This window comes from Lipophrys pholis (genome assembly GCF_963383615.2).
Source record: "Lipophrys pholis genome assembly, chromosome: 21".
Taxonomy (NCBI): Eukaryota; Metazoa; Chordata; class Actinopteri; order Blenniiformes; family Blenniidae; genus Lipophrys; species Lipophrys pholis.
The window spans coordinates 17382619-17495277 of record NC_137649.1 but is presented as its reverse complement, the minus strand read 5'-3'; the positions used below and the strand labels follow the sequence as shown (position 1 = coordinate 17495277).

Below are 112659 nucleotides of genomic sequence, written 5' to 3'. Positions count from 1 at the left end.
CTGCAGTGATACTTAACCCTCTGAGTATATCAGTTAAAGTCATGCTGCTTGGATGAGAAAAGATGCATTTTCAAACTCAACGCCCTCAATTTTAAGCAGTTTTCCCCAGTAAGATAAAGATATTTCATATTTGAATCATAGAATCCCTTTGACAAACTGTTCAAACTGAATATGTAGTGTTGTGAGCCAAATGTTGAAATGCACTTTTCAAAACTGCACAGTGTTGAATATGTTTTAAGCTGATGTTTTCTTTTTTTGTTTTTTTTTTAAATCAGCTCGAAAGCAGGTGATCTCTGTTGCCATTAGGGGGCAGTGTTGAATTACCAACTACGCAGGTTTTCACCTTTCACTCTCCACACTATTATTGTTGTTGTCTGTTTTGACAATGCACATATATACATGTACATGAAAACATGTTTTTTTTTATAAAGTATTCAGAATGGAAATCTGGGACTGTACTTTGTTGATCACTGTTTACTGCAGGTATTTATTTCCTGACTGACACACATTGACTGAATAACAACAACACAAGTCCTTCAGGAATACACCTGTTCTGACAGCCAAACAGGATTCCCTTTGAATGTGAATTTTCACAATTTTAAGGGGGAATGCCTCCGATCAGAGTCCAGAGTTTCCCTCAATGTGGCTGCTCAGTTTCAAGTCCTTCAGCGGGTCATGCTGAACTTGAAGTGTCCTTGAGTGAGACAATGCATCCCTGTTTTCTCCAGGGACCAAATCAGAAAGGATTCTTATCTGATTGCGGACTAAAGGCATGAGAATGGCATATCATCATTATTTTTCTCTCCTCTCGTCTCCTCTCTCGTCTCCTGTTTGTACCTTTGTGTCTGGAGCTGCACAGCGTCACTATTTTTAGGCCTATACCTATAGCCCATTGGGATAAACAGTGCACCTACTGCATGGGAAGGTCAATTTAGTATTCTCACATCCATACATTATTTTAATGTTTTCAAACATTTTTGATGTATTTTAATTGTAGCTTTAAATAGTACATTTATAAAGAATAGCACGTCATTGAGGATGTAACTAAGAATGTAACTAATCTATTCACTCACAAAGACCCAACATCAGTTACATAAACATTCAGAAAGCAATAAACCAAAGTATTGGATTTTGGTTTTTAGTTGTATTTTTTGCACAATATGAACCCAAAGAAAGCAAAAATAATTAACAAAATTAGAACTTATTTGAGGTCTTCATATAATAAACATTTCAGAGAGCTGTCCAGAAATCAAAGGACTGGTTATAATACAGAAAATAATTAGGTAATAATTGGTATTCTAATGTATATTCATGTACATGGATAGTCAGACTCTTTGTCGATTTTGTTCTTAAAAGTGATATACGAATAAATATATTATCATTTCTGATATTTTTAGTTGGAGAAACAAACTTGCGTTGGTCCATTTATGAGCAGAAAATGTGCGTACGGGATGTGCAGCCACCTCGTGCCTTTAAAACCGCTCCATCTCTCTTGGGCACACACATGCATTCTTTCAGGTACTTGTCCCGTTGGGTTTTTCCAAGAATTTGTCAAAATGTGCCCCACTTTTTTTTTCCATACATTTTGTCTCCTTCGCCTGTGTTTTGTCTGTACTTGTAGTCCCAGACGGGCTAAGACCATTAAAACACCGTCACTCATTCCGACACTGAAGCTGTACAGTAGCACTGCGACACATCTGGTCAATGGATGCATGCTTTCAAATTCTGTTTGGAACATCTGGGTGAGCCAAGCGTGTGCTGTTGACATCTTGAAAACGAGCCCGCTACTGAGCTTCCCTCTCTCCATCTCCTCGCGGTCCTCATGGGGTCCAGAGCCCCAGAGGGCAGCATTCCTCCCGGCAGTCCAGGAATGTAAACTTTACTTTGGAGTTCGGCTGCAGGAATGCAGTGTTTGCTGTTAAAATGTCTTCTCTGTGGTGTAGGAATATTAAGAGGAAAAAGTCATAAATAAAGATGAGGTACAGCTGGCACTGATGGGATGACAACTGGTACAAGAACAGAAAACATGCCAGTGGGTTAGAGGTTCTTCGGATTTAGAGGCTTCTGTGCATTCTGGTAAATATTGATGTTTTTCTGAGGAGGAAGCAGCTCTCAGGTATGAGACAGGATGTTCCACACTGAGAGGAAACCACTTCTCTCACCTGCTCCTTCAAAGTTGAAACCCCACGCTCGCTCACAGGAGAAACCTTGACTGCACCATGTGCCCAAAACCGTTTTCACCCTCGTGCACTGGAAATAACTGACATCAGGTGAATGCACATTCTGTGTTTTTCAACCCTGACAGCTTCTCAGATTTAAGACATAAGTGGAACTCCTGATTACACTGGAAGCTGGCAGCAGTTGGTGTCCAAACAGCTGCAACAACCAGAAGCCATATGAAGTGAAGTCAGAAAACCTCATACGTCAAGGTTTTTTTTTTGTATCAATGCATCCAATTAATTTATGCAGAACAACACTAATCTCAAAATATTTGTCATTTGTAGCATCTGTACCTTGCATTCATAATGTAATAGCACATTAAAGAGGAAAATTGGTTCTCATATTGCTTGTAGAAATAAGGGATTCTATTTATTGTTTCATTTCAAGAGGGAGGCAGGTATAGAGGTCATTGTGTAATTCCTTTAATGCACTGATGAGTTGTTGTTTTTTCAAACTGTTTTCAGTTTAACCTTATCTATGAACACTGAAATAGCTTCATGAATAAACCATTTCTTTGAAGTATTGATACTTTTCATTGGGTGCAGTTTTCTCCGCCATCCACCTATATTTGGTCGCATGGAGTTGCATTCATACAATAATGTGTTGTGTCTTAAAAATGGTTGAAATGATCATATAAGAGAAGCCCCTTATATTGTTTGAGGTTATTTAGATCACTTTATACTCAACCCCCATGAATAAATCAAAAGACAACCCCTCTCCCTGACGCAACAACAACTCCTGAACAATTTCAAGAACTACTGAATATTAAATCGCACTATTGATGATGTTACCAGTTGCTCCTATTTGTCTTTGTTACTATGGTATTGTGTGGTTTGAATCGATGAATATATGATGATTCTGTCCCACTGGTCCCATTAATGTTGTTTCCACCTGCAGCAGACAGCTGTTTTCAATGAAAGAGCTCTGTTAAAATCATCTTACCCTTCACACGGCACATAAAGAGATAGACACACCGAGTAAAGCTGGCGAACAAAGTGTTGCATAGCAGGAAAAAGGTACACATTTCGCTCGAGGTGGAAGCGGAACTAATAAATGTTGCCTCATTTCTGTCCACCTGTAGTGTTGCATTTACCTCTTGTTGTACCGGCCCTCGTGTGAAGAAGCACACAAGTGTTTGTTTTCCCAAGAAAACATATTTTTATCATGTTAATATGCTCAACGCTGCTTTAAAGCGATGGAGTCTCTCTCCTTGTGTGAATTCTTGATAAATAAGTCACATACCAGAGCCTACTTCAGCAGGACATCATGACATCCTTAAGATGTTGGGCGTTTTCCAGCATGGGCATCGACGCTAACCTTGATCCTGGTTCTCCTCGACGTTGAATTAGAGAACTTTCCTGGCCCCTCGGAAACTTGATCCTTCTGGTCAGGCTGGTGGTTTAAGTGGTGACCGTAAATTTGTTTCTGTATGAGCTGAGTTTGGATGGTGATTCATGAAGGCCACTCTTCCCTCATCAGGTGGGGCTAAACCGGGAGTACGTTGATTTATTCATTTGCAACAAAGAGAAAGTAAAGGGGGCTTTCCTAAACGTCCCCATTAATGGTTTTTACATCTTGCTCTGAACAAGGTAAATGCCATCCTGGTTTGCTCAGCTCAAATGATCTCTCATACATGTCAGAGCCTGTTTGCACAGAGGAATGTAACCCTGAGAAAACACGCGGGAGACAAACTGTCATAAATTTGTGCGACACAACAGACGTCACAAACGGCAGTCGGTTTGGTTGTAGAAGGAAGGATGGAGGAAGTAAGGGAGGTAACTGAGGAATGGATGTGTGTCTCCTAGGTGGCCATGTTGTTGCTCTGGAAGGATGTGGGCACCGGTCAGACCACACACACATACACACAAGCACACGGGAAGAAAAGGCCTCGCCAAACTCCCCGCTCTTGTTTGTACGCAGCAGTGAGATTTAACTCCACAGTGGACCAGTCTGGATCAGTGCGTTGGTAGCTATTTGATTCCCGGTTGCTATAACGGTCGGTAATAAATTGTGGCTAAATGTCGTGCAGGGAGTAGAAGAATTTGGCTCTGGGTTAGAAGTTCCTGTTGAACCACGGGTACACTTATTGAATCTGGATGGAGCAGGAAAAACATACCAGCAGAGTAAGCCAGAGAGGCTTCCTCGCAAACTGCAAAATTTGATTCACTATGCAATTATGACGGGCTTCAGAAGAACAGTGTCCTTGTAGAAGATCATAATTGATGCACAGAGGAGAAACTCCTACTGTGCAGTGACGCCCTTGACATTTCTTACAAGGTTTTTTCTGACTAAAAAAATACAACAATATTATTCCAACTTGCATTGAATTGCATTTAATCTGTTCCACGGTTTTGTTTTTGATTGCATTAAATAGGATAAAAGTCATAATATCCATCTGGTATGCATTTGTTTGCATCTTCTAGTCGCTGACAAGAGGGAGAAACTGTGAAAACATGGAGAAACATAAAATCATTTAGTTTTCACTTATCTGTCCAAAGCTGTCACACGAGAAGAAAATCATCTATGAGCAGGAATGCACGTTCATAATTTCCAGACCCAAGCCCTGAGCCCTGGATGAGTTATACGTGTTAATCAACTTCACTGAAAGGAGTTTGACGTCAGCAGTGAACAAAGCTAACAGAGCAAAAATAATGTACAGCGTGTTCTCGACAGTGTTTGAGTGTGCAGGTGGGGCCTGTGGAGGTCAAAGGTTAAGAGGAGTTGAGGGCTGGGCTACTGGCGGTGGTCGGGTGAAAGGTGACCGGCAAACACAGCTTGCTGCCACAAACACACCACGTATGTGAAGAGCCACAGCTCCATGAGTGGGACGGACTGAGAGCGGAGGGCAGGGACTGTGGACGGTGGACGGTGAGCTCGCAGGAGGGGACGCGTGAAGGAGGGACGACCTCGGTTAACTCGCAGTGTTGTGATATGTTCGTCACGTTTCCACGCCGGGGGGTTTCTCAGGCTGTTTGTTTCCACTTTGCTCAGTTTGGTTCAGGGTGGGGAGAAGACAAAAACAAAACTGTACTGACTCCAAAGGCAGCATACATTTATTGGGCAACACATTAAATAATAATTTGACAAGAAATAGTAGTATATGTATTGCCTGTCAACATTTGGTGTTTACATGACATCGTGTGTTTGTAATTTTAAACAATTATTTTCCAAAGTGATTGTGGATTATGCCTTTGATTCCTGATAAACTCAAAACTTGACAAATAAAATATTTTCTAAGTCTTCATCCGTCTCCCCTGGAGATGGATGCGCTTTTCAATAGTCAGGCAAAACTGTGCATAACAAAGCTTCCTGAAATACACAGATTAATGAATGAGTGACAACAACAGCTGAATACACCAGCAGGGAGACTGCAGCAGGCATGTTTATCCAGGGCTGGAAATAAACCACAGCTACTGTGGATACATGTTCATTTTTATTTGCTGGTAATATTACAGAGAGACGTGTTTCTGACAAAGGTTGGTCCAGGATTCAGGCGCTTCTCTTGCAGTAAACAAGAGGTTAGTGTCACTATCAAGACAACCGCAGCATCTTCAAAGCTGTTCTCGTGTGCAACAAAAGTAATGAACTTTCATGAATCATTAATTATTTTTTAACAGAGATAATAATGAATTGCAATCCATCACATTGTAATATTGGGTGATTAAAAAAAGAAAGCTATGATACAATATGATATGATACAGCATATTGCATTATGACGCAATTCAGTATGTTCCACTATGACAAATTATGGTATAATAGACGGCAGTGTGATTTGTTACTATATCCAACTCAGTGTGAAGTGTTACTTTTCATCACACCATGTTGAATAGAAAATGACTTTAATGTCAGAATGAACAACGCTATTTTAATTGTACTACTTTTATTAGACATAATCTGTGTGTGTGATGGGATCCAATCACAGTTGACTTAAGCCTCACTGTCAGTGGAGACGTCAGATGGATGGACGTATTTTACTAAATAAAGAAACTCTATTATTATTATTATTCATTAATAATAGCTTATTGTGGAAACAATTCCCATGCATTTTGAATTCATTGTCCACTCTAAAGCAAGCCCCAGGGTGGTTGTGGGGGGTCAGAGTCCCTTGCCCGGGGGTCCTTGACGGTAACGTGTCAGCAAGGGGTTTTGTACAAGCAAACTTCTAGTCACATGCTTTATTTTCTAAGGTCCACCACCTTCTAATCAATATAAAGTAAGTTTTCTGTGAAAGAAACTTCGAAGATCAATAATCTAATATAGAATAAATTTAGATAAATGACAGTTTTTTTGCACATTTAATTGAATTCATTGTTGGTATCGGCTTGGATAACAATAATTATGCAACAGCTCACACAGTAATAGTGACGGCTTCCATGCCCGTTTGGTCACCATTGCTAGAAACCTTCAATTCAGAGTTTTTTTTTAAAGACACTTTGAGATATGGCCAGGCTGAGATTGGCAACCAAGCCACCAACCTTGTGACTGAAAGACTACAAACTGAAATCTGCCCATTTCCTTTGAAGTCGCTTAATAAATCAATCTGTTTGCTGATGCTCTCATTTATTTATTCATACACAAATGTTCTCTGTGGCTTTTAATTCAACCGAAGACACAAAACAAGCTATATCAGATCAAGAAGATCTCCAACTAAATCCATCCCCATGTTTCTGTTCTGACCGGTTCAATCCGACCCTCAAAGGCACAAATCCGTCCCCACATCAAACATTTTCTCTTCAGATCTCAGTATAGACTTTTGCTTTTGGCCATAAGTCACCCTGGGAATATTTACCAGCAACACATGCTCCCTTTCATCAACGCACTGCTTCACACATACAAAGTTACACACATCCATCGCTGGCAGCTGCCCTGCGTAACCACAGTCTTCTACTGTTGGTCCAGTGGGCAGCTCCACCAGAGCAATTTAGACTTTCAGAAAATTGCTCAAGGGCATTTCTATGATATTAGCTATAGGAGAGGAGAGCCTGTTGCGTTTGTATCCCTGAACTCCATTTTTTTTGGCCAGTGCTTCTGAGTAACGTCTGCTTTAGCTGCATATAACTCCAGTCCAGGTTCTGTTTTTCTGTTGAGCCAATTTTTTGTCATCTGGTTATTCTAAATATAATAGTCAGTTTTATTATTCGTTGATGGCACGTTTATGTGATTCTGGCTTTCCTTCAGTTAGAAAGAAGCAAGGACTGCTACTCGGCTCGATAATGTTCTCAATTATGTTGCTATTCCACTGATGTTTTTGATGAAGATGCTCACCATGTTCGCTCAGCTTTGTTTAATGTGGTAGTTAATTAGCGTCACACTTAAGTTACAGCTGAGGCTGATGGGAATATAATCTTTGAATCATAGGCTATACTGACCAAAGAAATAAATAATTGTCACATACTTTATCCTGCTATATTTCCAATCAATTAATAGATAGATTAATCTATAATCCATTAATCTACAGATAAATACATTATAGAATAGCTTTATACTCTTCGTGTTATAAAGATTTAAGCAATGCATAGATACAACACATTAGAATAAACAGACCACAAAGGCCTAGATTAGTTCTACAGTATTTCACTTTTGGAGATTTAATTGTATTTTCAATTGGCACTTTTTCCCAGTAAGGGATCAATAATGATTTAAAGATTGGCTTCATTGTAATCTACTAATATCTACTAATTTCAAAAATAATTGTTGAAAACCAGCAATGTGAACATAGTTTTGTCCAGAAAGCTGAAGTGTTGTGTTCTGCTGTATAGTATTCATTATGCGCTTTCCAAAAATCTGTGCAATACCAGTGAAGATACAAAAGTTTGAATCATTTATAGATATATACTGTAAACCCAAATTAGAAGAAATATCCTTGTCCTGAGGGCCGTTTTAACATATCTGAAGTTTGTTCAAAGAAGGATAAACCCAGTTTTTCCATCAGTCTTCACAATGCCTCATTTTGTATCATTAAGCTGTGGCTGAAGGAGAACTTCAAGGTTTGGAGAAGTTTGACATTCCTATTCCAGGAGCTTTGCTGCTAGTATGGTGAAAACAGATGACCCACATCTCGGCTAATTAGTCTTGAGCCTGCATGGTCAGCCGTCTAAAACCGCACTTTCTTTTTCTTTTTTTTTTTCAGCGGAGAACAGACCTTATATAATTTCAAAATCGAGCGACAGCAAGGATGACCACCGTCAGTGGTCCGACTGTGGCTCGGTGTTCCGGGCAAACAAGTCCGTGCTCACCTTCTCAAAGGGGCTCTGCCTTCGTGCGGCAGCGTGTTGCCCTGCTCAGACCAGTCTGAACTGCCCCTCGCTAGGACACGGCTCGCTTCAGCATCAAACGATATTTTTAATCAAGTGGTCAAAAGCTATTGCACAAACATTCTAAAGTAGCTTAGGTCAACAGTGTCCCAGAGCCTGTTCTGTTAGCTGGAATGCTCCTGCACGCCGCGAAACAGGCCTCTCTTTGTGTTTGAGTCCAGCAGCCTCACGCCACACCGCACCGCTCAGGAATCCTGTTTGTTTTCTTTCAAATTTCTCAAACTAGCTCTCTGCCATGTGGAAGCGCTGTGTGTGTGTGTGTGTGTGTGTGTGTGTGTGTGTGTGTGTGTGTGTGTGTCTGTGTGTGTCTGTGTGTGCGCTTACTGTGTTTCAAGGCGTGTGCGAAGTGTGTTTGCAACAGTATGGCTCATTGAGCATGTGCTCATTTTAAGCCAGTGCCAAAGTTCACATGCTTTAAAGTGGAACATACTGGAGAGTGAAAATATTATAAAGTTTGAACCTGTAAGCAGCCAGCCAACTCCTGCGTGGGTTGTTAATGTGAGGAGTAACAGATAGATGCCTATTGGACCAAACTCGATTCTCTATGGCCAACAGGCCTGGTTTTTAATCCATCTCAGTAACTGAAATACTTATTTTTTTTCTTTCCCCCCAAAAAGAATTCACTTTGGTCATTTTATATGTCTGATCGTAATACCAGTGTTTCTGAAGACTCGATGGGGTTCACGATAAAGACAGCAGCAGATGGCTAGACACAACTTGAAGAGAAAATGGAAAACAAACTGGACTTTATTTTGTTGTTCTGCACGTCTGTACTCACAAACGTTCATTTCTGGTCAATCCACTTATCAAACAAATAATCTGCAATTATCCACAATACAGAGGGGCTTGTTAACGCCCTCCATGCTGACTGGACAAACATGCTTCCCCTCTCCTTCGTTAAGTCCTCCTCCCCCTTTATCCTCATTTGTACTGTTGGCTGACCAAACCAAAGGAATTCATTATCCCAGAAACTTTTGTGTGAGCCAAACAGGGCAAGTCTATTCTTCTTTCCTGTTCTATCTAACAATGCAGGCAAGGCAAACAGTCAGCCTGTCATTACCTCTGCTGATGACCACTGTTTTCTTGCCATGTGAACTGTAACCCTGGCTGTCAGGAAACCCTCTTGTTATCTCACAAACCCTGGATCTGCTTGAAGCAGCAAGGTTTTCTGATCATTCAGGCTTTTACTGTAAAAAGAAATAAGGAATACCCAGAGGCAGAGAATAACAAGGATGTGTACATTATTTAAACGGTCTCAAACGTAAGAGAGATGAGTAATGCTTAAATGCAACAACTTCCTGTTATCTGAAAATAAAAACATATAGGCTCTTTACTGAATCCCTGCATAAAGCATGCTGAATTGCAAATTCACGTATATGGATTGTGCTTTCAGTTTTTGTAGCTTTTGCTGGTGATTAACTAAAAATAACACTACGAGGGACATAACTTGCAAACAGGAACAGATGAGGTTTGCTTGCTTTAGATGATCAGCTAGAAATAAAACCACTTCCAAGTTGATTTGCTTGGTCACTACATAGTGAACACATAAAGCAGTATATTTAAAAAAAACAAAAAACATTTGAGGGTACTGCACAGAAATGAAGTAGATGATGAAGTCTGCAAACAAAGGTTGTGGTGAGCCAGTTGAGGAAATGCTTCTCATCACAATGACAGCACCTGAGCCAGTTTCCACCATCTTATCATATGTGGTACAAAGTAAGAAACAATGAAAACATGGAAAGGACGGATAACGTGTTTTATTTTTATTTTAATTCACTCTCTATCAAAAGTGATCCTCCCATTAGTAGATCAGTTTAATAAACCTTTGGTAGATCAGTCCCATAGTGTTTCAATAAATCATAAGTTCCATCATGATCACTTCTTTTATGGTCACTTATTCTGTTAAACTGGACAAAAACTGATCCCATCTTGTGAGTATGAGCAGGTGACCCGACTGTCAGAGGGCTGGTTTACTCACATTTACACCTGCAGACAATTTAGACGAGGCAATTTACCCAACCTGTGTAGCTCACAGAGGAAACCTGTGCAGACGTGATGACGAAGAAAGGTTGATGTGGCAAATAGTCTTTATGTGTGACATTAAGCGCTCCATAATAATGCAGGTGAATCAGTTTAAATGATTAAAATGGTATGAAAACATTGCAGTGTTAAATGCCAATAGTTGATTGATTAAATATTTTGTGATACTGAACAGGAGCACTCTAATGCTTTCGGATTCATTCTGAAGAATTGGGCACATTTTATAAATCATTTCCCTCCACGGAGTTGTGTAGTGATAAGTACTCCCTCCTCACAGGGAGAAAACCCTCATTCAAGCCTGAGCTCGAGGCTTTTCTATGCAAGTTTGCATGTTCTCCCTTTGCATGTGTTGTTTATCTCCCAAAGTCCAAAAGCATAGATACTGAGTGAGTGGTTCTCTGCATGTGCTCTGTGATAGAGTGGTGATTTATGATGGATGGGTGGATGGATGGATGATGGATGGGTGACAAAATACATCAGTACTGTTATTTTTTTATGGATGATGGTGCTCAGACTTTGTACTTTAAGGAGTCCACCTTTCTCCTGTCATTAAAACATTTCTCGCTCTGATGTGTTTGACTCCATTTCAAACCCTTTACTGCTCCGTTTCCAGTAACCCGAGGAAATGCCTTCTCTGGGCTGTCCCAGTAAATGCCACATATAGGCGGCCCCTGTTAATACTGCAGGGTAAGCTGCTCTGAAAAGCACCTCCAAAATACTCTTCAGGGCGGTTTGTCCCGAATGTCCCGCACCTGCATAAACACACCGAGCCAGGAGAGCAGCCCGCCGCCCTGCCAGGCACGCAAAACCACATGTCCAAAAGGCAGGAGAATAACATACCTGGGAACAGTTACCGTGAGAAGCAAAGGTAACACATACTACAATAAACCACAAAGGGTCGTGCCCAAAAGAGGGGGTAAAAGAAGTACAACCTTTAGTTTATACATGCTTAATGAAAGCCAGTAGGCCAAGCACGTTTCAAGTATGGACACAAGGATAACAAAAAACAGAGCACGATGATATAAAACAAGGAGCCGCTAAAAGATCTTTTGGCTATCAGTCCCACAGAAACCAGATGGGTGGAGTGGACAAACGAAAAAGAACGAAATGCGAAATGGGAAATCAAATTGGGTGACACTAACAACTTGGAAACGTCTGGGGGTAATTATGTAAAGTGAGCATATGAAAGGGTGAAGGGAAAGAACATGTAAGAAACAAGCCCCCGAGACAGGTGGCATATTGACCCACCGAGACAGAACATCAACCTGTCCGATGTGTCCCGTACCGACTCCTCTCACCAGGACAAGGCTTCATATTCACACTGCATTACGCGACACCTCGCAGTTACGCAACTGTCGCACCCTTGAATCATTGTGCTGTAAGTGAGACCGCATGAGGGGCCCCGGTCATACGTCCTGCACGGCTGTATAGCACGAGAGGCTCAGTTTCAGCCTCCGTGTTTCATCTTGTCACATTCTAGATGCTCAATAAATAATCAAGTCCACCTTTTGGTCTTGTGTTCTTAGTTTTGGAGTGGCAACTGTGAATAACACATCTGTTTACCTCCTTCAACAAAGATTACAGGGAACTCACAAAGGATTGACAGAGGTCGAAAACACCAATTTAATGCAGCCAGTCCACTTACAAATGGCCATAAATACCATGCTATAAAACATAGCCGGCTTCTCTATAGCCACATGCACAAAATGCATTACATCAGTTGTTAAAAATCCCTGTTTGCTGCCACTGATTTGACAAACACCAGGATGATGGCTCCTCCCGGCGTCATCTCCTCCGCCAGCTCCTCTGCTGATGGATTTAAACATTGTCCATGACTGAATGCAGCTGGAGAGAAAGCACTGAGCTCATAGCTGATGAGGCTCAACAACACGCTTGGGGGAGGTCATGCTGATGTCTTTAAGTGGATTAAGATTTATAAAAGGGACAAAGACATAATCTGCAAAGCAGACATTACAGTATGATGTTGTCATGTGGCCTTTCGCGTTTGATGAGGATTGCTCCCGCAAGAGACAAAACTGAAGAGTGATGTTTAGCCTTCAAGGGCCTGGGTGCGACATGTCTGGAGGTCTGCTTGAGTGCGACTTTACTGAACTGGTGTCTCATCTGTTTACCATTTATAACAGTGCTCACCATGAGCACTTCTCATTGTATGGAGATTGAGGCATGTAACAACCAATAATGTAATAATGGCCAATGACATAACAATTCTCAGTAATGTGAGAATATCGTAGAACATTTTTACACCCATGATTGAGAGAGTCTGTTGCAGAGTTTGTATCCTCAATAAATGACTATGATAACTATCTCATCCATTCTACCCATTTTTGATAAGCAAACTGCACAAATCCTGCAAAAAAGGCTTTTATTTCCAAGAAATGCAGCCATGTGTATGCCTTATTACATTAATGACTATTTTTAATCATGTAATAACTTATTATACTACTGTTATTACATTATCATGATCTTTATTACATTGACAGAAGACCAAGGTGTTATGTATTTGGCCATTACTACATAATTGGTTGTTGCAAAGACGCAGAACAACTGGTGATACAATCATGAGCAAACAGGAAGTCATACCGCTAACTTTGAAATGAATGGTGCCAATTCTGTGGTCTTATTCGTATGGTGACTTTCTGATAATAAGCAAGTATTTTTGGACCATGTGAAAGCAGACTATTATTTGTGTATATTTTAGTGATTACTTTGTTATTACAAGGCCTTGTTGCTTAAAGGATGAACAAATGAACAGAACACTTAATTCCTCAAAAGAACAACACTGTTTTGGTCGTTGCAGTCTTCCAAAATTTTAAAGTTACAACTTACAACTATCCTGGACAAGATTAGGAATATTTTTCATGATACATTGACTAAAATGATAAAGCAGTCATCAATGTGCTGCTATGAAACGTCACAAAGATTTCTGTTTACGCAGATATGTCAGTTTAAATAGCCTAATCTGGTTAAAGGTAACAGTGACTAACTGTCCAGAGGTTAAGAATATTGGTTGAATACCAAGAGTTTAAATTTAAGTAAGTTCCCTTCAAAAAGAAATGTTTAAATTAGATTCATAGGATTTGTGTTAAGTTCAGCCAGGTTATGAGAAAAAAGAAGCAAATCTAAGATGCTTTAGCGAGGCATCATCTATCAACTTGAATTGTAAATAAGCTGCATTGGGCTCATTTCTGTAGTATCTGCACTTCTACTCAAGTGAAGAATGTGAGTACTTTACCAAGCTCTGCTCCAAACCCCAAATCTGATGCCTGATGCAAGATTACTCCCTGAAACTTGGAAAAAAAAAAAAAAACTCCCGAAAGAGTCCCTGAAGACATTGTAAACAAGGCCTTAACAACACTGAGTTATACAGGGTTTTTTTGGTTTGGTTTTTTTTCATGCTGGGCAGTGCGCTCCCAAAAAAAAAAAACTGACACTGGGGTAAAAAAGAGAAAAAATCTGGATTGGCCCTTTTAGGATGACGGATTGTTGAGGTTGAAGCGTTGAATTTAATGGGCAACATTCGGGTTGCTTTTCTGCACACACTGTCTGCAGACTTTATATAATACAAAGCATTAATAACACTGTATGATTCTTGGTAGTTACATAACTAATGACTAATGAAACTTGTGGTTTCGCCTGCGAACATCACTGCCGATCCTGGCAAACTGGCAACAAGAAGAAAAAGAAAGAAAGAAAAAAAAACAAAAAACCTCCGCGGTCTGAAAGAACAATGTTCAGGTCACAAAGGCTCTTTTGAGGGGAGTGAAAGATGATTGCGTCTCATCACTGCTGCATATTTGGCTTCACCAGTGAAACCTGGCCCCGAAACCCTGCAGCATCAACAGAAATAAAATGGCCTCTGTGTGATGTCTGGAGCGAAAGAACAGTCAAAGTCAACAATAGATTTGCTCTTTGGTGGGGTTGTTTAGTGCTGATCAACGCAGAAGGGGACTCGGACGTGACGGGACAGAAGGTGAAAGATTAGTTCACTTCTGATTCACAAACGGCTGTGAAAATATCGCTTTGAGGGGGTCTCCCCTTCTGCTAAGCTGTTTGTGTAAACGCCACGGTGTTCCCGATGAAAGGAGAGATTAGAAAACAACCTCGTTTAACTGTGAGAAAAGTGAACGGCCACTTCTCGGGAGGTTTTTTTTTCTGGAATATCGACACGCTCGTGTAACCTCGAGAACAACCGAGAGGCAAAGTGTTCCCAAAAAAGTCCCGACAGATTTTTATTGCTGTGCTGTATAGAAAACGTCCCGGTCGTGATTCCCATCTGTACTAATTGTTTCCAGATATGCCGTTTCTGCACAGTGGCTACCAGGACCCCTCCCTGTCTGTGTGTGCGTCTGGAAACGAAAAAGGCCTCTCCTCATCTGTCTGCGAGCGGCAAGGTCAGACATCAGCCTCCACCCTGCTCCATGTCTGCCTGTCTGTCTGTCGTGTGGCAATCGGACCCTCATTGATTGGGCTGCTATGCTATTACTCGAAGGTCACGCTTGGTCTTGTGTTACCGGAGATGAAGAAAAGGAAAGTACATTGTTACTGTACTTAAGTAGATTTTACGGGTATCTGTCATCTGATTGTGTGTTTATTTAATTTGACCAGTTTTTCTGCTGAAATTATTAGATTTTGTGACCGAAAAACATGATATAAGCTCACGAGTGAGTAAATCCAAGACAAACTGGCTTTCACATACAAATGTTCATGTTGTATTATAGTGCATGGTGTATATACACAACCTCAACAGAATACAGAATTCTATTGTCATCAAAATCAAAATATGAATTTTAACAATTTTCTTTTTGTAGATTTTAGCACTTATACTTTTATACATTCACTAAAGTTAATTCATTCACTTTTCTTTTCCCACACGCATCTGTACACTCTCTTGAATAAAGCGGATTTTCAACGCTACATCTATTCATGTTCGTGAATTCTAAATCACGACTCCGCAGTGGTTAGACAGCGAGAATGTTTTGGGTTCAAATACCGGCCAGGTCTTTCTGTGTGGAGTTTGCATGTTACCCCTCCGGTTTCCTACCAGGTTAATTAGTGACCCTAAAAATTGCCCCTCTGTATGAATGTGAGTGTGTGGTTGTCTGTCTCTGTGTGTTTGCCCTGTGATAGACTGGCAATCTATCCCGGGTGTATCCTGCCCTCGCCCATAATAACCTGAGTGAAGTGCTCCAGAAGATGGATAGCTTTTCCAAAATGTGTCCATGCTTTGATAAATGATTAATTTGAGGCCAGGATGACGCGTCCAATTTAAAAAAAAAAAAAAAAAAAGTTAGGCCTTTTTATCTCGTAACACGTCTGCCAACTGCAGACTACCAGTGGAAAATAGCATCACCCTCCTCACAACAACGTGTACTATTCCCCAGCTGGAACGGTGGAAAAGGTGGATTCCTCAGCAAGGTGAGGAGGAAGTGATGACGCAGGAAGGAGCTATCACTCAGCGAGCTGTCACGCCGGCAGCAGACGACCCAGGTTTCACACCTTTCTCCTACCTCAGCGCAGACAGCGAGAAACATTGTTTTCCAGTGAATCAGACCAAGAGGCTTAACACGGAGCTGTGATGTCGGAGTGTGATGTAAAACGTGAGGATTATTAGTCGCATGATGGACACAAAAGAACCTTTTGCCCCCTCTTTGTTTACATTCTACGTTGTCAATTGGAATAAAAAAAAATATATATATATTCTTTAATTAATTTATATAATTTCAGGATTAGGTGAATGCTGTGTATATTGACATGTTTGATCTGAAGCTGCAGGAAGAAAACGTTATATTAGCAGCTTCCAGCAAGAAAAGAACTATATAATTTAATGAATGAATGAATGAATGAATGAATGAATGAATGCATTATTTCTGGTCATAATTCAACATATAGGAAATACAAACACCAACAAATACTGTTCACTTTAAATGACCAAGAAAGGGAATGAGGTGAAGCCAGAGGCTTATCGATGCCTTTCCTATCGATTCTATGAATAACCTACAGTATGTACAACCTACAGAAACCCACAACAACAAAACAAAACAAAAAACAAAAATGAAAGATCTGAAGAACATAATATAACACAAGAATAACATAATTATGTCATCATCAGTCTGAAAATGTACGAGTTCACTTTAGGGTTGGCACATTTTGTGTGAAGTTTGCATGTTGTCATTGGTTTTCTCTGGATGCTTCAGTTTCTTCCCACAATTCAAAGAAATGCATTTTGAGTTCACGGACAACTCTGAAGTGTAGATTTTAATGTGTGTGCCAGGTTTGGCTCCATTGACTTCAATATTTATGGTATGAAAAATGATTGACTGAGGGGATCTACCATTGTCACCACTGTGCCTGACATAACAAAGGTTACACATACAAAACAGATAAAATAAATGACAGAAAAGATTCAACAATGTGTGTTTTACCAGATGGAAACCTACTCCAGAACCAAACTGACCGATGATTGGCAATAAGCCTCGACCTGTTAATCTGTTTGTACCTTTTAAAGCACTGTGGAAGTATCTTCATGTAAAACACATTCAAAAAGACCAAAAGGTCAAGATCACTGTGATTTGACATCCATCCATCCATCCATCCATCCATCCATCCATCCATCCATCCATCCATCCATCCATCCATCCATCCATCCATCCATCCATCCATCCATCCATCCATCCATCCATCCATCATTTTTTTTACATTCTCTTTTTTATCTAAATAAACAAATGTAACATCAGTCATGTAACACTTGAAGAAGCACCTATGATCAACCCGGACTGTTTGTTTGATTGAGGTGTAATAAATAGAAATGTGTGTCACTGACACACATCTGCTAAATGATCAGAAATGAATCAACACACTTAGTGGCAGGAACTCCTTTCCTCATGGTAAACAAACTGTAAAAGTATCTGCTGAACTTAACGAGAGAGCCCAGTTCCACCAAACTGACAGCTGGTAAATAACAATCCAGCAAAACAGACACTGAACAAACACTCGGAGAAACCAGCTTGACATCTCAAGCACCCTCAGCGTGAGAGAAGAAAATTCACATGAATTTAAATGAAAGCCTCTAAAAAGTTTAATGGTAGAAAAACACTCTGGCTGTGTTTGATGTTGAGTGATGTGAGGGGTAACATCTTGACCTGGATCGCTGCACATCACGGAGTGAAACACCTGTCTGGGCAGCAGAAACCCACAAAGAAAAATGTGTTTTTGTTTTTTTCTTTTTTCTCCCTCTCTCTCTCTCTCTCTCTCTCTGCTCTGAGCAACATTTACCTTGGCAGCGAATGAGACAGAGCAGCAGCGTGTGATTAAAGCCAATGTTTTTATTCAAGGCTTTTACAGGAAGCTAATTAGCTGAGGTATGCAGTCGTGTGCCAAGCTAAAAGGGGGGGAACTACCGTTCCTGCAGGGAAAGCGGTGGGCTCAGAAAGCTACAGAATAGGTATTTACATTCACAGCCTCCTCTGTGTGAGCCACATTCAGTTCAAACTGGTCCATGCATGGACTTCTCTCCTGAACTGTTGAAAAGGTAGGATGTGGTCAAACTCTCCGTACCTCGGGATGAATGAGTTTTGGAAACAGTGAATATGGGGCTTTTGTAGTGGGACGAAAACACAACTTTTGATATAAATAAGTAGAGTGCACACAAAATGTGGAACTTCATTTCGTGTTATTTCCTGAAATGTGCTCAGCTGACTTTGTCAAAACTTTCTTTCATTCATGACCACGCAGAACACATTTTCTTCCCATTCCTGCCATGTGGTTGGTTGTGGCATTGGTGTAGGAACCAGGGTGGATGGAGGGGACATGCACCCCAAAGAAAAATGTAAAACAGCAGGAAATATAATGTTACTGTAGAGAGACAGAGAAAGAGAGAGAGAGGAGAGAGGAGAGAAAGAAATAAAAACAATAGTATAAAGTGAAACAGATCAGGTGACAGAATCAGAAAAAAAGCTCCCAGTATGTGTCATGAAGACAAAAATATATATTGCCTGTAGTCCTATTGCACTAATTTAACAATACTGTATGAAGTACACATGGTCAGATTCTTGATTTCTTTCATTATGTATACCCCCCCCCCCCCCCCCCCTTTGCTTATAGCTGCAGCATGTAATACAGAAGGTACTTTTAGGGGATGAGCTGCAATTTAGCATTACTTGGACCTCCCAAAGTTAACTTGTTAACCCTCAAATTTCCCTACCTGTATTTTCGCTTATTTTGAATTTCTTTCGAGCTGCCTATTTGTCTTCAATATTTTTTCTGTATTCGTTTCATATTGCTCTAAAAGTGTATAGTATAAATAACATTCAACTGGCTGATGTGAACTTTACAGGTTTTATGCGGAATTCGCTGTAATAAGTGACACGGCAGGATTCTCATGAGATTTGTTTAATTTCCTTGTATAATCTCCCTGCAATGATTGTCATTATAATAATATCGATTACTTTTCTGTGTACCATTAGTCAACTTTTCGACACTGCTATGACATTTCCTTCTGTAATTAAATCAAATAGAACTGGACTGATATTGTTCATATTCTTACGGCAATGATACATGGACACCCACACAGTTAACAGTGTAGCTTCTCTGAACCTCTCAGATGTTTCCTGGTTTACGCTTTAATACAGTCTTTATTGGTCACTTCCTCACACAGACCTCCTGCTTCGCTGGTTTCACTCCAGCTATTGTTGCTCTCATGCTGTGGTTCCCACCTGCTCCTCCCACCGCTCGTCATTGCTGCTGCCACCCAAAGCTTTTTGAGATGCAGCGTGTTAACAACAGTGTCAAAAAATCCTATATATAATAGAAATGATTCTTACTGTATCTGCTTCTAAATCAATTTTACATCCGCCATCACGGTATAATGTTTAACTTATTAGGCTTCACAAGTCTTGCTCAATACGATTTCAAGTTAGTGAATGGCCTCCTAATCTAAAGCTTCTTACTCTGAGCAGGAAGTTAATAAGAATATGTGCCAAAACAATGTCCCAATGAATAACGACAGAGCCCTTCATCATGGTCATACTGAATAAGCCATAGTGAAACCCTTTTGTTGTAGGTGTAGCGCTGTGTGTGGCCGAACCGACGCCGTATTTTAAAAAAAACCTTCGTCTGTAAAGAATAAACCATCCCCACAGGGTCGCTGACACTTCATGATCCCAATTATGCACAGGGTTGGACGTCCGATATGAGGAGGTGGAGTGAGGAGGAATCACCAAAACTCTGCCCTGTTTAATCCACGGTTCAAAGGAGTGTGAAACTCTCACACAGACCGAGGCAGAGCCAATGCCTAAGATTAGAAACCCACTCAACCTCCAGCCGACAGGTCAGGGAAACAGAACAGAGGCCGTCCTGGACACACATGCAGTTGTGTTTAGGTAAAGACCACCTGACTTCCACGTCCATGTGTGTGGCAGTAAATCCACAGCTGAGATGAGTTTCGGTTGTTTGTTGAAAGAGTTACAACCTGAAATTCTCATCAGTGTCTCCAGCCTAAACACTTTCCAGGACGCAGGATTTAAATAGACAGTTTCCACTCTCCCTCCGACTTTGACAGTTGAGCCAGCCATCAGTTCCCCTTGTTATATCTGCATGAATGTTCCCAGGCGCTCAGTCTATTGCGAGTTTCCACCTGCGAGCTTCTTTTATGGCCAGTCAAAAAGGCTTTGTTCAAAGGAGATGAAAGAAATGTATTTTTCCCTCTCTCTCCTATCTCACCAAATGATTTATGAGAAATATCGACAAAAAAGAATGTAATCCACCTCCCAACTATGTCCCTCTGGCATCAAACAGTCAATATATTATATCTCGGCCCATTACACCGAGTAATCCTAAACCCAACTATTTCGTGTGGGCCGTGCCTGAAAAAGATTTGGTCTCATGCATGTTTCCAGCTTAAACATTTTCCACCACTCCGGGCTTTAAATAGACACGGTTTCCATCTTGACAGTTCATCTGCCCACCAACCCCATTGTTAAATCGTAACAAATCATCCCAGGCACCAGATCCATTATTAGTTTCCACTGCTCGTCTCTTCACAGACAGGCTTCAAAAAGTTTCCATCAGTTTCCAACACTTTCATGTGTCAGTAATTCACCCGCTCCTTCCCCATTGTTAAATGTCAACAGATCATCATCCAATGCATTTAAGACTTTGCCCCGCGTGAGTGTTTTTGCAGACAGGCTCCGAAATGTGAAAGCGCGCTGCATTTTGCGTTCCCACCACGACTTTACTTCTTTGTTTGCTTTGTTGATGAAGCACATTCGCTGCAGATGACACGGGAATGTTATGTATTTATTCTACTGTCTTGGCGGGTTTGTTCCCTTGTTCTGCAATTATGTCATTAGTGGCTGTGTGCAGCGGTAATTTAATAAATGTGTGTGCCGTGCTTTTGGAGACACTGCCGAAATGTTCAAATTCTTACTAAATAACAAAATAACACGATTGTCTGTCGTGTTAGCAACCGCGTTGTTTTTTTCCCCTCTTCACTCAGCAGTGCGCAGCCAAGCAGTTCAAAGAGGCAGAAAAAAAAAAAATGCAGGCAGGAAAATCATTTTGAGATCTTGGTTTCTTGTTCAGTTGACACTGTGGTATATGGATGGTTTGTTTGAAGGTTTAAGCCATGGAACATTCCACAAATAGTCTGCCAGCTACCACTAATGGAATTCAGTTTAATAGACAGCAGAGTGCAGGTAGCACACCCCAAGCTTCAAATGTGGGCCTAGTTTTGGAAAAACACACACACACACACACACACACACACACACACACACACACACACACACACACACACACACACACACACACACACACACACACACACACACACACACACACACACACACACACACACACACACACACAGAGTACAGATATAAACACATGTACACACTGTAAATGCACATTATCCATTTACACATATACATACACATGCACAGGCATTTATGCATATACATACTTTACAGAGACTACAAGTATGTACATATACAGATACGGTACACACACAAAGTGTATTTGTACACACAAATATACACATACTCTATTTACACATTCACAAACATACACACATACAGTGCAAATCTATGCATACATAAACAATGCAAAAACTTACACACATTGTTGATAAACACACACACACGCACGCACGCACGCACGCACGCACGCACGCACGCACGCACGCACGCACGCACGCACGCTCGCTCGCACACAGTACTTATACTTACAAACATACTTCGCCACACATACACTTGTACATTGACATACACACACTGTAAATGCACATTATGTATATAAACATGTATGCACACATAGTTTATGTATGAACTACATGTATACATACAGTACATTCAAAAACTGCAATAAATAAACACCTACTGTACATACACACTCACATACACAGACTTTATGCACGCACGCACGCACACACATATACATTTAGTTTACATAATTTATAACCCCAGGATATATTGCTAAGCTTCTGTATTAGACATTAGTTTTGACTCGCTGTTCCTACCAGAATTGCAACAGGGGGCATAAATAAACCCCATTAAGTACTTCTGCATGGTCTGGATAAATCCATCCACGGAACCTCCCTCATTTTTTTTTTATAACGAGCATGAAATGGAAAGAACACGAAAGCAAATTAATGACAGATGGTTTTCGAAGTTGTGCGTACTATAAATGTTCACTTTGAAATGAAAGTTTTTCATCTGACCCAGTGTGGAACAAAAATGCTCCCTCGAAACAGGGTGCTTGGTGCAACTTTTATTTTGGATGTTTGTCTTCCCATTCACTTTTGAAAGTGCTGGGAAGGGATGACTGCAGTGTTGCTGAATACAGGCAGTGTGTGGGAACCGTGACGGCCCACCGGACACAGAGGGCTGCTCTGTGACATCACCGCCGGGTGTGACATCATCAACCACGATTTGATGAAAAGCAAACACAAGCCGTGTGTCAAAAGACACACATGTCATGTAATTTCCACTTTCTGTGCCTGAAAAGAGAGACTAAAAGAGGAAAGTGTTGTCACCAGAACCTGACGTGGCGGTTTAAAAATGCATTCTGGTCAGACACGGAGACTGTCCCCTCTACAGCTCCTAAAGTTGGAATCATCCCAGCTGACATGTTCCTGTGGCCTTCTGATGTCACACTGTAACTATGAAGGGCCCACCAACGTAACAGGGCTATAACTGGAGAGGAACAAATCTCGAGATGAAGAGGAGGTCACGACCTGGAATTACTCCGGTGCACAATCTGAGACGTCTCTATGACCTGTGAGCTAAATCAGGAAGACCACTGTTTGAGTTTAGTCTTTTGTTCAGGTTCATTCAAACAGGACACACATTGTCATTGCTATTTCTAACACATACACAGTTGTTGTTTATGTGGCATCAAGTGAAGGATATTGTCTTTGCCAACACTCACGACTTCACTTATGTAATCAATGTATGCAGAATACTACCATGGACACTCTACAAGAGTTTTAAATATATTTTCTTCCATTAATCAGCCTTGTGCCTCTGCTGAGCTTTTTTGTCGAGTAGGTCGACTCTTGGTCTTCTTTGCATGACGTCATTTGTCTTTCTATCATTTATTTGTTTTTGTCTTTCTCTTTGTCAAACACGGATGTGTGTTTTGGCACAATTTAGAGTTAGTATGATAAAAGTGCGGCCCCTTATATAATATGGCTATGTTGAATATTTGTATAAAAACATTGTGTAACACCAGGTATTTCACTTGAGCACAAGACAATCTCCAATATGTTGGTAAATCTAATTCAAAACTACTGTAATTGTACCAAGAGTGCACAGCATGCTGAGCAGCTTTTTCCAGCGTGTGAAAGTGTGCAGGATTTAAGGTCAGACAGTTAACACACAGACGTGTTGTATAACACGCGTGCCAAAGAGTACAAAGCCGAACAGACTCCCCTGACATTGTATCACCACCGCTGTTCCATCACTGATTTTAACCCGCAGGGATTCTCCTAGACAAATATCGCAATCTATACTTAGCCTTGACATATCTGAGCCCACCGCACACAGAACCATATGTTTCCTTTGGCCACCACATCCATCCCATCCACACATCCAGATCTGCAAAACAGCGAGTACTCGCCCAGTCAGCCCGCTGATATTCAGTAATGAAAACCCTGAGACCTTACAGGCTGAGCTGAGTGCAGAATTCACAACAACACAACAGAAAAACCTCCAGAAATGGTCGAGGCCAAGAATAATTACAATTGAGCACTTTTGATCATCATCTGAGTTGAGTGGACTTATTGTATTAAAAATCAAATAAAACCCCAACGCTTTACTCAGTTGACTTGTTAAAGGCTTCGTCATCTAAATCATGAATGTTTCACTGTGTCTTCTAGAAGAAAAAAAAAATGTCCTAAAAGCATACCAAAGATATCCAGTGATGGGAGATAAACTATCTAAATAAACAACTTCAGAAAGTAATTTGAGTTGCGTGTAAAGATAACAATGTCAGAGAGTTGTTTTGCCGAGTGGTAGGAGCGTGTTCCTCAGTCAATCTGCTTCCTTTAGATATCCTGAGTTTTGGTCCTTCAGGATGTAATGACTGACACCAGACACACACACACACACACACACACACACACACACACACACACACACACACACACACACACACACACTAGTTGTGGTTTGTTTTGACAGACACAGTATTCCTCACAGCCGTGGTCAGACGGTCTAGAAGGAGTTCCTACTGTACTGACTGAGTACAGAGAGAGAACATATCCATATTAGGGAAAGAGCAGCCGTCCATATATGGGGACGCTTCCTCTGTAGTAGCCTGCTGGCTTCTCGCTCACATTCCTGCAGCTCCAGGTTTCTTCTGGGAGTTTTTTCATTTCCGATTCACTGGCTGAAGAAAGAGCAGGGCCGCCTCTCATAAGAGTCTCGCCTGGTGTGTGATCCCCCGCCCGTTTCAGGAGCAGGAAAAAAAAATACACAAACCTCCGTCTAGCCTCTTTCCTGCAATCCTCCACTTTTAGGTTTGATGTAATAGAATAAACCCGACCAGGGACATGGCCCACCTGGACGTTCATGTCCATCATAGACTAAACCTCATCAGGCAGGTGAGAAATCTGAGAGATTGTCTTTGTTCTCATCTTATCTGTCCTGCGTGTGTTCATGGGCCAAGCTGTATTTTTAATATAGCTGACTTGGGATTTTTTAATCATCATTTATGCTGACCTAGACTCGATATATTTAACTTCATATGAAGTCAAAACGTCCTGTAAAGAGTGAAATAACATCTCTATTTAAGAATGTTCTGAAAAAAAGGCTGCCTCTTTGAGACAAATTGAGAAAACAGATCTATGCTCAATTGGACTAATCGTAAATTTCAGGAAGAACCATTAAGACTGGGACGGGCTGTTTCTGTACTACCTGTCCTGCATACTTTAGCTGGGCTGTCTGTCCAGCTCAGATAACTCAGAAACAGCATTTGTAACAAAATTCGGCAAAACAACAACAATAAAAAAAACTACTTGTGGAGAACTGTTGTCCTCTTTTAACCACGCACCAATAAACAGAAACACAAATAAGCAATGTTAAAAGATCATCATGATAATACAGTAAAATCACCATAAAGTTCAAATTTAATTAACATTAAAAAAAAAAGAAAAAATGTTTATGTGCTGTGTAGTGGCAAGCACTGTCACCCCACAGTGAGAAAACCTCTGGTTAGAGTCCGGGCTTGTGGGTGCCTTTCTGTGCAGAGTTAGCATGTTCTTCCTGGTTTCCTTTTAGTTTTGTTGTTTCCTCCCACAGTCATAAAATGTGTGCTTGAGGTGCAGCGGCGACTATAAATTGCCAGTTGGTGTGAGTGTGTGTGTGACTGTTTGTCTCTCTGTGTTGACCTGTACAGGATGTACCCTGCTTTTACAAACACTCAGCTCGGATCAGCTCCGGTGCCCTGCGACCCCGTGTCGGACCGAGTGATGGAGAAGATGGATGGAGTACTTTTGAGTTTTGCCGACTCAACCTCCAAACCTTGTCTCTTTTCAAAACGAGTCTCTATCTGCAGAACAAATTCAAAATCACAAGGAAATAAGATCAAGACAGAATAATCGCTATATCATGTGCATCACGAGACGAAATGGGTCATCCATGTTAAAGTGATCACAATGTGTTTAAAAGACTAATACTCCATCTTCATGCTCAGCCACTGATGTCAGGACCCAAAAAGGCCCCCTCAGTACCCCCAGATGTACCTGCACGCGCGCAGCAGCTAAGGTTACAGTAGTCAGTCGCCCAAGCCTCTGTGCAGGAATGAACAGCTCAAACAGCTCAAGGTAATAACACAAATGAATTTCCTTTTTCTAATGACTTGCTGCTCGTTCACTAAAGCACAGGCTGTTTATTCGCCTTTGAAGCCTAAGCTGAGGAATGTGTTGCAGGCTTAAAGTCTTAACCACTCTTACACATCAATCGGTTGGTTTTAATCACTGTATGTTTGTGCTTTTTCTTTTTTTTATGAGCTCCTACCTGTTGTTTCTCAGACTGTTCTTCTTTCATGGAAAGTCATTTATGGCTACAATTTTTATTTATTTTATTTTTTTAGCTGTCTTTTCCTCTTCTTTCCTCCATTTTTTTTTTTGCATGAAATTAATATTTATAGGTACCGTCTGTTTGTGAAGTCAGTCTTCAGGAATTCCCACTGTGGGGTCCCAAGCCTCTAACCAGACTTAACCTTCCATTCCAGATGAAAGCCGCTCTGAGAGAGAGAGAGAGAGATGGTGTTGTTTGGCTGAGCAGCAGAGCCTTGCCTTCAGACAGCAGGAATGTGGGATGTCTGGAGTGGGGGTCAGGAAGCGAGGAAAGAATGCCAAGTATGTCCATGTTTGTCCAGGGCTGGCTCTCCATTCAGCCCCCAGTGACGTGCCGCGAGGGCCAGCGAGTATAAAGGGAGCTGCAGTCTGCAGGCAGAACTCAGATCAACTCTACTACTGAAGCTAAACTCTAGCTTTCACTCAGAAAGAAACGAAGAAACGAGCGTGACCAGAGCAGCAGTTTTGAAACTCGACAAGAAGAAGACGAGACAAGAGATCAACTTGATCAGAGGAAGTTTCTCAAGCTCAAACTCTGAGACAACGGGAAGATTTTCTTTTTTGCCACAAAGACATTTGGAAGAATCTACATTATCTACTAAATAGAAGAAAAGATGTCTGCTGGACTGAAGAAAATGATTTTGCTGCCTTTGCTGTGCATTGTGCTATCACACATGGTGAGTCAACTTGATTTTCTAGTTTCAAGTGTCCAGTTGATGCACTTTGCTTTGACCAAGACGTTAACTGTGAAAGACGTGTTCTGGCAATGTTGTGTCTAATGTGATACTGACCATGTGTGTTTCTGTCCTCAGGCTGCAGGTCAGGAGTGCAGCGGCCAGTGTTCGTGCCCCTCCAGCCCTCCTCAGTGTCCCCCAGGAGTTAGCCTGGTGCTGGACGGCTGCGGCTGCTGCAGGGTGTGTGCCAAACAGATGGGGGAACTGTGCACCGAGAAAGACGTCTGCGACCCGCATAAAGGCCTCTACTGTGACTTCGGTGCCCCCATCAACAGACGCATTGGAGTGTGCACAGGTGAGCCGCTGATCAGCCCGAAGCTTTCTAACGCTCTGTCACTCCAGAAATTGAATGTCTCTCAGTATGGATCAAATTGTGACCATTTCGTCTTTTGTATTTCTTTTTTCAGCTCGAGAGGGAGCCACCTGTGTGTTTGGTGGCATGGTTTACAAGAGCGGGGAGACTTTCCAGAGCAGCTGCAAGTACCAGTGTACCTGCCTGGATGGAGCGGTGGGCTGCGTTCCTCTCTGCTCCATGGACATCCGGCTTCCCAGCCCTGACTGCCCCATGCCAAGACGCGTCAAGGTGCCAGGAAAGTGCTGCGAGGAGTGGGAGTGTGATTCCCCCTACAGACACAGCTTCATGGGCTCTGCTTTGGCCGGTAAGTGACTCTCACCTGTACCATGCTATGGTTCTGAAAACACATTGTAATCTCTTTCTTGAATCATACGACAAAACATTTCTTTAAATCTGGTGTTTTGTGTTTACAGCATACAGAGAAGAGGAGACCTACGGCCCAGACCCCAATATGATGAGGGAGAACTGCCTGGTTCAGACTACTGAATGGAGCGCCTGCTCTAAGACCTGTGGCCTTGGGATTTCCACCAGGGTCACCAATGATAACCGCAACTGCCGCCTGGAGAAACAGACCCGGCTGTGTATGGTGCGACCATGTGAGTCACAGCTGGAGCAAAGCATCAGGGTGAGTATTTGCTAAAAGCACCGCTCTCATAATCACTTCAGATAGGATAGATCGACACTTAACTCCTACAAAGAATGCCCACTAAAGTGCCTTTTTCTTCTATTTCATTCCTACAGAAAGGAAAAAAGTGCATCCGTACACCCAGACTCTCCAAACCCATGAAGTTTGAGATCTCTGGCTGCACCACCACCAAGTCCTACAGGCCAAAGTTCTGCGGCGTCTGCCTGGATGGGCGTTGCTGCACCCCCCACAGGACCACCACCCTGCCCATGGAGTTCAAATGCCCAGATGGACAAGTCATGAAGAAGCACATGATGTTCATCAAGTCCTGTGCCTGCCACCACAACTGCCCCGGAGAGAACGACATCTTTGAGTCCATGTACTACAAGAAGATGATGGGAGACATGGCGTGAACCACTCGAGGGACGATTAGAGCGGACGACTTGAAAGAAAACTAAAACAGAACTCCATCTCATTTTGCAGCTCAGTATATGTACTTGTAAAGTTTTATTTGCCATCTTCTCATTGTAAAAGTAGCTCAGACACTTGTAGTGTCTGTGTGTGTGTTTTGTATGGCTGGTGCACGTCAGCCTCATAGACTCAGACAGAGGGTTGCCTTGCAGCTCGAAGAGATTCCTGCACTATAACTTCTTTTTTTTTTTTTTTTTTTTTGACAAATCTACTGTCAGGTTTCCGCCCATTCCCCCCTGAAACCCCTCCCGTCCATTTTACTGTTTTATACCTGATCTAAACCTTGACCTCCTCTGTAAATGAGGTGTCTAATAAGTCCCTCCACCCTCTGAGTCCAAGACCAGACCTGCAAACTCCAAGCAGCTGTACAGGGAGCAGAGCAGACCACAGCGAGTCAGTGTTCCCCTGCACAAACAGGTCTGAATGTGTCCTTGTGTGTGTGTGTGTGTGTGTGTGTGTGTGTGTGTGTGTGTGTGTGTGTGTGTGTGTGTGTGTGTGTGTGTGTGTGTGTGTGTGTGTGTGTGTGTGTGTGTGTGTGTGTGTGTGTGTGTCTGTTAGCGCAGGTCTGAATGTCTGCCTTGTCTGTGTGCACGCCGCTCGCCCTGCTCACAGAGTGGAGGAAAGGTCAGAGTTTCCGCCCGACATGTGGACGAGAACGCAAGCAGCACGCAGAGTTTCAGGTTAGATATGGAGCACAGTGGACTTTGCCATGGCACTGAGAAAAGAAAAAAAAAAAATGTGTTGACTATTGCTGATTCAGGTCAGACAGCAGAAACCAAGCATCTAGAGGAACAAAATGACTGGAAGAATTGTAATTTCATTCCTTTTTTAAAATTGTTGATGTGTAAATATTGTATAAATTTGTACAGTTTAAGTTAATTTAAAAAGCAAAATTTGTTCTGTGCTTCAAAGTGTATCAATAGTGTATTTTTTTGTCAACTGTATTTTTTACTATTTTATTGAGAAATGTGACAAAAATGTTACATGTTTCACTTTGTAGCTGGAAATAAAATGTTATATTTTTTTATACAAACACGAGATCTCTGGTTGTTTTGTGTTCATCGGACTGAGGTTCAACGAAACAACACACATTACATTCAAAACTGTAAAAAGATTTTTACATCCACTACTGAAAGTGAGAAGAAGGACGGGGCTCTCATGCATGATTCACCCAACCTCTCAGTGAGCGCAAGTCATGTTTAATTAGAGATACCAAATCCTCTCTATGAGATGAACACAGTTTCACTTGCTCCCTATTATCAACTGGAAGTTGGAAAAAAATCCACCTTCTATAATGCTTTATCTGAATCGGGTCGTGTGGTGCTGGACTGGATCCCAGCTGGGTGAAAGCAGGTTACACCCTGAATGGTCCAACAGAGGACAAACAAACAGTCACACAGTCACGCAAACCTACAGGCAATTTCAATGTGCAATTACCCTTCGGTGCATTGTTTTAAAGTGTGGAGGAAAACTGGAGGGCCCGGGGAAAACATACACAGGGATAACATGCAAACTCCACACACTGTGAGGTGAGCGTACAAGCCATTATAGGGCACATTCAAACTTCACCTTCATGACGATCATTTAACATATTGGTTTGTCATTCAGTTATTATTATTCCTTCATTTTCTGCAGTGCACAGCTGCAATTAGTCGAACTTTGGCTTAGCTAATGAAGTCACAACATTGTCAAGGCCGATACAACAAAAACAATGTCCAAAAACAGGATGATGTTTACTATGTAACTACGGTCAATAAGCAATATTGTAAATGTGACAGCCAACGGGCTTTTGAAAGCTTTTTTTTCTTCTTTTCTTCAGAGCATTGTATACAATCATGTCACTGTCGTTATTCTCCTCAAAGGAATGACAGTAAAACAGAAAATAAACGATACATTAACGCCAACTTAGCATCAATTAAACGCATTCTAAGATGTCATTTTATACCCAATGACTGTAAGATAGAAAAATTCTTTTTTGTAGCAAAGAGCAAAAAGTTGCAGTGATATGACTTTGAATTATGTTACGACCTCCATCGTCTGGGGTCTTCTTTGGGTCTCAGGGGGGTGGAGCTGATCCTGGACAGGTTCCCAGTCCACCATAGGACACACAAAAAACTCACCTCCAGCCAATGTAGACTCACTAAGTGATTTCAGCCATGTTTTTGGACTGTATGGGGAAGCATCAGTACCCTAAAACAAGTCACAGGGAGATCATGCAAACTCCACACAGAAAGTCCTCCTGTAATCAACTTTGTACTGTGATGTGAGACTGCGGTGATGTTTTACCTTAGGGGGGGTAAAAAAAAGAAAAAAGAAAAAGGCCAACACAGTATAATGTCGCCATCTGGTGCCCTTTCTATTCCATTACAATCAATTCCTCTTCTGTTTCATGTCTAAACCTCAAAGTTATGACTGTATTTATAGTCCCTGAAGAGTAAGATGTAGTGAAGAAGGTGATCCCTGCTCGTAACAGCTCTTTAGGCTTTAATGTGTAGTAGTGCAGTGGTTGTCTATGTGAGGGACCTGGTGGCAATCTAGTGGGAAATTTAAATTTTTTTTTGTGTTTAACTGTCATGGATAAAAAACTTAAATTCAAGCAGCCGTGACATTTGGCTCGTCTCGCAGTTTGAATTCCTCCAAGGCTGTACGTTATTTGCTGTTCACTGTATTTGCATATGTTGCAGCCTTATTTGTCTGTGTTGATATAGCCTTTTCATTTTTAACCAGTTTTGCATTTGCAGCTGCGTCCATGGGCTTTATAATTACTTGAGCTGCCGAAGGGAAGCAGAACTTTTGGATTTCACTTTCTCCTCTGCCCACACTCTGCTCTTTTCTTCGCTACACGCTTTTTGCCCAACAGCTCTCAGCAAGCCGCTGTCCAAATATAGCCAGAAAAAAAAAAAAAAAGAAGAAGCCAACACCACGCTGCATTATTCAGAGCTACACCAATCTTCCTCCTTGATAGTAACAACTTGGGAATATGAATATTAATGCAAAAAAAAAAAGGAAGAAGAAACACACATTAGAAAGTGTGTTGAAGCTGACTACACTGTGTCAGTGGCCTGTGTGTCACACTGATGATTCATGTCAGATCCATCGCCCACAAACAAGCGCAAACTGCACCTACAGTGAGGATTACTGCAGTGAAATATGAGCTTGGTATGGACTGTGTGGGTAAATACATACAGAAATTAATAAACTGGATAATGCATCACTCTTGTTATCTTATCTGGCTTTTGTAATGCAAGAAATGGAAAAATGCTCAACTACATAAATGTTATTTGAAAATACCTCCAAATATACAAATTATTGAATTTAATACAAAAATGTCAATATGCAAACGTGCATTTGTCTTTCGAGGCAATGACATGATTCAATAAAACAGACATTTCCACTGAGATTATCCAATTTATTCATTTTCTTACATAAATTTGGTACAATTTAAGATTAAAACCCAGCCAGAAAACTGCTAAAACTGTTCACTTATTGCCTTGGCTTGATTAGTGTAACCTGTATCTATAACAAAACATCAGCATCTAGGTAATTTGTCGACTCTGTAAGTAAATGAACATCCCAGAAAGAACTTTGTACATGTATACATGCCGTCACTGTACAACCTCACCCTGTCGGTGTGTATCCACCTGGATTCATCTCGACCTTTCACATGAATCAATGGGAAGATTTTTTTTTTCAGAAAGCAGGCAAGATACAATTGCAGAAACAGAGCGATGATTGTTGCAGAAAATGAAGGAAATCTACTGTCATCCTTGAATTGACAGATCTGTCTTCTCTGTGTTAGATGTGTGTGTGTGTGTGTGTGTGTGTGTGTGTGTGTGTGTGTGTGTGTGTGTGTGTGTGTGTGTGTGTGTGTGTGTGTGTGTGTGTGTGTGTGTGTGTGTGTGTGTGTGTGTGTGTGTGTGTGTGGATGTACAGTAGGTGTGCACTGATATGTTGTTAGTTCACACTGTCAGGCTGCAATGTGCATCTGCCGAATGCTACTCGATGTGATGGACGCATCTTGATGGGGAGGCGGCAGCAGAAAGACGACCCCGAGAAAGACGGGGAAAGGGAAAACCATGTCGCACATACACAGGCTCTATCTGTGGAAACCAGGCGGCTGGTAAAGCAGAAGAGGACGAGGAGGCTGCAGTGCAGTGTCAGAAACTTGTATCTCCCTCTTTCTCTCTCTCTCTCGCTCGCTCTCTCTCTCTCTCTCTCTCTCTCTCGCTCTCTCTCAGCCTCGCCGCAGGTCATGGAGTTTCTGGGCAACACTTTCAAGCTCCGACTCGATGGCTGCCAGCCTCTCGATCTCAGGCTCCTGCAGATATAATGAGAGGTGTAACGTAAACATTTACATCCTATATCAGCGCGGCCTCAAATACTTACAATGCCGGCTGTCAGTGAGGACATATTACACCCTGAATAGCCTCTTCTAAGTTCACACTTATAACAAATATGTAACAGCTTGGAGGCACTGAGGTTAGAACACTGTAAAAAACAAAAAAACAAAAAAAAAACAACTTCCTTTTACCGATCTGCCAATGAACAGCTGAACCATTCTGTGTGTTTGCAGGAGTGAAGCCAAATTAAGATTTTTTTCTTTTCTTTTTTGCATTCATACAGTTAAAACAAAAAAAACTAAAATTTTGGGCAAGCACACAAAAGAATGCTATAAAAGAATGCTATTTCCTCTCATAATCTTAGTTTTGTTGAGTTTAGATTATATCAAGCTATCTTCCTTGGTTATCAAACTGTCTTTTCCGCCATTAGATATCAATAGACAGTTCAGGCCAATGTTCCATTTTCATTCTAATAACAAGAAATGTTTGAATTCTTTGACCTTTTACAAGAAGGATGAATGTGTATAAGCACCATGCTTTATTCAACATGTGTTTTTTTTCCTGCTTTGCCTTGGTGTTAATACGTGAATATGCCAAGACACAAAAATGGAAACATAATATAAATGAAGTTAGAATTGCAAGGAAGAAATATGTCTGTATCATCAGTCTAAAAATTTAGACGTGATCAAATCCTTCACTATGCTCTCATGGTGATATATCCTGACCTATTCCTTAGTTTCATATTCATTCTTATGTATAGAATTGTACTTAAAATCACTTGATTCCAAGACTGCACTTAAACCTAGTTAAGCATCAAAAATACATAGATCAAGACAAGCTGGGATATATTTTATATTTGTTGTTTCCTGGTGTTACCCTCAGACACGGTAAATATATGTTTCTTATATTATTATTTTGGGACGAAGTAGTCTGACAAAGCAGCCAAGTTGGTACTCTATATCAGTAAGTGGTTAGAGACGGGGAGATTTACATTTATATGTGAACAGATTTTGGGAAGAGAAAGTGACGCACACCTCTGACTTCCTGCTGGCGCTCCCCTCTTCCTCCGACACCCTCCTCTCCTGCGGTGTCCTCCGAGCAATCATCTGAAGCTCCTTCTCCTCTGGACTCCTCTGAATGTTTCTTTTCTCCTCCCCGTCATCTTCCTCCATGATCTCTTTGGAATGGTGAGCCACTTCCTGCTGCGCCTCCCTCCCCGCTGCTTTCCTCTTCAGGGACAAAGACTTGGCTCTCTTGGTCCAGCGCTTCAGGCTCTCGCTGCTCCCTCTCTTCACCTCCTGCTCTTCCTCCTCTCCGTTCTTGTGTTTGTGAGAGAAAAGTGCCGATTTTATGTCTTCCTCATCGTCACCCTCTTCCCCGGACTTTTTATTCCGGTGCGCGTCTCTCCTTTCCTCAGATTCACCACCTGGGAACGGGAGGAACACAGAATGAGATCTGGTTTTATTGTTGTCTCACTGAGACACCTCTAACTCTGAAACACTTTCCACCATCAGCAAGATTCCTTTTAGTGTAATGAAACGTGTTGTGCCAGCTGGCAGCTACGGCCCGTCCAGCCGAGCTTTAAAAGAATTAACAGCATTGCTGGAGTGATCAGATGACTTGGCAAAGGCGCAAGTGTTTCATTGTACTTATAAGTAAAACACAGGCACGGGTTGGACATTTTGATTGGCAGTTGAAATCCGAGGAGGATTTTTAGAGATTTGGAGGGATGATTTCACCTGTAACAGGAGCTCATTTGAATTTGATTTGGGAACCGGGAGAGGCTTAATCATCTGTTTTGTGTGCTGTCGGTATGGCAGCCTGATTCCCCTGTGAGGGGCAGGGCCGGATTTCATCATGCAGATGGAAGCACTTCTATCAATCAGCCGGTGCCGTGGTGGCAGCCAGTTTCATTTACAAGGCACTTCTTTTCTTCTTCTTCTTTTTTTTTTTTCTTTGCCTCACTCATCGTATCTTTGCATTCAGTTACTGGACCTTGTAGCTTTTGTTTTTACAAAGACAAGCTTTGTTTGTCCGTGAATAGAAACAAATCTGACACGATAGCGAGATTTAAATCTCTCCTTTCATCTTTGTGGCCTGAACTTTTTCAATTGCACTAATAAAAAACACATTATTTACAAACAAATGGAAGATATATCTGCTTGCCTTGTTCATCTCTCATGAAATGCCCTTCTTCTGAGTCCTCTGAATTAGCTCGCTTCTCGTCAGATGCTTCCTCTCCCTCCTCTTCCTCTCCCTCCTCTTCCTCTCCCTCCTCTTCCTCTCCCTCCTCTTCCTCTCTCTTTTCAGCCTTGGCCTTGCTCCACTTGTCTACAGACTCAGAAGCGTGACTTCCTGGGCTTTTGTCATCTGCTCTGTTCACTTCTACTTCTTGAGCTCCATTGTCATCCCGCGGCTCGCCACCTTCGCTGCTATCATTGCCTCCTTCTTTTCCGTCTCCATTTCCAGTCCTCTTCTCCTGGGACAGGATGGATCTCTCACCGGGGCCTCCCAAAGCCTCCAGCATGGATCGATCTAAAAACAAGGACGGGTTGGAATTTAACTCACCGGCAGAAATTGATTTTCCAGCGACGTTAAAAAGAAGATGCTTACAGAAAAGCACTACAGTTTATTACAGGACTTTGTCTGCGATGCTGGTGTCCCATCTGGCTGCTTTTGATTGATAGAGTGTCTTGTCAGTTGTGCCATGATCCATACATTCCTGCATTTGCCATCATAAATTTGCTATTACTGTACTTGCGATTGCCTGGCCACTGGCCTGCTGTGCGAGTTCCAGGGACTCTGGCACTGACTTAAAAAAAAAAAAAAAAAAAAAGCCAGGTGTGCCATCAGGTGAAAGGACCTCATGTGAGGCCTGACTGCCACTGAAAGCATCAGCACACTTTGAATTCGGGTCAGCAATATCTCTCTCTTTGTCAATGCTGCTTTGTTGAGATCATAAAATGAGAAATAATGGAAGCAATGCATCATTTTGACAGCTGGCACATTGTGTCATGTTGATTAGATGCCTCTCGCTGAACCACGATAAGCAGAACAATGTGAAGAAAGGAGGTCCAGCTGAGAACAGTCTCCCGTGAGTCCAACACGGTAAAGAAACTCACCGGCGATGATATCTGCAGGGTGAGTAGTTTGTGTCACAAAGGTGGGTGTGCCGACGTCTCTCTGCAGCTGAGCTCTCCCATGATCCCCTAAAGTGAACAATTAGATGAGCAAGCTTCATCGTTCTGGTCCTTGTGCACACTCACACCAACTCTGAGTAATCTGTGACTCACCTTGAACTGCGATCTCCTGCAGCTCCTTCAGAAACTTGTGATGACGAAGGATTTTAATGAGTCTGTCATCTGCACAAACAGGGAAAACATATTGAAATGTGAGCACAAGTATCTCATAAAAGGACAAAAAGAGGCCATGGAGGAATCCCACAGAGGACAAAACACAGGTATATGTCTTTTCTCCCTTCACTTTTTCACAGGATTCAGCAATTTGCTCGGGTGGATTCATCAGAGTTAATTGCCCAGAAATTGACTGCTTTTAAAGCGAGAATGCAATTAATCATTTGGCTCACAGACTCTCTCTCTCGTGAGTACAAGCAGTGGACTTTCTGCTGACCCACTAACAGCGCAGCACCAGCACTGTGCCGTAGCTGCTGCATTCTGTGTGCTGTTCTGCTATTGTGTAATTTTTTCTGGTAATGTTTCCTTCTCTTTTCCTCTTTCCTTCCCCTCGCCCTCTCCACACGTCCATCTGGTGGTGTACGATTTCCCGCTCTCCCAGTAGCAGTGGCTCGCTGAGTTTCCTCACGATAGATTTTCTTACCCCTGGTTTTACAAGGACACCATCAAGGTAAAACATTGGGAGTGTAACCGAGTACTTCTCACAGAGCGCTAGTGACCTCGCTGTGTGTAACCCTCTGCTGCAGGTTTTTATTTTTTTACTCAGCAGTCACTGAATCAATCATTAACCTCATGATGTGAGGACTGAGCACAAGTGATCAAACAGCAGTGCGTGTTTGTGTGTGTGCGTGTGTGTGTGCGTGTGTGTGTGTGTGTGTGTGTGTGTGTGTGTGTGTGTGTGTGTGTGTGTGTGTGTGTGTGTGTGTGTGTGTGTGTGTGTGTGTGTGTGTGTGTGTGTGTGTGTGTGGTGGCTTTCCTGCACTATTCCAGTAAGTAAGAGCTGACGCTCATTAGATTTACAGTCAGTCTCCACGTGGACATGCAGTCACTATAGTGATGAAAACAGTAAAAAAAACTAAAACAAAAACCAAAGGCAAACAATCTGTGCACAAATATTCTTTTGAATATGAGAGTTTGAAATCTAAATACTGTCCCTGTCTCTTTTTCAAGTAAACTGATCAAATTTGGTCACACAATTTTGTAAGTTTGTGTCCTTTTTCTTTCATTATTATTATTATTATTATGGTGAAGTGACAAGCATCAGTGAGATGTATAGACTGGTAGGAGGAGATGTTTGGCCGAAGCAAAGGGAGAAACCACTGAAAAAGAAAGTGGCAAATGCATTTAAATATTTCAGAAATTCCACACAAGCACCACATATCCCAACATATACCACAACTATTGAATCATGTAACGTGTGACTGAAAGTGGAAGTTACCAAAAAGGATGGCTTGACTGATAAAGGGTTATTGTTTATTTCATATAGGCCTTTAAGGTTTTTCTGCTCTTTCTGTATGGCCAACACTAAGGTATCATTGAAAGAGATGCACCAGTTCTCCTTTGGTAACAAATACTTGCTTTTAGACATTCAACTTATGAGTTATGACACACATGATACCCTATTACATCTTTGGATTACAGGAATGAAACTCAAACTAATGTTGTATTTTAATAGTTACAAATTTTGTTTAACATTATCGGAGTTTAATTAACATCAATTGATGCCTCACAATAGAAAATTTTGATCAGTCATGCTAAATGAATGAATGAATGAAATATTAGTATCATTGTAAAGTGTTAAAATGTATTAATTATCTTTTTTTAAGTCAATGTGGGGGTTCATAACAGACAATCATGTATGCACATGACCCCATAATTTAACATTTAATCCAAAACCAAAATGCTTTTAATGGTTTCATTTGATTTGCTGTGAGTGAAACCAGGCTCCATTGCAGAGCAGTTGCTGTGGTTTCTGCTGTTTTAGATGCATTTGGCTGAGCATTATCCATTTAGCAAGATCCATTTATGAAAGGAGCCATATAATCTTTTTAACCTTGAGAAAGGCTGTAAAGGATGCCCATGCATTAGACGGACACTTTTCTGCTGTAAATGTATTTCCAGTCACATCTGCCAGTTAGGAAATTGCTTTTCGTATATTTGGAGATTACCATTCCCTTGTTTAAGTGCTTCTAAGCCGTCAGTGATTTTCTTACCTGTCTTCAATGTGACCAAACACTCCTGACTGACAGGCATGAGCTGTGGCCTTGATAGCACGTCAGTCAACACCTCCACAATGCATTTCATCACCTGTGGACACAGAAAATGCAGAATCAAGATCAAACACCCCTTTCTGTGAGACAGAGTCTGAAAACAGAGTCTGAGCAATGGGAAATTAAAATGGCTGAATCACTTGTATTTCTGCACCTGTTTATTGGGCACACTGTAATTTAACAGACCAGACAAACCATAATGCTATTTTCAGGATATGTATTGGGACTGTGAGAGGAAAATGTTGTCACCCAGTTCCATACATTTATACTCTTCTGTGGCTCTTTGAATACAGCTCATGTGCTTTTTTTTTTTTGCTCATTAATTGAGATGTGAGACTCTTTAGATGAGAGATCAAAATCACTCCAACTCCCCTCGTGCTTTCAGTGTCGGCCCAATCCCACGTTATTCTTCTCTGCCTCAGACCTTTGAATTAGTGCCCTCAGCTACGCAGAGCAATTTCACAACTCTTTTCCAAATAGTGTGTGTGTGAGAGAGAGAGAGAGAGAGAGAGAGAGAGAGAGAGAGAGAGAGAGAGAGAGAGAGAGAGAGAGAGAGAGAGAGAGAGAGAGAGAGAGAGAGAGAGAGAGGTTGAGGCTCTTCATTGCTTCAAATGTGTATATATTGATTTAACCAAAGTCAGCCTGAGGTTGCCCCCAATGAAAAAAGTGCTTAAACGTGTTAAATTGCTCAGATTAAGCATTTCTAGTCTCTACAGCTTGTCTGCGGAGTGCAGTAAGTAGAAGGTTTAAACGCACTGTGCTGTATTTAGTATGTATATTTTCAAACGGAAGAAAATGCCCCTGGTGAATTCTTAAGGTTTCCCTACAGAGACTGGTATTTCCACAGCTATTACAATAAAAATAATATGAATGTGATAGGAAAGAATTTACCTTTACGTCTTCATTCTCCAGCTGACTTGAAGTCACTGGCAATGACAGAACTGCAGCAAAAACAAGAAAAGAAACCATGATCACTTAATTATCTGCAACTTTATTCTTTTAGGAAATAATTGGAAAACAAATAATAATCCAGATGACTTGTGTGTATTGTGTGCGTGAAGCCCTGTCTGTGTTAGTATCGGGACTGAATGTGCTCGAGGCTCCGGCGAGTTCACTCCCTCCTCCGCCTCGATCGCGGCTCACGGTCGCTGTCCTTGGTGCTGAAAGCTTCACGTTTGTCTCCGTGCAAAAAACACAAACGAGCCACGAAAATCAACTTCAGGGAGGTTTTTGTGTTTCCTTACCGCAGCTGGACAGCGTTGTAAGAAGGAGCAATCCGCTTCCGATCATGTTCGAGGCTTGTTGTAAAAAAAAAAGAAAAAAAAAAAGAAGAAGCTCTCCAGGAATAATAAAATAGGAGCGAAGCTTGTGTCAGAAGGTTGAGATTAGTTTCCTCGGCCGGTGGATTACGGACGCATTCTGAACAAAACTTGGCTGGATTTCGGTATTTCTGGAGAGCTAAATGTTGTGCCGCAGCGGTGACCCGGCAGCCTCCGTCCTCTCCGGTCTCTCTCTCCGGCCAGACTTCGCCGCAGCGGCGGCTCTTTATAGGCGGCAGGAGAGGCGTGGTGACGTCACGGCTCCGCGTGGTGCCAGGGCGTGCGCAGGTTACAAACTCTTCAGGTGAGCAAGTCATGAGCACATTGACATCGAAACAAAATGTGTGCACCTGAAAATGACTCATTCTCGATTCATCCAATGGACAATATGATCCTTAGAGTCAGTCCTTGTCGCCCAAATAGATGTTACATGAAGTGATGAAGTGATCCATCCATCCATCCATCCATCCATCCATCCATCCATCCATCCATCCATCCATCCATCCATCCATCCATCTAGGGGCAATTGAGGGTCACCACTTAACCTCACAGGCACGTTTTTGTACTGTGAGAGGAAACCCATGCATGCACAGGGGCAACATGCAAACTCCACACAGAAAGGTCAGACCAGCATTAGCACATGCCCTTCTCACTCTGAGGCAAGAGTTAACCTTGGTGGAACCGTAGGCCATTCAACTGTACTTTGTTGGTAAGTCTGAAGTTCAATCAGTGAAAAACAGCTTGAGCCAGGTGTCAAACTACTTGCATTAGGAGACCCCCCCCCACACACACACACACTGCCTACATAAAAGGATGTGATGCGTTGATCCACCATGCAGCCCTTCCTCCATCCATTTTTACAGATTGCATACATTCAATTATGGGTCTCTATTTGTCCGTTGCACAGTTTGCATTTGTATTATTTGTGAGAATCCAGAATCACTGTATCACACACAAACAGCTGCACATTTTTGAATCTAAACTAAATATGAACCAGCGCTAAACCTTGGGTGGTGTATTCCTGTCTTAAATTCATGGGTGATGCTTTTCATCTTAAAAATGTCATAAATGTTGTAGGACTGGCGATCTGTCCAGGGTGTATTCTACCCTCAACGATAGTTCGCTGGGATTGGTTAAAGCACACCCGGTATAGAAGATGGATGGATGGACGACGTTAGTCCACCCTCTGATGATCACATATCTGTATGTAAAATTTGAATTAAATATTTATCAGTAGATAAAACATTTTAAGCTCTCAGGTAAAACCTTTGTTAAAAACGTATTGATTTTACTTGAATATATGAAATGCTTCACACAAAGTTCACGAATGACCAAGACTAGAATAAATGAAAGTGACTGGCCACAGGCCACCACACTGTCTCCAGTACTTGAAAGAGCCATAATATTTGGCTTTTTCAGACTGGAGTGATAAAAGAATATGAGAAACATTTACATTTTAGTTCAATGAAAAACATTTTAGTTTAATGCAAATCAATGTAATTTCAAATATCAGGCACCATGAGAAAAAACAAGACCTCAAATCTCATCTAAATAATATATTTCAAGCTTCTCAACAAGCCCCAGGCTGTTTTGTCTCACAGTAAGATATTGTATTGAGTCATTATTACTAGCCATTCATACTAGCAGCTGAATATAACCATACTTAAAGCTCTTGGTGACTATGGGAAATGGATTTCACTTATAAAGTGCTTTTCAACTGCTTGCACAGCTTTACATCATGAGTCACATCCACACACACCAGTGGAGGTGGCTGCCATTCAAGGCACCTAATCCATCCATTGAGAGCAATTTGGGACTCACCGTCTGGCACAAGGACACTTTGACACGTGGAAAGGGGAATTGAACCAGCAACTTTCAGATTGGGAGACAATTGCTCTACCAACCGAGCCACGGTCAACCCAGTTCACCTGATAAACAGGTAAAATCTGGACCAGCGTGTCTACCAACCAAAAGAAGAGACAAACGAGTCATAACACTGAAAGACAGAAGAAGGATACAACATCACTATCTAATGTATAAAACAGGAATGACATAGATTGTACACAGTGCACCTTCAGCTCATATGTCAGCAGTGTGCAGATAAAAGAACTAATAAAAACTAATTATACATTATTAATCCCTTTTTTTACCAAATTGGTTCATCAGTTGGCAGCCATATTAGCATTCCGAGGGCCCGGTGGGGGTCAAAGGTCTTGCTCAGAGACCCCACAGTAGCGGCTTGCCCAGCTTTTGGAATTGAACCTGAGAACTCCAAATTCCAAGCCAGTCTCTTGGGATCAGCAGTGGTAATCAAACCATAATCACTCAGATCCCAAGTCTGCTTCTCTAACCTCCAAGCCAGCTCTGCTAACAAATACACAAACATAAAAACCTGACATAGAGGCTGGCTTGAGATTAGATTGCGCCTCTGTCCACGTAATGCTGTATTCCCATTGAGAGAGAAGAAAAAAAAAAAAAAAAGCTTCAATCCACACACTGTATTCACTGATTTTTGTCTTTAGGTGACCTGGATGTGTTGCTAGGCAACAATTTATTGAAAATGATTACCATGATTGACGTGTGTTTGTACTTTATGTGAGCAGGTTGCCTCAATAGATTTGTTTTCCCTTCATCTCCATCCATTCAAATTCACTCGCCCTATCGCCGACAAAACAAGATGCAGAGTTAATTGTCAATGAAATACTGTAAGCTGTATTAAACTGTACATGACGATAGCAAATAAAAGATGATAAAGATACATAATGACAATTATTATGGAAAGGTTCATTTACGTCCATCCATGTTGAACAATTGCGGGTCATGATTGTTGATGACAATCAGATTTTACGGTGGCACCGACAGCATGCGAGACTTTGTGCTCATTAAGTGGAATATCTCGACTTGTGCTTGTCAGACTGGGAGAAAATAGGTTGCAGATATTTATGGAATATCCTAAGATAGTAAATGTGTTTGACTGAAGCACAGTAGGAGCTTTAATGCAGCGGTGCCATGAGATTGATTATCAGGATAAATTGATATTATGTCAGTTAATTGTCTTAACTTCTTATCTTCACATTTCATTCAAAGTGCAGCCTAATATGGCTGATGTGGTATTTTAAGAGAATGTCATTTATCCCTGATTAACAACTGAAAATTAATGATTGATACATTTTCAAGCTATTTTTTGTAAAGAAACTAATAAAGTTACTATACGAGTTATTTCTTACACTTTGAAACAAATCATAAATCTGCATTACATATCTGGAGGCTTTTAAGATAAAGATAAATAAATAAAGGACAGGCTGAAATCCTATCCACATGGATTCTTTTTAAATTGACGTACAGCATCACTTACATAAGGGTCGGATGTATACACAGATGTATACGCCACGCTCATCATCTTTCTTATACCTTTACAAACATTGACTTTTTAGACGTACACGCTTCTCTGAGGTCATTCTCTCCTTTGTTTGTGACACATTTATCAAATTAAATGACAAAGAGTTTTCCTTGGTGGAGGGGCTGGACTGTTTGCTGTTGCATTTCATTGTCCGACGAGATCCCAAAGATCTCATTATGCTCTTTGAGAGACAATAAAAGAGGCTACGCGTCACAGCCAGTTCCATATATGCTCTGCATAAGTGAGGGACGTATTTATTTAAACATGAAGAGGGTATTTTCTTTGAATACAATAAGAAGGTCATTATGCAATCCAAAAGCTAAGGCGAGATATATTGGATTCATGTTGTTGAAACATTGAAAAGAGATGGAAGGAAAATGACGCAGAGCAACCAAATATTCCAACCCAATCCTTATCAGGAAAACAAAATAGCTTTTCTGGGAGATAAAATCGTCATTATAAAATAGTTTTTGTCCTCATCGCTGACTGACATTTTGTTTCATATGTACACCGAAAGTGAGTTTTAACTTGACACAGGCCTAAGAAAACAATCAATTTCTGATCAATATAATTCAGCTCTACCTCACAGAGTGCATTCATTTTCTTTTCATCCAAGATGGTGAATGCCATTTCTGAACAAACCCAAGTAACATGAGCTGAGGCTTATAGAGCCTCCACCTGTCTTTGTGATTATACTGGTTAAACTGTGTCAATACGTACTGTCCTGTTCGTTCTGTTTACTATTACTCACGGCCGCGGCAGTCAAATGCAGAGGATCATTGTAAAGCCCGGTTACTCACACTGAATCATTACTTTTGTGTGTGTACACAGGAAGGACAATAACATGAGCAATATTCTGTGTTTTTGTTCGGCGTGCTCACTTTGGTGGCTCAGTTTCCATCCTCGACTGCTCAGTGCATGATAATACAGAATTTACAGATGGAAAGTGGGACAGCAGCAGCCTGCAGATCTGAGGATGAGATGAGTTTTTAACCCATCCAGGGTTTGAAAAGTCACAGAAATCTTCAGTGGATTAGAGACAGATTTCCATCTGGAAATTTCTCAGCCGGTTGTGGCTCCCTACCAGCAGCGTTTCTGTGTTGGACCGCACATATAAACAGCATTTCGCCGTAAAATCATTCTATCTTCATCAACTTTATCCAATTCAGCGCCACGGGAGGCTGGAGCCAATCCCAGCTGATATTGGTGAAGGCCACAGTGGACAGGTCACCATTCAGTAACAGGAAGATGTATTTATGCTGTCTTTCTTAAAAGTCCAGGACATGGTAAAGGTGCCTCTTGAAGAAAAGGTAATCATGCAGACAAGAAAATGAATCAGATTTTTACATTTGATTGATTTGGCACAAGTTCAATGTTCTTCCTGGCACTGCCTGCTCCAATGAAGTCGTGAGTTTTGCATAAACATGGTAGACATCTACCAACTGCTTTGTTTTTTCAGGTCGTTGAAATGTGATATCACGGTGTCTGGTGTCGTGTGCTGTAGTGTCAATGTACCGAAGTGATATAACAATGCAAATAATCTAATCTTCCAAAGCTTGTGGTTAAAAGAATAAAATGTTTATTTTGTCATTGGAATCTGGTTGCTTGTAATATCCTGTTGGTAAAGGCCATCTGATAACCAAGTAAGGCAGGAAAAATATAGTGAATTGTCATTATGACACGTCGACTCTGTCTACAGCCGTTTCAGCGGTCTCAATTCACTTCACACTGTTGGTCACATTCACCCAAACAAACACAGAATCTTCAGCGTTTGATGTCTTCTTCAAGGGCACTTCCTCATGTAGGCAGGGCAGCATGGGCATCAAAGACAACCCACCACAGCAGCCACATTATCCGCCTCTACAAGCTGCCTTCCAGTATGGTTGTGTACTAACCTTCCAAAACCTCCCATCAATCATCTGAATATTCACTTTCAAGTCTTGCAACACTATAAAACATAGAAATATGGTATTGGTCCGAATCTCCTGCGAGAAATAGAACGAGATTGTTGTTTTGTGATGATTCTGTATGGTTCATTGATGGATTATAGTTCATCTCAAAAAGCAAAATACAAATATTTCTTGCAAAGAGCAGCAGTGTTCGTATCCAAAAGGAAAGTGCTTATCCGCCACAGCTAAAAACTCTACAGCCTCTATCACAAACATCTCCATCTCATGATTAAATATTCAGGCGGTCGTTCACTGTCACTACATTAAAAATGCTGCCATGTCATTGCTTCTGTTTTTCTGGGGCCTCAAATTCTAAATGTCGCAGAGGGGCTCGCAAACCCACCGCTTCACTCCTCTGGGTCATAACCAACAGCCCCCTGTGTTTAGTAATTTGAGGAGTGAAGTGAAAGCTAGATCATTTGAAGATGCGCTGAACTCATCAGGAGCATCAGGAGGAGCAGGATGACTGCCAGCGATGGAGCATCACACCGAAGGTGAGAGTGGCCTGACTTGGCCGCCACCGGGCGGGTGTAGATGTATGGGTGTTCCTGCAGGCGGGATAGAGAGAATAATATCTTTGACAAGCAAATAATGAAATGAGATTAATTACAATTTGTACATCAGTTACATAACGCTGTAAAACATCTTCCAAATGAGGATGTGCAGTGATATTTACTTGGATTTTTGAATTGTTTGTCCACTTCTTAGCGAAAAAGCCTAATTTAAATTATGTGCTTCCTATGAGTAATTTCCTCTGCTATTCATGTATTTTTTATTTTGATCTCATTTACATGCAAGTAGCATCAGGAGGCAGCTGCAAACCCAAGCTGTTATAAACAGATATTCTGACAAAGCATAACAGCATTTAGGAAGGTTATGCGAAATTAAGTAGGTCTCAACGGTCTGAGCTTTCCTGAATGCAGCAACATAATAGATTGTGGTAATATACATCTGATAGTGTTTTATCCATCATAGGCTTCCAAAAGGCTAAAGCTGATCCCAGCTGACGTTATAAAGCAATATATTGACTTGTGTTGGCTGCCAGTCCATTAAAGAACACCTACAGGCAATTTAAGGATGACCATCAACTTTAAACATGCTTTTGGACTGTGGGAGGAAACTAAAGTATCTAGAATAAATCTTTGTTTGTAACGTGAGGAACTTTACACAGAAAAGCTCCTCAAGTTCAGATTCACATTGGGGTTTTATGCAAATGCAAAAAAAAGAATAAAAAACCCTCTCTTACCATCGGTGGACAGATTAGACTGATAGGATCAGAGAAACTGCTCACAATCATCTTTCTTCCTTCAGGCTGAAACTTTGAAACGCACACAGACACATATCGTAGTTATTTGCATCATTGGTGTTTTTAACCTGTGTAATAAGAGGAGAATAAAATTACTTCTTTCTCATGTATATATGGTAATTATCAGAATGTGGAAAAAAATAAATAAAAGCCTACTGCTTCTCTTGCAATTGGATTATTCAATTGACATTATTCTCTCACATTTCTCTCTTTTGCATCTTTAACCTTCAGCTCATTTAAAGTGAATGCAATGAGCATGTGTTTTTTTGCTCACCATGTTATTCCACAGTCCCTTGGCGAGCTCCTCGTGCCCCTTCATGGTGAAATGGAAGCAGTCATGTGTGAAGAAGGTCATATCAATCTTCCCATTCTGCTCGGAGACACAAAACGTACATTTTTATTTATTTATTTTCTGATGATTCCACTCATCGAGCGCTTGTTGTTGCGATGTGGTGAAGCGTGACTCCTCGGCCGCGTGTTAATGAAGCCAAAAGGCTGTCACACTCATTAGGTTCTCAACTTGAGATCCTGCTTCAAGGTGCAGAATTTTCACACTGATGCGTCTCCTCAGAGCAAAGCAGCTTATCCCACATGGATACGACTGCAGGCTTTCAGGAGAGCGAGAGGTTACCGCGTGGCGGGGGGGGTCAGCGTTTTTCAGGAAGGGCTGAAGAACAACCGCAAAGTCCTCCCTGAAGAAACGGTCGCCCTTCAGCAGCTTCTCCAGTCGTTTCTGTGGGTGGAAGTAATAAGAAACAATAAGAAACAATAATTTGATAATAATTTTTTGAAGCCCAGAGTGTTTACCAAACACATTGAGAAGCATTTAAACAAAACCTCAGGAAGTGAGAAACAAATGCATTTAAAGGTTCAACAAAAACAAGAGGTGAAAGCAAAGGCAAGACTAAAACACTGTGTAATAGCCAGGAGCTTCAGTCAAAGTTGAATTAACTCTAACTCAAGTTAAATCTGTCTTACTGCGCCTACTTGTGGGGCAAGACTAAACGGGAGTTGTGCAAGTTGGCAAAAACATGCTCAGCTTGATGGGCAAACTGGTAACACTTCATAAAAATCATATTTGAAATGACATATTTAATGTTATTTTGTTTTATGTGGCATCTATTTGAGATTAAAATCAGTGGCAATAAACAAAAAATGCTATATATCAGATCTTTGAGGAGCAAGAAGCAAATGAAATGCTGCAAAAAAATGCATTCAAGGTTAAGAAAAAGAATAACAAATATATTGAACAAATATTAAACCAAAAACAAAATGTCGCAGAAAAGTCATGTATTGACTTGCAAGCTGCATTTTAATCCCCTGGTTTGATTCAGAGAATACTGAGGTTACCTGCTCCAGATGACCAAAAGCTGGTGCAGAGGTTAACGAACTGGTGTAATACACTCCACTTTCTGGGCTTAGAGTCGGCTGCAGTGTTGTACACCTTTCCTTTCTTACATCCTTTTTTTTCTGATGATTTTTCAAATATTTTTTTTCTCAATGTACCCATATCATAATATATATTACAAAGCTATACACCATTCAATTATCATTAAAGAAGAATTGCACGTCCACCTGAAATTCCAGATTGACCTCGACCAGCTCCTGCAGTTCAGGAGACCTGGCCACTGGCTCTATCAGGCAGGAGCAGAAAGAACTGGATGAAAGAAACAGAAGGGAAACATATATTTGTCTACAGATGTGACTGAGAAATAAACAATATGTCAACCAGCATGAATATGTCACGCAAAGCTGTGCTTAATTTATGACGAGAAACCATTTCGCAGTTCAAAAACATGGATCAAAACCACATGTTAGGTTCATGTCGAGGTTCCAAAAAATTCAGGATAAAGGTTTTTTTAACGGGAAGACGTAGTGCAAGGGTGTCAAACATAAGGCCTGTGGGTCAATCCTGGCCTGCAAGAGGCTCCAATCTGGCCCGCCAAACCACCAAGCAAATCGGACAAATTTCAATGAAAATATTGATTATTGTAACAAATTTCCTATGTGTAGTGGATGCAGCGCAACACGAGCTACCTTGTTGCTCAAAGCCATGTTGTCAGGGTGAGTTCGTAAAAACCTGCATAATGCAACAACTCTAGGAGAAGTTTTGTGGACATTTCCCTATTTTACCGGTCCGGCCCAGTAAAGATGAAATTGAGCTGTATGTGGGCCCTGAACGCTGAGATTGACACTCCTTAAAAGTTCAAATAAACAATTATATTGAGATAAAGAAGCTCACCGCTGAAGTAAACACCCCGGGGTGGGTTTCTGCACCTCCCGGAGAGTCTGCATGGGCAGGATCTGAACCACGTTGACAATCATACGAGGAACCTGAAATAAGGCCTGCCGTGGTGAATGTTAGGACTCCACTGAACCATCTATATATCAGTGGTTTTCAAAGTGTGGCAGGCTCCCCCTGGTGGGGCACCAGATAAATCATTGTAGGAAAACGTTATTGATTACTATTGAGGATGGATTACTATAATAAAAAGAAGCTTTTAACCGGGACGGACGCAAACTTCATAGAAAGACTTATATGTTTGAATTTCAAATACAAGCATCAAGTCGAATAAGTGTCATACTTTTTATTTCCGATGGATCCCAATAGATGATAATATATAAAAAAAAATAATAATTTAAAATTCTAATATTCAATGTGTGCTGTTACACTTTGTTGGACACAATGTGGCTCCAGCACTTTGAGGCAGCTCATCCTCCCACACTTTGAAAATGTCTGATTTATGTAGTAATCTGAATCAGACCTGTTCCTTTGTCTCTTTAGTGTTACCTCATTCATAAGCATTTCCAGTGCAACCGTCATGTAGTGGATGAAGTTATCCACTGAAAAGAGAGCCTGGAAACAATGCGGAGCTTCATCAGATAGAATTAAAAACTTCAACTGAAAAACAGGAGAGAGGACAAACCTTATCTTTGCAGTAGTCACAGATGTCATTCATGCCCATGAGAATAGTCAGAAGCTTCCAGTCCTCCTCAAAGTTCAGACCCTGAAGGAAGAAACGGCGACGGGCAACTTGAGTCCCCGTTGGCTCATTCATTCTTTTGTTGTCTCATTTTAGAAGAATTTCATTTTATTTTTTACTGTACCTCATAACTTCTTAAAGTGTCGATCAAATGTCTCGTCTGGTCGGGGAGATTGCTGGATAAGAAAGAATAACATCTCTCTGAATGTCACTCATGAGAAACAGGAAAGTCAAACTCCAGCATTTAGATTGAGACTTTTTTAACTTGGAGTTGCCTGCAGCCAAACCCGGATGAAAAGGTTAAAATATTCCGGGCTGCAGTGAGCTGAGGTTTTCATAAAACAGCACCACGCTGAATTGGTTCCCTCTCATTTAAACCAAATGCCTCGAGGATTTCCTCCATTCACTGCGTCGGTCACACCCACGAAGCCTTACAAGGTGTTGTGTCCGGTCACAGCCAGATTGAAGCCCGTCTCACTGATGTGGGCCTGCATGCCGTGAACTGTCTTTCCAGGAGCAGCACCCAGCAGGTTGGGGTTGAACAACTTGATGATATCTGGAGAAGGCACAGAAGCTGATTTTTGATCTCTGTTTGTATGAGGCGACAATGTTAAAACGACAGCCGGCATCATCTTACTTGCCAAAGTGATGACATCTTGAAATGTCCCATAGCCTCCAATACTGCAAGAGAGAATAAAAACCATATTCTAACAGGTGCAGGTTTAATGTGCTTTATGGAATATTGTTTGAATTTAGGTCTCTATAAGCCAGAGTTTGTATGAAGCATTGCAGTCTGTTCCAACATGCCCTGAGCCCCCAGGCTTACTGAATGCTCACTTGAGGTTTGTTAATGCAAGAATACATTGAAAACATACAAAACAGTGTGACCCTCCAAGACCAGCAGTGAGCACTAATCTGCCATAAACACATGTGACGTCAGTTACCTCCAAGACACATGCCGAAACTCAATGGGAATGCCGAGGACGGTGGTGGCATTGGCACCTATGGCTGTCTAGACAAAAGAAAGAATGACGTATGTCACACATTCAAAAGTCGTGAAAGAAAAGGCCCCGAAAAAAGGCCATGTTTGCGATAATACTAACTGACCATGGCTCCTTTATCTCCTCTTTATGTGTGGTAGATGTGAATGAATGTCAATGATCAGACTGTGGACACAATATCACCGCCGCAGCAACAGAAATGAAAAACAATCAACACATACTGTCAGAGAATCCCCCAAGGCAGCGATGACTTTTATATCCGCCGCCTTCACAAATTCAACTACACCACAGAGAGGAGACGGAGACAGAGAGAAGTGGCAGAGGTTAAAACGACGCAACGGGGCCTGAGTGCGACGGAGCACAATAATCTGAGGTTGGACACTGTGATCTGGACACACCTGATGAGGGGACAGAGGCCGACGGGCTCATGTCTGGACACTGGAACACCGGGTGTTTGAAGGTCGCCGGCCGAGTTTTCTCTGGAAACTCCTGAACGGAGAACAAGAAGACAGGGAGGCTTGAACATGAGTCAAGTTGTATTTGGTTTAGAGGAATTAAAGGGAACAGTTTTCCAATGCAGTCCTGCGCAAAAGTGACCCTAGTTTCACTATTGTTGGTATTATGCTGTGGAGGATTAGAAATAGGACAAGGAATACACACAATGCAGCCGTAAAACTGAAGGAATTTGGCCCAAAAAACTAACAAAAAACAGGGAAATGCTTGATCCAATTGAGTTCAGATTGCAGATCATTCTGCTTTTTTTTTCCCCCTTTACAATATCTTCTACAGGATGCTTTGGGTCGGTGTCGGTCTGCCCCACGAGGAATCGGATATCACCAGGAACTCTTCAGAATAAAACCTGCCGCTTTTGTCTGCAGTCACATCGTCAATAAATACAAAAGCAGAAGTCCCACACATACCCGTGCCATTCCGTTACCGCCACCATACTTCACTGATGAGGTGCTTTGCTTTGGATCTTTGACAGTCCGTTTCCCTCTCCGTACTCTTCCCATCATTGCGGTTCAAGTTGATCTTTGTCTCATCTGTCTATTGGATGCTGTTCCAGAACGGCTTAATCTCTCATTTTTTTGTTATTTTTGTGTGTGTGGCCAACTCTAATGTGGCTTTACTATTTTTGAGGTTCACCAATGTGGTGAATCCTCTGTGTTCACTCTGGTGATGTCCTCTCTGACTTGTGTCCTTTGACACAGAAATACCGACCTCCTGGAGAAATAATTCCTCTTTCATCTACAATACTTTGAAGGACTTTGGATGTTTGTAAGACTCTGTATGAGGAAACTGTCGATTTAACCTCACCTCAGTGTTTTACATAGATTTTCAGCCTGATGATGACGGATCGTGGCGTCTCTCTCAAATTGCGATTTCACCTCATCGGATGTGTAACGAAATTAATTTGGGGAAAATATAAAATCTGTAGTAATTCCTGCTGTTTACCCGCTTTAGATAGAAATACCAACAAATTAAAGCACTTAAAAACAGTAATCAATTTATTTCTAATCCTATGTGGTGGTCTATTAAGATGAAAACTGTCAATGCCTCTATATTTATGGACCCGACTGGGGTCTTCAGCACATGACTGAGCTGCATCTCCGTTAACTCACTGACCCTGCTTCTGCTTTATGTATTTAGTCTGTCACCTGTGATTGTTCTGCACATACTCAGGATGCCTGCTGGTCCATGTGGTGTGCTCAGCTGTTACCACAGACTAGACTGCCTCCTAATCCTAAACTTATATTAAACACTGTTATATGCCAATCCCGTCACTTCGATTAATCTCTTGCTTGAGGCCTCGCGTGAGGAGTTGAAAACTTTTTGAGTTCAGCCGTGTGTTTTTGAAGGATGAACAACACAAAAATCAGCACGCCAAACAAACGTTTGCTCTGAAGTTTTAGATCTCAACAATGAAGTTACGTTCATGTCCAGTACCTGATTGAGGGCCTCTTTGCTGTAGTGTCGTATCCCCTCTTCATACTCCCACCACCAGTCATCGCCTTTCAGAGAGGAATTAAGTCCATTTGAAACTTTTCATGTCACCAGTTAATATTGTGATACATATTTTAGAGTTAGTTTCTGAAAAGGCTCCATTTCAGAGGGTGCTGTAACAATAAATATACACTCACTTGCGCTCTGCCCCCCTGCTTGTTCTAGCACTTACCTTTGACAGAGCAGGACACCAGCACACATGTTGACACTGCGATCCAAAGCCACTCCATAGTACTGCGTATGGACCAGTCAATGGGTCACCCCTACACACTGCACAATGTGTAGTCACTCGCAGCGCTGCTGCTTTGTACCGCCCCCTCCGTGGAAAGCTGAGTGACAAACTGCTGCTCCAATAAAAGCTGATCTGACAGGTAATCAGGGAGACCAATGTGGGGAAAAGGACCATTTTTTTTAAAGCGGTTTTTGAGTTATTCATGACTCATGGTATGCGTATCTGTGGATTCCTGTAAATTGATTCTGGGGAAAAGGATGCTGAGGATGGAGCACTTCTGCAGCCTCTGAATATGAAAATGGTGGCAAATGGAATCGATAGGTTGGATTACCATCTACCAATCACTTCTTGCCCGGCGATAACTTGATTTTACTCCTCCTACATTCCCACCACTTTTGATTCCATAACCGTGACAAATATAAACACCACACACCTAAAGCAAGCTGTAAATATCCATATATCATTTATTAATTTCTTTATAAACTCGTATTTGCGATGGAAAAAATGTGAATCCTCCCGATGGTGACGACCAGTGTTTGCCCAATTGTGTGAGTATCGACATGTGAATGCAAGAAACACTTCGAATCCTCCTGCAAACGACACTTCACTCTCCTGTTTTTTTTTTTTTTGTTTTTTTTATGAGATCCTACTCATGCAGATGTATTGGCAGATACATTCTTACAACAAGCACATATTGTAGAAGTGAACAAATTGACTAGAAAAAAAAAAAACTGCAGGTGGCAAAAAAAAAAAAATAAAAATAAAGGTTTCAAATAGTATTTGGATGAATACTGTACGGCCGAACTATGGCTTCATTTGTTTCCAGTTTCAGGCTCAGATTTATGGCCATCTTGAGCTGAACAGTGCGGGCAAACCTCCAACTCAGACTTTGGTGAGGGGGTGGATATTCTCACAACAGCTGAAGTTGTATAACCCAAAGAATTATTTTGAAAAAAAACCCGAAAAAAAACCCCCTAATCTTTCTCTGATGTACGAACAAAGCAGTGTGAGGTGTTGCTATCTTTAAGGCTGCTCCCATGTCTGCTTCAGCTCACAGTTGGCATTGTACACCCAAAACGAAATTGGAAAAAACTAAACAAAGATTAATTGTATTATAGCGCTACTTTCCAAAACAACCAACCAGGATCAAATCAAAGCATGTTTCTGGAAAAGCTTTACATTTTACAACATACAGTACAGATTAAAAAAAGCAAAAAAAAAAAAGAACAAACCTTTTTTCTTCCTGATTGATTTGTATCCTTCCTGTCTGTGTTTCTTTTTTATCCCTCGCTCGCTCGCTTCTTAAAATGAAATCTCAAAAAGCCTGTGCACTTTGCGTTCACTGTCCTGGAGGGGTGAACGATGCTTTGACGTGCTTTCAGACGGGATCTGCATGAGGGATTCGGGTGACAGCTCAAAAACTCCACACACTTATTTATTCAGGCAGTCAAACTTCTGTCGACTAAAAGAAACTTACCAACAGCCTCCTTGTTTGTTCACCAACAACATCACATGGCTTCAGTATATTTTAGCACTGCAGAAGGTACTGACCAGACACCTCGTAAACTAAAGTCATCAAGAAAACGTGGAGGCAACAATTACTCGTTCACTCTTTAAAAGGTCTGAAACAAAGATGAGCGATGAGTGTTTCCTATATACTGCACAAAAACTAGGATTGAATTGAAGCCGTTCAACTAAGAGTAATTTTATCAGGAGGAAAAAAAAAAGAGAAAAGAAAAAGGCAGAGTGAGAAGAAATGAATGAATGCATCAGATCCCATCTTGCTAATCAGCAAAGTTCGTAAAGCCTTTGATCTGGCAAACGTAAGACTATTTCCACAGTGAGGACACGGGGGTCTTCTGGCAGTGTCCTGAGTCACAGACTAACAAGTCTCAGGTCTGTGTTTTAATCCCAACACTCTGTAGCTTCGTCTAAAAACACCCCCAAGTGCCTCGGTTCCAGCACAGGACCAGCATATATTAAAAGGAAGAAGGAAGAGTTGTGAGACTGAACACTTCAGCAGGCTTCGAGTGTTCTTTTTTTTTCTTTTTCTTTTTGAAATCATGTGAGGGGAAGCAGGCAGAGTGGGAGACGTGCTTGAAGTAGCAGGTTCTTCAGCTACTAGCCACCAACTGCTCCGCGCAGTGGGCTGGCAGCGCCTGTGGTCTGTCTTTCACTGCCGTCTCTGTCTCCGTCTGGCTTCCTCTCACTGCTGCTCCTCGTCCTCCTGGTCCTCCTGGGCCGGGCCTTGGGCTTGCATTTCGTCCGTGGGCTGGGGCTCAGCGGCGGCCGGAGGCTGTTCCTGAGGCAGTCTGGGAGGAGGCGTAGGGGCCGTGGCAGGGAGCAGCTCGGCGGCGACTGGAGGCTGTTCCTGAGGCGGTCTGGGAGGAGGTGCAGGGGCCGGGGCAGGCGGGCGAGGTGGCACAATGATTTGGTGCTGGCGCTGTCTGTAGGCGATGACGGTGCCGAGCAGCAGGGCGATGACGGTCATGAGGTAGAGGTCCCACTCCGGACCCAGGAGCTGGTCCAAGTCCACCTCAGACATCAGCTCCTTCAGCTGCTGGACGGATGCCAGAGAAACGTATGATCAATATCATCCTCCCATCAAACAAAGAAGCTTTCAAGTCAGTTGGTTTGCAGCCATATTGTCAGTGTTCCAACAAAAGCATCTAGAAAGAAATTACTTACATTAAAATCCTGCAGGTACTGCAGAGTGTAAATCAGGCCCAGCTTGCACAGAGCCAGGAACACAGGGACCTGAGCATCAGGACTGGCCTCAGCTGCCATGTCGTAGAAACGCTTGGCTAAGTGAATGTCCTGCACAAAACAGAGAGAGTCAGCCACGGTCTCAGATTGAAGTCTTTTTTGTTTTTAACAAATGGAGCTGTTCTGAGAGCACATCTCAAACAATCTGCACACAACGGAAAAGTCAAGAAAATCCAAAAGAAAGATTCTCGAAATTTACAACCAAATGTATTCCCTAATTAACAAGACGCCAAAATTGTCACAATCTAAGTTCAGGAGAATGTTTAAAACCTTTTTTTGAATTCATCTCATATGAGAGTAGAGATAACTGGCAAAAGGATTAACTTTTCAGATATTAAAGGTGTAGATGTGCGATGTCATCATGTAGAGACGCTTGTGAACATCACAGCTCACCTGTTTGATACCCAGGCCTTTCTCGTGCATGTACCCGAGGTTAAACATGGCCTGGGCACTGTGCTGCTGCTCTGAAGCCAGTCTGTAGTGAATGACTGCCGTCTCGTAGTCCACATCGGTTCCGTAGCCGTAGAAATGATAGTCTCCTAGTTTAATCCGTGCCACAGTGTAACCTGAATCAAGAGAACACGCATTACATTTAATCATGTCCGGCTGGGAAATGTTATTCCTGGACTGGTTTTACACCAACGCAAAATATTTGCATTCCCTTTAAATCAGAGCGGAGTTATTCAACGGTGTAATTTACTAAAGTAGACTGCAGAGGTCTGCTCACCTTCAGTGGTACCGCTGCAGTCAGATGAGTAACTAGTAGAACTAATTCTAATGCCGTCTGACTGACTGCTGATGTGACTGACTGGAGCTGTGAATGTGACGGTTGCCATGGCGTTGGATTTTAAGGCCATGACTGCACTTTGGAGTTTAACATGAAGCACAAGCAACTGTGGGTGTAAGCAGTGAATAGAAACGGAGGCAGATTGAGGTTTTACCAACAATACACCGGATTTCTAGAACTCACCTGTTGAGTAATAAAAACTCCTTATCGCCATTAAAAGGATGTCTAGATAGTTCCCGTTTCATGAGAAGTAACCGCTTTAAGAAAGACTGCAACTTTTTATCCAGAAGACATATTGATGAGCTACGTAAAGGGCAAGTACATGATCAAAGCCAATATTCTGTGAATCATTAAAACATACTCTACTCGAGGCTATCTTGTCAGTATAGAAAAATAAATACATTTTCAACCACTTTTTTTTTTTTTTTTTTTTGATGAATCTCAATCTCCACAGCCTGGCAGGCCAGCTGTGTTCGCAGCCAGAGGCTACCAGCTGTGCAGAGACCCAGTGAAAAATCTAATGAGCAGTAAAAGCAGCATGGTAAATGTCACATTATGTCTCCTTTGCAGGGGGATTGCAGACCATTTCATAAACTGTCTGAGTGGCCTGGAACAAAAAACTATCTGCACATATTGATCTGGATGATGCAACAAACTAAGAAAAAAAATATTATAAATATGTTATATTTGTGTAAAAATGGGCGTAGACCTGAGAGCTCATACAGACTTACCTTGAGCAGCTGCTCTTGTCCAATGAAGTAACGCACGAGGGTAAGTCTCATTCTCATTGAAGATTCTCGCTCCTCCAGCTTATTAGTCCAAAAAACGACAAAACCATTTAAGAATCGATCACCATAAGTGGTGTTTTTAAAACACCTCTAAACATAGTGAGTTTAAAGTGCAATTTATGCAGTTTTTCTTACTCTGGTCCAGAATGAAGGCCACGTTGCTCTGGGCCACCTCGTAGCCCTGCTCAGCCAGCAGCAGATACTGCACCAGCGCAGCGTCCGTCTCGCCATCCTTAAAGCTTCCATAGGCCGTCATCAGTCGCTCCGACCAGCGGCCGCGCTCACACACATTTTTGAAAAGCTGCAAATACGACCCAGACAATAAATACCTGGATCCGTTACCGAACTGAATTATTTAATCGTGACTACTTCTGTATTTTTCAAGTTCTTCGTTTCTTGATCTCTTCAGATGAGATACAGTTAAAGGAGCAGCAGGTTGAGGTTGGCTCACCTCCACAGCGGTGTGGCAGGAGCGCATCACGCCAGTCCCAGTGGCATGCATCTGGGCCAAGTTGTAAAAGGCCAGGATGTGGCCGGCTTGAGAGGCCAGGTTGAAGAATTTCAGCGCCTGTTTGTAATCGCGCTTCACACCAATGCCATCTGGAGAATCAGAAATATAGCAACTTAAAAACAAGGAGACACATGAATGTGAAAATGAAGAGAAAATGTGGAAGTCTTGAAGCCGAGGCAAATGATGAGGAGATATTAAAGAAAAGTATGAGGAGATATTTCCCACAGCTGTGCAGACACAGTAAAGCCCCTGAGAACTCACTGTAATACATGGTGCCCAGCTGGAGCTGTCCGTCCACCCAGCCCTGCTCCGCTGCCTTCTGGAAGAATTTCAGCGCCAACTCATAGTTCTGAAGACAAGAAAAGATCAGAACACTTTAACGGCTGCTCTGATTTTAACATGATGGACACTGGTAGCTTGGGTTCGGAATAAATGCCTCGTGCATCCAACATATCTGTGTATGTTCCTCAGTGGTGTTGCTTTGAGAATATTATTGCTGGGTGCCTTTCTTTGAAGCGTTTGAATGTTGAGTGTTTGTGTATCTGGGTACTCCAGTTTCCTCCCTCTGTCGGAAAATGTGTGTTTGAGGTTGATATGAGAAACAATCGGTGCAGGCTGCACGCCTTCAGCCATAATTAGTCTCTCTCACCTGAAGTTAAACGTAGAGCTAGAGAACATCATTTCAATATGTGTGAAATAAAATATTTCTTACCACTGGAACACCCCTTCCATATAGATATGCCATACCCAGGCCACTCTGTCCCACTGGATTGCCCTGAAAACAACATCCAAACAAAGTGATGCCAGTTAACAAAAAGCAAAAGTAAAATGAATTGCGTTCTGATTTTGTTAAATAGCCCGGACCAGATTTATCTGAAGGTTTTAATACATACGAGGTCCGAAGCCTTCTTGAAGTATTGAAAAGCTGTCTCGTTGTCCTGCGCGAGATACTCGCTGCCTTCTGAATACATCTGATAGACAGAAAGAGACATCCGGAAACTTGAAGCGACTCAATATGTGCAAAACACAAAGTCATTGGTTTCAGTCAGTCTGGATTCGGCTTAAATGATGTGCTGAGTAACAACAACACAGTGGTCATGATGTTTAACCATCTTTCAGCTACTTGTTATTCCAGTAACAAGGTGGCCACCAGAGCCGCCATTGAATAGCTAAAATAAAGTACGGAGAACAAATAGTGATTACTAAAAAATTACAAAAAAAAAAACTAAAAAGGAGAATAAAGTAGAACTTCATCTCACTCACCTTGCCAAGAAATGCCATAGCATGCGTATTTCCTGCATTTGCAGCCTGGGTAAAATAGTCATATGCCCTCTGTCGGTGAAAAGTGAGCACAAATACCATTATAACATCAACAACAAAAACAACAACCTCAGAGATATAGTATTTTAATTCAATGTCAAAACGTTACCTGGTGATTTTGCTCGACTCCACGTCCTCCGTGCAAATGCAACTGACCGAGCCCCACCTTGAAATGAAAACAAAACACTTCAATAATTTAGACGTCACAATTTGTGATTGTAAAGTTTCCAAAATGACAATATGAGTCCAAACAATGTTTTTGTTAGTGTGAAACTGAAATAAAAAAAATAACAATCTAATTTTAAGACTCTTGAATTCTACCCAAACTCCTAGAAATAGTAATTTCAATAACTAACAACTAATCATTATCAAGGAGCGTGAGATTGATTACTTAAGTGTTTGTAGCATTGTTTGATGTGATCACAATTCTTTTGATAATAATAATCTTTTTTTTTTAAAAAGACAACATCAAAACTAACACTTAATACCTTTATTACAAAAATAATTATTTATGCATCTTTATATATTTACTTCTGTCAGAAAGTCATATCAGCTCGTAATACTCATGGGAACATGGTTATAAGTATGTGTCTTTTACCTGAGCTTGGACGTCTCCTTTCTCAGCTAGAAACTGGTAGTACTGGATCAGGTCCTCCTCTAACATCCCACTGGTGGACCCTGGACTCTCCACCTCGTCCAGCAGCCGGACCCTCTGAACCGCTGAGCCACCGGTCAGCGAGACGTCGTTGGCCACTGGAGACAGCGATGGAAGAAACATGCTCAGTATTTGATTTGAGTACTTTGATTGAATATTACAAAACTATAGTGAAAGCTTACCCTGATTTGCCACAAGCCTGTAATGCGTGAGAGCCGACTCACAGCTTTGAGGGACTCCAACACCTCCCCAGTATCGATACCCCTAATAAAACAGAAGGAAGTGTCATGTTGTTGTTTTTTTATTAAAGCCATATGGTCATGTTACCTTTGGAGCATGAAAGTGTGACTCACCAGAATCATGTGAGCTACCAAATTTCCACCGAGAGCACCAAAGGTGTAGTAAACCAAGGCCTGGAAAACAGAGCGTGTGCATTACATGACCAAGAGAAATATTGTGTAAGTACTAAGAAAACACATCAAAGACATGAGAGAAAAGTACCTTAGCTTGACTCGAGTTAACACCGAGTCCCGCTGCGTACAAAAAGCCAAGAGCCTGTAGAAAGTAAACAGAGTGGCAGAGCTTATTCTTCATGAACCTAGTATATAATAAAATAGCAGGTCAAAATAGCTTTCAACACTTTTTTTTTTTTTTAAAGTGACATATGAGGTTTTGAGCCGCTGTTTTACCGTTTGAGCTTTCGGTGAGCCGTCTATGGCAAGCTTCTCAAACATTTCTTTGGCCTTGGTGACGTTTTGGTTCATGTAGTCTCCAAACAGCATGGCGTACGCCACCTTCTCCAAGGCTTTCTGGTGGCCTTTCTCTGCCACTTTCAGCAGCTTCTCGTATAACCTGAGACGGAGGGCACATTCGGGCAACACCCAAAGCAAACAAGGATATGCTGAGCGGAGTCACGGGTGGGAGCTGACGAAGCACGAATCACAGTAATATCAAATAGCATCTGTGAGCTAAAAAGTGGATTTAGGTAAGCTCATAAAGAAAATAACTCCTTTTTAAAATCGTAACATGAGCCTTGGAGAACATAGCAGTGGATCAAAAGCACAGGGTTAGAAAATCAACAAGAAGAAGCTCACTCTTTCTTCTGAGTCTTCCTGGTGGTGGCATTGAGCATGCGCAGGATAGTCTGATACTGCTCCTCGGCCTCCTCAGCCTGAAGCCTCTGCTGAGCCTGCTCCTCCGCTGAGGGAGAGAGTGGAGGAAGCAGAAAGTAACATTTAGAGGGAATGAAAAGGTTTTTAAAAACCGGTAGATTATGGATTAAAACCAGGCCAATTTGTTGTGTTTGCTTTAGTGACCTGGCAATAAATAAAAGCTTTTGATATCAATTTGTCTTTTAAGAACAAACAATGTTCATTTTGTAACTTTTTAGGGCATTTACTTTTTTTGTTTGAAACTGTGACTAAGTTATCAGTTAATAAACTATTGTATTATAGTTGCTACACTTTGTAAGATTTCTGTATCAATGTCAACGACTGTACAGGTTTGTAAGCTGCTAAAATGTGCAACAGGGATTTTATAAACATCGGTATGACAGTAACTTTGACTGCACAACATTCTTTCCATTAAACCATTAGTGACAACTGCTATGATGGTCTTTACAAATTAATTACAACGTTATCCTCTGCATAATCTACGTATGGCATCAATGTCTTCAGGAGATAAACAAAATGGACCAAGCAACTGTTGTTCTGGTCCGGTGAGGGATGTTGATGTGCGCCAGGATTTCACTTCCTTGGAAAACTTCTATCGGCTGGTAGTCGCTGAAGCTCGTAGCAGCAGTAACGCTGCGCAATGTAGTGAGACAGACCACCGATTTTAACCGATAACAAAATAAACTGTCTTGATTGATTAACTGTCGTCTGCTCTCTGGCTGTAATGTAATGAAATACCAAGAGCAGGTTTGAAAACGTACTCTCACAAAAGCCCCACTTCTTGTCATGGTCATAGTCGAAGGTTGTTGCACACCACAACCGTCCGTCCCCCCGTCCATCAGTGGTACAGTCCGAGTACTCCCTCTTCTGGAAGCGGAAGGGAAAGATGCAGGGCTCTCCATGGGCTGTGCCGCCATTCACCACAGGAACTAAAATGAAAAAATAAAGACAAATATAACAGACAAATTAATGTCACACTGTTTTCTTTATTTAATAGATCGACACTGGTGGATTCAAAAGATGATCAGTCAAATGAACCTCCACCATCACATAACGGCATGATTAAACTGGTGCGGCGAGCCAGCTGAAACAATACTAAAAATCCCCACGTCGAATGATGTAACCGACTGCAAGAGGAGCCACAGGTGCAAAGGTGCCGTTAATTTCTCATGGGGGTTTCACTGCTGATGCCCTGAAACCACACGCACTTCTTCTAGACATCAACAAACCAAATACAGGTCTACATGCAGAGACGCCACACAGCTTTCAAAATAAGAAAAAAAAAAAGGGGGGAGAAAACCTCAGGCAAAGCTGCTGACAAATTATTTTTGCTCCAGGGCAGGGCACTGCTGCTCACCGCTACAACTATTTAGAAAGGAGCTTCAGCAAGGAACATTCTAAGTCATTTCAACAAATCAGAACAAGATAATAAACTTTCTGGATTTTCTGAACATCAAAGCCTTTTTACAGTCAGTGATCACATATAAGATGTTGGAAAATCTGACTTTTTTCCTCCCCTCACTTTTACCAAAGTTAGAATCAAGTTGAGTTCATCGATCCCCATTAACACGGGTATAATCAACTAGCATAGTTATCACAAGGATATTTTGGTGCCACATTTCCGAGTGTAAACATGAGATCCAACTCGTCTCTCAGGTACTGTCCCCAACCACAAGAATACAACTCAAAGCCAATGACAGAAAGAGAAGCACAGGACTCAAGGCTCAAAGAAGCTCAAAGTCAATTCCTATTATTGATTTTGATGCGTTTTCAGAATTTCAAGTACCTCAATAGACTGAGAAAGACTCCCAAGGGAAGTCAATCTAATCAGTATAATGTCTCTACTGCATTAAAATGGAAATGTTGGTCGTTACCTTCTTTTGGTTTCTCCAAAACTGGAGGAGGCTGCTCAGGTAGGTCTTCCTTCTCTTCTCCTTCAAGTCCCTCGAAAGACGACAGTTTCTCTTCTTCTGACTGAGAGACGTCAGGATCGAGGATCACCGAGGAACCTGCTGCAAGTTCTGATGTAGGACGGACATCTTCCTCTTCTGTTTCTGAGTCATGGTATGACTGGAGAAATAAAGATAAGATGAATGCAAAGATATGGCTGAGATGACGTTCAAAGAATGTTGAAAATACTTCCTCACTGCCTCTTTGTGGAGTTCATAATAACCACTCTTTTTCTTGTGATGTCATGAACAATGACAATGATTGTTTATACCTCTCAAGTAGTAGCTCCCTTCCATGCAAGAAACACAATATTTGTTTGGAAGCAGACGACAGCTGTTGCTGACAACTGGATAAGATCAATCAGGTTTCTACACCACTATGATTTAAACCAACCCTCATGTAATACATGGGTCCAACAGATCTGTTCCAAAGAGATATTCAGGAGATTTATGCTCCTCTTTTTTTAACATTGCTTGCGACACAGCTGGGTGTTCTTGTCTTCTGTATGTTTTAGTGGCATAATAGTAATAATAATAATAATAACAATAACAATAATAATAATAATAAAGCCATAAATAAAAAAAGAAATAATCAAGTTTTTGGGGCCTTCTGTATGATGAAAATGAATAATTAAAAATCAAAACATGTTGGCTTTATTCACCACCACACCTGCATGTTGATATTCCATACAAAGTGGTTCTGCCAGTTTGCTTTGCAAGTGTGAGCAAAAAAGTGGTGCAACAGAAAGAAAAAGTACGACAATCACACCAAAACTCACTCTCTCACTATAACACATACCCACAAACGCACTCTCACACTGCATATAGCAACTTTTATATTTAACTAGTTTCTAATAATCCAACTATTTAAAATCATTTATCATGCAACAGAATGCAGCAAAATCTCACACACACACACACACACACGCACACACGCACACAAAAAGTGAGCTCTTCATGAAAATAAAACATTATCTGCTATGTTTGGGAAAATGTCTTAACATCTTAATGTTGAATACATATATGCAAAAAAAAACTACAATGGTTTAGGGTCACTTGATGAAAGCTGATAAGAGTAAATAGCTTAATAGTCCTATATTCTGTCTTCATTGCTGCTGTTTCAGCCTGTAGTGTTGGCAAATTAGGCTCCACACGTGTCAGACCGACCTGACAGATACATGACACGGGACACTGACCTCTTTCATACATCAACTACTCAAACAACAAGCTCACCTTCAACTCTGCCCCGTCGTTCTCATGTAGTTCTTCATCTGGGAAGCAGTCACAAGCAGTTAGGACAAAATTACCTTGACATGGACTTGGACACAAGCAGCTGCTTTGAATACAGCCTAACAAGCTTTCCTTTAGAAACACTGACATACTCACCAGCCGCGAATCCTTGGATGAGCACTATGAGGAGAAGAGCCAAACAATAACGCGTCCTCGCAGTCTTCAAACACCTCATAAAGCCCATTGTTGTTGTTGACAAACTAACAGTCTGCTAGCAGTAGCTGCTACTAGCGTTAACGTCACACATTCAGTTACACTGGAGCCGCACTATAATAAGCAATGAATATACTAACGCACGCCAGCAAACTGAAATGAACCCTCTTCGCCCCGGGTCGCAACTTGGTTAATTTTAGCTGTCAAAACAAGCCGACAAATCTAAATGAAAAAGCTAAGCTAGCAGGGTAATACCTGCTTAGCTGCCGTGCAGCTAACAGGCTAGTTTCATATAAATACAGCTACGACGCAGCGTAATAGTCCTCCAACAAGCAACCCTTCGAACCAACAATGAGATGCTGGGGTGGTGCTTCAAAACATTCGAGTTTCGCGGAGGATATTCGGTAGCTTGATTTCTATTTCAACACATTACTACTTTAGCTCCCTATGTTAAGCCTTTACTACTCCACGACACTTCCTGTTCCCGCGGCTGGACCAATCAGAGCGCGTGTAGTTCACTGACAGCCAATCAGCGGCGACCAAAGATGTGCCAGCCAATGAGCTGGGTACACAGTTATATTTCCAGCTGGTAGGCGTGAGACTTGAGAGATCGAGGGACGAGTGTGTGTGTGTGTGTGTGTGTGTGTGTGTGTGTGTGTGTGTGTGTGTGTGTGTGTGTGTGTGTGTGTGTGTGTGTGTGTGTGTGTGTGTGTGTGTGTGTGTGTGATATTACTTTATAATAGATTATTCTCTGTGAAACTCCTATAAATACATAAAAGTGCAACTTTCAAAGTAATGTTATATTTCATATCATTCTCAAGGATACACTGAGTGCTTTCAGTTGCAAGTTTCGTAAACTGCCGAACCATGACATGCAGTGGCAGCCTCTATTGACTCTCATTCAGACCCATGTCCAGCTTGTGTCCATCTTCAACTGTGTTGTTACATTTATTGTTTGTATTGGACCTGTAGTATACCAGACAAGTTCCTTACAAGAACTCATCAACATTCATTGATATTTTTAAAATCAAACTCAAAAACACAGAGAGACAGACAACCATCCATACAAACTTTCACACCTATGGGTCACAAATTGACATCTGCTTTATGTTTTCGGACTGTATAGATTAGAGAAGAGCCACACACACAAAGGAGAACATACAAACACCATATAATCACTTGAAAGTGCTTACCACTACATTACCATATGGCCCACGTACCATTTCACTCTGTATTTAATTGAAAACCCAGGGAAAAGTGGGAGGAAATCAGAGGATTCAGAGAAAAATAGATGGGTAGAACAGACTAACTGCTGAGAGTGCAGTCCACCACCACCACCACCTGTTTCATTGTATCTTACGTTATTTATTAGTTTCTTTATTGCTGCATTTTGATTTTATATTGTTGTATTCTGCCTCTTTAATGTCTCCTCTTGTATGATAGCATTTCCTCAGTTCCATTTTTGTCCTCATACTGCTTCCTTTTTTTTTGTCTATATTACATTGTGCTGAATGCCGCTATATGAGAAGTACTTTATAAATACAATTTCATTATTGGAAACGATGTAGATGTTGTAAAACTTGACACAAAAAAGACAGCTACTCTATTCAACATGGTAGGAAACAGAGTTTGAATGACATATGAACAGGAGAAGATTTTAACCATCAGAAGGACTAATGTCAAAATGAGACAAATATGCCACGTCATTTCCAGAGAAAGACTACAACCAGCAAATTTGAATTAATAACCGCATGTTTATTTATAGTCTTAGTGGTCATTCCAGAGGTAAAAAGGCCTCATTATTATCTGAAAAAAAAAAAAAAAAAAAAAGACATTCACAGTTAACACAAGACATAACAAAATATATCTGAACACTTAAAATATTTCACCGGCATCGTTTCAAATCATGAGCACTCCACAGCTTTCCATAATACAGACATAGTCCAGATATTGTGGTACACAGGCTGCAGAAATTGAAAAGCCACACAAACTCAGATTAGGGATTTGTTGAAAGCTGAGTAAAATACAGACAGAAAACAAAAATTATATATTTTTTTTTAATATGTGGGTGGAGAGTGGTGATTCAAATGGAAATATTATACCAGGTTGCAGAGCCAGAAACCAAAACAAGCACTGCTAATTGTTATAATGTTCAGACGCACTCAAAAAAACATTTTGTGCAAATGCATCATGTCAAAATGTTTATACAGTCATCCTTTCATACCATTATAATGTGCACTTCAGAGTCTTTATAATGATCAAGTGTTTGTTAGAAAAACCTGACTTTACATAATGTGGGTGAAGTCGCACACACATCCACCAGTATGTATATATACAAAAAAAAAAAAAAGTATAATTCGGTTTGTTCACATTTGCACACCGACATCCAGCAGTTTTTCAAGATGGATTAACACATTAACACACTCAAACATCTGCAGTTTGAAAGGGTCTAACGTACACAACAATGTACCACATCAACAGTGTTGTCATAGCGTGTCCTGAAAAGTCAGCAACAACATGATTTAGACAATAAAGAGTAAATACATTTTGATCAGCTTTTGTTGGTGCATATCGTACTTTAAAATGTTACTTTTCCACCTCCATTCACTGAGTTATGGTCTAATAAAAGTGCTCCTCCCAGTGAATCACTGCAATATATACTGTACACAATACTACTATTGCCATGTAATGAATTCAAATGTATAGTTTTAATGGGGTAAAAAGAATATATGAAACATATAGAATAGCAAACAAAACAAAAAAGGACCTTAATTTGCTTATGTGACTAATTTGTGTTGTTACAAATGCTTGTCTCTATATTAACACAGTGGGGTGAAAAATATCACAGTTTATAAACCAAGGAAGTGTTTCCACAAGTGCACAAGAACACAAAAAATGGTGGTAAGTGGTATTCTTTTTCCTGGACTTGAGACTAGTGGTATTTGAGGCCTATATCTTCAATAACTCGCAGGTCCAAGGCTGATCGTGTTACTCCTGATAGTGTGTGACAATGTAGAAAAACTGAGAAAATAAACAAACAAACAAAAAGAAGTTATTGTGACTCTCATTATAAAAATGACCATTACAATATTGCATTTCGTGGAAGATTTCAGGATGAACTAAATGCATGTTTACTGCTACATAACGACCCAGGTGAATCCGGAATCAGCAGAAACCAGCGAGCCGGATGACGACGCACCGATGTTCAGAGTATCCAGCTGGGCAAGATGGAGGAAAATAGCTTATCGTTGCACAGGTTTGATGACCCACTCTGCTGTCGGGTTCAACTGGAAGAGGTCTTTCATATACGTCTCCCCATCTAGGCATCTCTCCTCTAAGAAGAGAAAGCACAGAGAGACATTTTACAGCTTGGCACAAGCTGGATTTAGCCTTTTACTCCTATCAAGATATCAAGAAAATTCCAAAACAAATAGAAAGCAGTGAAATAGAGCTTTTGTACATAACTGCAATCGTTTAATCACAGACAAGCATGTCACACGTTTGTAATAAGCTCTCAGTTTTGTAAAAAATGCACAATAATATTCCTTATATTGAACAATTTATGATAATTCTAAAGCCCCAAAAAAATAAAAACTAGTCCTGTAAATCTATTCATAAAAGGGTTTATAACAAGACCTGAAAATGTAAATCGTTTTTTGAAATGGCAGCAGGACTTACTGATGTTTCCACCAATTTCATAGAGACACAAGTCTTCTTTTTTCATTTCCACTAAACTGAGAGCATGAAGAAAGAGAAGAGAGGGGAAAAAAGTAAAAAAAATAAAAAGCATAATGAGCATGAAGTGTTATGGAGCCATGAGAAATAGCATACATGTGCTTGTAAGGCTTAAAGTTTACACATTACCCGTCCTGGCTGAGGAAGCGCGTTAATACATCAGCAGCTTGCAGCTCTTCAGTCAGCTGCAGCGCCATAGAAACTTTACTAAACTGAGGGGCTTGGACTCGAATGAATCCCTGGGAACTCTCCTAGTTGTAAACAGACGTGCACACAGTCAGAGAAGAGAAACATGGAGTAAATCACAAAAACCATCAACACGTCAGGAGAAACGCGGTCTCCACCTAGAACACAAACACATATAAAACCTGGATCGCAGACAACTGAAGAATGCCGACTGACGTTACTGCTCCTCTGTTTAATAAACTCGTGTCGCTGTCGACACTCGCAGCTCTCGGTGTAAACGTTCCCTTGGTTACTCATTCGCTAATATTTTGCTAAAGAGGAACTAAAGCATCTTTATATGTGCTCTGGATTAACTGTTCCTCACTGCTATTAAAAAGAAACCTAAATATTAACTCGCAATGGGACCACATTCAATCAACATGACGCAAAGCTTCTATAAGAGTTCAATGTCATTATCAGATATCAGCAAATAGAAGTGAAGCTCATCGGCTAAAAGATGCCCACAATTCATGTGTGAACTGCACAATAACTACTAAGGATGAACTACAAATCCCCTCACATAACCACTAGATGTCTCTATTAATCCATACACAATAATATAAAACCTGCACCAACCACATTTTACCATTACGTCTTTAAAGCTATATTACTGCATCATTGAATAAGGTCATCAGTTAAAGGAAGCAGGAAATCCTCTTCCCCGCTCTGAACCTGCCTTTGAAAGTTATTTATCGACGAGCTTGTCGTCTACAGTCCAATATGCAGATTTTTTTTTGTTGGTTTCAATAATTAAAAACCATCAAAACATCAACAAACACATATCTTAAGTACACTATTAACAAACATTAACTCCTCAAGTTAAAGCTCCTACCTCGTGGAGAGCTTTATCGGATGATTTGTCAGTGGTAATCTTCTTTAGCAGCTTCCGTACGGCTCTCTCCTTATGTTGTTTCCGCTGACTTTCCATGTTCTGCTGTCTGACTTGGTTCACGATGAATTTGGGTATCTAGAGTGAAGCACAAAAAATAAATGTGACCTCATGAGACCCACACAAGCTAGAAAATCGCCCCTGCTTCCTTAATAAAAGGATGACATTGACAGAAATGCACAATTAGTTTGTGATCGTGTTTCCCAAGACAGTTTTTGTGGGCTTACTGTCCATAGGAGATTCTGGTATCTGATCAGCAGCCGGACGATGTTGGCCGTCCTGGTTGCCATGGAGAATTCCTGTTGCTCTGTGACCTTGGATCGAAAGCCTTTGAACATGAAGACGTTGGGAGCCATGACAACAGACACATTGTTCAGAGTCATTTTATTCTTGGCCTGATGGTCAATCACACGCTGGAAAAACTCCACCAGGGCCTGCGAAGAGAAGATTGACACGCCATGAAAACACGTTGAGAGAATGATCAAAAGAGGTGAACATTTCAAACTGAATGCGCGTCTACCTTCAGAGTGTCCCGACTGGCCTCGGGTAATAAAAGGACCAACAGGTTCAAAGCTTGTAGCTGTTGTTTCTTTGTGGGGAGCTCTGTCAGCACACATAATAAGACTGTGTCAAGTACTGCCACAAAATCAGAGCTGTGATTTGGCATGGGGACGGGGGTAATATAAGACCCCTCTCTAAGCCTGTGTATCACTCCTCGGGCTAAAATATTTATATCGCACAATAAAGTCTAATCCACAAACTCTTGATGCGTCGAAAGAGAAAATCAGCATTGAAGCTTATTCCACAAGGTATGTCAGGTCGTGTCTATGCATATTGTCATTTGTGCAGGCAGGAGGCATAAATGCAAATTGAATCAGATCAACTGGACTGTGTCATAAAAAGACACATGACCAAGTCCAGTTGACCTGATTTAATTTGCATTGAGCTAATGACAGATGGTCGTTTCTCATTGAAGATGGACTTTCCTATGTGTTTTACAATGAAAAGTATGACCACTATTTGAACCCATAGAGAAGGAATACAATCTGCTGTCATGTGCTAAACATACGGCCTGCTAGTACTGCACCTGTTGCACTTATGGCTTTCCAATAAAGCTTCACTTATAATTTTTTTAAATGTTCTGAAAAAGTGGAAAAATGTATGTTTTAATAGAATGAGCATAACAGAACAAGCTATACCTTCAGTGTTATTTGTAGAAAATCTCTGCTGGGAATAATAGAGCCTCCCTTTCAGTTCCTTCACAAATTGAACCCGACCCAAAATGCATCTGTGAAGCTCCTGGAATAAACAATACTTTTCCTGGAGAGATGGTATACGTACTGTTGACAGCGATAAATGCATTGAGGTACTCCACGGTCAGTAAAGGATGGGGGAGCTCCCTGATAAACAGCTTCAAAATGCTGGCAGCATCGTGCTGTTTCAACTGTTTCCATGGAAACATCCCATCATAGAAAGAGGACTCGAGTTCCTGGCACAGGGACTGGATTTGAAACGGACACACGGACACACAAGTAAGCTCATCAACTCCCCCCCAAAAAAAAAAAAAAAAGTTAGGCTATTATCATTAGATGAATGTGATCACTTCAACCCACCTTCACTCTTGTAGCTGCTCCAGGGATCCGCAGCAGACCCTCCGTGTCTAATCCTTCCTCCTCAATGTGATTAATAAGCTGGCGATAAGACAGACACTCCACCGTTAGAAAAAAAATAACTCAAGTACAGGGTTTAATGTGGACAAACTAGCTGTGAGTGGTAGTCCCATGAGGGGACTGCAGTGTAATAGTGAGGTATAGGTATGGTAAGTAGCACTGAGTCTTTACAATGACAAGGGGTCCTCCGAGAATCATTTCGATTTTAAAACGCTGCAGAGTGTCAGTGGGGCTTGTTAGTGTTCTCACCCTTTGCAGTATGAATGGCACTTTGGTCCCAGGAATCTGTCTCTGGTCCTGTTCCAATAACATGGGCAGCGGAACACCAAAAAGACCACTCTCTGCACACAGGAGCAAAAATAATGAGTAACACAAGAAAAAGGGAGTGGGAAGATGTCGGGGCAAATCAGCTGGCTTGGAAGTAAATGGTGCTTTCTAGTTTTAGCCATAGTAAATATATCTACATGATATAGCAATGCAGAGACATACTTCTTTCCCCTTGTCTTCGTGTGTCAACATGGAAAATTAACTTGTATTAACTTTGTGGGCTGACTGGGAATCAATCAGACTGTAACTTTTGTATGTCTGATCAGATTCTGTTTGCGCTTATCTAGGATATTCTACCAGCGTTCAGATAGCGTTTCTTACTTTGTAAGTAACAAAGCATGCACTTCTAGGGTGTGGCTTGCCTTTGTTGCCCTACATGCAGGGTCAACCACCGGGTTAAATATGTTTTAGGGTCAGGACAGGGCTTCAGGGTGTGGTCTGTTAAAGGTCATGGTCAGAGGCAATGGACTGTGTTGCATCAGTAGGGACCGCCCCTAAGAGATAAAGCCACAAGTATGCCTGTGTGTGTGTGTGTGTTACCTTTAGCTTTAACCCTGACAGCTTTGTGTGCCTTGAGGTCAATTCCAGCCGTGTCAAACAGAGCAGTCATCTCCACGAGCACCAACCTACGCACCTGACAGAGAAAATTAAAAAACAGAGACAATATAGACACTACAAACAAACACTACTAAACAATTTTGAAAACAAATTGGTACCTGATTACCATTGTTCCATAGATTTGAATACATATTCTTACAAACACATTACCTTTTTCATATCCAGAGGAGACAGATCTCCAACTCTGGTCTGACCTGTTTTATCTCGGAGCAGCTTGAAATTCTACAGAAGGGTACAAAATAATATCTGTTACTGTGAGATAAAACTACAAAATTGTAGATTGTTTTGTGTCTTTTTCCCCCCTCTATTTTTACATTCACCTTGACATAAGGAAGCAGAGAAATTGCCATATTGTCACTGTTTACTGTTGTTAAACCCGTGCAGCATTAGAATCAACCTGTAATGCCGAACGACACCACCAGATGTCCCCACAGCTCTGCACTGAGCCTACGTCATATTAACAACTACTGCTTTCGAAAGCAACGCTGGACAATACAGTGGTGAAGCTCATGATTACATTCTATAGTCACGATGTATATAACTAAACCAACAATGCTCTGGGATAAACAACAAGCACTAAACTGCAGCAAGCAAACATTACATGATAATAATCTATTAATTTGCTCCTTTTCAAATTTTTCTTACATCCAGTAATGATTTATAGACTTAGCTAGTTTCCATGCATGATGCCCTTTTCTGCTGCAACCAGCCTTAATCTAATGTGCCAAAGCAACAAATCACCTCATCTAATAACTTAAGTATGTCTTTAATTCATCTGATTAAAATATCTATTTTAGACAATCAAAAATGCATAGAAAAAAAGGGGAAATAAAAAAGCAAGTAAATGATCTGCAGGGTCTCACTTATGTGAGTACATTCATATGTACAGTAATTCCAGAGATTTTCAACCCACTTAAACTTACAAGCCATATGTTGTAATGAGTTGATTGAGTTTGTGAAACCTTTGTTCAAAAGCGACAGTACAGATGAGCTACTCACTGGCAGCTTGTCGTCCGGCGAGTTGGGGCTGGTCGTGACGCTTAACCGTGGATGGTGGTCCTTGTAGGAAAGCGCCTGCTCTGAAAATGCCACTTCCACATCTAGTTCTGTCTCTGTTTCTGCTGAGAAGCACACACATACACAAAAAAAAGAACGTAAGATACGACCACACAAGTAGTGTGGGACATATGTGTTTATGCTGGTAAAGTGCGACCGTGCAAACAGATGGAGACAGACAAGTAAATGTGTTTTTTACTGTGGTTTATTCTAGTGAGTGCATTAGTCACTGCGGCGCCTGTGTGTGTGTGTGTGTGTGTGTGTTACCAATACCGGCTGGAGACGTATCCTTTTGTCCATTCTCACTTCCTGGTTTGATTTTGTTCGGCTTCTCACCCTGCTAAGAGAAACATGAAAGTATGTTACACACCGAGCTCCATGTGCTCAATAAGTCACAAATTGATGGAACACTTTGTTACACATTATTTGCTCTGTCGCTGAGTAGACAAAATAAAGTTATCAGTAAAAAAAAAAAAAAAAAAGCAACAAATCCAGTCATGTAACATAACAAGATTGGTCATTGGTTACAGAATATGCCCACACTCTGGAGACAACCACTTCCTTGTGGTTCTGTTCAAAAAGGAAATGTTGAATTTCAGTAACTTTATGAGATGGTAACTGAGTCAGTATCAAATCAAGTGTTTATGTAAGTCAGATGTGTCTAAAGTCCGTGTCCAGGAACAAGGTCCAATTTCATTTGGCCTGTTTTCTAAATTTCCGACATGAACAGAATGAGTAAATGCAACATGATAGATCTATTTTTAACTCACGTTGGCCACATAAATGACTGTGCATGATACATGCAAATTATGTAATAGGGTGGACCACACTTTACTGTCTGGGTCGCATTAAATTCTTTATGATGTAAACAGTATAATACATCTGCCCCAAGAGGAAGACAGTCAGTTAGTTAGTTTTTAACGATGTAACAAGAAAAAAACTGACATATTGATTGAGACAATTTGCATTGTTTAAGATAATATAAACACTTTCACATGATAAACTCTAGCTCTCATTGACAGATGTGTGGCCACATTTATCCAAAACGATGTTCAAAATAAAGGCTAGTTATTTAGATTGAGAAACTTTGAGTGAAACAGTTTTCAAAGGGAAAATCAGGATCAACAGAATGATGGGAAATGTTCCACAAATAGATAAACCAATCCTACTCTAACACTGCAATCAGTTATTTTTTGACTTCTTTTTGTATAAACAGGTATGACACAATGTGTTAATAAGTAAGCTTCAGAATTAATGACTGTGGCCGTTAGAAAGAACCAGATTACTCACTTCCTGCTCTTGAAGCCGAATGCTGAACGAAAGTTTTGACTATGAGACAAGTTCTGCATTCGTTTCAAATGAGAGCCTGAGTGAGTATTTACGATGGGTAAGTATTTACAGTGTGATTTCAGGAATGTGTTTATTTCCAAACCTCCTCAGGAGGTCTGAATATATCCCGAACATCAGGAAGGTGCTGCCGGTTGCGTCGCCGTAGCGTCTGTTGCAGTGACGTTACCCGGCGCTCCACAGCTGCTGCCTGAGTTCTGGTCAGCGTGGACAGAAACGCTGCACTGTCTTCTTCCTGTCAGTCAATCAGTCAGGACCAGAAATGAGTCAAAATATACAGAATCCATTTATATGCTCCTCTAATAACTTTTTACATAAGTGTTACATAAGTACGTTCATTCAAGGATCTGACATGAGAACATAACTCTAATCAACTACAGCCGAATCTAGATTCACGTGTTGTGAATTTTTAAAACATGAATAATAGACACCTGCTCCTGGTCAGCTGCCAGTGAGTCATTGAAGAGTCGCGCTAGCCCCGCCTCTTTCAGCCACGCCTCCTCATTCTCGCCTTCTGAAAGAGAAACACAGTGACAAAATATCATATGATTGACGAATTTAACTGCAGCATTCCGTTTTGATTGCGAGATGATTCACGATCAATATTAAAGAAAATAAAAACCTAAACAAGATTCAAAACTTTTTAAATTTTTTGCATTGAAGACACCTGCATTTGCATTTACGGGAAAGAGAAGGAGTCACCGTGGACAGAACTGAACACTCGTGTTATACAGGAAAACTTTATTTACCCGAGAGAACAATAGCCTCCACTAACAAGTTGAAGATGACTAAACAAGAGCTGCATTCCTTGTGTGACGGGAAACAGAGCGAGTAACTTCAAGTCAGAGCTGGCAGGGATTTCTGATGGGCGGCTATCAAATTTACTTGTCATAATAATCAAGCACTCATCTTCACAACTCATCTATACTCTCAAGAAACTTGAGCCAATCCCAGATAACTAAAGATGGATGCAGCATACACCCTGGACAGGTCACCAGTCTTTTACACACATAGAGACAGACAACTAATTGAAGGGCATCAGTTTGCACATGTTCTTTGTAACATGGGTTTTGTCACAACACTGGTATTGTAATCTTTCCTTGTCTGGAACTGAACATGCATGATGAACATGGCCTGTGATCAAACTGTATGCTGACTCTAAGTAGATGGCTCTGGACAGAAATAATACACAAATAGGTGTTGTTACATGGAGCATCAGTGAACTGAATAAATGCTGATTAAAATAGCATCATGAAAACACTCCTATCTGATTAGAGTGGCCCGATACGATGGAAATTGACTTGACCCTGTTGGAACGTTATGTGTCAGTTCTTGGTGCTTATAAACCTGCACATCAATTTTATTCAATGTCCATGTAAACAAGACAATCTGATGTTTCAATCAGAAAGAATTTAAGCAAATTGACAAAAAAAAAAGAAAAGTGAACGTATAAATGCAACTTATAGCCGTTTGGTGGTGTTTCACAGATATCTCTCTTCTGGCATAGGGCATACCATAGATCACTGGAAAAGCTTGTTAACCCTTTATTGGTCAGTCTCAATTCATTAATGTACCAAAATCAGTTTCACTCAAAAGTATTGATCATATTATCACCGTTGCTACAGAGTCTATGATCAAATTAGATTTTCATATTTTAAAAGAACGGATCAATGAGCAACGCAGTAAGCAGCAGCTATCTCATTATATAGCAGCTAATGAATCATGGAATATGTGGCTGTAATCAACTTCTTGTGTTCATTATGAAGAAGTTACCAAATATGGTCACGGGCTTGATGAGCAAACAGAAATGTGAAGAGAGCGATTTGTTGCCTACATACAGTTATGCCCTTTTATGGCTGCCCATCGATACCATGAATCTTACCCTCAGATATTTTCTGATGCTCCTCCTCTTGAACCTCTCCTTCACCGCTTTCTCCCCTCCCCGCTCCCTCTCCTGAGCTCGTGATGTGCTCCACCTCCTTCCAGTAATCGTCCATCTCCAGCTCGTCCAGGGAGTCCTACAAGTTGGGGAGACGCACATAAATGAGGATTTGTACTTCACGAGTTGAGTTGGTCCCATTTCAGTGCTGATTGGCAATTTGCGTTGATAAATTGGTTGGTAAAAAGGTTACGCATGGGAACAACAACTTCCGCAGCCTGGTTTAAAACATCTGCATGTCCTGCGTCGAATTGGTGCGGTAACATTTATGTTTGAAGGAATGGCAATGGAGAAAGAAAAAAACATATGCTACTTGGAATCAACAGTCTCTTGTTCAAACTAATGACATGATTTGATATACCAAAGAGGCGAGAAAAACCCCCCAACTTAACATGCGTCATCCTCTTACCTGAGAGGCACAGCGCTGATATTGTTGTATGGACCTGGATTTGGGGCTGGGTCTGGGGCTGTGCTTGGGGCTGTGCCTGGGGATGGAGCCAGATTTGGGGCTGGAGGAGAGTTTAAGCTTGGGCATGGTGGCAGAGCTAGGATGGGTGAGAGGTGAAAGGTCATCGCTGCTGGTTTTTGTGGTACTGGCGAGTCCATGTTTGCCTCTATCTGCTGTGCTCGGTTGAATAGAGTAGTGGCCGGTTCTGCTGTTGCAAAAGAGACACATAAGGACAGGCGGTTAAATCAGGAAGGAAGGAAATTATCAAATCTGGCGATCAGCTGGCTTTTCAACAGTATATCTGCTTACATGTTAAAAGCTGACTGGAAACCAGAGCAACCAAATAACAAGACTGACATAAAGAAAGTTTAACTTTAGCTCTTTGCACTGTGATGTATTGGGCCTCCTCTAACGCAGCTGATTGGTGTCCTCGGTCAGCATCCATGCCTGTTTCCGTTGATGGCATGACAAACGCCGTGACAGATAGCTTTTGACACGAGCCTGCGAGTGAGTCAGATGGACAGAAGTCGGCCAAAGGCTCCATCTGAAGACGAGCCCACAAAGTGTTGAATTCCCGACCGCCCGACTAATGAGGTCAACATCTGCCAGGCACTAAGAATAACCCTTCCCCTTGCACACTTTGGACTTTGCTTTGCTCAATGAGCACGGCTAAAAAGGTTCAGCACACAGTTAAACTAGTGTTGTTAAGCCTCGCCCAGCTGAGACAATGAAACTGCTAATCACAGCCAGGACGGACTTCAATCAGAAAGTGTACAAACTGGCTTTTTAATGACCTTCGGAGCAGACAGTTTTAATTGACACAGGCACAAGCAAATTTCCACTACTTGACCAATCTAGATCACTTTGAAGCTTGACTCTTGAATACAACCTGCAAGGTTGAAGTAAAGAAAGTACTTTTTCTCCTCTGAGGAAAGCCATGTGACGTCAGCCTGAACAAAACTCAAGTTGATTTTTATTGCATTAATCAATTTGGCATTATGAGACGAGAGGTATGCAGAGGCTTCACGCTGGGCAAAAGCCACATACCACAGCATAGTTCTCAACACACACACACCCACTTTGATGTGCCTTCGACAATGACTGCTTCAACCGACAGTTGACCTGCACCTCTTTCTCTCTCTCTCTTTCCCCTCAGCCCCATTTCTATCTCTCTTCCTGTCCTCCATCCTAACTAGTCACCCAGAACATCAGGGATGTGCTCTTTCCTCCCATATGGCCTCCCTTTATGTTGTTTTCATTCCGCACGCGGCCTCTGTCTCTTTCCATTGCTTTCAGTCAAGTGTGATAACACCGACTTCTCTTCTCTGTTTTCATAGTTGCAAAACTGCTTCCCTGACTTTCCAAGTTGCCTTAAATGTCTCAACCACTGAAATGTTCTCATTTGTGAGGAATGCAACAGTGTCAGAGCTGACTTTATGATACAGTCCATGTCGACAACTGCAGCGAACACACACTTGAACTCACCCGGTGAGTTAATCATTCATCCTGAGCTCGGCATGGGCAGCAGTCCGACGGTACCATAAATCAAAGATTACCAAACACATGCTGACGTGTATTAACACCTTGGGTTTCAGTGTCGGTAAATGAATCCATTGTAGATGTTGTGCTTTTCATTTATCGTTCATGTGATTTAGAAATGTGCTCATTTTTCTTTTGTCACACAACAAACTGATATGATCTTTGTGTTTTGCACCTGCTTTAGCACTGCTCAGATAGTAAAGTTTCTGCCTGCTAAATATCAGGAGGTGCCACTTTTTATTTAGGTTTTCTACATGACCACGGATTCGTACATTTCAGCAACACACAACAAAAGCAAACAAGATGACGTCGCTGAAGCCTCTGATGTAACGGGCACGTGCTCTTAATGATCCGACTGGCTTGTTTTCCATTCAACTCCTGTCCCGTATGTTTACAACCTTGTTAAAAATTAAGCCTGCGTATTCAACGATGACAAGCTTTTTTTTCTTCTGTTGACCACAGTTTGCAAATTGCCGATCTGCTGCTGTAACTGAAAATCCCAATTGCAGGCGTCCATTGTTTGCTTTTGAGTGGCGTTAGCCCCGTTTATAAAAGGCCACAAGAAACACAACAATGCAAACAATTTGGTCAAAGCTTCACACACACGGGTGTGTGTGTGTGTGTGTGTGTGTGTGTAGCCTGCAAAGCAAAAACACATGTCACGCTGTGAGGCGCAAACAGGAGCAGAAGGAAACCGTATCAGTCTGAAAATAACCAAGTTTAGTCCAGATGAGCTCAATATGAGTCAAACATTTGAGGAAGTGGGCTCGTGTGACTATTTGAGTCCACATGGACTTTTGTGTGGGTTTACAAAGTGTCAATACACGATGAAGACTAGAGAAAAACAAACGTGACTATAATTGGTTTAACCGTGAACTACTCACACCATTCTCTGCTGTCATACGCTTAATGCAATGAGTGTTTTACATAAGTCAATAATAAATGCATTTATTTACCTGCCTTTAACAAATGTTGTGTCTCTGGTCCCCGATCATGTGCGCAATGAACAAAATGTGTGGAAATTCTAGCTTTACTTTGAGGCCCATGTGGAGATTCCTTATTTGCTCATTTCAAGCAAAGTTGTAGCTTTACCCACTTTTTAAAAAAAAGAGTTGAATTCCTGAAAAACAGGGATGTATAAAGGACAATGTTCAGTTTGTGGCTCGTATCAGTGCCCTCCACAATTCAAACACAATAGGACTAATAGGAAGAATTTAAATCATAAATACATCTACAAATAAAGGAGATCTCTAAATTACAAAAAAGTGTAAAGGATTTCACTCCGACACTGACGATATGGCAGATAATCTGAAAAATGCCATTAATTTAGTAACTTAGGCAAACAATGGACAACAATGTGCAGGAAATTGTGGAAAGGGGAAGAGAGCCAGATGTGTGTGTGTGTGTGTGTGTGTGTGTGTGTGTGTGTGTGTGTGTGTGTGTGTGTGTGTGTGTGTGTGTGTGTGTGTGTGTGTGTGTGTGTGTGTGTGTGTGTGTAGTATCCCCATTCAGATCAACAGATGCCAGCTGCTCCCTCTGAAGACAGAGACCGCCTGTGTTCCCCCGCTCACACAGTTGCTGGTCTCAGCAGTGACACATAGGTTGAATAAATCGTCTGTCCTCAGTGACAATAATTCAGCCTTTTCTCTCAATCTTTTTTTTTTTTTTTATAAAACCGTTGCTTGAGTTTATGTTCTTTCATAAGCTCTTTTATTTTTTCCTCACTCTCGCTCATTTAGTGGAATCAGTTATGAGTCTTCGTCACTCACTCCTGTAGTTTGTGATGAATGACTACACTTTGTGTGTCTGTGCTGTTTTGCATCCGTTATCTATTTGCCTTTCATCTTGTAGTGAGTTGGTCGAGCAGGTTGTTGTCCAATTTCAAGGTTGGTAGTTCAATCTCACATGTCGCCCAGTCATTGTGTTGAAGTGTCTGTGGGCAAGACTCCCAATGGGGGCTGCATGGCATACATCACCATTGACAAGTGTGACTGAATATGACGAACAGCATAACAGGCCTCCATGACATTCCTTTTACATCACCACTATTCAATAAATTCAAAAACTGTACAACACTGTATCTCTGTCTGGCATATCAGAACAAATTCATGAGATATGGTTATCTTCTCCCACTAGAAAACAGTCCGGGTCTCCATTGTTGTGCTTAAACCAAACACTCCACTGCACCTCTCCTTCCTTCCCCAAGCATGTGAACCTCCTCTCATTTCAAACATAATAAATAACAACGCCGGCGTGCAAAACTCCAGTGGCATGTAACCGAAGGCTCCTTAGGTCGGATGTCCCCTGCTGGTGCAAGGCCAAGCAACGTTGGTTCTGTTTGTACGTCTATGTCTGTCTGTCTGTCGTTTCCTGAAGGAAACAATGACCACAAAACTAAGCCTCCACAAGTCAACCTAGACAGGACAGGCACACTCTGCCGTGGGAGGTGAGACAAAAGCAGGCTGTAATGTGATGCTGTTTTGTTCCCCCCCTCCGACTTAGCTGGACAAGCCATCTGGAACACACACACACACACACACACACACACACACACACACACACACACACACACACACACACACACACACCGGAGCAGGTGAGTCCATCTGTGCGCTAGGCGGACTGGCTTGTTTACTTTTATCACACCGCGGTTGTTGACAGCAGTTTGGTGATGTAAACATGTACAGGACTCACAGAATGCTCAGCCTGGATGAATAAGCACACCTGTCGTATTATAAATAAGAGACTGAATCTGTAAAGGTGCCATATACACTCAAAATATACACTTTTTTTTTTGTTATTTCACAATAAAGTGACAAAGAAACTTCAGTCTTCAGTAATACTGAATCAAGATTCCTTCCAAAAGTTTTCATAATCTACTCTTTGTATTCTTGTACTACATGTTTTGTCTGATAATGATTTAATTCCTAATCTTGCCTGAACTACTACACAGTAAGTATAAATACACTTATTTTCATTTCAATCATCATTTCTCAATAACTACCGGTAGGCCGGTCAGTGCCAGCGTGTGACCTGGAATACAATGCCCAGGTCTCGTCTCTGTGCTGTATAATTACTGTCTGTGAAAAACTAGGCAGGGCTGGTAATTCCCAAATGTGTCCGGAACTGAAACAATCCACGACTTTACTATGTCACAATTACACACTCATCTAATCTGTTTAAATTAGTGCTGACAAACTATGAGACTGAGGAAACCTGCGATTAGACAAGAATAAGAAACTCCCAAAACTGTAAAAACAGGTGTGGATTAACAGATACAGGGTGATTAACAGAGTGTCTCGCTTCATCGTTTAAGTACTTTTATCAATGACCAAATTGGAAGGCTCTGTCTCTCATTTTGACCGATTACTCAGAACATATCACCGGCAATAAATGTGTGCCAAAACAAGAAGAATGTCAAAATTTGACTTTAGCTTACTGAAAGATTCAAAGTGTCTCGGCTCTCATTGGTGCAACATGTCAACAGCAGTATCAACCACTGCCACCAAAACACCAGCCATGGTTAATGATGGAGTAGAAATCCAGAACGAAGGAATTTGTGCTGCTTCCTCTTACACACTTTGCAACGCCGTAAATAATTTGACTAATTGCAACGTTAAATGACGTCACGGACTATTACATTTCTAACTTGGTATTTTCAATGCGTAATCCTGAGACTTTACTTGCTGCGTACGATAGTTATTCATTTAAAACTAGAACCTCAAACACTGACTGTTACTCTGGTAAATGATCAGGTTTACTTCAGGGAAAAGAAATGTATAAGAAAGCAGAATTGGAACTTGACTTTACAAATCCTAGGAGCTTTTGTCTCATAATTCCTGATATATATATATATATATATATATATATATATATATAAAACATTATGAATACTAGTAATGTGATAATAACATAATACTAACATCATGCAAAACCCACTATTAGAACCGGCAGTATTTTCTCTGAAAATAAGCAGAAGAATATAGGGAGATGTTAGGAGGAGATGATCGGAGCATTAATTACACTCACCCACCAACACATGCACATTAACTCATTGCAGTTACTTAGACGTACAGGCAAGATGGACCAAACATGTCGAACAGCAAAAAAAACATTGGAAATGTGGCTAACTTGCATTGCATATTTGGATATTACAACAACTCTTATTCCTTGATATTTTATGCATGTATGCAAATGAGTCCCCTTTTTTCCTTTCCCATCTTCTTTCTAGCGTACTTACTTTACTCTCATTTAAAATGAGATGCCATGTTTAAGTTGCACAGGAGGAAAGGGGAAACTGGAGAATATATATGACACATAATGCCACACTTGTATTAGGAAAACTACAAATTGCGAATCCTCACATTTAGAATTATAGGGTCTAAAACATTTCTGAATTTGATGGATGGACCAGGGGTCTGCAACCTACAGCTCTGGAGCCACATGAGGCTCTTTGGCCCTTTTGCAGTGGCTCCCTGGACCTTTCACAAAACTAAACCTACATAAACATTTTATCTTGTCTTCTTTATTTAAAAGTCATTTTCAAAAGGACTTTCACCTCTTGGATTAAAGGGGCTTTTAAAAGGGTGCAACTAAAATAGCTAAAATAGTTTAAAAAAATAAAGAAATAGTTAAAACCAGAAGAAATGTGGAAAAAAACCTGAAATGAGTAGGAATTCTGAGAAAATTTAACTTAAAAATGGGGGGGGGGGGTGCACAAAACTGAGTAAAAAAATAATCAAAATTGTTAAAACAGCTGAAATATCAACAAATGCTAAAAACAAAAAAAAGAAGGTTGAAACCTCTAAAAACAGATCCAACTGAAAATGTAATGAAATATTTACCATCCTGAATTGTAATTGAAACTTCATAAATGCTACGCCCAGTTTCTATTTATACATCAATACTCGATATGAAACTTTAAGAGTTGTGTCTCATGCCTCATGTGTTTTGCGGTTCAGTTATATTTGATTTAATGGAAAAGTGACAAAAACAGCTCTTTTGGTCATTAAGGTTGCAGACGCTTGGATTAGACCTTTGTAGGACATGGACTAAATTAAGATGAAGCTCCAGATATGATTATGAATGTGGTGAAGGGAAAACATTACCCAAGGCCAAAGGCAGATTATAAGGCCCTCAGCATAAACAAAGCTGTGCGTCATCGTGTGTGTGTGTGTGTGTGTGTGTGTGTGTCTCCCAGTTACTGTTGGGTTCAAGTTTTCCAGCAGGATGCATTTAAGGCAGCGAGGAAGTGGTTTTATACATCGTTGCGCTGAGTCAACACATTCGGCACTGCTCAAGTTCAGAGGAGGAATAAGAGGCGCTGTCACTGTCACCTTTGCGCTCGTGCGTAAAAGACACACACACACACACACACACACACACACACACACACACACACACACACACACACACACACACACACACACACACACACACACACACACACACACACACACAGATCTTCCCACCTGGGCAGGGAGGACTGGTGGTCCCGGGCGGGCGTACAGCTCGGGGCGCGCTGTCCGGTGGTCGGTAACAGCTCTGCGTTGCTGTGGTAACCCGTTAAAACCACTCCCTGGGACTGTTGCTGCTGCCGACTCATGTTTCTCCTCCTTTTCTTCTCGTCTCTTGTGCTCCACACACGGCTGACATCCGATCTCTGATCGATAGGTAACCCGTCAGCCCCTCTATGTGTGAACGCCTCCCGGTGCCGGACGGTGCGGCCCCGGACTCATTGTGACATCAAAACTCCTTCTCTTCCTCCGGCTCTTCTCGTCTTCCTCCACAACTTGTCCCTGTGTGTTTGCAGAGAGAGGCGCAGCAGGACAGGGGCTGGATGACACGCACACGGCGCAGCTCGGGGATTGGACGAAACTCCAGGTCAAAGTTTTACTGGTGACAGCGCCCCCGGGTGCCCACATTGGGAACTGACCATTTCCTGTTTGCATTATTGGCCCAAATAATATTCATCAATATCGAGGCCTGTAATGACATGGATCTGCTGAAGAAAAGCAGCTGAACTACAGACTCCATGCAGCTCTTTTCATTCTTCTATACCACTTCATGGTCACACAGACATGTGAGTTTCTACTCACATGTCTGTTTTTGGTCTGTGTGAGGAAATCCACTCATGCATAGAGAGAACACGCAAACTCCACTCAGAAGGCCTCGCCAGCATGAGCAACATGGTCTCCTCACTCCGAGGTGAGAGTTACCTGCTGCACCACCTTGTGCCATTCTGCTCTCTTTACTTGGTCATGAGTCCATGAATCAGTAAAGCCCTATTTGAGCCAGGTGTCAAATTCCATAATGAATCATTTGGAACCCCCAACACTGCCTCCAATAAAGGATGTGGACCCTCTGATGATGTGTGATTTTCCCAAACATTCAAGATCCCTTTCTCGTTATTTGAATACAAGAAAACTCAGCATACATGCCAGCAGGATTGAAATCCACTGTTTACATTACAGAGAACCTAAACAATGACAGACATGCACATCACTAACATTAAAAAAACAAACAAACAAACCCATAAAGGGTAGTTTTCAGATCTGGCATATGTTCTAGAAAGTGTCCTTTTTGACATTTGTGAACCTGCTTTTGACCTCAGAACAGGGAAAACATCAGGCCCCACAAGGTGGTCCCGTGTCCCTTTCATTGTCAACCTCTGCTCTCCAAATATCTTCTCAGCATCCTGAAGTTTCCCAAATAAAAACATGACACTTGATATTGCTTTGAACAAAATGTTTCAGGGACATGTACTGGCTCAATATAACCGGGATTGCCTCAGTGAAACGCATGTGTGTTTTCCAGGTTTCCCTTTCTTTGTGAAGCCAATTGTGGTTCCTTAAAACTGCTTCTTTGCATATTGAAGGCTGAGCACCAACTCAAGAGAAGCTGCAGTTATTGTTCTCCCTGACTCAACATAATTCCTTATTCAATAAATTTTTAATAGGGAAACTAGAAATTGAATCTGAAGAAGTGTCGCTGACAATTTACTTTCATATAAAATATTTATTGATGGTGAATCTTATACTATTTAATTTTCCTTTCAAGTGGTGCCATATTTGTCAGGCTCATGCATTTGTGGAATGAGCGGCACAGCTGAATATATGGGTCGCATCCATAAAAAAATGTGCTCTGCCTGTCAGGAGGCCTGACACAACTGCCTGTTTGCACTGGTGTTGGCAACACATGTACTGGAACCTTAACGTGCTGAACAAAGTTAATGGCTGGAAGTAGACAAACATGGAAACCCTTACCACATTTCTTATATTAAAAGTGAATCAGAGCAGATATAGCAAAAACAAGTAACACATGTATGAATGTGTACATTCAAGCACAAGGTTTCAGTTCTATTCTCCTCCTCCTCACCTGAGATGAAGGTAGTATGCCATTCGAGAAACCATCGAGTCCGTCTGTCTGTGCGTCCAGTCAAACCAGCTTCCACAGAGCATGACCCACCGGGAGATGAGCTGGGAGTTGATGGTAAATCACTTACACACCGATGCAAGTGGATTATTCAGAGGGGTCAGTGGGTTTTATCTGCTCCACCCCACCTTTGATCCCTCGCCATTCCACCTCCTCCCTTCCTTCAGACCCTCTGCTACCTTTCAAGCTTTATATCCCTCCCTGTCATCAGCCCACAGCCTTCCTGTTTTCTTTAATCCGTGTACACAAATTGGAGCAAAGCATGAGAATGCTTTATAGTGGAGATGATAACATGAGAATAACGAATACCTGAAAAATATCAAAGGAGAAAAGATACGATCTAAGTTTTTAATCTACTTATTACTGTAGTCTGACATACTTTGTTTACTCAGGACTTTCTCTCTGTGGATAGTTTAGTGGGATTGTGGACTAAAGGTTGCTTACTGGACCACAATGTATTAATCTAGATAGATATTGAAGACAGAATAGGGGTAGGGCTGGATAAGGACGTTTCTTCTCCCTACTCCTTTTTGGACAACAAATATACACTATTATTGATATTATTGTTATCATTATGATTGATCTTTTCTCATTATTATTCATACTGGCATTGTTTTTTTGTTCATTTGTGAAAATGTTCAAAATAAGGATATGCCAAACAACCTTGTCAGGTGGTACAGAATTTCTGCTAAAAATGATCATGTCAAATCAGATGTACTTTGACATGAAAGAGCCTCGTTACAACGCATCTCTAATCTGAGTTTTTAAAATTATTTGGGCTTTTATCGGTTTAAACATAAGGTTCATCTGCAGTTGTAATGCTCTACCATGCACATTTTAACTTCAACTACACACAAAACAAAAAATCTGAATGTAAAAATGATTTGTATCCCGTAATCCTTGGAAAAGAAAACTGCAGTCTATGTGACATGACATCGTTGTTCCAGCGTGTTTCAATGCATGGACTATAAATAAAAAAGGTCAACACTGGTGTTCACTTGGTGAATATTTCTTTTATTATTCTGGACTGTTCATGACTCACATTTGCTAAGTACAGAACAACTTTAAATAACAAATATTGACAGAGTAAACATATCTACTTAACATATCGACGAAAAAGGCTTTTGAATCAGCGATACTGACAACTCACGGGAGAGGTCCCATGCAAATACTGAATTCTTTAACAAATGACCCATTTTCAAACAAAATATTAAAAACGACCATAAGCGCCTGTGCCATCTTATTAATAACTATCAATTGAAAACAAGGCAAGTTTCTTCAAATGCCTTTGAAACTGTTTGAAAGAAAACAACATCTGAATCCAACATCAGAAATAGGAAATAAAGATAAGAGGCTGCACCTTGAAACCTGCAACGTAAACACATGAGTCAACTACAAAAGTGACACTGAAGGTTTCTATCCACAACAACGGTGGGAAATGAATTCTTTGTGGGGGGGGCAAACTACGGACGAGTGTGAAGTGAACCCATTTCTGCTCAGGATGACAGAAAAACTTTCTGCTTGCTGCACATCAGTTTGATCATTTTGTTTCTATGCATGTTTTGACTGACAATGGCGATTAAAATGATAATTTTCCCCACACAGTTAAATGTGCATCCACATGAAAATATAAGAATCATGTGTTATGTGCAATACTTTCTCATTGTGTTCAATATTCCCTGAGCAGAAAGAGATGCGAGTCGCTATTAAGACACGTTCAGGATATATTTCTTACCCTTTTGTCTTGATCACTGAATGATCGCTGGACTCTACAGATGTTTGAACATCTTCAGGCACATGTCCTTCTCTTTGTCCAAGCTGTCTTTGTAGCACCTAAAACATTAAGGTGACAAAAAAAGAATGTCTTTCAAAAGCCTTTACTTTGAAACCAAGTTTTTCACGCCTGCTTGTAAATCAAAAACAAAAACGCTGCTCTTGTATTTGAGCCGACGGCTTCTAGAGATTTTGATTCCCGGGAGCTACTGCAGACACAATAAAAGGAAACTATCATGTTTTGCCCTCTTTTGAAATAATTAAAACATCTTACATAGCCACTTTTTTCAGGAGGTTGTTGATGTCTCTGTCAAACGGTTTCTTTGCTTGAGCAGCGATGAGCCTACCCTGAGCGCTCTCATACTCCCCCAGCTCCATGTAAGCCTGAGAGAGAGAGAGAGAGAGAGAGAGAGAGAGAGAGAGAGAGAGAGAGAGAGCGCACAACATGCAGCTGATTAACTGTGCACATTTGACCAAATCCTTGTTTTTAAATTGCTTCCAACCAAAACATTTATTCTCATGTGCTTTCAGACGCCGCAAGGATTTTCATCCATCGGGTCTGAAGAACAAACAACAGCCTCGTCTGACCCGTCCGCAGCGGTAAAGAGCCTTCGTGTTGGCTGCGTCTATCTCCAAGGCTTTGTTGGAGTATTTCAGGGCTTTCTGCGGGCTGTCCAGACGGAGCTCGGTGAGGGAAAGGTTCAGGTAGACGAGAAGCAAAGCCGCCGTGATCCTCTCCTTCTCTGCATCACCCCGGGTTTCCCTGTTTCCCAGCAGGGCCAGTGCCTGTGGACAAAACACAGAATTCCTCATCGGTTGTGCGTCAACTGCAATAACAAGGTGTGCCCTGAAACTCTGTTTTTAATATGCTCCAAGTTGTACCTGTTTATAGTGACCTTTGGCATTGTCATATCGGCTCTTGGCGAAGCAACGATTGCCAAAACTGCGCAACGTGCCAATGACCTCCAGAAATGTGGACAGAGGAACAGCGTTCTGCTCCACCTGAGGGCAGAGTGATACCGTTTGGAACCAACGAGACAGAAACATGCTGAAAAAAGGCAACTTTTAATACATACAGGTATACAGAAGAGTATTAGGGCCACTGAAGAAAATTAATTTGGAGGTAAATTCTTCTTTTTAAATCATCATGCACAGAAAAAAGTCAAAAATCACTATCAAAATGTTGTTTTTTTCCCCCCGACTAATACAAACAGGTGACGTCTGTCTCCTCTGGTCCATCCTTCATCATTTGCCCATGCATGCCAAAATAATCACATAATTCTGACTATATATATATAGGTTTGTAAATATAGGTTTGCTTACTGCTTATGGACATCTTATTTCACACAGAATTTCCTTGTATATTAAGAATACATTTTAAAAGCACCCCAGGTTCGGTGCTTATGTCCGGTAGTTTTTGTTAAATACTTTTGTTTCTGTGTGTAAAGTAAAATAATGTAAGCACCCATAATAGCTTGTAAAAGCTGTGTTAAAAGAAATTCACTGATCTGAACTTGGGAATTATTTGAAATAAATGTTAAATTTCATAGGGGGGGTAAAAAATGTTGACCTCAAATGTAAATCATGGTTATTTACACAGTCAGCTCTCACTTTTCTTTGTTACCTCTGACATGAGAATAATACTGATTGTGTCTTTTTCAGGGGAATCTGTTAAGAAATTTATCTATATAAGGCAGCAAGTGATAACTTTGTCATATATATAAATATATAGACTGGTCATAATGGAATGGCTGATTGCTGTTCAAACAAGTTTCGCCCTGCAGTTTTCCTACCGGAGACATTGCATTAAAGTCATCAACTTGTCCCGAGTCAAAGTAGTCGACGATTTGAATTTCGAAGAGAACAACGGCAGAAGCAGGAATCATGGGGGGACAGCCGATGGCTCCGTATGCGTACTCGGGCTGTAGGAGGAAGCGGGAGAACTCCCCCTTCTGCATGGTCAACACACCCAGCTCCATCCCAGCCAGCCTCACTTCTGTGTGCATAATCAGTTCAAAAATGTCTCTTGAGTCACTGAGAGAAGCAACGTCACAGCTCAACCCGAACAGAGAGCTTCTTACTGTACCTCTGCCCAACTTCATCATCGGAGGGTGTTTGAAGTTCTGGGTGGTTTCAAAGGGTTGGTTGCAATATTCCAGATAGCCAGAATAATGCACTGTGGAAGAAAACAACAAGCGCATATTGAACATAATACATTATGAGAGCTCATTAAAATTTCGGGGAGATATTTAAACTTTTTGATACTTATTAATGAAGCATTTCGGGGCACAGGTGGACCCTCTCCAGGGCGGACCACCTCCTTCAGGATCCCGCCATCTCCCAAGACGTCATGCATCCCCTGGCGTAGCTGGTCGAAAGGCCTCTGCAATAGGAAGAACCCACCCCCCCAAAAAATCAAAAAAATCAATGTTTGAAGCCTCCAATGTCGAGGTTCTGTTGATTAATTGTTAGGCGTTGTCTTGATCTCATGATGTGAAAATGTGAACATCAACATAAATATCAATTCTAAATGAACCAGGGAATTTATTGGTGGATTCATTGGTCAAACACCTGCTGTGAAATTCTTCCATAAAGCTCCTTGTTAGAGGAGGACCAGTTGTGCAAAAAGCACTTAAACATTGAACAGTTGGACATGTGTGTTCAAAGGTTTATAGAGCATTTTAGATTTAACCTGAAATTTCACCCAGACCCTAAATATCCTAAACTCCTTGTCAATAGCAGTGTGTTTGTTCATGACAATTTGTCACATAGATTTAATATTTTAAAGATCAATACATGGATCAAGCACATGAGCTATAAGTAGAAGATGCATTCCCAAAGTAAAGGGGTTAACACTGATATTTATATCAGGAAAAGTCACATGTTTGTGTTCTTATAAGAAACACTATCCTTTAATGGCATTCTTCACGAAATTAAATATGTGAATGAACATGAATGCTGTCAGCTCTGCACAACTCTACCAAAAACAAGGGCTAGAGAGATGTGTTCTCAGTAATTTTTCTGACATGATAGAATTGCAAATGCACTTTTAAAGGTTTTCATCTTCAAAAATGTAAAGTTTTTGTAATGTACTGCCAGCATTAGACTGACTAGAAAATGAGGAATTAAGAGTGCATGCAACTTGCACCACGTTTTCCTGATCACTGAACAAATTATCTGGGAACATGGACCTGTATTTTTTTTTTCTACTGTGATGGCAGATGCATGTGATCTTCTCAGCCTTGAACACGTGGACCCACCTGAGTTCCTGCAACCTCGGCCTTTATTATCTCCAGAATATTGGACGCAAAGCCGTTTCCCGGCTTCATGCTGACGCTACGGGACAGATGACTGAGAAAAAAAAACGTTGTTTCCAGGTGTATTTTGCAGTGAGACAGAGAATGACGAGCCACGCACTGTAAAGGTCCCGGCAGGCTTGTGTAGTCACGTGATCAGTTCAATGCCCGTCCACCAATTAAAGTGCGTATCTAACATTAACCCAGAATCCTCCTTTCTGATTCAGATTCCAGGGGTTGATCATGACAGACATCCCAAATGTCGCTTTCATAAAAAAAATGCAGATATTATTTGTGGTATTTTATTTTCCGTCCAGATGTCACCTCATTACTGTTGATGCCGTAAACTATTTTTACGGCATCAACAGTAACAATGGCCGCTGGGATCAACCCAGTGGCTGCTGGCCAATAGAGGGCGCCAGAGTGCTAAAATATAAAATATATTAATAAACTGTAATACTGTAATACTTGTGCCAACAAACTAACAATGGGTCCTGAACTGTATTCGCTTCATTTTCTATGGATAATTTCCAATAAAAGATAGGATTTTTTGATTTCTCTCTCTCTAGTAGTGTGCAGCTTGGGGCGAAGTGAACGACGCACCAAGGAGGAGGGGTTTCGTAGCGAGCTCACCAATTACTGATTAACACCATGAGTGACTGGCATGAAATTAAACCAATCAGCGTCATTTGGTGTCCAAGCACGAGGGGCGATTTATTGGCTTAAAGGGGACATATCATGCTAAATCCACTTTTTTAGCCCTTAAATGCATTTTGGTGTATATTTAGAGTGTTTAGAAGTACAGAAAAGTTCAAAGTAGTCTCTTCAGGTGCTCCGTTGATATCTTTATATTCTGTTTTGGTCATATTTTGCGATCGGTTTCGATTTTTCTATTCTCTATTACGTTTTTTGAACAATGACGTCACAGTATTCTCAGCGGAACTGCCAAATTAGGACATCGACGTTTCGAGCAATCCGCCATTTTTGTTTCTCGCTGCGATTTTGTAGTCCAACCGAAGTTACGAGAGGATAAGTCGAAATGTTCGGTTGTTGGATGTAGTAACCCACAAGCTTCGTTACACCGTCTCCCAGCATCAGAACCTTTTCGAAGTGCCTGGTTGAGTTTTATTTTTCACAGAAATGTACCCACATCTGTGGGTAAGGTCATTTTTGTGTGCGCGAATCACTTTAAGGACGACTGCTTCAGCAACCTCCGCCAGTATAAAGAAGGATTTGCCGAAAGACTTCGTCTGATTGAGCGGTCAGTTCCTTCTATCTATGGAGACGACGAACAGAGCACTTCGGTAAGCTGTATATAACGCTAAAAAGTGTGATGATAAGACGTCCCTGTCATTGTTTTGTTAGCATTAGCAGTTGCACCGTCTTCATATGTTAGCGCTGTGTGCTCGTTTTAGATTATAATGTAACTTCTGTGTTAAATAGTCGTTGTAATACAGGCAGTATTGTAGTAGTGGGCATGGATGGAGAAGTTAGTGTAAATATAGTAACACACCATTGCGTTACATCCATATGAAGACGTTGTTCTGAAGGTGCATCATCGTCATTTTCATCTCGCTCCGCCGGGTCCGACTCTGGCTCCAACATGTATGGCTGGATGGACAAATCTTCCGTTGTTGACATTTTGTAAATAATGTGTGAATATAAAGTTTCTGCGCCGCTAGATAATTGTATCTGTTCTATCAAACTACAAAGATGGCCGAACAGGGTGACGTTGAACCGAGTGTGACCTCTGCAACCTGGAGAGGAGGAGGGGTATGAAGTGTGTCATTTGCATTTGAAGAGACCGCCCCAAAACGAGTTGCTCTCAGAAGCGCATCAGAAAAGGGGTTGAAAAGGGGCCTGTGGAGCTATAATAATGAGGAATTCAGACCCAAGCATTGCAGTTTCGCGTTGTATAGACCACAACTGTATGATTTATATGTAAAAAGGAAGGATTTAAAAGCATGATATGTCTCCTTTAAAGTCAGGTCTGGTTTGTTCTCGCATGTTTCTTCAAGATGTTGAGATGAATATTAGAAGTGGTGAGTCTCTGATTTTTAACTCTTGTCACAACAGAATTGTGTTGAGAATTTTGCAAATGTGTCCAGGTTTGTTAAATGTTTAGATATGCTCATATTTATTAATGACTGAAAATCTGAGAGCTTTAAAAAAGCACCTTTTTATTTTGAAATTTTTTGGGGGGGAGGGATTTTTCAAAGCATTCCAAAATGCGGATGGATTGATTTGTTGTTTGAAAATATACCTGATATACCTTTTATTTTTTTCTAAACTCAGACCGTCGTTTCAAGTAAACCAGCCCCAAAACACATTAATTTTCTAAAATGGACCAATGAAGCATCTTCTTGTATTTGTTTACAAGTATATTAAGAAAAGAGTCATCTTAATTAGTGCTCTCTATTCACTAGCTGTCACTGGGGGCCTCTCTCAATCTAAAAAAGGCGATTGTTTGCAGCTCTGGCTGCAGATAAAGTATCTAGACATCCCAACTTAGACATAATCAACACACTGGAACAAATTGTGAGACTGGATAAATGCAGACATGAACAACACTTTCATCATTGCACATTTGAAATTTACTTCAAGTTTCTAATAGATTTTTAATGAAATACATGGCCAACAAAAAAATCTAGTTTGTTGTGTATATATAGACTTTACATCTCTTCATCTTTTCAGAAGATATTTGTGGTATTTGTAACTTAAAGACTGCCCTACACAAATATCATCCAACGTGTTTTATTACTCAGCAGACATAAGAAATATCAGTCAGAAAAATACTACAACATTCCTTTTCTTCTCAATCAGCATAGGTTTACAGTGTGATGTGCGTAAAGAAACAATACAAAAGAATATTTAAACTGTACAGATTATGTAAAAAACCAGTCCTGTTCAACAAAATTAGGTCATTTGTACAAAGTGAAATCTAGATAATTAATTCATTTGAAGTAAAGTGTGTCCGTGTGTTGAAGTATAGAAAAATATAGAGCTGCTTTAGTTGTTTAGTTTTTTAAATGCTAAGTGAACCTACTTACTGGCATGTATCGGATATAAGATTAACCAGTAAGCCAGTTAACAGCTTTACTCATTTTCATTAGAAGTTCTGCAGTTCAGCAGGATAGACGAAGTTGCTCCTGAAGAGTTTGTATGCGAGAAGCTGTCCTCCAAATATCATCATCACCAGGCCTGAACCTGCAGAGAAAGACAGATTTAATCATCAAGACGATCAAAAGAAGGCTTTAAGGCCTAATGTAGCTCAGATATAAGTCTACCAGGGAAAAAAGTAATATCTTGGTTGAGAAAGAGACACGGGGGAGAACATAATGTTTTGTGTGTTTATGATCAGAAAAGCAATGCAGATAGGCAGAAGAAAGAAAAAAGAAAGTACAACTCTTACCTAGAGCTATCCACCAGTGCTCTGCTGAGGGGAAATCTGACATCACTGCAAGAATACATCAACACTTTTTTTTACTGTCCATCAAACCAATCCACACTAAAATGACAATTCAGCTTCATGGTGAACACACAACCTAATAATGCACGAGCACTTCTGCATACATCGTATAGCTGCAGCCACGGGAACCAGTTACATAAGCAGGTCTCCAATCCTATCAATTGTTCCACTCTCTCATCGACTTCCGTGTGTGTGTGTGTGTGTGTGTGTGTGTGTGTGTGTGTGTGTGTGTGTGTGTGTGTGTGTGTGTGTGTGTGTGTGTGTGTGTGTGTGTGTGTGTGTGTGTGTGTGTTTGTGTTTGTTTACCTGCCATGGTCATGGCGACGTGCAGCAGTGTGACAGTTATGGCGTAGTCCCAAACCCACTCCTCCACAATCCAGGCGAACACCAGTCCTCCTAAAACATAGGTCACCTCTGTGGATATCACTCCAACTGGAAGGTGGAAGAAAAAACAAAACAAAAACTCCAACAGTTAACATTTGCCAGTTCCTTGTATCTTTATCAAACTGTCATCAGATACTGGATGAGATTGACTCAACGGGTGTCTTTAAGTCTGTGTATGTGCAGATGTGTCATAGTCTAAGAAATCCTTAGTTTTTATTTGTTTTACAGTTGGTGTGTATACAATCAACACAAGGGACCATTCAATATTGACAATGACTCTCCTCTGTTTAAAGGATCACTTAAAATGCAGGAACTGAATTACATACATGCTTAAAATGTGCAGTTATGTTAATTTTCTTCCGGCAAATACAATGTTTATTATGACGCAAATAAAAACACATATTTTACATATATATATATATACACACACACAGATTTTTTTACTAAAATGAGCTGCAGGTAAAGAACTGTGAAAGAGTAAAGATAATCACATAAACTCTTCATAGGAATCAGAGGATATTTACTGACTGTATAAAGTAGATAAAGTAAAGGCACATCCCTGTTCAATACACTTATGAAAAGTAAAGAAAATAAAAAAATCAATTTACTTTAAAATAAACTTGTGGTACAAATGAAAATAACAGTGTTGAAAACTCTGTTTTCTGGATATATACTAAATGTATTATTGTTATGTAATAGGTCTGCTATTACTAGTTGAGCAAAAGTCCTGGCAGGCTTTTAGTTTTCTGAATATTATATGTAGTTTATAGTTTATGTAAAACATTTCTGAAGTGATTGCACGCAATACGAAATTAATCAAAGACCATAGAGCCACATGCTTCCCAACCACTTTTCCTTTTTTATGTCTGGTTATTCTTGATAATATCACAGAGCGGCCACTCACCCAGATACTTGGGGTTGTGCCATGATGGTTGAGTTGTGTAGTCGAATGGAGTCAACAAGCTGTTGATCTCGTGAACCCTGAAGACACGAGACAAAATAAAAATCTGTCCACAAACAATAAACACTGCTCTATTACAGTATGAACCTGCAGATTTGATGCCCAGCGGGTATCGTTAGTGTGTGTTTGACTGTTGTATACCTGAGCAGTCCGATGCATACACTGACCACAATGTAGTAGAGAGAGTAGAAGCACACCATGCACATCAGCAGGTTCTGCAGAACGACCTGAGGCGAGAACCGAGGTGAGGATGAGAAAATAACACTGCTGATATTTTTACACACTGACAATGGACAATATTACAGAGAAACTTTACGTACACATACAAAATAAATAGAAAAGAAAACTAATGAAGATAGCATAAATAAATGCAACTTATACAAGTGGAAAGGATTGACAGTGAAATAACTATACAGAGTTCGATGAGCAGACAAAGGAAGGATCTCCTGTGGCTCTCTGCAAGGGATGACAACTTTATTTCATCTTTGAGCTTCCTGTCCACTAAAGCTAAAACGATTCCCCATCCAGGAGCTAAAACACAAAGGATTGTGACATATATGAGGGGGATTTTTCATTGACTGAATGAAATCCTAAGCTATTTGCTGTCTGAGCCATCAACCATTGACCTTTTGTTTCAAATAAGGTGATAACAGAGAACAGCAAAAATCCACTGAGCCATAACATGTATAGCAGCATTTTTAATCAGAGGATATTCGTTTGGAAGTATTTACTTGTTTTGCTCATCCCCCACTCCAGTGCAAACATGTTTCTCCTTCATTTTCTGCTGCATGACCCAGAAAACAAACCCTCCTGACAGCAGACAGTCAGAACACGCCGGCTAAAGCCTCCTTTCTTAGACGAGTGACTGCAGCCCGTGCAGGAAATGAGCTACTGTATGTGACACCCCGGGAGGACAGATAGGAGACCTTTTCCTGCAGCTGACATTTCAGTTTGTCAAACAGGGCCTCTAATTACACTGATAATGGGCTCCAGTCCAATCGGGTGTGTGGGAGCTTGGCCACTGCACGCTGGCCCCGGGTGGCCCCGGATGGCCCCGAGTGGCCCCGGACTTACAGGCCACACCTTCCACAAACAGGGTCACTGTTATCTGATTAGTTACACCTGTGCTTCTCCTGCAGCGAAAAGCCAACGAAGAACCGAGTTGATAAATAACAACTTTCACTACATCTTGGTTGGCGGGATATCGTCACTTATCAGGTTCATGCTGCAGCTAATTATTTTCTATTATCAATTTGCTGGGGATTGTATGAGAAAACCAGATTCCCTGAAATAGTCCCTCACAAACAAGGATACTATGCAAACTCTGCAAAGAAAGGCCCCCTAAGTCTGAACTTGAACCTGGGACGTTCTTGTGATGAGACAAGTGAGCTAAAATCTACACCACTGTGCAGAATTCAATTAATTCGTGAATTGCTTTGGGACTGTTTGTGTGTAAAATATCTTTAAATAACAAAAACCCTTAACATGTTTTCAGTAGAGTAGCAGACAAACACTTTCCAGTAGAAGTCCTGTGCAACTTTCTGTAAATGCACATGAATGGGGTCAGTGTGCAGACTAAGTGCTTACTTCCAAACGTGAAATGTCTGATTGTGATAAGAAAATAAAACAACAGCAGGTGAAACTATTTGGAATAAAATGCTTGCTCCAATTTGGATTTTGAAACGTGACTCATGAACTTGATCCGCAATTAACTATATGGAGACCACGTGGAAACTTTTTTTTTTTTTTTTTTTTTCAATCCGCACAGCCGTAAGCATGTAGGTGTGAAGGGAGGCGGCACAGGAAGTTGAGCTCATGATAATACCTTAGCTCACTGTTACGGTTTGTTTGTCATCTTCAGACTACATGGACTTAAAATCCTGCCCTAGAAACCTGCTTCCAGACCCTTCACTCCGCCCCCGATGTGGATGTTGTCTTCAGGCAACATAAACCAACGGCATAATAGTCAACCATGGCTGTTGTTCTTTTCCACAACCCAGAGAAACATAAGTACAATACAAAGCCAATTTAAGGGAATATGTTGTTAGTAGTACTCGTGCCTAAGAGATCTTTGCTTTTCGTGCACTTACTGCATGAACAACACAACTAGTTTGCTTCATAAAGACCCATAATGTACATGACTATAAGTGCCAATCTATTCTATTCACTACTTGTACAAAGACTTTTACCTTCAACTCAAGCTCTACCCTACAGTTCCTACATGCTTACCCAGGTATCACTGGGTGTGCCCTTGAGGGTGAAGGGTCCATGGCGTTTTATGAGCGTGAATCCACAGCAGCGACAGCAATAGTCCAACAACATGAATGATTGCTGGTCTAGATGAGAGAAAGCAGGCTACATGTGTACATCTGAATGTGTTGAGAGCATGTTGAAGGGAGGCTCGGAGGGCTGGATTAGAACAAATGGGATTACTCTTAAGAAGTCTGAGTAGATCCCGAAAGGGATAAAGGTAAGCAAACAGTAGTATTGATGTACACAAATGCACATAACCTAGAACTCTTAATGCTGGTGGAAGACACAGTCACAGATTAATGTTTGGACTGGTAATGAAACCATACGCAGTAAAACCTACTTTATCAGTTTAATGTTGTAAATGAATGATTTCATTTTACAGTTTCTTGTTCTATTCATTTTCTTTTCTTACTTTTGACTCCTCCTCATCCTAACTTTTATTGATCAATTTGCAATTAATTAAAAATAACTTCAATCACTTAGAGATCATTTTCCCACAAATGAACACAGTGAATACTATAAAAAAAAAAAAATGAAAACATATTTTAAGGTGCAACTTAAGAAATATCTTTTTATGATCATGAATCCTCCTTGAAGCCTAATGTTTTTAAATGAAAACAAAAACCAACAAACCTTTACAAATTACACGAATACAATTTGGAAAGCAGTTTTCAATATGAACACGAGGGGGCAGCATAGCCTTTAACTAAATGCAAGAAGTTAATCCGCTCTCATCAAGGAGACCCAATACACACAGAATTTACACAAGACTGACAGCAACAGATAAAACACTGACCATTTTACTCCATATTTATTTTAAAGTCAGATTAATAAAAAGAGAGGAGCATAGCAGGTGCTCAGTTTGTTCATGTAAATGAAGAACTAGGTGTAGATATTGAACGTCAGACACAGTCGAACACATGGAATGATAATATTTCCATACCGCTATCTCCCTCCTTCCAGAAATAGCTTACATTCAACTCCACAGCGTCACAGCCTGCGTATGCCTGTGCGAGAGCTGAGGACGCACGTGCCTTTTGTGAGAGCGTGAGACTGACTTGGCTGCCACGGTAACCTGCATCATTGTAACCATGGTGACGGAAATCAAGGGAGTATGTGGGCTTCGGTGTGGTTGTGTGTGTGTGTGTGTGTGTGTGTGTATTCCGGTACATTTTATTACTATGAAGCTCACAGGAAACTAATCACACTGGTCTTTGCTGTAACAATTCGGTGTCCTTCTCAGCCAAAGAATAAAAACACACAAAAAAGACAACAATAAACCTGAATTCTATCTTGATACTCTTGAGGTTGTTATATCTTGCATATGAGGGAACGGTTGGAATAAACTCCTGCAAGCTTGCATATATGACATTTTGCTCAATCAATTCACCATCTAGACATTTAAGACAAATGGAAAAATTAAATAACTGCTACACCCCGGTGTTTATTTTTACGTTAAAAACCCGGAGGCAGGAGGAAACAGCTGGTCTGACTGGCTGTGTCTAAAAGTACCAAAATCCACCTACCAGCAAAATTGTCCATTCGTGCATTTTACTATGACTGATTTATCCATCGAAGGGTTGCTGTTGGCTGCAGTCCATCCCAGCTGACGTAGGACTGGAGGCAGGTTACACCCTGGAGAGGTTGTCAGTCCAGTGTACTGCTTACACAGAGAGACAGACAATCACCCACACACACACTCTGATATGTACATCCACAGTCAATTTTACAAAACCATTAGCCTAAAATTCTTTTTGCTTCGAGGCAACAGGGTAAATCACTTCATCAGTTGCCCAAAGAAAAACTAAACTTCTTTTATTGATGTAACGAACAGTGGTTTGCATAAGTATTTACACCCTGGAGCTTTTCCACATTTCGTCACATTAGGTCCACAATTGTAAATTTCTTTGGGGTGGAAAGATCGCTGCATAATTGTGAAAGAAAATTTTTATTTGACTGAAAAGTGTGACGTGGAAAAGTATTCATTCCCTCTGAGGTAGTACTTTGTAGAACCACCTTTATCTGCAATCAGTCTTTTAGTGCATTTTTCTACCAAATTCTAGAGCCTGACTTTTTTGCCCATTCTTCTTTGAAAAACAGCTCAAGCTCTGTGAAGAGCTTGGACTTTGACTTGTCCATTCTAACACATGAATACACTTTGAACTAAAACCATTCCATTGTTGCTCTGGCTGCATGTTTACGGTCGTTTGCATGTACTTCCCGTGTGTGTGTTTGTGTTTGTTTGTGTGTGTGTGGGAACAATTTTAGGATTTAAAATGAACCTCGAATGTATGTCTTTGGACTTGGAAGAAAAGTGGTAAAAAAACAAAAACAAACAAACAAAAAAAAAACATGCACACGCTCACAGAATGACCCTTAAGCTCAGACTGGTGTTATCCTTGCTGTGAGGTGAGTGTACCTACCACTTTACCTTCATGTGCACTAAAAGCCAAAGTACTTGTTAACAATCCACACAAAGGAGCTCATATTTAAAGCTCTTTTCTTCATTTCAACAGTGTCAACCACTTCACCACTGAGCCACACTGTGATTAACAATGTATTTTTGCTTTTATTAACACAAAGACCTATACAGAAAAGATTAAACTAGAAGTCATACTGAAACAGAGGTGTGACGGTCGGCTTAGCACTTTAACTCACGTCGCAAATGTTTATATGTCATTTTGTTCAGAAATTAAACAAATGGGAAATTAGCGGTGTCCGCAAACGTACGCATATTCTACTTGGGTGAAAGTACAAAAACAATAGATATGGTCTTTTCAAACACTTTTCTGGACTGAAAGTAAAATACATTCTCTGAAAGGAGAAAGGAGAATTCCCTGCAGGCCGCTTCTGTGCTTTGAATTCACATCTTCAACTTTTGCTTATTAAAAAGAGGATGGATGGAGGACGTGTTGCTGCTCTGGGTCTTCTCCCTCAATGGAGTCCTGCTCTGTCCTGTGCATTGAATTCACTGATGGCACACTGGGATTGACTTTCTATTATCTCATTTATTTGAGCTGAAATCAGTCTCAATCTTTCAAAGAACTAACCATATTGAGTAAAAAGCACCAGTATTTGGCTTGACATGTAAAAGCTAATAACAAACGTGAATGCAATGAGTAGAAGTTTATCTCCAATAACATTCATATGAAACAACTGAGATACAATTAAACATTTATTTTCCCATTCATAATATCATTAATGTGACCTGAACTCACTTCAGCTTAACCTCGCTGAAATTCAGCAGCGGGGAAAAATCACAGGAACTCTAAAAGCTTTGAAGCTTTAAAGGCATTTTAGATGCATTTCAAGGCAGTTATGAATTATTAAGCCCGCACTAAAACTTCAACCAAACCTCAAAAGCAAATGACAGGATTTCTTTTTTTCTCTCTCTCCTGTTTTAGGGGCAGAGTGAAAATAAACTCTTTCTTATAGCCTGCTGTTGTTAATCAAGACATAAAAACTGAAACAGCTGCAGCTCATTTTGTGTAACAATCTGAAGCGTGGCACAGGTTCCAGGCCTGATGTGGCCTGAGTCTGAACAATATTGGACCGATGGAGGGCTCCTGTCTCCAGTTGGAGTCTGAACAACGAATTACAGTGTTTAGTTAATCTGTACGGAGACATGAACATGCCGCTATCCGATTCAGTTTATTAAATAATACCAACGCATGCTGAGAAAGGACAGATATGAAAACATTGAGGCTTGTTGGCATGTCAGAGCAGGAAAACTCTCCGCACAGCCAGCGTGTTGTGTGTGAATGTGCATGTGCAAGAAACAATAGCACTGTATGAGGCCGACATGACCACTAATAGGCCCACCAATGGAAAATGAAAGTTAAACTTTACATGATGCATGCAATACAACTGTTTTGGTGGCCGCTTAGTTTTTTTTTTTAAAAAATGTATGTGCTTGGTTGTGCATGTCTCTTTAACCCAGTTTCAATGTTTTGGAGTTTGAATGTTCTCTCTGTGCCTGCGTGGGTTTCCTCTCACGGTTCAAAAACATGCATTTCTGATTATTTGGCGACTCTAACTTGCCCATAGGTGTGACTGTGAGTGCATGTGTCTGTCTCTTTTTGTTTCCCCCTGTGATTGTCTGATGACCTTTTCAACAACGGATGACGCCTTCATCCTCAGTCAGCTGGGATTAACACCTGCATCCCACAATACTGAAATTGGATAACGGGGAATAGAAGGTGGATGGATGGATAGATAGTACTGCACATGATGCATGCAATATATCACATGCAACTGATTTGCCTTAATTTTTCCTTTATTTCTCTCTGTGCATGTAGGTAAACCTTGTGGATGTATTCTTTAATAAACCTAATTTCACTGTTTAGGCAGGTGAAGGAATCGCATGGTGGAATAACACTGGTTCAATTCTAGTTCAGAGTACCGAGAACATAGTTTTTTAAGAGATACACTAATATCAAGCAGTATTGGGTTTAGTTTAAAGGTCGGCCCTTTGAAGCAGTCCTGATATTTTTTTTATATAATGGCAAATTAAAGGTCGGAAAAAGGATACGTGAATGATGTGACAGATTATTTGTTACCAGATTAATTTGTCTGCATCTCTTCAGCCTCTTACAAACTCTCCAAAGAGTGAACTAACCCTCCTCATTCCTCCTTTGACTTCCACCCCTCCCTCCCTCTCTGGATCACACGTCAATCCAAGAAAAACATCATCTTTCACTATCTCCTCTCCTTTTTCCTTCCCTCTTTCACTCGGCCAATATTTTCTTCCCAACACTTTCCCCCCCAAATATGCTCTCCTCTCGGTTACACTCCACCTTTAATTATTTAGCTTCAGACTCCCGTGCACAGCTGCTTACAATAAGAACAACACAAAAAGTCAACACATTTTCGTGGACGTCGTAATTCAGAGCGGGCTTGTAAACAAGAAATGCAACAGTCAACAATGAAAGGCTTTGTTTTTCCTCTCCCTTCTTTCTCCCACACTCTCTGCACGTCGTGCTGGAGTTTTGTTTTTTCCGCTGGCCCTCACGCAGTCTGTTTTCATTTTGCTGCTTTATGGAATGTAAATACAGCAGCCGACGTGCCTCTGCGACAGAGATTTGACTTCTGCACTGAGCTGCTATCAGTGATGTTTGTGCTCCAGAGCATGTGTTCCGGCGTGACTCGTGTCAGGCTTGGTTTGGTGTCGAGTGGCCTGCGGGTGTCAACACAGAAGAAAGAAAAAAAAAAGAAGACAAAGGTCTGTGAAGTGGTAACTCTGGGGTTATTTTTATCTTTGAAAGTTGGCATTTGTGTATGTGGCACAATAATGGTGCTGGAAATAGAGTTTAGGTCACAGGTCTGCAACCTTAACAACCAAAAGAGGAATTTGTTGCCTTATTTCTAATATTTCTCTTATATATTTGTACAACATTTCTTTTATTGAAAGCTTTACCTACTTTTTAATTTAGCAAATTCAAGAACTATAATTACTAATATGTCAATGCGTATTCTTCTTCATCCAGATAGGGGTCATCTCAAACCAAAATGAGTCTGGTCGACTCGTCTTAGTCATATGTCTGAGAAAATGTTTCACGTCGCTTCATCAGTTCACGAAGTTCATTGGCTGGATTGTCTAACTAAATGATGGAGCACTGGTGGATAAACCCTTCTGCTGTCACCGAAGGCTTCCTACGCTACAATGACCTCGGTGCAGATCCTTCATACTCTGCTGTGTCTTTTTAACATCTTCCAATATGGTTGTTGGGGTCACATGAGGCCACATGAGGTTCATATACTAAATGTGAAAGTAGAATAACCTGTTAACAGAGGAGCCTGTGTGTTTTCTTTACAACATCATTCTTTCTTCCCTTACAAAACATACAAAATTCAAGTAATTCAACTTCATAGGTTCTTTGTCAGATTCCTTTACCTCTCTCTCAAACCAAAATATGAACATTGCTTTCTTCAAAGGAGTACGACTGTTCTTTGAGGTGTAAATAGACATGTGAGTCCGGATCTGACAAGTTAACCCTTCTGTGTTGGGCCATGTGTTTGTTTGGTTTTGCCAGTATAAAAGTTTTTGTACTGTTGGCTATAAAATGGGCTTTTCTCAGAGTGTGGTGTGCTTTCCTTAGGACAAACCCGGTTTGTTGAAAATCTCTCTGTGGTAACTGTAACTACATCACAAAACATGTTTCCCTGCACAGTGAATTATTTTTCTCTGCTCCCCACAGAGAATGCCAAGCTTATAATAGTGCAGAAGGTAGTGCAAAATTACTACAGGAAGTGTTTATATACAACAGAACAACTTTAGTAGTGAGATGTATTCTGTGACTCTGGTCAGTCGGATAGCAGTGAGGAAGGACTTTTTAAATTTTCTTTATAATTCGGTTTTATATAGCCATGGTTAGATGACTGAAGGCTGAGGTCAGGAATTCAACTGTGATCGCCTGCACTGAAAGACATCTGTATATTTTATTTGCGAAAACTACTGAAACATTCTTTGATTTTAGTGCCACTCAGCCCCTTTGAAAGATTCTGCTCGCCAACAAAATTAGAAATAAAATACTTTTTAATATCTTATAAATGGAGCCTCTGGAAAAGTGGCTTAAAAACCTATAGGTGATGGTTATGCATGACATTATCACAGTTAAGGTGGTTGATGGCACCTATAAACCAGAATAAAACACCTTTTGGATGGTTTCTGAATGTGCAGTCGTCAGATGTCTGTGTGCATGTTCAGCCGCATTCAGGGTGTTTTATTTCTCAGCGATTTATTCTCAGCCATCTGAGCAAATAATGGGCTTTCCATCTCTCCCTCTTACTCACAATTACAGCTTATTATTGGAAATATCTGCACGGATGTCTGCATTGCATTCTCTTCACCTCACCCCAGCTGGTGTATTTAATTTTTTTTTTTATTGAATCTCTTCCAGCATGTAAACACAGGAAATGTTTTGCATGCCAACATCTGCAACGTTTTTGCTGCCCTCTCCTTCCTCAATGTATGCAGAGGCAGAAAAGTTACGCAAAAACACCAACCCCGTTACATTTCGTGCCATAAAGCACAAGGAGAGTCCTCCATGCCAACGTAGCAGCCAGAATATTTAAAAGCAGTCTTGCCCAACGTAGCAGTTGTTCCTGCATGAATGTTGCATATCTCCTCGTGCTTTGTTTGTTCGTGTAGTCTCCACAGTGCCTCTGCTTGCTGCTCCTAGGATACATTATTAACTTTACAAGCTGATCCATTATCCTCCTTGCTGTGCATCACCGAGACTTTTCCCTTCTGTCTCCCCTCAGAGCCCGTCAGTCCTCCCCTTATCATCTGCGCCCCACACACACGCGGGAGAAGCGTGTGGCACAGTGCCGCGTGCGCACGCATTGGAAAACACATGTACGCATCCATACCTCCCCTCCTTTCTCTCTCTCTCTCTCTCTCTCTCTCTCTCTCTCTCTCTCTCTCTCTCTCTCTCTCTCTCTCTCTCTCTTTCTCTCATTCCCTCAGCGCGCGTTAGAGGAACAGGATGGAGCTGCCCCTCTCTTTTTCCGACATTGAGGAATAAAAGCAGACTTTACTTGCGTGTTTGCAGAGTCTATCGTTGTTGTTTTTTTTCATACAGCGCATCAGCTTTCCTTTGATAATTTGCTTTCAGAATTTCTTCCTGTTTTCGCATGTAAAAACCAAGTTTGGAGCGCAAATGCCAGGATAGCGTGAGTTTTACGCATTTAATGTGGAACATTCAGGGAGGACCTCAAATCCAGCTTCTTTTTTAAACAGGATATGTTTTCCACGAGGAGTTAAACGCTAATTCAAGTGAGCACAATGCGTTAACGGGGTTTCCTTCCAGTCGTTTTGAGCGTGTTGCGCGGAGCTCATTGTCCTGGGTGCGCGTACTCTCCACACGTTGCGTGAAATAGACACTTGGAACGCGTAAAGTCCCAGTCTGATCCGGACTAACGTCGCTCTGACATCTCCTCATCTCCGTTCAAGCAGCTCAGATGTTAATAAAGACCACTTTTCCCTCCTAAAGCTTGCATGGAAGCTAAACCGCCTTCTGTCATCCTCATTTTTTCTCCGGCAAAGCATTTTGATTGGAAGTAGCCTCCAAAGTGGAAGATGGCTTTTTACCTCCCCTCAGGATACAGCCTCATCCCCCTGCATGCCTGATGGCACTGTGACAGTGGAAAATCGACTTTTGTGAAGGTAAGGAAGTGTCAATTCACATTGACAGCTCTGTAGTCTATCTTTTTATTTGCATCCATATTTAATGATGGGCTGCTAAATATTTAAAGAAGAGGAAAGTTTGACATGCCGAACAAGCGCCTGACAGACTGATGGCGAGGATTATTAGTCGTTTTACTACTGTAATATTCTGGAAAGCATAACATTTTCTTGGAGTGACTTTCCTTTGTGTGTGCCTGCTTGCCAGTTTTAATAGCGTGCATGGTTGGTCAAAGGTCATTGTTAAAGTCAGAGTTTTTTTTATTGTGGAGCTTCATACAATGTTTGCTTCAGTGCTGAAATATATTGAAAATACTCCTTATACTACTAATAATACTACTTTCCTGCAATTAAGTTACTTCCTGTAAGGACATCCCTTCTCACCACCAATAATAAACCCTGAGCTTGTGATTGTTTTCAAACCACAGTTGGTTTCCACTTGTGATGTCACAAAATGATCCCATTTATCTTGCTGAATGTAAAACAGCCTTGTGGCATAGAAATGGTACGCACCTCTGCACTGTGAAGGGCAAACATTTAAATAAAGGAAGAAATGGTCAAATAATGCTGATTTTAGAGTAATTCTTGGTGTGTTGTTTAAAGAAGTGTGTAGCATCACACCCAGCCAAATGACTGATAATCAGACACATTTATTGGCCATATATTTACTGGATGTTTGTCTAATTTGAGATTTAGCTAATCCTCCTTCACAGCTATCACCCTAACTAGATAATCCTGTTTTAATAGCCCGCTGGAAGGTCAACAGCTCCTTCACTCTATTGCTCTCTAGATCCCCCCCCCCCCCCCCCAAATTAGATTATGATGAAAGTTCTTCTATGGGAAATAGATCGCATGAAAACAAACTTTTGTCTGATTTGGCTCAGAACTGCTAACCACACTGAAGAACTCAAGGACGGCAAAACATCACAATTGAATTGATGCTCATGATGTTATGAATCGGTCTTCAAACTCTCTGAATACTTTTCATAAAAGCCCCGGAGTTCAGTTTGGAGTAGGGCTGCATAATCATGATCTGACTCATGATAACTAAACAATAGTTAAGTATATGATGTTAATGTCTTTGTACATGGGGATTTCTACTTCCAAATAGCACTGCTCTTCTTTTTCTTTTACCCAATGTTATCCAGATGCAGCTGGGCGGTATTTGTTTTTCTCTTTTTTTGATCATATATTTGTCCGCAGCTCCACGTAACAGTGTTTCAGAAGTGGAGCAGTTTGTTCACTTTGTTGTTTTGAGTAATTTCTCTTCGATTTTAGTACATTTGTGCTTCTGACCCCTGGTTTGTTTCCACCACCAACGCAGTCTGGTGCAGCAGGGCCTGATAAGTTGACGTGCATCATTTTTTGCTCTTCAGTCGGTCTTTCGCGATGAGTATTTCGCAAATGTTGATGTTGTGATGATGATAAATCTGAGGTATGTTTGGGCAGCCCTAGTTTGGACACAACTGCTTGAGGGCAGATGCCGACAGCTCGTGATTGTGTGTGACTGACGATCAGAGACTGTGAGGAAAGACAGAATGAGTCATTTTACTGGAATCAACAGGGGCCTCACTCCAGTGCACACACACACACACACACACACACACACACACACACACACACACACACACACACACACACACACACACACACACACACACACACACACACACACACACACACACACACACACACGCCTGGCAGAAGCATCCGATGATTCAATTCAAAACTTAATTCGATCGAGTAGAGCCGAATTTATCTCTGGAGGCAATGACACTGACTCAGTGTGAGGCGTGCGAGACTCAAACCGCAGGGGAAAAAAAAAAAAAAGCAGCATGTATCATCAAAATAATGAGGAGAAAATAAACAAGATGGTGAAGACGGTGCGGGATGTGACACTCGCATCAGAAAATGTGCTGGAGAAAGGTCAGTGAGAAAACACAAAGTGACATATTCTCTAGACAGATGACTCACCCTTGACCGTGAGTCTGAACTGAAAGCACTGTACACACACACACACACACACACACACACACACACACACACACACACACACACACACACACACACACACACACACACACACACACACACACACACACACACACACACTTTTCTTCTGGCCTGCTCTTTTTTTTCTGCAGATACTTTGTGGTCCTTTAGGAATTTCAACCCAGAGTCAATGAAATGGCAGCGAAACATTTTTCAAATCCCATGAAACAATGTTAATGGAAACATTACTTAACCCTGTGAGGCAACACTGGAATAAAAGTGCGGGTTTTGTCTGGATTAAACAAAGAAATACCTCGGACAGCGGGTTCGCTTATGAGGCCTGATCAGGTCACATTTTTCTCTGTTTATGGCCTGAATTTGAACTCAATATCAGTTAATCCACACGTTGAGCTTGATGAGGACGCCTCTTATGTCTTGTCACTGTAATTAGATCTGTAACTTAATAACTGACTGGCACACAATGTTCAGATTCACCGCCATGTAATTATAATTACAAATATGTCTTTTTACTCAATCTACAATATATTCAAGTTAGCGCTTGCAGGCATTTCCATTTTACAAGTTTATAAAAATTACAATCAAAACTTATTTAATGCTATCGACCTTATGAGGGCAGCTTTCCTCTGTGTCTGCTTGAGTTTTGTCCCGCAGCTCGTGGCCACCATTGCCAGCTCTGTTAAATTGGAGACTGTAATGGGAATTATTTCATGGGGAAAACATCTACTTGGAGTTTTCTCTCATTACCACAGCGTTTTTTATTTGACAATAACAAAAAGGCCGAGCGAGCCAGGCCCTGAATACAAATAAAACGCCCATCTGACATTGAGATTTTGAGGAAAACAAAACTACACTTGTAGACACCCGCTCATCTTTTAGAAGTGATTTATCCAGAGTTGGATTACAGGGATTGGTGGATTCAACCATGGACAGGTCAACAGCCTGTCACAGGTTCACATTTGAGAACCATGGATAGAAAAAAAAAAAAAAAAGAACTGTCACAGTGTGAAGTCATTACCGCCGTAGAACAGCACTGCTGTTTCTACAGGTGTTGATCTGGTCAGCGTTCACATCCTTCTCACAGCTTTTTCTCTACAAGCGCCAGAAAAAGTCAGCAACATGGAGTTCTCAGTGTAGACTGTCAGAGAAGCTCTTCAGTGACAGGTGGTAAGTTCCTGCAAGTGTTGCCAAATGCAGCTGGAGCTGACCCAGACCAGAATAAAATTAGGGAAAAAAGAAATGTCCAACAGTATTCAGACCAGATATTAAAGGATGAACCAGCAGCTGTGTGGTGTTTCTCTGCAGCAGAGTCTGACCTCTGAGCCGATCTGAAGAAAAACAACCAGGAAATTTCTACAAATTAATTAGTGAAAAGTTGTAACATGATATAAAAAAAAACACATTTAAAAAAAACAGTTTTATAAACAAATGTAGATTCTAAGCAGGAATTTAGTAAAAGAGTAAAGTTATTGCCAATAGAAATGCAGATCAATTATTTGAAATTGTGGGCTTACTAAGTGGCGTATGATAATTTTTAGGTGATGAAATACTTATTTGAAGATGAATGCTCAAATAATATCTGTACCACGATCACGGTCATAAGAATACACAACCAAGTGCTGCACTGTGACATATAACATGATACTACAATGTATTAGTCTCCTATACTGTTATATAATAAATGATAAATGACACAGTGAGTCTGTACCTTATTACCACCTACAAAGGTTGACAAACAACAGCTATGATAAACGATAATTTTCTTCTAAGGACAGGACATGACAAATGTCTGGTGTCGATGGTAGATAAACCGCCGTCATAGTGAGCGATGTTAAACAAATGTGCTGAAAAGATACCAGTGATGTTTTTATTGATGCTTCATGTCAGTCCACAGACCGGCGAGTGTGTGATGAACTGGATTAAATCTGATCCACATCCCTCCCCTCATAGAGTTTCAAGGACTTGGAGACCACAGATATAACAGAGGCGGAGCCGTTTGGGTGTCACATGAAGGACAAGCAACATATTAGGCAGAGATGACTTTATTGATTAATTTTTACTACCCGCCAGCTGAGGGTTAGCTTTCAGCCTTTGAGTCAAAACACGGAGAGACAGCAATGCTTTGGAATTTTTAAGTCGCCATAGGAGGGCTTTCTTGGAACAGACTTGTTTTTAAATCTTTTTATTGTGGGGGAGTCGTATCCCTCTGAACCGAAAGCTTATTTCGCCTGTTGTCATCTGTATTCACACAGATAATTGGTAAACTGGAAAAGAAAGAACACAAACGGCAAGGAAATGTGAAGAAATCTGCAATGAGAGAGTTTTTTTTAACCCCTGACTCGTCAATATTATGCTGCGTTTATACGAAGGCATGACGCGTTACAAATAGAATTTTCCCATCATGTGCGGCACATTCCTAACATTCTTAATGTGACTATACACATCTTGAACGTCAGGAATGTACCACGAATGACAGAAAAATGATATTTGTAAAGCATCTTGCCTATGTGTAAATGCAGCATTCCTATACTTAAAAGATCGTGTTACAGTCGCCTGACAAGCTGTTAAATTTAGCCTGTGATGGGATAGTTGTATCGTGGAAGTTCTAGAACGCCACCAGAATGACTAGTGCTCGAGTGAAAAGATCAATTTCTCTGCATAGAAATTGTTAGGAGGAGTTCTTTAAATGCCAAATCCTCTTAGTGGAGAGACGATAGGAATAAATGGTTGAAGATGATTTCCCAGGGTCCACTGGTGTGTGTGACCAATCACTGTCACCACAGTTACGCTTCAGGGAGAAGTAACAAGCCACAAGGATGACCTTAAAGACGCCCTTCCCAATGTAGTTTCTTAGAATAAAGAGCCTCTGGATTTCCCCTTGTGCAGACATCTACTAAAACATGAATGGCCCCACGTTCTTTGAGCGATAAAACAAACAACCTTCGTTGAGAACGTGGACTGTGGAGAACTCTGCGGTACATAAACAACCCAGGAGAAACAGTTGCAACTAATTAGACGTGCAGCCTATCTTTCCTCTACTTGTATGACCTCAAATACAATTTTATATATCGTACATTCAATTAAGCTTTGAACGGCACCATGACTTGTTTTGGCCGTTACATCACTGAACATGTTAGATACATCTGTGGGACTTTTACTTTACTTTAAGAAAGAAGTGCCACACATAAAATAAAATGAGACGGAAAACAAGCACTTTTCTTTTCTGTGATTACTGTACCCGACAGTGGCGTAGGTGTGCTTTCCAAACGAAGTACTTAAGTTTGACTGGAGCACAATAAAGCCTGACAGCATCTCCATTTTAGCATTTCGAGTTCAAAGCGTTGTCAAGAACAGGTTGTGCAAAGTTCAGCTGTTGTTCCCCCTGTTTGTGCTCTTGACTCTGGCAAGGTAATTTCCACGGAGCCTTGCGGCTGAGCAGAAAGTAAACTCTCTTTTAATACGCTGAACGCTTGCCCAAAATTCAAATTCGGCCTTAATATACGCAGAAGAAAACAACGCAGAGGGGCAGGCAGTGTTTACCCGAGGCTCCTTAAAGGGTAGTCGTGTGTGCATGTCTCCTGCTCGCTGATGTTATTGCAGGCGACCTTAACGTCAGCAGCAGGTGGTGGGGTTGTCTGTCTGCCCATTTAAATCTATTTCAGGTAGAATGCTTCAGACTGTGTTTGTTAGCCTCACTTAACCTCACCAGAGCCGCTTATGACAGAAACAAAAACGAATGGCCGGCTGGAGCTCTGACAAGAACCACACCAAAACCAGCTGAGATTTCGCTCTCCTTTTTTACATCCCTCTCTCATTACAACTCCTCCATCCGTTCTTGATCTGTGTCCATATTCCACGGCTTTCCTTGTGACTTGTTAGCATTTAGTTCAGTGAAGTGATTCATTTGAGACTAACTTTTCCCAACACGCTTCTCGACTTAGAACAAAGAAAGACAAACAGCTCCTTGGAGTTCGTTGCACGTTGATCAAAGCTCCACCTGTATTCCATTTTTTTTTGGCATGTCTCCCCACAGGGCTGTCCCCTGATGGTTTTATATCTTTACCCCAGTGCGGGGCGTGCTGCTCCTGCAGAGTACACAGAGAGGCATGTTTTTGTGGCTTTGCATTTGAGTTTGTAGATTGCTTGTTGGTGTGATTATGTGCATGTTGTGTATCTGTCTCTCTGTGTTTGTCCCGTTCATTGTGAGCCCTACCCTCGCTCATTTTCAGCTTTGATTGGTCGCCAGATTGCTATCGTATTCCCAGGATGCATCGGTTTTTAACAGGAAATTAAATGATCAGAAATAAAAAAAAAGGGGGCAGCACAATATAGCGGAAATTTCTCATTATGCCATCCTTTTCAAATTCCAAAAATAATTCAAACGTGAAAGTAAAGTGTGACTAATTTGCGTGTGATTAGCTGAGAAAAAAGATTTAATCAATTGACAGCTGTATTTATTTCATTACCGATGGCCATAGGCAGAAATCAGAAGCACAAAAATTAAGCAAAAACAACAAGATCAGAAGAAAAACGTGACTCAATCACAATGTCGTAAATTAGGGACAAGAAATTGTGCGACAGAAGAAAACTCAAAAGACAAAGACGTTAACATCAGCTATTTATGTATTCGTATTTATTGGAAATAATACGGTCATTTAGATTATTGCATGTTCACCTGATATACAGGTTTAGTAAACGCTGTGACACTGTCACACTTGAGACTTCCCTCCTGCTGTTAAAGATATGCATAATGCTTGAGGCTGCACAATATTAGGAAAACATGCAATGATGTTGAATGTTTCGGCGATGATATGACTTGGATGTTGAACACCTTGGTCAGTCAAGTTCTTTCTGATTGATAAAGTGTGCTGCGTGAATGAGAAGAGCATGGGACTATAGACTTTATTGCAGTCAGGTCAGATTGTTGCAACATTGATATTATATCTATAGGTACTGTGATGACAAGCAAGTTATCATATACGTAGTGTGCAACTCTGATAATTATTTAAGTACATCCCACTGTCTGACACTACCATCCAGCAATAGACTGGTGCCCTGTAATGTATCAGCTGAGATCTGATTCAGTCACCCAGAACTATACATTTGATAAAAGGGTATTGAAGATGGGAGGATTTATAGTAATAAGAGTGAGAAGACGGTAAAACTTTTCCTTCTTGTAAACTCTCCCTTCTTTCCTCCATAATGCTTGGAGTGGCGAGACCCGAGTTTTGGAACACTTTATTCTGAATCCCATAAACAAAATGTGATTACCAGCCTGCATGCAAGTGATATATTAAAAGAACAAGCTGGTCTTCATCCCTGCCTGGAGTCTCCTTTTCAGCGTCTCCTCCACTAAT

The 112659-nt window shown here is 41.1% G+C and overlaps 7 protein-coding genes across 17 annotated transcripts in view; 2 read left to right on the top strand and 5 right to left on the bottom strand.

Moving 5' to 3' along the window:
- The first annotated feature begins 26317 nt into the window (after window positions 1–26317).
- ccn2a (cellular communication network factor 2a) lies at window positions 26318–29393 on the top strand. The gene is made up of 5 exons (XM_080490467.1): window positions 26318–26846; window positions 26982–27198; window positions 27311–27562; window positions 27672–27883; window positions 28000–29393. The coding sequence occupies exons 1-5, from the start codon at window positions 26784–26786 to the stop codon at window positions 28294–28296; spliced, it is 1041 nt and encodes a 346-aa protein (XP_080346593.1). The 5' UTR covers window positions 26318–26783; the 3' UTR covers window positions 28297–29393.
- Window positions 29394–31745: 2352 nt separating this feature from the next.
- chga (chromogranin A) lies at window positions 31746–39675 on the bottom strand. Its single transcript, XM_080491008.1, has 8 exons — window positions 39403–39675; window positions 39050–39099; window positions 38102–38195; window positions 35988–36056; window positions 35817–35903; window positions 34861–35229; window positions 33729–34120; window positions 31746–32672 (listed from the first exon to the last, which is right to left on the bottom strand). Exons 1-8 carry the CDS (start codon window positions 39446–39448, stop codon window positions 32589–32591), a joined length of 1191 nt encoding a protein of 396 aa, XP_080347134.1. The 5' UTR covers window positions 39449–39675; the 3' UTR covers window positions 31746–32588.
- A 13122-nt stretch (window positions 39676–52797) lies between these two features.
- sel1l (SEL1L adaptor subunit of SYVN1 ubiquitin ligase) lies at window positions 52798–64256 on the bottom strand. 2 transcript variants are annotated; one of them, XM_080490381.1, is made up of 21 exons: window positions 63688–64256; window positions 63535–63572; window positions 62227–62422; window positions 61114–61281; window positions 60275–60380; window positions 59870–60032; window positions 59682–59735; window positions 59534–59593; window positions 59363–59444; window positions 59124–59278; window positions 58635–58691; window positions 58469–58537; window positions 58099–58176; window positions 57918–57980; window positions 57467–57554; window positions 57146–57294; window positions 56830–56995; window positions 56638–56715; window positions 55513–55685; window positions 55042–55170; window positions 52798–54913 (listed from the first exon to the last, which is right to left on the bottom strand). In XM_080490381.1, the coding sequence occupies exons 1-21, from the start codon at window positions 63773–63775 to the stop codon at window positions 54560–54562; spliced, it is 2514 nt and encodes an 837-aa protein (XP_080346507.1). In that variant the 5' UTR covers window positions 63776–64256; the 3' UTR covers window positions 52798–54559. The 2 variants fall into 2 exon arrangements, with proteins under 2 accessions (XP_080346507.1, XP_080346508.1); XM_080490382.1 differs by having other exon boundaries at window positions 52798–54910; window positions 63688–64245.
- Window positions 64257–65481: 1225 nt separating this feature from the next.
- Window positions 65482–83347, bottom strand: arhgap18 (Rho GTPase activating protein 18). 7 transcript variants are annotated; one of them, XM_080491018.1, is made up of 18 exons: window positions 83009–83347; window positions 75960–76206; window positions 75494–75629; window positions 74043–74125; window positions 73697–73846; window positions 72538–72604; window positions 72208–72326; window positions 71359–71430; window positions 71131–71224; window positions 70513–70604; window positions 70207–70284; window positions 69935–70094; window positions 69114–69196; window positions 68821–69027; window positions 68537–68671; window positions 67609–67730; window positions 67423–67478; window positions 65482–67078 (listed from the first exon to the last, which is right to left on the bottom strand). In XM_080491018.1, the coding sequence occupies exons 1-18, from the start codon at window positions 83140–83142 to the stop codon at window positions 66987–66989; spliced, it is 2127 nt and encodes a 708-aa protein (XP_080347144.1). In that variant the 5' UTR covers window positions 83143–83347; the 3' UTR covers window positions 65482–66986. The 7 variants fall into 7 exon arrangements, with proteins under 7 accessions (XP_080347144.1, XP_080347145.1, XP_080347143.1 ...); XM_080491019.1 differs by having other exon boundaries at window positions 72208–72329; window positions 72538–72601; window positions 83009–83345; XM_080491017.1 differs by having other exon boundaries at window positions 72208–72329; window positions 75960–76203; window positions 83009–83345.
- Window positions 83348–86740: 3393 nt separating this feature from the next.
- fkbp6 (FKBP prolyl isomerase 6) lies at window positions 86741–90073 on the bottom strand (the record flags this gene model as incomplete). Its single annotated transcript, XM_080491096.1, has 9 exons — window positions 86741–86804; window positions 87019–87128; window positions 87333–87530; window positions 87627–87746; window positions 88369–88412; window positions 88513–88740; window positions 88831–88920; window positions 89010–89127; window positions 90005–90073. The coding sequence occupies 9 exons, from the start codon at window positions 90071–90073 to the stop codon at window positions 86741–86743; spliced, it is 1041 nt and encodes a 346-aa protein (XP_080347222.1).
- A 2127-nt stretch (window positions 90074–92200) lies between these two features.
- Window positions 92201–98767, bottom strand: tmem244 (transmembrane protein 244). Of its 3 annotated transcripts, none has more exons than XM_080490118.1 (6): window positions 97084–97252; window positions 94996–95081; window positions 94798–94874; window positions 93816–93941; window positions 93453–93497; window positions 92201–93247 (listed from the first exon to the last, which is right to left on the bottom strand). In XM_080490118.1, the coding sequence occupies exons 1-6, from the start codon at window positions 97174–97176 to the stop codon at window positions 93150–93152; spliced, it is 525 nt and encodes a 174-aa protein (XP_080346244.1). In that variant the 5' UTR covers window positions 97177–97252; the 3' UTR covers window positions 92201–93149. The 3 variants fall into 3 exon arrangements, with proteins under 3 accessions (XP_080346244.1, XP_080346246.1, XP_080346245.1); XM_080490120.1 differs by lacking the exon at window positions 97084–97252 and adding an exon at window positions 98634–98767 and having other exon boundaries at window positions 92615–93247; XM_080490119.1 differs by having other exon boundaries at window positions 92616–93247; window positions 93453–93473; window positions 97084–97240.
- A 5806-nt stretch (window positions 98768–104573) lies between these two features.
- Window positions 104574–112659, top strand: part of tmem200a (transmembrane protein 200A) — an 18671-nt gene continuing 10585 nt past the window's right edge. Inside the window, exon 1 of one of the 2 annotated variants that reach the window (XM_080490117.1) lies at window positions 104574–105274. The gene's annotated coding sequence lies outside the window, so the exon portion shown is untranslated. The remainder of the gene's footprint in view (window positions 105275–112659) is intronic. The other variant, XM_080490116.1, reaches the window with a different exon arrangement.

What these genes read in the sequence shown, in the direction of transcription:
- ccn2a (XM_080490467.1), top strand. Translation starts at nt 26,784, where the DNA reads ATGTCTGCTGGACTGAAGAAAATGATTTTGCTGCCTTTGCTGTGCATT. An exon ending in ACGCATTGGAGTGTGCACAG is followed by an intron (nt 27,199 to 27,310) that starts GTGAGCCGCTGA and finishes TTCTTTTTTCAG; the next exon opens with CTCGAGAGGGAGCCACCTGT. An exon ending in AGCTGGAGCAAAGCATCAGG is followed by an intron (nt 27,884 to 27,999) that starts GTGAGTATTTGC and finishes TCATTCCTACAG; the next exon opens with AAAGGAAAAAAGTGCATCCG.
- chga (XM_080491008.1), bottom strand. Translation starts at nt 39,448, where the DNA reads ATGATCGGAAGCGGATTGCTCCTTCTTACAACGCTGTCCAGCTGCG. An exon ending in TGGAGAATGAAGACGTAAAG is followed by an intron (nt 38,196 to 39,049) that starts GTAAATTCTTTC and finishes CTGTGTCCACAG; the next exon opens with GTGATGAAATGCATTGTGGA. An exon ending in TTTCATGAGAGATGAACAAG is followed by an intron (nt 34,121 to 34,860) that starts GCAAGCAGATAT and finishes TCCCGTTCCCAG; the next exon opens with GTGGTGAATCTGAGGAAAGG.
- sel1l (XM_080490381.1), bottom strand. Translation starts at nt 63,775, where the DNA reads ATGGGCTTTATGAGGTGTTTGAAGACTGCGAGGACGCGTTATTGTTTG. An exon ending in ACGACGGGGCAGAGTTGAAG is followed by an intron (nt 62,423 to 63,534) that starts GTGAGCTTGTTG and finishes TTATTTCTCCAG; the next exon opens with TCATACCATGACTCAGAAAC. An exon ending in GGCCTTCATTCTGGACCAGA is followed by an intron (nt 56,716 to 56,829) that starts GTAAGAAAAACT and finishes TGGACTAATAAG; the next exon opens with CTGGAGGAGCGAGAATCTTC.
- arhgap18 (XM_080491016.1), bottom strand. Translation starts at nt 83,142, where the DNA reads ATGAGTCGGCAGCAGCAACAGTCCCAGGGAGTGGTTTTAACGGGTTAC. An exon ending in ATCAGCGCTGTGCCTCTCAG is followed by an intron (nt 75,630 to 75,959) that starts GTAAGAGGATGA and finishes CCCAACTTGTAG; the next exon opens with GACTCCCTGGACGAGCTGGA. An exon ending in TGCCATTCATACTGCAAAGG is followed by an intron (nt 70,285 to 70,512) that starts GTGAGAACACTA and finishes TCTTATCGCCAG; the next exon opens with CTTATTAATCACATTGAGGA.
- tmem244 (XM_080490118.1), bottom strand. Translation starts at nt 97,176, where the DNA reads ATGTTGTTGGACTATTGCTGTCGCTGCTGTGGATTCACGCTCATAAAA. An exon ending in GTATGCATCGGACTGCTCAG is followed by an intron (nt 94,875 to 94,995) that starts GTATACAACAGT and finishes TCGTGTCTTCAG; the next exon opens with GGTTCACGAGATCAACAGCT. An exon ending in CGTCGCCATGACCATGGCAG is followed by an intron (nt 93,498 to 93,815) that starts GTAAACAAACAC and finishes GTATTCTTGCAG; the next exon opens with TGATGTCAGATTTCCCCTCA.